Source organism: Arvicanthis niloticus, chromosome 3 (assembly GCF_011762505.2).
Source record: "Arvicanthis niloticus isolate mArvNil1 chromosome 3, mArvNil1.pat.X, whole genome shotgun sequence".
Classification (NCBI taxonomy): Eukaryota; Metazoa; Chordata; class Mammalia; order Rodentia; family Muridae; genus Arvicanthis; species Arvicanthis niloticus.
In genome coordinates this window covers 134,194,946-134,339,124 of record NC_047660.1, presented here as the reverse complement: position 1 = coordinate 134,339,124, position 144,179 = coordinate 134,194,946, and the positions used below count along the sequence as shown (strand labels likewise).

General features: G+C 40.9%; 2 protein-coding genes across 8 annotated transcripts; one reads left to right on the top strand and one right to left on the bottom strand.

Annotated features, from left to right (window-relative positions):
* The first annotated feature begins 24,516 nt into the window (after window positions 1-24,516).
* Akap19 (A-kinase anchoring protein 19) lies at window positions 24,517-58,596 on the top strand. Of its 6 annotated transcripts, XM_034498428.2 has the most exons (3): window positions 43,497-43,689; window positions 44,115-44,274; window positions 58,061-58,596. In XM_034498428.2, the coding sequence occupies exon 3, from the start codon at window positions 58,218-58,220 to the stop codon at window positions 58,530-58,532; it is 315 nt and encodes a 104-aa protein (XP_034354319.1). In that variant the 5' UTR covers window positions 43,497-43,689; window positions 44,115-44,274; window positions 58,061-58,217; the 3' UTR covers window positions 58,533-58,596. The 6 variants fall into 6 exon arrangements, with proteins under 6 accessions (XP_076788052.1, XP_034354320.1, XP_034354321.1 ...); XM_076931937.1 differs by lacking the exons at window positions 43,497-43,689; window positions 44,115-44,274 and adding an exon at window positions 24,517-24,532; XM_034498429.2 differs by lacking the exons at window positions 43,497-43,689; window positions 44,115-44,274 and adding an exon at window positions 34,236-34,439.
* A 4,285-nt stretch (window positions 58,597-62,881) lies between these two features.
* Window positions 62,882-129,208, bottom strand: Hibch (3-hydroxyisobutyryl-CoA hydrolase). 2 transcript variants are annotated; one of them, XM_034499177.2, is made up of 14 exons: window positions 129,004-129,208; window positions 121,584-121,626; window positions 117,132-117,269; window positions 115,480-115,564; window positions 110,907-110,987; window positions 108,484-108,536; window positions 87,354-87,432; window positions 77,954-78,099; window positions 75,641-75,727; window positions 73,419-73,477; window positions 72,646-72,727; window positions 69,484-69,603; window positions 66,747-66,780; window positions 62,882-63,486 (listed from the first exon to the last, which is right to left on the bottom strand). In XM_034499177.2, exons 1-14 carry the CDS (start codon window positions 129,036-129,038, stop codon window positions 63,371-63,373), a joined length of 1,158 nt encoding a protein of 385 aa, XP_034355068.1. In that variant the 5' UTR covers window positions 129,039-129,208; the 3' UTR covers window positions 62,882-63,370. The 2 variants fall into 2 exon arrangements, with proteins under 2 accessions (XP_034355068.1, XP_076788050.1); XM_076931935.1 differs by having other exon boundaries at window positions 69,523-69,603; window positions 129,004-129,165.
* Between the last annotated feature and the right edge of the window lie 14,971 nt (window positions 129,209-144,179).

The following is a 144,179-nucleotide window of genomic DNA, read 5'->3' as shown; positions in this document are numbered from 1 at the left end:
CTATTTCCAAGCAACTATTTGATTTCAGGATGATATTCTCAGCCTCATCCTTCAGCAGCTTGAGTATTGCTTGTTCCCAAGGGCACTGCTGAAAAGAGGGGACTCAGGTAAAGTCAGTGTGCTCCAACAGAACACCAACACCAGGACACAGCGCTGGACCCATGGTCATCCGGTAAGATCAATTGCTAACCTGGGCAAAGAAACACAGCTGGACATATGAGGTGGGTAAATGAGCAGATAAATAATCGAGCCTTAACTATGTCAGAAATATGCATGCCTGCACTGCAAAGATTATACAGCATGGTTAAATATTAGACCCCAATGCCTTCATTCACAGATGAAGAAACTGGGCTGCAGGGAGCTGAGGAACTTGCTGGAGTTAACACAGTTAGGTCTCTCTACTGGGGCACCCAGTGCACTTGCCCTGAACAATTTCAGGTATACGAGTTTTGCTTCATGTAGAAATTAAAGGGAGCACCCAGTGCACTTGCCCTGAACAATTTCAGGTATATGAGTTTTGCTTCATGTAGAAATTAAAGGGAGCATCTGGCCAAGACACACAAAAGCTGTATGTCAATGCAATCATTTTCAGCTTTGTAAAGAATGTTTAATTTGTTATTACCGATCTTGTCTTATAAAAGTATTTGAGAGAAAAAAAAATATTTGGGAAGACCACAGTGGTGAACAGGACTATGTTTCTAGCCAGACAACCATCATCTTCAGGAGTTCCTCCTGGGAAAGGATTTTAGCAATGCAGGTTATTCTGTGATTTGGCTTAGAATGGCAAACCCTTCTTATAGAATATATACATTCCATGAGTACATACTGACCTGAATCTTGGTAGTCCATATATGAAAACTGCCATGGTCTATAAGAGTGCTCTACTAGAATCTTAAAAGGAATGAGAAGGTAGAACACAGAGCAGCGAATATGTTCTCCAGCTCCGTGTGAAGGCATTTTTAAAGAAATAGGAGAGGCACCTTGTAGTCTTAGCATTTGGGAGGGTGAGGCAGGAGGAGCAAGGCTAGCCTGAGCTACATAGTAAGAGCCTGTCTCAACAAACTAAACAAATAAAAATAATATAGGATAGGAAAATACGTCCTTCTAAAATTTTAAACATGGTGTTAAAGGTTGTGGAGGGGAGCCAGTGAAGTCCAATAGTTAGGAGGAAATCTGTATTTTCTCAAAGTCTTCCTGGGGCTACACAGCTGTATCTCTCAGAATTCTTACATGGAATTTCCAGTATCATTACTTACAGATTATTTTATAGGTGCTGGTTTGTAATTTTTTAGGAAAAAAATAAAGAATTTATACTAATAAAATGTATTATTATATTCTTACCTCTGAAATGATATTTTCTATCATTCAAGTTTCATTGATTTTATATTTTTTTCATAGGGTGAGGTCTTTGTACTGTGAGATACAGGAAAGCTGGGCAATCAAGAGAATTCTAGGTCAGTAAAGCTACGGGGAACACACTTATGGAAATGAGGCTCCTTGGCCAGTGCAGATAACTATGTAGGTTGTGGGAATAATGTGGAGATCGTCATAAGAACTGTCAGGCTCCTCCTGCATCAGATATCTCAAGTGTCTGCAGACAGTGACTTCAAAAGATCCTCTACAGTCGTATGCTGCTGCTCCCATTATTCTCCAAGGAGAGAGAGAGAGAGAGAGAGAGAGAGAGAGAGAGAGAGAGAGAGAGAGAGAGAACTCCTTGCTTCCTTTCAGCATTTGTTTCAAAGAAATGTCCATTTACCCCTGAAGAATCCTGTAACTTCCAGATGTGAACTTGCTCTCAATTCCCAAAGGGAATAAAACAAAGGAACTCACCCCAGTACCAGAATGCCTGGTTCACTTAGCCATCCATGGTGACAGCTAGTGAGGATGTGACTGCTTGGGGCAGTTGCTTTCTGGCTTTAGTGTACATCACAATGATGTGAAATATGAAAGGCCTACTGGGCCCTGGCTTCAGAGCTCCTCACACAGCAGTTTTGATTACTGGACTAAGAGCAAACATTTTAAACAGCTATCAGCTGGTTCTGGTGCTACTGGGACAAGAGCCACATTTTTATTAATTTACTTATTAATTAATTAATTTACATCCCAATATAAGCCCCCTCTCCTCCCAGCCTCCCCCAGCTCCTTTCCATATTTTTTCCTCCCATTCTCCTCTGAGAAGTGGAGGAATCCCCTGGTTATCACCCCATCCTGGCATATCAAGTTACTGCAGAACTAGGTGCATCCTCTCCCATAGGTCAGACAAGGGGGTTCAGTTAGGGGACAATAAGGCAACAGATTCAGAGACAGCCCCTGCTCCAGTTGTTAGGGGACTCACATGAAGACCAAACTGCATACCTGCTACATATATGCAGCTTGGTCCAGCCCATGCTTGCTCTTTGGTTGGCAGTTCAGTCTCTGGGAGGCCCCAAGGGAGCAGATTAGTTAACTCTGTTGATCTTCCTGTGGAGTCTCTGTCCTCTTAAGGTTTCTAAGTCCTTCCCTCAACTCTTCCACAAGGCTTCCCAAGCTCCCTCGGATGTTTGCCTGTGGGTCTCCGCATCTGTTCTGGTTAGCTGCTGGGTGGAGCCTCTCAGAAGACAGGCTCATGTCTGCAAGCATAAGAACATATCATTAATAGTGTCAAGGACTGGTGCTTGCCCCATGGAGTGAGTATCAATGTGGGCCAGTATTGCTTGCCCATTCCCCGTGTTCATCCCCCATCTATGTCCCTGCACATCTAAAGATCTTCACCAAGATCTACATTTTTTTAAATCAGTGGATGGTGGTTGATGAGACCTAGAGAGAACATGATAAAAACCCAAAGCCAGTCTGCCTTGTCCCACAGAGGTCACATAGGGAGGCCCAGGAAGGTACTGCTGCACTGAAGGAAATGGAAAATTACTTTTATCTTTAAAATCTGGCAGTGTTTCAGATTAAAAAAAAATCTCACAGTATGAAATGATGCTCAGAATTGCCAAAAATTTCCATGGCATTAACTGAATTCACATTTTCACAGAAAATAAAGATTATAGTTTGCCAAACCCCTCTAAAAGAGTGGCCCGTGTGTCCTGTTTTCATTCTGTCTGCCCTGGGGACAGCAGGAATGGGTTGAGCTTTTTCCTTTGCCGCTCTCTTCTGATGACTAGTTCTATATTCAGTTCAAGTTTTGCTAAAATGAAAGTAGGAATCAGAGCTATAATAAAAATGATAGACAGAAATGGTGCAGAATAAGCTGAATGACCATAGTAGACAAAAGATCAGTAAGGAAAATTAGCAAAACAGCTGCCTCTCTTGATAAGGGATTATGGCATGTAAACTGCATCACCATCATCAAAAATCTGTTCCTCAAAGCTGTGAAGTTGTAAACCATGGTCCCTAGGAAGATGACATTTGGAGCAGGAATGCTCCTGCCCTTTCTGCTGCTAGATATACCATCCCTGACAGGGAAGCTTTCCATAAGAAAGAGTGCACATCTTACTCCAGAGGGCAGGGAATTGTTAGTGTGTTCCAGACACTAACTTATGGTCCTCAAATTTCAGAGGCAGGTGCAAGCTCAGAAAATGTGTTCATGGCTGACATGTCTTTATTTTTATAATTTTTGTCTGTTTATTTATTTATATGTATGTGTTTGTATGTTGATGCTCTGTGTGTGTGTGTGTGTGTGTGTGTGTGTGTGTGTGTGTGTGTGTGTGTGTGTTCCTATAGAATCAGTGTTGACAGACATCAGTATGAAGAATACCATATAAGCCTCTAGAAAAGCAAAGATCTATTTAGGGAACAAAGAAAGATTTGATTCCATATAGGCTCCACAAATGGTTATTAAGGAGTTGATACAGAGACAAATGGTTGCTGCACTGTGACCCCAATTGCCTACTTTCAAAAAAAACTTGCATTTGAGTTTATCTACTGCTTTACTACTGTCCACCTCAGAAATGGAATCAGATTCCTTGTCATGGCTGAGTCCCAACACACATAATCAAATTACTGAGTAGTGCATCATCTCAAACACAAGACTGAGCCTTGGCATGCCCAGTGTCCATTAGCCATCAAGTGATACTGCATTAATAAACTTAGTGGAGGTATGATATTACACTGCAAATGCATCTGGAGGATCTGTATAATCATTGCAACCTAGCCAACGTGCCAACTTCATCTCTTTTAACCCTAGGTAAACTAAGATATGTATTTACACAGTAAGCCTTTCAAGACCAGCCTAAGTTACCATTTAAGGCACTTGTGAAGTTAGTCTAGGTCTTTAATGTTGTATTTTAAAATAAAAGAAACAGATAAATAGATAATAGAGAAGCAGTGTCCATGTGTGCACACAAACAAATACACATATACCCTAAAAGCACTATTATTTTTGTGTTCTTTATACAAGTTTTACATAAATTTACTTCTGTTTAATCAGTGTGTTTAAAAACCTCTTCTTGTAGTTACATTTATGATAATGTATTTCCTTTCCATTTCTGCATAGTAGAACATGGCGTGTCCCTCTGAGCCTTATTTAAAAATTTTAGTAGAATTTTACATTTCTCTTACATACTCATTTATGTTTGAGGTTATTAATATCTGTTACTATGTAAGCCCATTTTCCATTGCCTTTGCAGAGTACCTAGAGCTGAGTATAGGGAAAAGTGGTTTATCTAGTTCACAGTGGCAGGAACAAGGGCATGGCACCAACATCTCCTCAGCTCTGGTGGAGGCCATTTTGGCTTACATCACAGGCAAATGATACCACAAGCATGTGCAAGAAGGAGAAATCACACTGTAAAAAGGAAGCCAGAGAGACTGGGTGGGAGCCAGTTTTGATCTTTAAAACAACCCTCTCTTAAGAACTAACCAAAGTCCCATAAAGCTACATTAATTCTTTCCCAAGCCAGCAGCCCCCAATGATTTAACAAGTTCCCAGTAGACCCACTCCTTAAAGCTTCCACAGCATCTCTCAGTAACACCACACTGGCTACCAGACTTCCAACACTGAACCCTCAGGGACACAATTATATTCAAACCATAACCATTAGTAGTGGGAGCGTCTTAGCTTCTACTTGTCACAAAGAAGAAACACTGGAGACTTTTGCTTTGCTCTCTCACTTACTTCTCATTGCTTTCTTTCTTTATCTTGGAATTTATCTTATTGGCCAGAACTTAATAGATTGGTGTCAACGGTAACTGTATCTCATTCTTAAAGGCTGTTTTGCTGGGGTTTGTTGTTGTTGTTGTTTCTGTCTTGGGCCTTCTCCTGCTAGGCAAGAGTCTACCCCTCAACTATCTTCCTCACCCACATTTCTTTTTTAAAATTACCAGTTAAGGTCTCTCTTCAAGTTTCCACTCATCTTTAACAACTTCATATTTTCATATTTTTTAAAAATATGGTACTACTTCATAATAAAAAATTAGTTATTTTCTCTTCTTCTTCTCCTTCTCCTTCTCCTTCTCCTTCTCCTTCTCCTTCTCCTTCTCCTTCTCCTTCTCCTTCTCCTTCTCTCTCTCTCTCTCTCTCTCTCTCTCTCTCTCTCTCTCTCTCTCTCTCTCTCTCTCTGTTTTATCTGGGTTGGCCAACTCATTGTGCTCTAAAAGTTTTATTGCACGTACCCCGATGATGTTATCATTAATTTGTTTGTATTTGTCACTGAGAGATAAACAAAGAGATTAGGAAAAGTCTTAAAGTCTGCTTTCTTTTAGAACCCAGGACCACCAGACCAGGAGGAGCACTCCCCTCAGTGGGCTGGGCCCTCCCACATCAATCACTTATTAAGAAAATGCCCTTCAGAGTTGCCTATGGCCTGTTCTTATGAAGGCATTTTATTAATTAAGGTGCCCACCGTTCAGATGACTCTAGCTTGTATCAAACTAATATAAAACTTATGAAGGCATTTTATTAATTAAGGTGCCCACCGTTCAGATGACTCTAGCTTGTATCAAACTAATATAAAACTTGCCAGGACAACCATGAAGCACAAGATATGGGATGATAAGCGTTCTGTCTCCTATCCATGAGAAGGCAGGTATGAGTATATTCTACACAATCCCTCAGTGGCCAGTGGTGGACCAGGTTCCCAGCAGTGACCATGTACCTTAAGTAGCTTTCTTTCCTTCACAAACAGTCTCTTGCTCCTGGTCCTTGGGACTTTTTTTTTTTCCAAAACCAACTTCTTGGTTGAAGGATCTTGTTTCAGGCTTTGGTCTTTGAAGGGAACAGCACGAGAAATGGCACTCTCTTCAGCTTGCTTGCTTTCTGATCTTCTCTACCACCTCTGGTGAACATTAATCATCACAAGTCCACACCGTAGCACCTTAGCATGTAAATCCATCACTTTTTAATGATAACCTTCTACCTTTGATCCTCAAAGGCTTGTGGCTACTCCAAAATGCAAAGTGCATTTACTTTGCTGTAGAGCTCCATAAGTTTTAAGAAATCTAACACTGTTCAAAAGCCCAACTTCAAAGTTGGTTCTAGGACTTCAGATAATCTCTTAGAAGCCTCTGTAGAATGTTTTTAAATGATATACTTCCTATATATAATAAAAGAATTAACAGAATAAAATATTCCCATCTCAAAAACAAACAAACAAACAAAGGGAATTGGGAGCATAGCAATAAAATATACCAAAGCAAGACACAAAGGCAGCAGGCTCTGCCCCTCCAATTCTGCCATCTGCCACATAGGTATCCTCTCTCTAGCTCCATGACTGGCTCCAAGCATCACTCAATGGATGTTCCACAGACTTGGCATCTCCAACATCCTGGGGTCTCCATCGCAACTCAAGCTTCACCTCACAGCTCCACACAGAGGCTTCTCATGGGAACCCAACTCTGACACACATTTATAGCTCACTGGCCTCTCTGGTCCCATAAGCCTTGCATCTCGCATACCATGCTGCCACGTCCTGTCAGGGGCTTGAGGGTTACTTTGACCTCTACCTGCTGCACCAGTTCTGGTGGTCCCTGTGCCCTTTGGTAGCAGAGTCTGGCAAGCTGCTTCTCTGGATGACTATCTCTCAGTGAAGCTCTTGCCTTTCAAATTAATTTGCCAGTTGGAGCCCTCCAAGGGTCGGGTGTTGTCCTCAAAGCTCCTTTCCTGTAATCCCAGGAAAAGCTCTGGCTGGGGTTCCTTTTTCACATTCTAGTTTCTTTACCATTACAGCTTTCCTCAGGCCCACCCTGACTTTTTCTCTTTCCTTTCCTTGACAAACTGCTCAGTTTGCACATTTTTTTTCTGCATTCTCTCACTGTATGTCTAAGAGGGGCAAGCAGCAACTGCCGTGGTAGGATGCCATGCTTCCTGAAAATTCCCTGTGCCAGCACCATAAAGCATTGCTTTTTAATTCTGCCTCTGCCCAATTTTCAGGACACATGGAGAACACAACAAAATTCTTTGCTAAAATTTACACTCCTGGCCCCAGTCCCACTGCTCCAGTCTTACTGCCTACCTTGCTTATCAGCTGTGCTGTCTTCCACACTTCCACAAGAATGGCCAATTGGTTTCTAAATGGTTACAGCATTTTAGAGTTTCTCTAACCCAATTATCCAAACATATCCACATTCCCTTTCCAAGTCAGTTCCAAAGGCTTACAAACCTCATGGCCAGTTTAACTGCAGGAGTGCCCTCACTTCCTCACACTAAGTTTCTGTGTTACTCACTTTTCTCCCTGCTTCAACAAAATACTTGAAAAGGAGTCACATAGGAGAAGAAAGACTTGTTTGGAGTCATGGGTTGAGAGGACAGTTTCCACACGATGGGGAAGGAATGCCAGAGTTCATGGTGGCAGGCTGGGCAGGCTCAGGTGGTTGGTTGGAAGCCTCACACCTTGGTGGACCAGGAAGCAGAAATAGAGTAACAGTTACAATCTTCTTGCTTTCTTCTTCCCTGTTTTATTCAGTCCAGGACCCCAGCTTATAGACAAGTGCATCTCACACTCAGGGCCAGTCTTCCTCCTCTTAAAATTCCCTAAAAACATAACGAGACAACAGATGATCAAACAAAAATCTTTCGTAGAGGCCTCTTTCCAGGATGAAAGCTACTTTACTCAAGTTGACATCGAAGAAGAACAATATGCTATCCTGTTTTATGGATGCATGTTCCTAGGCTGCTAACCCAAGGGAGATGTCTTATGTTTATCAGTGTCACAGCATTTTCCCAAAATAAACTCGCAACCCTGATCAGCCACCACACTTTGATCCGCATCCTTTGGCACCTTCACTCCAGGCTCTTGAAGGAGGATTGAGGTTATTTGCACTAAATTCTCATTTGGACATTAATGAAGTCCTCAGTTCTTTACTCATTTATCTTAGCTCACTCTGTGCTTCCAAAGTCAGCTCTCTTTTGCCAAAAGCATATATAATTTTTGTGGCATATAAATAGTTTCAAAAAATACATGAGAAATTTTCTGAAATAGATTTCTCCTCGTGTTTAAAAAATCAGTTTAGCTATAAAAATATCCTGAATATGAATGCATTTTCTTCCAAACTTTCAAAATCTAACCTTATTGTTTAACCTTAATTAGTATTGCTATTGAAAACTCTAATGCTTGATTTTTATTTTTACAATGTGCATTAATTTTTACAAATATTTTACATCTATCTATCTATCTATCTATCTATCTATCTATCTATCTATCTATCTATCCCACCACATGAACCACCACCATCACCACCACCACCTCCATCACTACTGCCACCACCATGGTGTGTGTATGCACATGTGCGTGTGCATGTGCGTGTGTGTGTGTGTGTGTGTGTGTGTGTGTGTGTGTACAGATGTACTTTCTCCTGCAGGTTTAAGTGGAAAGCATAAGATGATACTGGAAAGTCTTTTATCTGAATGAACTCGAAGTTCATGATTTTAGCTAGACTGACCACCCCCCCCACCCCCAGCATTGGGGTTTCAACTTGTATAGCTGTACATGGCTTTCACATGGGTTCTGGGGATCTGAACTCAGGTCTTAATGCTTGCATTGCAAGCACTTTACCCACTAAGCCATCTCCCAAGACTAAAAAATGTTAAAATGGTTCTCTGTGCTGTTTTAAATCCTAGTAGACTAACTTATTTTATACATGTTAAAATTCCTCTATCGTCGGAAAGAATTTAAGTTTTAACAAAACTTGTTTGCTTATTTGCTTTCATCATGGAACAATTGTCATTTCCCATTGTGTTTCCAAAGTTATTACTGGTTGCAAGTTGTTCTGCTCACATGGCAGCCAATTCGGTAAGAATTCCAGGTACCAGAGCAAGGAAAGTGACATCATCTGAGAAGCTATGGACAGGAAATGTGACAGACTAGCATGCAAGCTCTAGGGTTCTGGGAGTGGTTTGTAATGGAAAGGCTGTTCAAGAAAATGGGAGGAAAACAATGCAAATAAAACCAGGAAATTATATTTTAATTTTATGCCACAGGTACCATGAGGTCTGGCTGTCTTCAATTGATATTCTCCAGACTGTCTGGGTTACTGGAACTAGTTTCTGGTTACAATAGTTGTACATCTTGGACTATACACCAACAGACACCTACTTCCTTTCTACAAAAACTCATATTGTTAAAAGAAATTAAGTTGTGAATACTGTGTTCCCCGATATCACTGGTGAGGTATGAAATCTCGGCAAACCTCTAGGGCTAACAAACCTTTGGAACATGGAATTCTGCTTCAAGAACCCTTTGCTCTGTTTTATCTTACACAGTAGGCTTCAAGAAGCACACTATGCAAAAGACTGCTTGTCTAGGAAAGGAATGAACCTTACAGACTTGTGAGAAGATTAAATGAGAGGCTGCCTGTCAACACAGACCATGTAGGTTAACATGGATTTAGCTATCATTGGACAAATTGAATTTGTTCCAATACCATTACAGTTGAATAATTAATTAATGAAAAAGTGATCATAAAATAACACAGTATTTACTAGGAATTATTTTAAAACTTTTATGCCAAATTAAAAATCTAAATATTATTTATGGAAAAAAATGTTATAACTATATACACCTTTCAAAAAATCATCCCCAAAGTATTTGAGACATTTAATGGTAAATGAACACAACATTTATGGGGGCTTAGGTGGGGAAAGGTTAAAACCATTACACGTGAGACAGAATTGTTTCATCTCATATATATATGAACACACACACAAACACGCGCATGCATATATATATATATATATATATATATATATATTTCTCTTCAAAACAAGAAGCATCAAGTTCTTTTAAAATATGACTTTAGGTAAAGTATTCTACAAGCTCATTTAGGGAAATTATCTTTGAAAGTGAACTTTTCAAAAATTCAGAAGCGCAAGGATGACTCTTACCTGCGGATCTGAGACCCCAAGGAAGCAGTCAAGGTGAGCAGCCATTGTGTCCTTACCACCTGGCTCCACTGGAACTAGAAACTTAAAATCTAGATGTAACAACCATTCTCCTCAGCTTGTGAACATCAGCTTTGTCCAGGGCACTGATGAGAGCATCTCTGAAGAGCAGTAACTGTCAAAAACACTGAGCAAATAGGCAGGCTTCCAGGCCAAGTCAGAGAAGAGCATGGCTGGCCGTTGTCTTAAGGACACTACAGCTGTAGAGTGCTCGCAGACAGACATTCTAAAGCACTTGATCTAAAACCTAGTGGTGCATTTGTAACTAGAGAAAAGTGGCTGAGTTCCTTCTAGGCCACTGATACATGGGACAGAGAAGATGTGTCACTGTGGGCTTCCAGTGGGAGAGGATGGCTGTCACTGGGTGCCCGGAGCTCCTACTTTTTTGTATGTTTTCCAGTGTCACCGGAGACTTCTGCCCACTTGGCTTTCAACATTACCATCTTGAGGAAGGCACTGGAGTTTCTTTTCTCATGGTTTTCTTAACTTTATGGAACCCATGCCACTCTGTGGTTGATGTTTATTTGCCTTTTTAAAAATTATTGTTATTACTGAAGTAATTCAGGTCACTTTCTTCACTAACTCAGGTCACATTTTCCTAGGATGTGATGGCGCAACAATACCATTCAGTTTTCTAGAGCTCAAGGCAGCCTTGATTCCTTCCAACTTTATAGCATTGGCTCTGTTGACTGTTGTTTCACTTTATAGTGTATCCACAAGACAAATTTTATTCACATGGAAATCCTTGGGCTTTATTTTTATGATCATCTTTAGCAGATAATAAAGAATATTTAAGAAACACCTATGAGCTTCACAAGGTGGCACACAAACTATAATCCCGGTATTTGGGAGGATAAAGTAGTGGTGTGGTTTGGAGGCCAACTTGGGTACCCAGTAAGACCCTGTCTCAAAAATCTATCTGCATAACATTTTAAATCCCTTATCTTGTAATCTTACTCTTCTTGTCTTTAAAATTTACCTAAATTTTCTGTTAATTATTTTGGGCATCGTAGTGGTTTGAATGAAAATGGCCCCCATAGACTCATGTGTAAATGCTTGGCCCATAGGGAGCGGCTCTATTAGGAAGTGTGGCCTTGTTGGAGGAAGTGTGTCACTGTGGAAGTGGGCTTTGGGGCCTCCTGTGCTCAAGCTAGGCCTCTTTGATACAGAGTCTTCTTCTGCTGTCTATGGATCAAGATGCAGATCTCCCAGTTTCTTCCCCATCACCATGTCTGCCTCCATGCTTCCTGCCATGATGATAATGGACTAAACCCCTGAAACTGTGAGCCTGCCCCAGTTAAATGTTTGCCTTAATACGTGTTGCTGTGGTCATGGTGTCTCTTCACAGCAATAAACCCAAACACAGGCACAAACTTACTAATGAGCAAAAGATGTGCTTCTTGACTTTGGTTGGCAAATCATCCTTGTTTGCAGGATAAACTATATGTCATAATTTTACATGGGTTGTATAGCCAAATATGAGAAATATGAGAATCACACACACACACACACGCAACTGACAACAGGAAAAGACTTCTAAGTGGGTACTGACCAAGCATTAATGAAACACATGGTAAGTCTGAGGTGTTGGTGGCGACATTCATCTGTGTTGCATTCACAGCCTCACTTAGCCTTGGTTCTGAGGACACCCTGCTACTCTACATCAACACACACTGCCCAAACAATCCTGTCTCAGATTCAAGACTATTGTATGTAATGAACTACAGTGTTTTCACTGTACACAGTAACTGCTGCTTGTAAAGAAATATAATTAAATTATGAAAAATCAAAGATTTGTAATATTTGTGTGTGTGTGTGTGTGTGTGTGTGTGTGTGTGTGTGTGTGTGCGTGTGTATGCTCTACAGGCGGGTGGAGGTCTCCTTCCACCATGTGGACCCTAGGGATAAAACCCAGGTTATTAGGCTTTGCAACAAGTGCCTTTACCTGCTGCACCATCTCACCAGCCCAGAAAACAAAGATTTTATATATATATATATATATATATATATATATATATATATATATATATATAATATATATATATATTATATATATATAATTTTATGTGTATAAGTGCTTTGCCTGCATGTGTACCATGTACATGTAAATGCTCACAGAGGTCAAAAGAGGGCATCAGATCTCCTAGAAGTGCAGTTGTGTGCTGCCTTGTGGTTGCTGGAAATTGAACCCTGATCCTCCTTGATGCTCTTAGTCACATGTCTCCATCTACCAACAAAGTCTTTTTTTTCCTAACTTTCTGCCTCTTTTTTACCATTACTACCATTCCTCTTGGTAAGCATCAAATCAGTGTTCTTGTTGCATGGGATAGAATGTTAGAGCTTAATAATATCTGTCTGAGTTGCTGACCTGATTTTCATTAAACAAATCTAAAAGGCTTCATCCAGCAACTGACTCAGACAGATGAAGACACCACCAGTCAAACACTGGATGGAGCTTGGGGACTCCTAGGGAAGAGTTGGGAGAAGGATTGAGGGCCCTGGAGGGGATAGGAACTCCACAGGAAGACCACCAGAGTCAACTAACCGGGACCCTTGGGGGCTCTAAGAGACCGAGCCACCAACCAAAGAACATACATGTCTAGACCTAGACCCCCCCCCCCCACACACACACACATACACACATCTGTAGCAGATATGCAGCTTGGTCTTTATGTAGGTCCCCCAACAACTGGAGCAGAGGCTATCTCTAAAGCTGTTGCCTGTTTGTGGAATATATTCTTCTAGCTGGGTTTCCTTTCTGGCCTCAATAGGAGAGGATACACCTAGCCCTACAGAGACTTGATGTGCTGGGGTGGAGGGTTACCCCCTGTCCACCACCTTTTCAGAAAAGAAGGGGAGGGGGAATGTGGAAAGCTTCTGCTGCGCCCTAAAGATGGTGCCTACTGCCTTAGCCCTCTTGGGGGAAGAAGTCCTTATTTGGTGAGGAGGTTGCACTTTGCCGGTAGCCTGATCTCTCGTCATGAGTGTGAACCTATGGTGGAGCAAAACGTAGTATGGGCTGATGGGCAGTCCACTGGAGGCTACTTAAGCTGCACTCACGGGAGGCATAGGGGCACACCCCTTGATCTTGTAACTGAAAGGCAATTCCTGAGTAAAACTGTCTCTGGAAGGAACTGGTGTGCTAGTCTTTCTTCCCTGCTGGTCAGGGTGGTCGGCGCGGCACAGGGGAATGGGATGAGGATCTGTGTGAGGTAGGGGACTGGGAGGGAGCAGCAATCAAGATGTAAGGTAAATAAACAAATTTTAAAAAAGAAAATAAAGAGCTCCCTCCCCCCCAAAAAGTTTAATGGATTTTGGCTTGGGATCTTGTGCTCTGTATTTGTGCAAAGCAGCATTCTTATCATAGGTGGCTCTGAAAAATCAAGATAAACTCTGAAAAATGTCGAGCACTGCATCCCACCTGTTATATGTTTCAGCCAAGATTCAATTCCTTGTGTACAAATAACTAAAGCATACCCATCATAGGGGCACACAAATGTGCTTTTATCTTTCATGAATGATAAATTTGTGTATATATATATAAAATCAAAGAATTGTTTTAACCTTTTTATGACTTGTAAAGGTTTGCAATGTAGTATTTGATTGGTAGACCTGTTATATACCTATGCATCCTGAGCTGTGTAAAAGTTCCTCCAGTGTAAAGGGTCACAAGTACACAAAGTTTAAGTAGCCCTGAAGCTAACACTGCAGGTCTTGTTTGGCTTGTGTAATTTCTCTTTGTAGTTTTAGCTTATCTATAAAGCTACACATGGCTTTCCTGCTCCTCTCAGATCTGCATCCCTGGTAGAGTATGGTATTCAGCTGTGAGCTTCTTTTCCTCTGTGTATGATTTAATCAACTCTGATGCTTTCTTTAAGACATACCAGTTGTTATTCTTGATTAAGGCCTTCCACATTTAATTTAAAGGCAGTCTCAAATCACAGCTTATTTCTTACTTACATCCTTTTGGGTTTTAGAGTATTTGAATCTGTATCATGAAATGCAGGTAACCATGATGCCACGAGGCAGCAGTATTCGGCTGCAGAAGCACACCCATGCCTGTCAGGGAAAAAATGCCCCCCACTCATCTCAGCTGATTGTCCCCAGTGGTCTCTAATACAGCTACCCACTTGCTCAAGCTTTCGAGAACAGTTTTCAAGAGTTTAAATGTTGTGCTCATTCTGTGTGGTCTGAACCAGGAAGGCAACCATTCCATAGTCACTGCAGAAATAACTTTACAATATTAATACAATTTCTACAATAGTAAATATCTGAAGATTTTTTTCTTTTTCCCTACCATTCCATGATGAACCAGTTTGGGACAGTTGTTGAAAAAGGTGTGAAACAAAGAAGATATCTATGGAAAACCTCTCATCAACAGGTTCATGTGTCAAAGCCTAGGTCCCTATTTTTGAAGGTTCTAGAAATTTTTAAGAAATGGGACCTAATGGAAGAAGTAGATGACAAGGGCAGATCTTGGGGTATCTTGTCTAGGATCACTTCCTGTCTCTCTCTCTCCTTCCTGTGCACAGTGAATAGAAGATCTTCATCTGCACATGTGTTTGGTGCCACAATGTTCTACATGGGACCATGCCACCATAGACTAAACCCTCTGATACTGTGAGCCAAAATAAAAAAGTCCTCCTCCAATTTGTCGCATAAAAGCTGCATGAAAGAAAATAATACAAGTAGTTTATATTAAAATAAAAGTTAACAGGAAATTTCTTTTTATATGTCCATGGGCATAATACTGTAAAACCTGTGTAATACTGTAAAAACTGTGTAATACTGTAAAACCTGTGTAATACTGTAAAACCTGTGTAATACTGTAAAACCTGTGTAATGCTGTAAAAACTGTGTAATACTGTAAAAACTAAAGTATATTCTTTCCCATCATACTCACATTCCTGATAAGATTTTGAAAGAGACAAGTTAATGAAATATCATGGCAAGTCTCAGAGTTATAAAACTTCAACAGACAACCTACATAACACACAATAATTTTGATGACCCAAAATCTTTTTAGAAAAGTAATGCCCTTAATAATTAGATTTGTAAATTACTCTACAAATGATAAGGGTTTAATGGAATGTGTTGCATAAATTAAAAATTTTTATTCACAGAAAAGATTTTAAGTATAAAATAACAATCCAAGAATATGTTTTAAAATAACCTTTCAATGAAGAGATTAATGTCTTAGTAATTCTTGCATATGAGAAAACCCAGAGGTTTTATTTCACAGTTCTCAAATGGGATTTTACCTGGTATTGCAAACACACGTGTAAAATGAGCGTGAGGATTGCTATTTTATATCCCTGACGATGGAAACTTCAGTTGGCAAAGTCACTATAGTCGATGCTCCTGCATATGTAAGTCTTTAAAAACACATTGGTTCAAGTTAAAGAACCACGATGGGAAACAAAGCACACAGATGTGGACCCAACCGCAACTGAGAGAGACAAGGGTGACTGGAAACGTTTGGTTTCAGTGCAGACAGTTTTAGTTGCTTACAGGTGTATAGGTTTAAATAACTTACTGATGGTTGGAAAGGACACAAACACACACACACACACACACACACAGAGAGAGAGAGAGAGAGAGAGAGAGAGAGAGAGAGAGAGAGAGAGAGAGAGAGATCTTTCTTTCTTTGACTAGAAACACAGTTAGTGGGAGCCAGTGGGCCACATTTCAAACAGCTTCTGTGGCCATCGGAGCCCTGAAACAACTGCTCAGAGTAACTGCAGATTGGAAAAGCTTAATTTGTACTTTTTTAGGTTGGAGACATATACGATTGTTCACAACCAATGCCTTTATTGGTGTGGGGAGTAAGCCATCTGAGACTCCGTGGTTCTCAGGTCAAGCTTGGTGGCAAGCAGATTCACCAGTTATGCAGAATGCATGTGTGTCCCGTCCATGACAGAGGCCCTGGGCTCAGGGAAATTTGTTCTTAATATCAGAAAGCGTCTCTCTAGCCTCATGCTGTCTCCCCCTTCAACCCCATGTCCCCAGATCACTAGACAGAGCCTCAAATCAGTGGGAACACAGAGAAAAGCAATGTGTTTGTGCCAATCAATCTTGGACAAGATCAATATTTGCACATACTAGAGAGATGTCAAGCAACCTAGCGCTATGCAGACTGAGCTCTCACACTAAAAGTACATATGAAGTGATACTGTGTAACTTCAGCCACTGGAGATATGAAAGAAGAAATTATATTCAAGTATTAGAACATATGTGTAAACCTAACCTGAATCCACTCCGGAGAAGTCCTGATGCTGAGGAAGTTGCTTGTAAGTCCAGTTGTATTTGCCTAAGTTTGTACCGGAAACAATTTTGTTAACTTTTTTTTTTTCTGAGATGGGATTTCTCTGTGGAACCTTGGCTGTCTTAGAACTAGTTCTGTAGACCAGGCTGGCCTCGAACTCACAGAAATCAGTCTGCCTTTGTTTCATGAGTGCTGTGATTAAAGCCTCTACCACCTAGCCCTGTTTTAACTTTCCCTTTTCTGGCCTTTCCCCAATGGGCATGGAAGGTATGCACACTGAGAGCAAGGGAGATTGTCACATGTGATACATGGAGGCTTCATTTAACAGCCAATTACTTCATGTGAAATTTAAAAAAACAAAAAAAAAAAAAAAAACAAATACCTAAGTCTGGTAACTCACAGGTATAGAGTTTATGCACATGTATTTTTGTAAAACAACAAGGAAACTTAACAAAACATTAAAGAATAGCTCAAGTAACATTCACAGTGGGGAAATGAGGAGGCAGTGTTCAATCTGGAGTGCAGAATACAATTTTCTCTTTTGAAGAAGGAAACCCTGCTTCTCAGTGTGGGTAAGCAGTACTATCGTGCTTAGTTTAGATCTGAACTGTGTATTAAGGACTGTTTCCAGGGAGGAAACTTAACAGACCCAGCCCAGTAAAGTGTCTTTAGGTCACTGTGAGCATGCCTTTGAGGAGGGTGGTGAGACCCTGGCATTTTCCCTGGCTTGCATTTTTTCCAAGCTTTACTTGAAAAGGAGTGCAGAAATCCCACATAATGTTCTCTAAGTCTCCCATGCAGTTGGGATTCTATTCTACTTCTCTTCTGAAGAAGACATTCCCCCACTGGAACTTCAGTCACTGTAACAAAATACCCTGGGATCATTAACTTATAATGCAAGGGAATTTACTTAGCACACAGGGCTGGAGGTTTTAGGCCATGATTGATTGGCCTTGGCAGAAGTGTGATCCACCAAGATGCCAAGAAAGAACCAAATCCACTTCGATGCAAAAAGTACCAAATCTACTGAGATGCCCCCAACCCCTGCAAGTAGCCAATTGGTCTAAAAAGCAGAAAGTGCTTAAAATTTATAGAAAATAGTTTACAGTGAAATTGAGCATGGTAATAGTCAAAGTAGTTACTTACAGATGAATTGATCATAAATCTATTCTGAAACTATAGAATCTCTCTGTAATCTATTGTCCATATCCAAGAGAGGAAAATATGCAGGCATCATGAGATGGCCCTGAAGTTCCCCCATGTTGCCTCTGCTGGGATTGATTGGCCATGTGACCTAGAAACCTGTGAGAGTTAGGATATGTCAACTGTACAAATAATGCATGGTTATGATTATGGCATGGCTTTAAAGAGTGCTTCAGGTGTACTGTACACACACATTACTCATCACAGATTTCTAGCTTTCTTATATATTTGCATACACACACTCCATGCACACAGGTTTTGTGATACAATCTGCTGCAAAACAAGCCAAACAAGTCTAAACTCACAGAGCAAAACAAGCATCCTAATAACCACTAAAGCGTGGCAAGCCCACCTAAGACTAGCTATATTTTTTCAATACTTCCATCCATATCTTGTGAGGATGCCACTCGATGGATGCTACTGTCTATGCATGACATCTCCTAGAATTGTGCAGAAAAGAGCTGGTGTGTGTGTGTGTGTGTGTGTGTGTGTGCAGTTCTGTTTCTGAACGTGGGCATTCATCTTTTAACTCAAGGATACAAGGATATCAGCATCCGTCATTCACAGTGGCAATCAGGTTTCCCGTTCTGTTCCGCAGTTGGCATGCACTACTTTTTTCTGTGGCGTCAGTCTGTGACTGCCTTAACTGGCATGGGTTTTGCTTCGATATAAATCAATATGTGCATCTGTCTCATTCTGTAAGAGCTATAGAGCACTGCTTTACATATCTTGTAATTTAGTCTCTTACAGATTAACAGCTAACTTTTGCTCAAGGGTGTGGCTGTACAGTGAAAAGCTATAGTTTCCTCCATTTATGCTGAAAATTTTCCATTGGAAATTGAATCCATAAATTATTTTTGTAATTAAAATATAGAGACAGACAAAATAGAAATGATTTTAAAAATATTTTTATAAAGTGATATACAAAATAGAAATTATTTTGAGTATCTTTATGAGCTGTTTGATAAACTCATGTCCGGCCATCAATATGCATTTTTAAAAGCCAGTAAATACTTGCTATATGCCAGCAATTACATTGTATTCTTTAGATATAAAAGCCCATTTCAGTTTTTTTAGACTTTTTTCTTTTAAACAATCAGTCAAAGCTGGTTTTCAGTATGAAAGACACAAGACTGTTCTAAGGTGATGTGAGGAGAGGTGATGCATATATACATAGGATATTCTAATTTTAGAATTTGGTAGAGTACAGCATCTGTTGGAAAAGAGAACAGAACCACCCTGTCAGCAAGAAATTGAAGCTGACTAGCAAATGAGGAGGCAGGGAGATATGTCTTGTGCAATCACCTATATTCAAAAGAACCTGGCATCTAGCTAGGTCCTGAGAGCACCTCCACAAATAGTCTGGTAGGACAGACTTGCCCCTAGAGGCAGGGAGTGAGAGGGACCCTGGAGCTGGGGACACTTGCTTTCTAGGCTTCCTCTTCCTTATTGTCCTGCCTGGAGGCAGTATGGCTTCCCATCTAGCTTAAGAGATGTTCTCTCTGGCTGTTGATGTCCTTCTTGGGGCCCTCTTCTACTCCCTCTTTCATATTTGTCTTTTTAGAACCGTCTGGGCTTGGGGGGCCTTGGGATATTGGGAGCTAAGCATGAAGCAATTTCTTGGACCAATTTTTAGATCATCTGAACCCCAAGACACAAAGATTTCACAAACTATTGTGCAGCTTGTAGGATCTTATTTTCTTTCTCACTCCTCCCCTTACTCACTTCTTAATCTCCCAAAGACAGAATGATCAACATCTGGGGTTACTGACTGATTCTTGGGCTGGTATCAGAATTCTGTGTATTTCATTAGAGGCTCCAATTTCAAGTAGGGAAAAGGCTTTGCTTCAATTTTTCCCAGTACTAGAATAATTTAGATGCTGGAGACAAAAAACAACGGGAATGAAGACCACTTGATCCTTGGGTTTTGTTTTTCAAATATATCTTGGTTGTATCAAAGACTCTATTTTGTTCCTAGTATTTTACCTTTATCTTACAGAGATAAGACCCAGATTTGGGGGGGGGGCACTATGATGAAGAGATAAGAGACAGGTGTGTGGGGGATTCTTCCCCCCATACACCTTTGTTGAATATCTTTGAACCATGGTGACACACTCTTAGTATATGGTGGCCCATATGGCCTTCTTATGGACCTCTAACAGCAAGGCATTAGGTGGAATATTTGGAACTGTGGCTTAATCAGAGTATGTAAAGGGTGGGTGGGAGAAGTGTTCATTAATTTTGATTTATCTGATATAATGTATCACAGCCTCCTAGAAACCCTAGGATGATAGCCCACTGGACAATTTGCTTCAAATATGACTCAACAGCTTACAGAGGTAAGACCCAGATATGTAGCAGCACTGCATTAAAGAGAAGAATCAATCTTTTTGGAGAAAGTCAAGAGTGAACTGGGTCTGAGCTCCAGTTGTCTCAGTGCCCGAGGTCTGCTGGGTACAAGGGTTGTGTCTGTTATTGAGCAGCTTAAAACATGATGGTACAGAAAAGGATCTTTTTCTACAGAAATCTTCAGCAGAAGATAGAAGGGAAGAAGTGACTTTATTGACCCTACCCACCCAGAATTGCACTCAAAACTGCAAATGAATGTTATTAACTTATATCCACACATTGCTTCCAACATTTATAGTGAATATTTATTTCAAGGTTGCTTTCAACTCACTGGCTGCTTTCAGTGAAATATGTTAGACTGAGTTATCACCCCCCCCCAAACCCAGTTATATTATTCTGGGTCAGAGATGTGGACAAGGAACATAACTTGATATTAAAACTATGCATTCAGCTTAGCTTGTAAAAGCTGATTTTGGGGGGAGTTCAAAGCATGGTCAGGTTAGTTACAGTTTTCTTTAAAACAGCTTAAATTTTAACAAGCTGAATACACAATTCAGAGTTTTAAATGGTTGCAAAGCATATGATTAACTTGTTGCAAGGTTGGACAAAAGTTCAATCTCTGATAGTAAAAGTTTTTCCAGAAAATGTTATTACCACAGAAATGCTTGATGCAGTCCTGTAGGAGGAGCTAAGGTGGGAGGAGTAAGAAGAGGAAGAAGAAAAGGAAGAGGAGGAGCTAGAGAGGGCAGAGATGTAGGAGGATGAAGCACCACGCAGGTATGGAGAGCAGTCTCAGGTAACAACTTATATTTAGGTTAGCTAATTGGGAAACAACCCTAATTGTATAGGCATATTGTTATTGAGCATTACCAAACATATAAAGCCTTTGATTAATATTTAAGCATTAGAGTCTCATTTTCATACCTGGCCTGCATGGATGGCGGGATGGTCTGGGCAATGCCCAGCCTTGTGGAGACAGCCTGGAAGATTGGTAGAGCCATCTCCCATGCTGGCCTCTCGTGAGTGGCAGGGCTGGTGTTTCTGGCTGGCCATTTCTAGCTTCATCACGCATGCACGTGGCCTCTGGCAGTGGAACATGGTGGCTGAGCTAGGCAGAGCCGCCACAGCTTAGAGAGCAGCCGTTTTAATAATTACTTCAACACAGTCCCAGTATTTTCCCTGAAGGTTTTGGTGCCTTTGAATATACTAATTCTAATTACCATCTGACCTCCAAAACATTCTTCAACCAATGCTTGTATTGAAAAGATAACATCAGCAAAAACATGTTATGCTACTACAGCTCTGATTCTGTTTCTCTTTGCTGGTTTAGTTGGGGTCTAGTGCCCCCCACAAAGGTTCATGTATTTAAAGCTTAATCCTTAAGGTGGCACTATTAGGAGGTAATAGACCATAAAGACATGGAGCCTGGTTGGAGGTCCTGAGATCAGATAGTACCTACCCTTAAAGGTATTGAGAGCCAGTTTTTTCTCTGCTCTATTATATGTTTGCCTAAATTGCCACCCAAAATTTGCACAAGGTATGTGGGTAAGGCAAGGGAGTTGATGGGACAGAAATCATGTGGTGACAACTCCAGATCCTAGTTGGTAAGGAGGAAACCAAGAATGTGGTTTTGGTTATGTAGATACATAGCTGAAGAAAGACAAGGAGGAGCTTATTTAATGATGAACTATTTTCAAGATTGTAGGAACTTTGAGGCTTCCAGTATCTAGAGTTTCCCCTGGATGTTAAAAGAAGTATCGTTGTTCATATTATCTTAACCATACATATAACTGAACCATGTAAATGCATATTTTAAAAAAATGTTATGATTTAGTAAAATTAAGAGAAGAGAAGAAAAGATGGCGCACGCCTTTAATCCCAGCACTTGGGAGGCAGAGGCAGGTGGATTTCTGAGTTTGAGTTCAGCCTGGTCTACAGAGTGAGTTCCAGGACAGCCAGAACTACACAGAGAAACCCTGTCTCGAAAAAACAAAACAAAGAGAGAGAGAGAGAGAGACAGAGACAGAGACAGAGAGACAGAGACAGAGAGAGACAGAGAGAGAGAGACAGAGAGAGAGAGAGAGAAATTTTTATCTCAGTTCTTCAAAGCCCTTAAGCTTTTAATATGAATTATTCATTCATCTGATATTTTTCTTAGGCATAGTTTTCTCTTAGTGATTTGTATCAGGTTAGTTTAGTTGAAAAGCTATAAATGAGAGAAAACAGAAAGCATTGCTCTTGGCCTTTTATTTAAAATGTAAACTTTTTTATCCTATTTTCATAAAAGTATGTTCTTATCTAGATAAAAATGTAGCCTTACCTCAGAGGAAAAGAAATTTGGAATTTGGTATACAGTTATTTCTGAATATAAAAGTGCAAACTTTAATTAAAGAGAAATGTACTTGGTAGAATAATCTAGATTTCCCTCCAGGATAGCCGTCTTCCAGATCCTGTCTTTCAAATTGCTGAAGTTGCTCAGGGCAATCAGTAATGTTCATATTTTTATTGTTCTTCAAGCACTCCTACTAAATGGACCTTCGATATTCTGCATCAGTATTTTCCACTCTCAGTTTCTATGCATTTCTCCCTGCTTTTGTGATTTAGCAGAATTCCTGAGCTGAAGGTTCACCTTTGTTCTTTTACAGTATCTTAGCTCTTCTGCCTGCATATTGAGTTTTGTTTATTTTCTTCTTACCCCAGTTAATTTTTAGACCTTGAATTAATGGGTTATTCAGTTTTTATATAAATTTAGTATGCTCTCTTATTGCTCTAGAATAATGTACTGTAAAGTGATGTCTTTTTGCCAGTGTCAGTATATTTTTCTCCTGCTTCTGTGATGCTCATCACAGGGCAGGGACTTCTTATTATTTCTACGATGACCTCATTTTGGTAACTGTCGGTTCCCACTACATTCACCATGGCCTTTGTGTCCCCACCCATGGGTGGGAGAGAGTTCTAAGTTTTCATGTGACAGAGGAGATAAAATATGCCTCTCAACTCACATTACAATTTGGCTACTTTCTGTTCATGCAGAACATGGCCACGCAACTATGTCAAATCTCATCTCTTCTAGTGCCACGCACATCTGGAGATGAACAACTATTATTACAGGCAGTCGATCATAAGCATCCTTGATTTTATTGCTGCTATTGTCTTTTTGCTAGACATTTCCTAAAGGCTTTTGCTCTGCCCAAGACAGCATCTGTTTTCACCCTTTATCCGAGGCCACTCTCAGTCACTAATGATTCTTCCCAGTCCTTTGCTCACCAAGGTGTCCTTTTCGCCTACAGACTATATGTAATTTGCCTTGCTGTTGGGAATGCTTAATCCATCATAAGCTTCATTCTAAAAGTTAAAAAGGGTATGAAGCATTCCCTCAACTGTACCATATGTTACAGCACAAAATGTCTACACAAATTAAAGGTTGAAAATATATCAACTATTTTTCCTAATGACAGAACAATGAGAAATAAAAATCAGTTGTAGGGCACTGGAAATATATGTCAATGGTAAGGCACTTGCCTAGCATAAGAAATACCTGATGTTCAGTCCCTAATAGGGAGAAAAAGAGAGAAGGGACAAGAAAAGAGGCAGAAAGGGAGAAGGGATGAAGGACATGTGAAAAAGCAAGCTTTTGGAAATTACTCATTCCTGAACAACCAGTGAGGCAGAGACTCAGAGGGGAAGTGAAAAGGTATCTTGGGGTAAATGACAATTGAAATAGAATTGAAATAGAGCATTTCAAACCTGTGGTTGTTCCAAGAAGGGAAAGGACAGCCATAAACACTCTCATCAGAAGGAAACTCTCTTTCCCTTATATATTGCAAAATTCAGATTGACTACTACTGTTGCTCAAAGTTCATGTAAATGAAATAGTTTGTTTTCTTCTGTGAATCAAAAGGCATCTTAAAAGAGAACTTGTCTCCATTCCATTATTCCATTCTAGTATCTGGGCAGTGTTTATATTCATCCTGAGAACAGGGTAATGTGGAGCGTTCAGATTTTCATAAAGTACTCCAGGAGCTAGATGGAAAAGATTTTCTTTTTTTTTTTTTTTTCCCAGGAAACAGCCTAGCACAATCCAGCTTCCGTGGCACTATTAGTCATTCTTGCCAAGTTTTATCAGTGCCTTTTAATAAAATGAGAGCAGAAAGAATGATTGGGAAGTGGCCTGTGTGCTATCATAATAGGGCTCATTGGGTGAAAAGTGCATTTGTGAGCAAATCTGATACTGCCTAGCAACTGTCTCCAGGCAAAGGGGGCTGGGACCCAGCTGCCACTGCCTTCCAGGAGCCAGCAGCCTGTTTTCACACACTGGCAGGATATCTGTTTTGGATAGCTGGGATTCCAGTATTAAGGTACAGTTCTCAGCAACAATTAATTCTAAATGTTTTGTTTGTTATTGATTGATACATTTAGCCTTTATTACTACATTCTATCTATCTCTGTATAAATATACATAGTTTGAAATATAATGAATAATATTTCATTATAAGGTAAGGTTGTAGTATTTTTAGAAACCATGGTGATTCCTTTTCAACTTAAACCCTCACTTTCTTAAGTGGTCCAGGACTCTACCCCCATTCCCAAGCACTTCTGTGAGCATAGGGTGTGATGTTAAACATGCCACAGGAACTTTTTAGACACCTCCCAAAGAACCTACTTCCTCTCCAGGTGGTGACATATACTAACTCTCCACCCTTGCTTCAGAACAGAGCTAAACTGACAGCAGTGATACAGAAGTTTCTAGAGAAAGTAGAGGATCTTATAAGAAGCATGTTAATGGAGAATTCTCTTTGGGGAGTAGAGTACTTTTTAAAATGTAGAGAAATGTAGTCAATACTGTAGCTTCCAACTGGTTGAGTTCTTGGTGATCTTGAGCAGTCAGCCTCTCTAGTACTTTAAAAACATGGTTTATTCTTTGAGAATTTCATACAACTCTTCAATGTGTTTTTATCATATCAACATCTCATTCCCTTCCAACTCTTCTCAGAGTCTCCCCCACTATATCTTCTTCCAAACTTCATTCTCTCTCTCTCTCTCTCTCTCTCTCTCTCTCTCTCTCTCTCTCTCTCTCTCTCTCTCTCTCCCACTTTGAATAGTTCCATCATGCCTGGATGCATATGGGTATGGTGGCATGTAATAGAACATGGACTACCTACAAGGGCCACATACCTGAAAAATAGAATCCTGCCCTCCCCCCCCCCCCCAGCTGCCATTAACCACCAAGAGCTACTCAACTAGGGGTAGAGCATGGTGACTCCCATTCATTCTGGGGCTTTGACTGGCTCCATCATATGCAGGTCTTGATCCACAGTCATTTACTTAGTAAATTAAGCTACAGTCCATGTGAGCTTGCTCCCCTACATTTGAGTATACAACACACAAGTCTTTCTACTCCAAACTCTTGCTGTGACTGGAATAAAACCTGGCATTCCAAGATATACTTGAAAGGTCTTGGGATGTCAGTAGAACCTAGATGCCGTAGGGGAAGGTTATTTTGAACTAGTATGGAAAAGATGATGTCTAGATCATAGCCTAGGAGCTGAATTTGGGTGGGAAGGTAGTTACTTTTCTGGTGCTGGGACATGATATATGACAAACACAACTTACGGGAGGGTTTAACTTGGTTTGCAGTTTGAATGTACAGTCCATGTGGCAGGAAGGGCATGGTGCCAGAGCATGAGGCAGCTGCCCACATTGCATCTGCACTCAAGAAGGAGAGAGCTATGAACTCTGAACTATGATCTCTGGTACTCAGCTCACTGTCACCTCTTCTAGTCAGTCCAGGACCCTGCAAAGAGGATAGTGGTGTCCACATTTCAGGTGAATCTTCCCACTTGTGTTAACTCAGTCTAGAAATTTCCTCATAAATAAGCCTAGAGCAGTGGATCCCAACCTGTGGGTCATGACCCTTTTTAGAAAACCTCTAACTCCAAAACTATTTACATTATAATTCATAACAGTAACAAAATTATAGTTACAATATGGCAACAAAAATAATGTTATGGTTAGGGTCACTGTAACATGAGACAATGTATTAAAGGGTGAGAACCATTGACCTAGAGGTTTGTCCTGTAGAGTCTATAAGACTTCTACTACAAGATTCTACAATGTAGTTGATTTTTAGATCCTATCAAAATTGACAGTATTAGCCATCACAAGTCTGCCCCTTGTAAACCTAGCTTCTACCTCTTGTTTCATAGATTCATGATGCAAAATACATCTGATCCAACTTCAAATCTCTTCACTGTATTCAATACCTACACTTTTTAAAAGCCCAAAGTCTCTTCTGAGATTCAAGGCCCCTATGCATGCCTGTATGACCATTAAAACTAAAACACAAGTTACATACATCCAACATAAAATGACACAGAAAACACATCCACATTCCAAAGGGGAAGAATAGAGCACAGCAAGGAAAGACTGGGCCAAAGTAAGACCAGAACCCAACAGAGCAAACGTCAAGTCCTACAGTTTCATGTCTAGCATTTGGCCTTATGGGAATCACCATGGCTCCAATAGTGTTGGGTTGTCCTACCAAAGGTAAACAAAGGAAAACAATTTTTTTCTGTACTTACGAAAATAAACAATAATAGAAAAAAATTAAGGATCATCAGAAAAAATACTAAAATGTTACAAAAGGAAATCAAGTACTAGGTTCTTAGATAAATGAAATGAAATAAAATATGAATTATTTCTAAAGTAAGTAACTCTAAAACAATTGTAATTTTAATTTGAATGCAGTCTGAGAGAGATTAAAGGTTTTTTTCTTTTAAAGTTAGACGGAATAGCTCACATGAAAGGAAACAGATGCATGGCAGCTTCTCACACTGAAGCATGCCATGACCTCGTTATTGGCTTTGATTTGGGCTTAGCAGGAGGAAAAAAATCAAAGAAAAGAATGGAGAACTCAGAAATAGATCCCAATGCATGTGGGTATTTGATATATAACAAAAGTGGTATTTTAGTAAAAAAGACATTGTGGGTTATTTTTAAAATGTTACTGATCTAGTAGTTTAATAGACAGAATGCATGTTGCAATAATTCCAGACTGACTCATGAAAAGGAAAACAGAGACTGTCTATGTATACACAAAGATTCTTCAACTTGAATGAGCAATATAGCACATGGAAGCTATTAAGGGGGAAGAATACAGAAATAATTTTAAGCCATTTATTGTCAAGGGTTAAGTGTGAATTCAAAAGGAAATGAATGTGTTAAAAGAAACCTGACTTTAAAAAGGGAAATTATAGACAAGGGAACTGTCTGGAACACAAGATAAAGAACTGACCAAGTACACAAAAGCTCTTACAGTGACTGAACCAGACATAAGCAAACACACAAAAAAGGGCAGATGGGGTTTAAAGAAAAACATACCCTGATGGCTGATAACTGTGAGTGCACACTCAACTTTGCTAGGAGTGAAGGATGGGCAGGAATCCAACAGCGACCTATTGATCCATTGCCTTTCCATTAGGAGGAGCTAAGAGGGAAACACCCTGCTGAAGAGACTTGGGGAGAAGGTTCCTTTCAAACACGCAGAAATGTTTCAGCCCTGTAAAACTGTAATCTAGGCTGAAGTAACAGGTTGTTGAGTTTGGAACCAGCATGTGCTACAAAGTGAGACTCTGCCTCAGTAACCAAAACAAGGCAAAATGCAAGCTGGAACTCTCCTTTGGAATAAACACACTTGCCTATCCCTCTCCTCGGAGTCCATCCTATGGAAATGAAATCCTGACTAGATCAGAAGTGCACACACCGCTGTTTATTGCAGCAGCATCTGTGCCACGGAGAGACTGGAGAGAGTCTCCCGGTGGGCCAGTGCCCCTCATTGTGCACACATCCATCATGTACCAGGCAGCCACTAACAGAAAGCAACCTTGCAACAGTCTCTACTACATTTATGACCACTGGGTAGAGCAACGAGGCTCTAAAGTTTCTGCTTCCCCCGTGAATGAAGCTGAGCAAGGCTGTTCTCATCCTTCCCTATCAGAGGACCAGATCAGTACCCTGCTTCCCACTTAGGAGCTGTATTAAGGCTCGTCAGTATTGAACACAAGTCAGACTAAGCCCTCAGGGGCATCTCAGAGCATCTTTTTGGAGGTTTTGTTGGTTAAGATGCTAGGTGCATGGAAACAATTTTTCTAGAGACATTTTAGCAAAAACAAAAAAATGTGTTTCCTTGGAAAAGGAAGTCCATTTACAATAAATATATATTTGGTCTAGATAGTTAGAATTTATTTTTTATATCCCACTTGAAGTAAAGGGATAAAAGTTCTTATAAAAGTAAAAGCTGGGGCTAGTGAGATGGCTCAGCAGCTGAGAGGACCCATTTCCCAGCACCCAGATGGCAACTCACAACCATCTGAAACCTGAGTCTTCTTCTGACCTCAACAAGAGGTCACAGACACACATGCAAGCAAAACATATACACATAGAACACATAAAAAATTTAAAAATTAAAAGTCAAATGCTATTAAAAATCAAACAAAAGAGTTGATATTGAATATGGATGCATGGTCAGATCACTGGTCAGATCACTGTGCGTCATCCACCGAGAATGCCTTCAGCCTTATCATTTTAGAAAGTTGACATTTATTGGTCCACCATTATATATATCAAGGATACATAATGACTTACGTTTCATTCCATGGTGTACACAGAAGTCTGGAATTCACAGTTCTCCCTCCTTTATGTACTAACAACTCCTTTCAGGCTTAACCTATTTGTGTGTGTGTGTGTGTGTGTGTGTGTGTGTGTGTGTGTGTGTGTGCGCGCGCGTGTACATGTGCACGAGTGTAGAGGTGGGAGCACCAGCTTTGGGCATCGTCCTCAGGAATCGTATGCACCACCTTTGATATGGTGCCTCTCCCTCACCTGAAATGCATTAAGTGGGCCGGTTGACTGGCCAGCAATGAGCCCCAAAATTTCACTTAGTTTTGTCTCCTCCAGTGCTAAGGTGCAGGTGTGCACACAAGGCCAGAATTTATATGTGAGTGCTGCAGACCTAGCCCCTCATGCTCGCAAGGCAAGTGCTCTGCCTACTGAGCTGCCCCCCCCCCGACCCTTGTTTTCTCTGCTGACTTATGTATCTTGAGTTCCCACTGAGTATCATGCAATTATCTAGGAATTGAGAATGCCCAAGGATGTAATCCTTTCATGTGAGTGAGGACACATAACATGAAATATTCATTACTATACAGTATTTATTATGGGCACACATATGAAACGTTAAGGAAGAGTAAGAACAAGTCTAGTAAATCAATCATGTAGAGCAGCAGGTCTTTGGGCAACAACTGAATGATTCATTTCTGCATGTTTGTCCAGAAAGAATTTTCATGATTAACCTAAAAATTTATTTAAGTTCAGTGATAGCATTGCATCCCACATACTCTGACATTTTGCAACTATAAAGCTTTTTGTATTTTTCTTTTTTAGGATTAGTATTGAAGGTATTAAGTCTTTTGCCAAACATTTTAATATATTTAATTAAAATATAGTTGCACCCTTTCTTCATTCTTTTTCTTACCTGCAAACTCCCCTATTTCCACTCAAACCCTCTTAAGCTCTTGGCCTCTTTTTCTTGTATTTGTAACCTGCAGAGTCCACTTTTGTTGTATGTGTATATATTGTCTTAGGGTTGATCATTTTGCATTGGATAGCCAGTTAAAGGGCTCATCCGTAGACGAGGCTAATTTTCACTGATTCAGCGGTCATTAGTTGCCTGTAGCTCTTTGTCGATTGGTAGGGCCCCATGAGATTTTCTCCAACCCCCATTAGCATGACTATTGATACTACCATTGGTCAGGCCTTGTTTAAGCAGCTATTTTTAGAAGAAACATCCTCACAGAAGACTTCTGGTCCTCTGACTCTTACAGTCTTCTCTGTGATGAGCTTTGATGTAAGAGTTGCAAATGTCGCCACTGAGGCTGGGCTCCCCACGGATCTGTTGATCTCCGCATTGTGTCCAGTTGTGGAGCCAGGGCTCTGTGAGCCTCATTTAGAAGAAAGCAAAGCAGTATTGCCATCCCGCACAAAACCATACACTTTGCTGCGCAGTCTCCTGGTGAGACTGGCAGTGAGATGGCTTCAAGTTTTCTCAGTTTCAATATGTGGAATGAAGATGTTACTTGTTGACTTATCGGGGATTAATTTTTGAATTATCTATTTTAAATACATATCTATTTAAGGAGTTTAGTTTTACAATTCACTAGGAAAATAGAGGCAATACGCATGTACATATTTAAACTAAAAAGTAACTTATGTCTTGTTTTAGAATATTGATAGTAAAGTAAAGTAATTTTTAGTCATAAATTACATGAATGTTTAATACTGGTTGAAGTAAGAGTCATTATTATTAGTTACTTTAAGACCCCTGGGGACTCATTACATACCTTGAGCTGGCAGGAGGTTCACAGTGCTCCTGACCTTACAACCCTCCCATCTTGGCCTCTCAAGGACTAGAATTACAAGCTTGCACTGTTAGACCCAGCATAGTTAAAGATTCTGAATACAGTTAATTGCGTATCTCTAAGATATTATTGGTGCTTTCTGGGTAAATTAAAAACATGAAAAGATGTTTGTGCATCATATATGTGTGTGTGTGTGTGTGTTCTACTTTCATTGAGGGTATAGTATTTGCAAACTATTTGCTTAACACCTATGAGTGAGCATTTTCAGGTTTGAGACTCTCTCATACAAACTGATGCTGTGAATACTCTTATCCCTTTGTAAAAATGTGTGTAAACTTTGGAGTGTGCATGCTGAACGGACATAATTGAAAAATCTAAAATCCAAAAAGATCTCGTTACAAAACTTTTTGACATGATACTATAAGTTGAAAATTCCATATCTGACTTTTAAGTGACAAATCGTGGTTGAAATATGGGGAATATTATACAAAATCCCTTCCAGGCTGTAGGTATGCATGAAACAAACATTAATTTCCTGCTCAGATACTGATCTCATCATGTATCTGTGAACAACCCTAAAAATTAAAAAAAAGAAAGAAAAGAAAGGAAGGAAGAAAGAAAAGAGAGAGAGAGAGAGAGAGAGAGAGAGAGAGAGAGAAAGAGAGAGAGAAAGAAAGAAAGAAAGAAAGAAAGAAAGAAAGAAAGAAAGAAAGAAAAAAGAAAGAAAGAAAGAAAGGTTGAAGTCACCTGTGTTCCCACGCATGTCACCCAATCTGTACCCCTAGCAATGGGCAGTCATGCCATATAATTATGTTTAGCACTGTTCAGTTTGATATTTAACATTTTACAAGTGTAAACTTTGTACGTTCCTGGTTCTCCTCCCATTTGCACGAGGTGAGAGGGCAGCTTGCCTCCACACTGACCCTTGGTGTTCAAACCTGGTGATTATATAGTGGGATTTGGTGTTGATGTTAATTTGCACTTGTGGGTGGGACTGATAAACTGAGCACATGTTCTCTTGTTTATTGGACATTTATATATACTCTCTTGTAAAGTGTTTATTAAAATTTTTTATAACCAGGAAAGCCTTTTCCAAGGTGATGTTTGAACCAAGACATGAAAGGTATGAAGGGGACAGCGAAGTGCCACAGTAGGAATCAGGGAGGGAAAAGAGGTGGAAGGCTTTGGGGTAGATAGTCAGTGGGACGAGTAAGTTGTGTGTAATGCAACTGGAAAGAGAGCTCTGGTGACAATCAGTGAGCCTCGCAATGGGAAGAACTCACACATAATATGAAAATAGAAAAGCAAGTCAGGTTTCTGACTTTTGCCACCAGTTACCATTTGAGCTGGAGAAATTAGAAACAGGAGCCTGTCTGGAGATGAGCACCAGGAGCTCTAGTTTCCAGTGTGTGTGGTGGGATTTGCCTGGAGTCCCAGTACTTAGGAGGCTAAGGTGAGCCTGGGACTCAAGTCCATGTTCAAAAAAAAAGATTGTCATAGAGGTGATCTGAAACCAATGTAAACAGATAATCTCACCTGATAATCTGAAAAAATATTATAAATTTAAAAAGACTTGCTCTCAGACCCTGGTGGGATTAGCACAAGGCACAAGAAGCAGGCCGAAAGCCTGAGTGTTCACGGGACCTACGGGGAAAGCACGTGAAGGAAAGACACAGAATAAAGTGCAGCCTAAGGAGTCACAGCCCAAGAAGCAGCAGATAGATCTGTTGCTGCAGAGAGCATGGCTGACTTCAATAAGGACAAACAAGCCAGCATAGTGGGCTTAGAAACCAAGAGAGTACCAAAAAAAATCTACGGGGACCCATAGACTTTGCAAAATATGAGATGAACTATTATACACTTCAGCACTAAATAACTAAGGAAGATGAATTTGAATAATTTTTATAATGACCTCATAAAGAACAAACTTGAGTTCTCTTGTCTACTCTCCGGGACCCATTTCTGCTTTGGAGACTTAGGCTGAACCCAGACGAGAGGGAGAAATACGGAAACTCAATTGTCAGATTGGTTGTGGCTTTTGGGTCACCTTTCAATATCTTCAAAGAAATGTTTGCTGTCTGCCCAGGCATCATTGCTCCATCCATGTCTAAGAGACATAGTGGAAAGTTTACTTCATCTTATAAGAACCAGAATGCTGATCATATTGTCGTAAATAAAACATAGGACTACATATAGTCTATTCTAATGTATTCTGTAAAACTTACCCGGGAATTAATCAACTACAGAAGAACTGATTTAAAATTATAGATACCACTCATAAGCATAAGTCAAAAGCACTATGAAAATATATATGCAAACCAAATCAACCCATTGTTACCAAGTTTTGTTTATTTTTAAAAAGAACATAAAGTAATTTAATGTTGGAAAAATCACAGGACAGACCAAAGTGACGAAACGATTGACTATTTTAATAGATGGGGAAAGCATTTTAAAAATGAGTTACTCATATATATATTATTCATATATGTATATATGCATATATATGTATGAATACATGTATATATGCACTTGTATATGTATGTATACGTGTATATATTCCTTGGAAATGACTTGGAAATAAGAAGCTTCCTTAATTAAATTTAAGTGAAATTGTGAGGACCTGGGTTCAAATCCTGAGATGACATGAATGCCTGAACCCCCAGTGCTGTGGAGAACAGAGACAGACAGAATGACTACTGAAGCTCACTGACCTCCGACCTAGTTCAGGTTTCCTGACTGACCTTGTTTCAAGGCACTAAGGACGGGTGTAATAGAAAAGAACACCTGATGTCCCTCTGCCCTGTGCAGAGATATGTGCACTTAAAACACACACACGCACACTCACACACACACACACACGCACACGCACACGCACACGCACACGCACACGCACACGCACACGCACGCATGCACAAAGGAGAGAAAAAACTATAGTCCGGGTTTTGTCTCAGCTGGTGCTTACCGAGCATGCACAAAGTCCCTGGGCTCCATTCCCTGATGTGCAGTGCCCAAAGTAGTGACTGTCTAGTATCCAAGCACTTTGGAGGTGGAGGGAGGAGGATCCGAAGTGCAAGGCCAGCTCAGTTACACAGAAAGTCTGAGTCCAGCTTGGGATATATGAGACTCTGCTTCAAAAAAAAAAAAATACTATACTAAATCAGAACAATCTCTTTAAAATTAGGAAGAATGTCCCTATTGCTACTTTTGTTCAGTGTCAACCAACAAGAAGACAACAGATAGCATGTCATAGATAAACTGCACAGTCTCCTAAGCCCTTACAGAGTAGCTGAGGTGGACTGAATGTGAGGGACTGTCGCTCCAAGAACCAGAAATATTCTAATCATGGTGCAGAAGCTCAGGGTCTGACTGGCTCACTGTCACTGAGGACAGAGCAACTAATTGATGCTTGCCATGATCTATAGCTTAGGGGAAAGTCTAGGGTTTGAACACTAGAGGACAAAAAGTTAGCTTCTGATGAGAAGTTAGTAGAAAAAGCTAAGTTGGATAACTTTCCTTTCTATCCTTCCCGTCCGTCGAGCGTGTGTAGGCATACGGAATGTGGTTGGCTACTTCCTCTATGAGGTAATAATACCCATTGCCTCCAGGGGCTGCAGTTAACATGACTCCACCTGGCAACACTAGTGAGACCCAGCTTGTCTGAGCCAAGATACAACATACTTGCTGGATGCCCTCAGAAGAGGACAATTTTTTCCTCTTTTGTTGTAGGGCTGTTATCACACAAGGCTCTATAGAAAAATATTAATAATGTTAAAATTCTGTGGTTCATTTTGAAACGAACAAGGCTTTTATGATACATCTTGTCTTTGAAGATGAGAATACAAGAAAACAGGTAATCACAAAAGCAAGTCTTTGTATTAAGGTTATTATAATAACAAAATAAGATAGCATAGATTAGCGTTATAAAGATTTCTTTCTGCTCTGGAGAAGTCTGGTACAGGTGATAGCATGATCGGGCTCTACTGGAGACACTTTTTGATTCACAGATTCATATTTTCTTGTTGTGTCCTGCAAAAGTGGGGAAAGAAAGGGGTGAACAAGCTTCCTACTGTCTTTTATAAGGATACTGTCTTTTATAAGGATACTGTCTCAGCTCTGTTTCCTATGCTATGATAAAAATAACCATGACAAAACTCAATGGTGAAAGAGTTTATGTAGCTCACAGATCTAGGTTACAATCCAGCATGGCATGGAAGCATTGAGAGATTGTAGCAGCTGGCCACATTTCCATTTACAGTTGGAAGAGAGCAATGAATGCATGCATATATGCTCAGCTTGTTTCCCCCCCCCCCCCTTAAACGTAGTCCAGGATGTCTAGGGAATGATCCTGCCCACAGTGGACAGGTCTTCCCACCTCAATTAATGTAGTTAAGACAGCCTCTAACACATATTCTCAGAAGCTAATCTTAATCTAAATAATCCTCCACAGGTCCTGCCTCCTAGGTATCTAGTTAACAATACTTACCATCACAATCTACCTCTATCACTCCAAATACAGCACCTTCGTTTTTCGAGACAGGGTTTCTCTTTGTACTGGAATGGGCTCTGAAGACCAGGCTAACCTTGACCCAGAGATCCATCTGCCTCTGCTGAGATGAAAGGCATGTGACACCACTGTTCAGCTTAACACATCACTTTTAACCCACAACATTCTACCTCTTGTCCCCATAGACTAATGACTAGTTTATAATATAAAAATATGCTCATTGCAATTTAAAAGTTCCTATATCCCAGTGTGGTGGGTTGAATAGCTTCATGTATTTCAATCATTGGCCATATGGAGTGGCATTATTAGGAGGTGTGGCCATGTTGGAGTACTTCAATATGTAGATGGGCTTTGAGATTTTCTATGCTCAAGTTCTGTCCACAGTGGAATGAGAGTCTCCTCCTGGATGCCTTCAGATCAAGATGTAGAACTCTCAGCTCCTTCTCCAGCACTAATTCTGCCTGCATGATGCCATGCTTCATGCCATGATGATAATGGGCTGAATCTCTGAAGCTATAAGCCAGCCCCAATTAAATGTTTTCCTTTATAAAAGTTGCCTTGGCTATGGTGTCTCTTCACAGCAATAAAACTCAAACTAAGATACCCATCTTTATTCTAATAGTCATTAAGAGTTCCAAAACTTTAAAAGTTCAAAGTCTCTTAACTGTGAACTCCTATAAAAAAAAAAAACAAAACAAACAAAAAAGCAAACAAATCACATGCTTCCAACATATAATGACAGAATAAACATTCTTATTCTGAAAGGGAAGACTCAGAGCATAAAAAAAAAAGAAAGAAAAATACCAAAACAGAACTAAATTCCAGTAGGACAACTATGAAAGCCTATAGCTTTTTGTACAACATCTGGAGCTTGTGACGTTATCAGTGTGATTCCAAAAGTTGTTGGAAGCCCCGTTCCTCCAACCTTGCTACTTAGAGCACACACAGCTTCTCCGTTAGGTCCACTCTACTCCACACCTGCAGCTCTCCTTGGCAGACTTTCCGTGGACGTGGCATCTCTGATATTCTGAGATCTCCACTGTCACTTAGGCATCATCCTCACAAAATAGCATCTCAGGGCCTCTCTTCAGGGTTTGCAACTCTGCCACACAGAGCCTAGCCTCAGCTCATCTTCATGATATCCTCAATTTTGCATCTTTCATTCCTTTGAAACCAGCACTACATGACAACAGTACCAACTTCTGCTGCCAGCTTCAAATCAGCCCGGCTCCTTAGATAGCAGCCGTATAATCTTCTGTTCTCACCAAGAACCCACTTTCCTGTTGTCCCTGTGTCAAGTACCAGGTGTCTCTAAAACCTCCTTAACAGTTATAGATGTTTGTAGGTTTTTCTGTTTCTGCACCTTCCCTGTCTGAAATTTGACCTTTCCCATACACCTTTCCTCCACCAAACAAATTAGCTCAACATCTTTAAATTTAACTTCACTTAAGTTCTTAGACACAAACAGAGTAAGGAAAGGTTCCTTGACAAAATGTCACACGAACAGCCCCGGACAAGTTCATGACAGAGTCCTTGGATCTCTCTCTAAGACCTCAGGAGCCAGCCCTTCGCTGTCCTTCACCTCGTTCCTCTACACATTGTTGTCTTCCAAGATGCCACTAGAACATCCTATTGAGACAATAGTCAGTGGTTTTTCTATCCCAAAGTACAAAACTCTTATACATTACTCTCACAAAACACTTGCCAAATCCTGAAAGCCACAGGGTCAGCTTTATCACAACAGCAAACCCACGTCTCACTACCAGCTTCTTTCTGTCTCAGCTTTTTTTCCTGTTTCTTGGATAAAAGACCCAATCAAAACCAACTTATGAGAGAAAGGGTTTATTTAGCTCATGGTTGGAGGTTATATTCCACCATAGCATGTAAGTCATGTGCGGCCGGAGCTTGAAGTACCTGGTCACATTACCTAGGCAGTCAGGAGAGAGCCATGAATGCATGCTCAGCTTGCTTTCCCTGTTCATACAATTTAGAACCTCATGCTAGGGAATGATCCCGCCCATGGTAGATAGGTCTTCCCACCTCAGGATAATAAAGACAATCTTTTATAGACATTCTCACAGACTAACCTTAATCTAGACAATCCCTCATAGGTATTCTCATAGTTTTGTTAACAATACTATTCTGTTATGGAGGGTTTATTTTTGTGACCTAATTTACCCTACAAAGTCCTCATCTCCAAGTGCACTACAGTGTAGGCTCCTAATTTCAGCATATGAGCTCTAGGGTGGGAACACCCATTTTTGGTCATTCAGTCCTACAAAGCTGAATCCGAGGTATTTGTTAGGATCACATTTGATTACTCTTTCTCTACCAATCACGCACCGCCAAGAGCTTTGGAACTGGACAAAGACATACTTACGTCATCTAACCTTTTCTTCACTTTTATCCCTGAACAAATGACCTCTTTTCCAGCTGCTTGTTTTTGTTTGTTTGATACCAGTGCTGTTCCCACTAGTTTCTGTTCCTTTGCTCTCCCTTCCGTCTGCTATCAGCGAGAATTGTATAGATGTGAAGACTGCTTCACTTAATTTTTCTCTTAAAGAGAAAATGTAATTAGTGTTGAGTGTAGAAGAGATGCATGTGTATTTTATGAAAGAGAAAACTGGTTACTCTGTCCTGTGTGGCTGCAGGGTGACGCAGTTAAGGTGGAGATGTCTGCTGAACCTTATCATTAGAGTCAGGCCTTTCTGGTTGCTTTACTTAAATTAGACTTCTTGTAGCCAATCTCAATTCAGAGATCAGGCTGGTTGGGAATTTAATAGGTTGATAAGAAACTAAATTGAATTTCTTGTTCACAAAAACTGGGTGGCCCCACATCAGACAGAGGTGAAATTTGCCTGTAACTGGATTCTCTCTGGAATTCAGTCAGCCATTCCCTAGAGACAGAATTTTAATCAAAATATCCATCCTTATCAGTAAATGTCCTAAATTTGGAGGCTAGTCCCTAGATTGAGGTGGTGATTTATTTCAAACCTGAAAAGGTTTTAGGCTGTTCTTGTGACTTCAAGGTCTCAAGGGAGCTTTGGGGGAGCCAGTCAAGAGGGGAGAAGCACTGTGTTCCCTTGTTTAGCACACAAGTCACACACGTGCCACCTAATACAACTACTATCCCTATGAGAACGCTGCAAAGATTCAAATAAAATGTAAAAGGATAAAACAGTAAGATATTTATAGCACCTAAGAGATTTTACAGAATGTCAGGAAACCCAGATAATGAGACCACAAGGTAAGCACAGCAGCAGTGGGTGGCTACCTACCTCTGAAGAAGGACCATTGGGTCCCTTCTTAACATGATCCTGGGCTCTCGGGGGCCTTCAAAACTTGCCTATTTAGTTGTTTTCCAAAGAAAAATATCTTTATTTTATTCTGATTAAATATAATTGTTTATTGTAACAAGCTTTTAAAAGTTTGTTTAGTGTGTAGTGTATCTGTATGTGTGCACTATGCACATGGGAGGTCACAGTTCACCATTAGGTGTCTGTCTTTGGCATTTCCCATCTTATTTTTTGAGACAGGACCTCTCACTGAATTTGGAGTTTATATTCTTGGTCAGGAAGCCCCAGAGACCGCAGGGGTCTGGGTCTGGGATTACAAGAGTGAGTACCCTCAGGCTTTTTAGATGGGTACTTAGGATCCAAACTCAGATCCTCACATCTATACAGTGAGTACTTTTCTGATAGATCCCTGACCCCAGCCCTAGTGTAAAAAAAAAAAGGTTTTAACGTTCTGAAAATGTACGTCTTTCTATTAAATTTTCACTTCCTCTGCCTTGGTTACCTTGCTTTACTCAAGGGACAGACATAGTGGAATCCATCATCTTTTGTGTTCATGTCTATTACATATGTTTGTAATTAGGATGTGTGTGTGTGTGTGTGTGCATGCGCATGCACGTGTGTGTGCATGTTTCTTCTCTTTTTTCCTTGAAGTATGAAAACTCAAATCCAACAGGAAGTGGTCCCATTAAGCCTAAGAATCTTAGAAGACTGAGGTAGAAATAACCTGACTGATGAGTTAGAGGGAATTTACTTGTGAGGACAAAGTGTGCCTGTGCATTTTCTGCCAGACCATTGTGCTTCGGTTGGGATTTCTGCAGCATGACTGGCTTGTGCCACTAACTCCACACTCATGCACGGCACTGCCCTAATAACTGCAAATCCATCCATCCAAGAACATTTTATTACATTGTTTTTGTAATTTAAGATCTTTCTGAGAGTCCATTATCAGTCTTAACAAATCACCTAGCCTGGTGCTTGTGGGCCCTATGCTTTGTAACTTAGATTCGTTTTCTTCCCCCACATAACTGTTCATGCTCATGGCCGTCCCCTGCTTTTAGCACAGGCTATCCACACTCTTCCCTTTTTCAACAACTGAGATGTCTATTCATGGCCTGATCAAAGGTTTTTCTGCTTTTCACTAACTATTTATGATTGTGTTTTATTTCTTAGACGTTTGATGAGTTTCCTTATAGCTATTTGTTAGTCATCTCATACGTGTCTCATACCTCAGAGGTCACACACATCAGGGCTGCTGATGGAGTTCTCATGGTAGGCCATGAGCCAGAGCCTTGCACAGAAATACAGAAGCAACAGAAAAAAAAAAAAATACTGGGTACTTTCTGTTCTGTCCTGCTGTGTTTTGTTGAGATGGAGCTTCAATATGTAGCCAAGATTGGACTCACTCCTAATCCTGCTCCCTTGTCCTCCCAAGTCATGGGTTTGTAGGCCTGTGCCACTGCACCTGGCTTAGAAGGCTTTAATGAATAGTTCAAACCATGTGGTCAGCCCCTAGAGATTTAAAAGCTTTAGTAGCAGCCAGTCCTCTTTTCAAGTCCTGGTAACTCAGCTCAGCAGGAGATACTGCCCAGGTGGGCTGAGGGACTAGAAGCTAGATGGGAAGGATTGGTACTTAGAACCAAGGCCAGATTTAACAGGCCACTGAGGCTTTGGAAAACTATGAAACACATTGGCTTTGGACTCATGCCTGGGTTCATATTTAAGTCCAAGCACACCCAGCAGCAGTTGCCTTGTAGTTCCCATTGCCTTCTATTTAAAGCAGAAACGTCGCCGCATGAAAGGGTTGGATGAGACAGCCTGTAGAAGGCTTTGTGGGTCTCAACTCACAGCTGCTCAATGACTAGAACTTATCATTGACTATGAGTTACAGTAGCTTGTTTTCCATCAGAGGTTAACAGCTAAGTGAGAAATCCTAAGCCATAAACTATTTCTAGGTAGGCAAATAGTTTCTTATGCTGAATTACCTGAAATTCTTCAAGTACCAACCTATCAAATCTTTGGCAGTTGATTTGATTTCTGAGGAGAATCTTCAATGAAACAAAACTGTTCTTTTTTTTTTTCTCAGCTAATGGCCACAGTGAGACTTACCCTGTCCTTACATCCTGCAGAGATCAGGGAACAGAATTCCAAGGAGAGATTCAAGTTTTTTGATAACTTCAGACAAAGTGTTTTAAACACTGTAGGCAGTGAGGTAATGGAAACTGAGTCACACTGAAAAGTACATATGCCCCAAGAAAACCACAAAGCATGTAATACAGTGTGTGACATCTGGATTATATATGTGGCGACAATGATCATCTCAAGATTTGCCAATGTCCACATTCCATGAATACACAGGGGTGTGGGAGAGCATGTGTGCACGCTCATGCATGTATGCCAACACACACACACACACACACACACACACACACCTGGGCCCTTGTGAGGTGTTGCTTGGTCTTTGATTTGGTGAACTGTTAGACAAGAACTTTCTTACAGCAGTGTGATTTAGGTTGACATTGAGCTTCAAAGCCTCCTTAGGCACAGGGTCACCTGGGAGGAGTGGAAAGGCCTTGTAAGTTGGCAGGAAGAAAGCCTGGTGCTATTCTCATACTCAAAGAGAGAGCTCTTCACAAAGAAGCATCCTTAGGTGTCTCGGACAAGGAAGTGTTTAAGAGTCAGCATGTGTGGCTGCTGAGAAGGCTAAGAGCACAGGCTGCTCTCACAGAGACTCAGGTTTTACGGCAGCTCACAACTGCCTGTAACTCTAGACTCAGGGGACCTGACACTCTCTTCTAGGCACCAGACTTCCTTGTGATGCACAGAAATCCATGCTGGCAAAACATCCATACACATAAAACAAATATTTTTAAAGGATCAACACGTATTGCAATCTCCTGTACTGTAAATCGTTACATTTCAAAACCCTGGTCTGGGTCTGAGTAAAGTGTGTCTTTCACCTACTCACAGACAGGTATCTGGGTCTCTCTGTCAAATTTGAATAAAATCCTGGCACATGTAAGAAAAGTTCAGGACTGAAGAGACCATTTTAGTCTGAGTATCCTCAATCCCTATCAGCAGACGGCACCAGATTCTCGGCTGCAGCCTTCTCTCCAACTCCTTTTCATTCATATTAATCAAAACCAACCTCTAGTCTCCAGAGAAAAGTAGGCTCGTTCAGTCACCACTGGCTTGGAATTCGGCTTCCAGATGTGAGGAAGGAAGGGAGAGGGGTATACCAAGAAGATTGGCTGTGTGAAATGCAGGGGAGCCTGGGGACTGTCTCCCATCCTCAGCCCACCGTGCATCAATCAGCCTGACACTGGTGCAGTCTCTAAGACCATTCTTAACATTGTGTGGAGAGGGGAGGAGGGGTCAGGTCTGGATCTGACAGTCACAGTATGGTGCTAGACCTCCCTCCCCTGGTGTTAGCTTCTTTCTTAGACCAGAGGTTAGGAGTGGATGATTCTTCATAAAGATGGCCCAGTGTGAGCTTGAATAGAGCAGGATTAGCATACACTTGGGGTTAGGGAGATAGTCCAGTGGGTATAGTGCTTTCTGTGCAAACAGGAGGCTAGAATTGGGATTCTGAGCACCCATGTTAAAGCCCAGGTGTGGCAGTGTGCCTGTAACCTCGGTGCTGGGTAGAGGAAGACAGAAGCCCGGGGCTTGCTGACCAGTGGATCTAGCCACATCCACCAGCTCCAGGGTCAGTGAAAGACCCTTTGTCACAATAGGAGGAGAGTAATGGAATAAGACATCTGACATGGACCTTTGGCCTCCACATGCAGTCACTGGCACACACCCTCACACAGACCCACATACACATACTCTCCAACACACACTCACACATAGAAAGTACTTATGCTTGTGTCTGGAGTTGCATTCTGATGGAAGCCAGAGGCTAACATCTTCTCTGTCCTGCTAACTAGGATGGATAGCCACACATTTCTCTCTTCTCTCCCAGGGCTATCAAGGCCCCATCACTCATCACTCTGGGTTGGGCTAGAGGCCACTTAAAATGATAGCAACATAGGTTGACTGAACCTTAAAGCAATTAAGGTAGGCAATTAAGCCTAATGGTGAAACCATGCATTTGATCATAATGATCTAGCATGGTGTGCTTGAAATGTATGTGAATGCATGCTCCGTTTAGACACAATCAATTTTATACTTTACAATAGTTGCTTATCAAACAAACCAATTTAATATTCACATTCTGTTTGTCTGATGCCATTAATCACACTAAATGACAAAATTGGTATGTTTGAAGCACAATACAATATTTTCAGGTCAAGATCGCCTTAGCTGATTTACACAGAACAAGTAAAATGCTGGACACACTTAAGCTGAGCGAGGGCTGAAGGGACTTCTTAGAACCTTTGCTCTCTGAGTTAATTTTTTACTGAAGTGGATCTTCAAAGAGCCCTGTTCATGTTAGCCTATAGGCTTCAGGCTTTTCTTTGGGAGGGGAGGAGAATGAGGAGAAAGAAGAGAGAAGAGAGTGCTGGAGAGTGTGTGTGTGTGTGTGTGTGTGTGTGTGTGTGTGTGTGTATACAAAGGCCAGAGGGTAGTGTCTTCAACTGCTCTGGACCTAATTTCCTTGCGTCAGGATCTCTCCTGGAACCTGAAGGTTGCTCCTTTGACGTGTGGGTTCCCAGGAATCCACTCATCTCAGCATCCTCACATTCCTAAGGCAGGACTCAGCCTCAGCATCCGCATCTGTAGATGAGGAGCTGAGAGAGTTTTCACTGAGGTCCCTTGGGGCATGAATTTTGCATTGACAATCCATTGTAGAACAGGATGGAATAATGATTCTTTTGTCATTCTCTTGGGGCTGTTACTGTCGCTGGGAATCATGCAGACAGATGCAGGCATCACATGGGAGGAGTGACAACGAGGTCTAACTGAATAATGGCCATGTTTTCAGCCTCTAGCTTCCTTAAAGGGTAAGAGTATAATCTTCCGTGACGTTTTGTTTTGAGAAACAAGCGTTTCGATTGTTGGATTAGCGAGGATAGAAAAGTGCAATACCGGACGCATTTTTAAATTTAGAAGCTCTCGGCGCACTTTTGTTCTGCATGCACACGGGGCAAAGTGCTTAGGTCTGGCGGTGTCTTCCGGGTAGAGCTGCGAGGTGTGGCGTTGGGGTCAAAACAGGTTTGACTGCTAAGCTGGCACCGGTGCCTCGGAGCCTTCAGGGGAGGGCCAGGGCCAGGGCCAGGCGACAGATCACCTGCGGGGCCGGCGCCACACTGCAGCACCGGGCGAGCCGCGCCTGCTCCCACGTGGACGGAGATCAGGTGATGTCTCAGTCCAGGTGGCTCTGGGGAGGTGGGGCAGGACAGGGAGGCGGCTTGCTCACTTAGCTTTCCTACTTAGTTTAGATCTTGCTGGCGAGGTGGCACCGCGTGGGTAGGGTGCCAGGTGGGAGTGCGAGCGGTGGGTGGCCCAGCCCTTCGGGTCTCTCTGGTTATGCTTGGGACCAAGCGCTGTTGGGCGGAGGTAGCCCTTGGCGGTGCCAAAGCAGAGGGTTGTGCTCCGTAGTCGCAGGTCTCTTGGCTCCACTTGCAGGGCGCTGGCCGCGAACTCGTGAGCAGTGCTGGGCCGGCTGGGGGGTGCGGGGGGGCGGCTGCAGGGGGAGGTGCCGGGATCACGACCGAAGGACATCCGCCCTCCTCCGGGGAAGACGCTGTCCCCGCTGCCCAGCCACGCCGCACCTTTTCAGGCTTCGGCTCCCGCCCGGACGACAGCGCCCTGGGGAGCAGCACCCACCCCGGGAGCCCGGGCTTCGGCCAGGGGCATGAGACCGGCCAAGCGCCCGCGCCTCCTCGGCCGGGGCCGCGCACACTTGCGATGGCAGTGCAGCTGGCCCGCTGCAATGTAGGGTAAGTGAACATCTGGAAGGTGGGTGTCCTGCTCAGATGCTGTGACCTTTTGACTTTCCAACCCAGGAAAGCCTGAGTTGCAGCAGTTAATTTTATCTAACATTTCACAGCCGGCCGTCCTGGACACATCCTCACATCCTAGGTCCCTTAATTGAGCCGTTAGCTCCACCTCCCGATCTTGTTCCGAACCCTCAAATTAAAGTATTTCATTGCAAGATGCATCCTCCTCCTCCTTACCTGAAGAGTGAGTGAAGGTTTTCAGGTAAGGACACTACAAGCGCAAGTCAAGCTGTCAGGCTTGTGCTGAGTGGCACATGATTAGCAGTGCCTGTACTCTTGGAAGCTGTGGGAGGCTGAATCTTGAGGGGAAATGATGCAAATGAAAGAGAAATGAAAGAATAGGCGAGTGGGAGCCCAGCTGCTGGAGAAAGCTCCAGAAACAGGCGTTTCTCTTTCATCTCTGCTTTGGCCCCTCCTCCATCTTTTAATGACGGTAACATAACATCATAAACTAGTGAATAAGCTGTCCACCTCTTTTTAAAGGTCCGCCACTGCCCGTATATAATGAGATGAAGATTTTTAGTAAAATTTCAGGGGGTAAAGAATCTACTTTTATTATAGCTAAGCACGAGTCAAGATCAGCAGGTGGAAAATCCATTTTTCCTTTGAATGGGATTTTAGGTCCTAATATAGCTATCCTGTATGTATAGAGGGGAAATGGTGTTATTTAAGTACAGCAGAAAGGTTCTGGAAAAAAAATAGTAACTTCAGATTTACTCTTTTCTTTTTGCTGTGAAAGAAAAGTAACTTTAGGAGCATTCTGAGATACTAAAGGTACTTTAAACTTGTGGTCTGCCCTCCAGGCAATTTCAACATACTGTCCACACGCCACTCCTGACAGAAGCCTGGCCGCTTCAGTTCGAGGAAGCTCACTGTTCGGAGCTAATATCCTGTTTCTGTCAGGAAGTCCGAGTTTACACAGAGCTGACATCTGGTTGTGTCTCCTTAGTCCCGCCCTAGCCAACAACCTTCCAGCCTCCAATACTGCCTTCAGGATTTCTACTTCTTTTTGAAAAGAAAATCTAAAACTTTAAATCTGGAGTTCATCTCCCTCATTCTCAAAAAAAAAAAAAAAAAAAAAAAAAAAAAAAAAAAAAAAGAAAAGAAAAGAAAAAGAAAAAAAGCAGAGAAAACAGTAGAGAAAGGAAAGGTTTGTAGTGATACAGAGTTAGTTTTTGTCTATTTTAGCTGGCTGCTTTAAGGATGAAGTTGTTAATCCACACAGTGTATACAGGTGCTCAGAAGACAGAAAATGTTACTTTTCTCTAATGAGTAACCAAAATCTAGTTAAACACATCAGCTTATCCTGAACCTTCAGCACATGACTGTCCTTAAACAAATACTCTGAGTTTGACGGAAAATTCACTCCTGTTTGTTGTTGTCACAAAGACTTTATTCCTCTTTAATCTGTGCAGCTTGGAGGTCCTTGAGCGGAACTGTTTCTGTCTTGGTTTATGTTACTTTAAACCTCTAATTTCCACTTTAATAGCTCTATCTCAGCTTTGATTCTGACATTCATTGCATCAATTCTACACATCTGAGGAATTTGGCATTCAAGTCAATGTCATGCACTGGACAGGCTCTTTTATGTTGAAGGTTGCACAGCTGGAAGCCAGTGGCACAGCAGAGATGGCTCCAGTGTTTTGGAGTCTGGTACTTATTATTCCTTTTCCAGAAATCAGGTCAATGCCATCAACTTTCAGGATGATTGCTGAAATTCCAAGTACTGAAAAAGCCAAGCAAAATAGTGGCTGGAAATCTAGTTGGTCTCTAGTTGATATTGCACAAATTAGTGAGCACTTAAATTGTTTCATACACTGGTTTTTTTTTTTTTTTTTGGAAAGGTTTCATGAAAGGAAAGTTTAATCAAGTGCCTTGCTAAAAACAGACTCTAAGTTTTACTCGTGATTTATGAGAGTAACCAATCACTTCCAACTCCTAGAAATACTGACTACTGCCCCTGCCCAAGTGTTGCCTGCTCGTCTTTAATTTTACCAGAGACTGATGTCAAACTGGTCTATAAAGCTAGGAATTCTAATTCCTCTTCTCCTGTATTTAGCATTAGAGACAAACACTGGGCAAAGTTGTGTGAGCAGCTGCTGTTTCTTGAGACCTCATTCTCATAGGATTTTGGGGGACTCTCGGTTACATTCCTGTGCTCACAACCCCAGGTTCTCTTAGGTGCCAGAGTCTGAGTGACTGGAATAGAAAGGCACAGGCAGTCTGTCTTCAGCTGGTTCCTCAGTTATCTCTCCTCTTTCATCCTTTCCAGCTAAAGCTCACAAGGCAGGAAGACAGCTGCTTGCTTTCTCTAACACATCACCTGCCTTTGGGTTCTAGGACCCTGTTAACTAGTGTCCATGTGCACAGCATGTGCACAGTGAAGACTGTGTACCCAATCGTGGTATCATGACGTTGGTAAGATCAAAGTGTTGGTCATAGTATATAACTCTAGACAGTGTGTGGTATGGAAACACTATATTTTAAGAATTAATTCTTTAAAATGAAGAGTGACAAAATCACATGTTTTTCACAAGGGGTTGAAGGTAACAAATCCATGAAGCAAGACTGCAAAGACACAGGGATGTCACCAGAGTCTTGTGAAGTAAAGTGTACGTCCTCTCTGGAGGTATCTTCATCAGAACATTTGTAAGCATTTATCTGTGTCCAGACACTTCTACTCTCTGGCCTTTGTATAAGAACACCCTGAACAAAAGAGAGCAGAGTGAAATCCACTGCTTACTCCCAGCAGTCATAACAGGGTGCAGACACCCTGGTATGTGGCTAGTGACCACACTTTAATACACACTCAAGTGCTTTGATGGAGGGAAATGTTCTGTGTCAAAGAAAAGGGAAATAGGCTACCACTAGTGATGAATGTTCTCACTGGGCAGACGGTACTCAGGGTTTCAATAGTCCAGACTCCACTGCTTGGGGCTTCTGGAGAAGGGTCAGGGGAATTCTGGGAAGTCTGTAGGAAGGAGCTGGATCTTCTCCCCATCTTTGAAAATAGCCTGTATTGTAGTTGGGGCGTAGGGAGAGGATGCTAAGTACTGATAGGGAGATGGGGTGTTCCAAGTTAAGGACTAGAAGGACTAGAAGACACAGGTGGACATGGATGCTGGAAACAGGCCAGCTCCAAGGAGGCATGAGAAAGCCAGTGCTTTTAAACGTGTTTCCGTGAACTTTCTCTCCCCTGAGATACTGTACCATCAGCTACAGGCTGCAGCAGATGTGCTAAGTCCTTAGAAGAAGCATCAGGTATGCATTATGAAAGAATTCTTAAACCTTAAATAGAACATTTTTCTGAGCTCTTGGTCTCTGACCTGGAGTCCAAGTGCGTTTGAATCCTGAGTTCTCTTGTGTCTCCAAATAAGAGTGATGTTGCTTTTCAGTGTTCAGTTAGTTCAATTAGTTAGGCTGCTGCCTGGAAGCTGGGCATGTTGGGCACTTAATCTCCTCTTGTTATTTGCACCTCCTACTTGTTCTAAAGTATCTGAATTGGTTTCACTTTGTAACAGAATGCGTAAAATTAAATTTAGAGAGGAAGAAAAAAAAGTTCTTTGCTGGCTCCTGAGTGAATGGTGCTTGAGAACCCCATGGCTAAAAGGCATTGTGTTGTAAAATGATCTTATCACATGCGTATGTAACACATGTGACTCGTGACTCGAGGGGCCTTAAGAATTGGGTCTGAGATTCTAGATCATTCTTTCTTAACTAATTGGTGAGAAGATACATCTCATTTTGTTCCAGGGCTGTCTTAGTTAGGGTTCCCTTTGCTGCAACTAAACACCATGACCAAAAAGCAAGTTGGGGATGAAGGGTTCATTCAGCTTACACTTTACTTTGTTGTTCATCACCAAAATACTCAGGTCAGGGATTCAAGCAGGGAAGAAACCTGGAGGCAAAAGTTGATGCAGAGGGCATGGAGGGGTGCTCGCTTCCCATGAGTTGCTCAGTCTACTTTCTTGTAGAACCCAGTACTACCAGCCCAGGCACCACCCACATGGGCTGGGCCTGCCCACATCAATCACTAATTGAGAAAATACCTTATAGCCGGATCCTGTGGAGGCATTTTCTCAACAGAGGCTCCTCCCTCTCTGACGACTCTAGCTTGTGTCAAGTTGACATAAAACCAGGCAGTACATGGACATATTTTATTCCCACCACAGACTCAGGGTGAGTGGCTGGGTAAAGTCCTATGTCACCCAGAGTAAAGCCTGAAGCTAAGGGTGACAGTGCCTGCTTAAATGACATGACAAGTGAGAGAGGTTTTGAGCTGATAAAGGACACACCACAATTCTAACTTCCAGCTCCAGAACTGCTGCTGACAATCCTGGATTACATGTCTTTTCATAATTATAATCTTAAGATATCTACCACTTAAAATAACAAATAATTTGATGTTCCCTAAGTTTAGGAGAAACTCCAGAGGAGAAGGGGAAGAGAGTGACTTGGAACAGCTTTGCTCCAAAGCAGGTCTAGGTCCTTGGCACGGACAGCGTCCCTTGATTTTCGTTGTGTCTGAGGTTCAGCCTCCTCTGTTTACAATAAAATCAAAACACCTGGTTTCCAAGGAGCAGGCTTGCAGGATCTGAGACATTGTCCTGGCACTGAGGAATGCCATTTTCTCTACCAACACTGAGAAACTGAGGGTGCGGGAGCTGTCTCACCGAGAGTGCGAGCTCTATGGGTGAGGAGCTGTAGGCTGCTGAGGGAAGTCCATGGTGCTCTGTTGGGTACTTTCAGAGAGAACAAAACTGCATTTATACTTCCTAGCTTTTACATTTTGGTGGAGTCTGTCGGTTTAACTTTGTCATTCAATCCTTTTGTAAATTTATAGTCTCAGTGAGTGATTCTTTTATTCCGAGAACAAAGATGCCCCCCCCATTTAAAATTGAAATTACATGGATCTTACAAAAAAATGAAAACAAAAAAAATTGTATATATTAGGAGAAAAATAATGACAAACATGTTACAAACTCGGTGACATAATTTTTAAAAAGAACTTAGGTAGTGTGTGTGTGTGTGTGTGTGTGTGTATGTGTGTGTGTGTTCATGTCCCAGGGATAGACACTGGGTCGAGTCACTTCCTACCTTATTTTTTGAGACAGTTTCTCACTGAGCCTGGAGCTCACAGGTTTAACTACACTGACTGCCCAGCAAGTCTCAGGACTCTAGTCTCTGCCTCCCCAGTGCCAGGAGACCAGGTGCACCTTTACCACGCCCTCCTTTGTTATGTATGTGGTACTGGCATTGAACCTGGGTCCTCACAGTTGCTGTGGCAAGAACTTTTACTCACTGAGCCCTCTCCATAGTTCCTTTAAGTATGTTTTTTTAAAATGAATTAGCACGTTATTAAGTATATTTACATTGAACTGATACCATATAAATCTATATTTACAGGGTGTGTGTGTGTGTGTAGATTTGCATTAATTCAAGGCAGAGCCCATTTCGCAGCTATAACTTGAAGTAGATTGCCTCATAGAGACCTGTGAAAGATGCAGAGTAAGATATAAAATGGGAGAACAATAAGCCAGCCTAGAGTTAACGTTGGGCCTTTGGAACCCTTCTGCCTGTTCACCTACATGACAGATTTTAGCTGTGTTTTCTTAATTATTATTTTTTTAGATAATATTTCCTTGTGTGTAGTCCATGATAGCTTCAAACTCTGAATTCCATTGCTTTGTCTCCTGAGCTGTGGGATTTCAGTCACCTGTCACCATGACCACTTTTATTAGGTCATTTTAAGCAGACAGTACTGGCAACTTTGGTTTACTGACCTCTTCCCTTTTCTCTATCATTTACGCCCTTCTTACTTGGGATTTACTTTTTCTGTTTTAGCTTTAGGTGAAAGTTATGTCACCAATCTAATTTGCTGTTTACAAGGGTTAAAATCTACATAATTTATTTTACATTTAAAGGTTCATTTCAGAATTTTAATATATTGTAGCTTTTATTGGGCTGAAAATATATTTAATGTTCTTTACAACCTCATCTTCATCTCATGGTCAACTTAAAATGACTAGTTTCCAAATATTTGGGACTTTTGTGGATACTTTATTATTTTTAAAACTTTAATACTAGGGCAAGTGGGAACTGTATTCTGTAGAATTTCAAGCCTTGAAACCTGTTTCCCATATTTGAGCAGAGTCTCCCATATTTGGTCCACCCTAATGAATGGCCCTTAAGCTTGTGGCAGGGTTGCCTTAGTTATGTGCACTCTGCTCCATCAGGGACAGTCGACCCAGGCTGGCCATGAGGTTTAAAGTGTAGATTCTTCGTTTTGTCTCTGGATATTCTACCCATTTCTGCTTAAGCAATATAAATCTCCAAACTATGCTTGTGGCTTATTTTTTCCTTTTAGTTCTGCCAAGTTATCATTTTTCATGTATTTTCAAGGTATCAGTCACATATTTATGTTTAAACTACACGTCTTATAAACAGAAAAGACATTTCAAGATGAGTTTTAGGTTCACAGAATAATTCAGCAGGAGACAAGGAATCCTCACACATCCCTGACTGCATCCATTTACCCAGTTTCCCAGGCTGTCAGCACCCCATGCAGTGACACATGTGCTTCACAAGATGTAGCTGTATTGCTACATCATGGCCACCCAAAGTTCACTTTATATCACTGATACTTTATATCAGGGTTCACTCTTGATTTTATATAATTCATGGGTTTTGACACATGTATAATCATGTATACCCATCATTATAGCAACATACAGAATACTTTCACTGTCTCCAATATCACCTGTGTTCAACCTGTCCATCCTACCTGCCTCCATAATGCCTGTAACTCTGCCTTTTTTTCCCTTAAAATTCCTTAGAGTTGGAGTCATATAATACATGGTCTTTCAGGCTGGCTTGATAACACATTTCTTTTTAATACTGAATACTATCCCAGGACCTAGGTGGACCACAGTGTACCCATTCATTAACTGAAGATTATCCTGGTTGTTTCTAAGCAGTTATGAAAAGGACATTGGAGAGTTTTATTCTCAATGGATTTTATGTGGACCTACATTTTCAGCTCATTTGGATGAATGCCAAGCAGTGAAGTTACTGGATCCTGTAGTGGGAGTGTGTGTACTATGTGAGCAGGAGCTAAACTGTTGTCCAAAGTGATGACTTTGTTTTATAGTTCCACCCGCACCACACAGGATTCTGTTCCACATCTCTGCTCCCATCTGGTACTGTTGGATTGTTCACTGCTCTGCTGGTTATGCTGCATCTTGCTGCTCTTCTAACTTGTAGTTCCCTAATGATACGTGATAGTGATGACTTTCTTACATGCTTACTTGCCTTCTGTGCGTCTTACTCAGTACAGTGATATTTTGCAAATATTGATTAGATTGTTGAGTTTTTTTATTGAGTTTTAAGAGGTTTTGTATATTTGGATTGTAGTTCTTAGTCAAAGCTTTTATAGTGTTTTCTCCAAGTCTATAGCTGGTCTTCTCATTTTATTTAAGTGTCTTTAAAGAGCAGAGCTTTTAATTCCAGTGAGGTCAAACTATCTTTCATAGGTTATGCCTTTAATGTTAGACCTAGAAGGTCGCCACCAAACCCGAAGGTATATATAGGGTTTTGTTTTTTGTTGTTGTTGTTGTTGGTTTTTTTTATGCTGTGATAGGCATGTTAGATTTTAAGTCTACAAAAAATTAAGTTAATTTTATTTTGTTTGTTTGCATGTGTACATTCATGTCTTAGATTATTTGTTGAAGACTGCTTTCTTCATTTTTTCTGCCTTGGCCCAAAATTGGTTAGCTATATTTGCTCAATTTGTATTTTATTTATCTACTTATTTTTATTTATCCATATATTTGGAGAAAACTGTCTTTTCACCTTTGAGTAGTTATCAGTTGGAGATAGCTTCTGGGCTAGCATGGGGTCTTGTATCCACTTCTCCTCTCAGCATTGGCACCTTGTCTGGTACAGACCTGTTGCAGGCCGTGCACACGCTACCACAGTCTGTGAATTTATGTGCATCAGTGAGTCATGCTGTGTTTAGAAGGCCTTGCTTCTTGGGATTTTAGTTTTTTGACTAACCATAATTTGTTTGAAACTAGGAGTTTTAGTCTGTTTTTTCTTATGTGGAAGGTGGCCAGCTATCTTTGCTTTAGCTGTCCTTTTGAATTGGTGGTGCTGGAGGTTGAACTGCTCATATGATAGTGGAGACTCTAACATGAAGCTGTTCCTCCAGCCCTTTCTTTGTATACAACCTTTATAAGACATGGTGAGAGTTTTCTAAGCAGGCTGCAAACTCAGCATCTTTTCGTCTGCCTCCTGAGTACAAGTATCACTGGGCTGGCTCACTTCATTTTCAGTAATCTCTCTCTCTCTCTCTCTCTCTCTCTCTCTCTCTCTCTCTCTTTCTCCTCCTCCTCCTCCTCCTCCTCCTCCTCCTCCTCCTCCTCCTCTTCCTCCTCTGCCTTCCTTCCTTCCTTCTTTCCTTCCTTCCTATGCTCCCCCCTTATCATCTCTGGGTCTAAGGCATCTAGTGCTTCACAGCTTGGATATTAAATAATATCTTCTCAGTGGTTCCCTCTCATTTCTCAGATTTTAGTAAGTCCCTGGGTTACTCACTTCAGATGCTGTACTTCTTTGTTCCTCCATTTCTCTTTTGTTTTTATTATACAATGTTAATTTTGCTGGCAAGATTCTGTTTAATCTTTATGGTCACTCTTTCCTTTATGTTCTTGAATATATTTCATTAGCTATTCAAAAGTTTGGATAAGTTATTTTAAATGCTGTGCCATTTGGGGGTATAGCAGTGTGTCAACTTTGCACAAACTAAGGTCATCTGAGAGGAGTGATCCTCAATTAAGAAAACGCCCCCATAAGCTTGCTTGGGCTGTAGGCAAGCCTGTAGTAATTTTCTTAATTAGTAATTGATGGGGAGGTCCAGCCCATTGTGGGTGGTGCCATTTCAGGCTGGTGGTCCTGGGTTTTATAAGAACAAGGATTGAACAAGCCATGAGGAGCAAACCAGTAAGCAGCACCCCTCTGCAGCAGTGTCTGCCTCCACATTTCCTCCCTGTTCATGTTACTGTCCTGGCTTCAATGAAGGACTACAATGTGGAAGTATAAGCCAAATAAACACTTTCCTCCCCAACTTGCTCTGGATCATAAGGTTTCATCATAACAGTAACCCTAACTAGGACAAACAGCTACCTTTTTTCTTGACCATAGGCCATTTTCTCACTTCTCTGCATGACTTGCAATCCTTTTATTACTGGATGCTGCTTATTGTGAATCTTTTGAATGGAGTCTGGATTATGGTATCGTTATTTAGATGGCAATTTTATTCTTAATGTGAGCCTACTTCTGCTTTTCCCACACCGATGCCTGGCTGTCCCTTTTTATAACTGAAGTGTTACTGGAATGTGACTTTCTCACTTATTTATGTGTTGTCTATGGATGCTTCTGTGCTCTAATCACAGACATGAGCACTTAAGACATATGCTGTATGTGTGCCCCATTCTGTTCAGACTGCTTCAACCAAATACCACAGACTGCTTATAAACAGCAGGAACACATTTCTCACAGTTGTATGCTGGAAAGACCATTTCAGTCACCAGCAGATCAGAGTCTGCAATCAAAGGGCTCTGATTCACAGATGGCACCTCTGTGCTTCATCCTCTCTTGGCAGTGAAGGGCCAGGAATTTGAGGTTTCTTTATATGAGTATTGCCCCAATACTATTTCCCAGAATCCCCACTTTAAATACTGTAATGTGAGGAATTACATGCCAATATGGCTTTCGGGGAAAAGGACGTAAGCACTGCCTAAAGTCATGGCTCAGAAACCTAAGCCATGTACAGTCTAGTTCTTTAAGACCTTTGCCAGACCTTGTTCTTGGTACTTACGCTTTGAGAACTGTCTGCTCCAGTGCCGGCCCCATTATTCTTTGATTCCTTGGTGTTTTTGCCTTCTTTTTATGTTACGCCTATTAACCCTCTGTCTGATGTGTATCTGGAAGATTCTCCCCTCTCCATGGGCTTCTTCTTCACTCAACTGTTTCTTCGGGTGCACAGACATTCTTTAGTTTTATGAGGTCCCACTTGTCAATTGTTGGCCTTAATTCCTGAGCAAACAGAGCCCTACGTAGAAAGTCCTTTCCTACCCTTATACCTTGTGTGGTAATGCCTATGCTTTCTTCTAACAGTTTTAGCATTTCAGGTTTTAAATTCAGGTCTTTGATTCAATTGAAGCTAATTTTTATGTAGCATGATAGATACTAGTCTGACTTCATTCTTTTGTATGTGGACACGTTTTCTCAGCATAACATTGATGTTGCTGCCTTTTCTCCAGTGTTTGTTTTTGGCCTCTTTGTCTTTGTCAACTATCAGATGGCTAATGTATGACAAAGAGGCCAAAAAGACCATGTTTGGGTCTTTTGTACCCTGGTCTATATGTATGGTTTTGTGCTAGTACCAGGGTGCTTTATTAATATTGCTCTATAATATTTTGAAATGTGGAAGGGTAAATACCCTAGCACTGATAGTTTTGGTTAGGATTGCTTTGGCTATCTGGAGTCTTCTCTGGTTCTGTATAAAGTTTTGAATGTCCCCCCACCCCCTTTGAAGATGTATTTTGATTGGGATTTCATTGTTATGTTTTCTACAGTCCTAGTTTCTTTAGGATTTATCATGAAAGTATGTTGGATTTTCTCATTTTTTTCCCTGTATCTATTGAGATTATATGATTTTAAGCCTATATATATATATATATATATATATATATATATATATATAATATATAATATATATATAAGTTATTATTACATTTACTGTCTTATGTATGTTGAATCATTCCTGAATTTCTAGGATAAAGTCAACTTGATCCTAGATGGCTGATGATCTTTTGGATATGTGTCTGTATTCTAGTCACAATTATTTTATTGTGTTTTTCAGAGAAGTTGATCTGTGGTTTTTGGTTTGTTTGTGGTTTTTGTTTTGTGCGTTTACCTGGTTGGGTATTTGGGTAATACTGACTCCATAGGAAGGAATCTGGACGTGTTCCATCAATTCTTGTTTCTCCTCCTCCTCCTCCTCCTTTTAATTTAAGTATTAGCTATAGATTATTGAAAATAAAATAGAATTCTGCTTTTAGTTCATTTGGCCTGGATGCTTTTTTCTTTTCCCCTTCCTTCCTTCCTTCCTTCCTTCCTTCCTTCCTTCCTTCCTTCCTTCCTTCCTTCCTTTTTCTTTCTATTTTTGTCAGAAAGCTTATTACTACTGTTTCAGTTTATTTATTTGCTGTGTTTGGGGTTGTTAATCTCTTTGTGGTTTAACTTTGGTGGGTTGATGTATTTAGAATCTGTTTCTTTTAGATTTTCCAACTCGATGGAGTACATGTTTTGAAAACATTCTGTTATAAAATTTTTATTATTTATTTCTGATCCTTTTTTTTTTGTAAGTTGGGCCAAGAGTATGTCAATCTTGTTTATCATTTATCATTTCAAAGAACCAGTTCTTAGGTTCATTAATTCTTTATGTTGTTTTTATTTCATTAATTTTTGCTATTTCTTGCTGTCTACTGAATTTGGGTTTGTCTTTTGTTTTTCTAAATTCTTGAGTTGTTTCAAGTAATTTGTATGTTTTTTTAATGTAGGCACATATAGTTAAAATAGTTCCTTGAAAAGGAACTATTTTTAATGTATCCCAAAGATTTTGTTGTGTTTTCATTTTCATTTAGTTTCATAAATTTAAAAAAAATTGTCTTGATTTCTCTTTGGGCCAGTTCATCATCCACTGAGTTGTTTGAGTTCCACGAGCTTTGCATTTACTACAAATTTGTTCGCTCTCGGTTTTAAGTTTGATTGTATAGTAGTCAAATAGGACACATGGAAATTATTTAATTTTTTTCTGAATTTAAGATTTGTTTTATATTCTAGGATGGTAGTATATTTAGAGAAGCTTCCAGGGGTTGCTGAATAGAATACATATTTTTTAGTGTTTAGGTAGAATAACCTATACACATTAGGTCCACTTGATTAAAAAAAAGTCTGAGGTTTCTCTATATTTTTGTTCACATCACATATCTATTGGAGAAAATGAGTTATTGAAATTACCTACTACTATTGGATTGGTATTAATCTGTCTTTAATTTCAGTATGCTTTTAATGAAATTCCGTGCACCAGAGTTTGGAACGTGTATGTTTAGTATTGTAATGTTTTCTTGGTTAATTGTTGCCTTGATTACGAATGAAATACCTTTTGTCTCTTCTAATTAGCTTTTAAGTCTTATTTTTGTCAGATATTTAGATGGCAATTCCTGTTTCCTTTTGGTCTCACTGCTTGGAATACTTTTTCCATCCTTTCAACTCATTCCTAAAACTGAGCTTCCTATAAACAACAGAAGCATAGATTTTGTTTCTTAATCTACCTATTAGCATATGTATTTTGATTGTAGAATTGAGTCCATTACTTTTTCAAGTTATTATCCAAATGTGTGTATACAGCAGCCTATTTTCTGTTTAAACACCAAGTAAGAATAAGATGAAGATAATATGGTTAAAGAAGCCTTAATAGTAAGCATCAGGGATTGGCAGACACTTCCTGCCAAGGACCAACCAGTAAGCATTTTAGACTTTGCAGGTGCAAGCTGTTCTAACTATGCAGGCTCACCACTGTTAGCAAAACTTAGTCACACACAACTTAGGAGTTGTGTTCTGGTCAACTTTCTTTATAGAAACATGGTTTTTTGATTTGTTTATTGTTTGTCTGTTTGTTTGAACCTTCCTGAGGCAGTAGTGGCTGCCTCAGCCTGCACAGCTTTGGACATTTGGCAGTAGGGAATGAAGAAACGACAGACACACGTACAGAAAAGCTAAGGTCAAGTGAGATACCCTCTACATACATGGCCAACATCCTTATTCCAAGCAAGGGAAGGCCTTGCCATTTCCTTGAGTCTAAAGCACTGGGTTCCTTGACAGCAATACTCCTGACATGAATGCTCCTTGAGACTGGGGTGCATTCGCTGTTCACAGATGGCACCACTAAAGAAAATGGGGAATAAAAAGGCCTAAATTTCAAATGGTTATTTTGAAGCACTGTTTCTCAACCTGGAGGTTGCAACCCTTTGGGGGATTGTCAAACTACTTTTCACAGGGGTTGCATATCAAATATTTATTGACTTATAATACTAGCAAAATTATAGTTATGAAGTAGCAGCAAAAATAATTTTATGTCACCACAACATGAGGAATTGTATTAAATTACAAAGGCTGAGAACCATTGTTTTAAAGAATTGACTGTATAGCCTGATTGAATACAGTGGCACTTCTACACACACACAAGAAGGGAGCAGCAGAGAGGGGAGGGGAGCAAGAAAAACAGCAACAGAACACCTGAAAAGCAGGAACTTGTTGGAGGGATTTGGTGGTTTGATGGGATAAAGGAGTAAGAGGATGATAGGGAGAATATGATCAAAAGTACCTTATATATTTATAAACTGTAAAAGAATTAAAAAGGAAAAAAAATAACTGGTTGTGGGAATCCAGCCCAAGAATGACCCCTTGCTAATGTAAAATTTTATTTCATTTAGTTTTATAAAATTTTCAAGGAAAAAAATGTTTGAATGTCCTGACATTCCTGAGTGATTTTTCCAGCTTTGGCTGGTAAGGTTGTTTGTTGAGAACTTCACTTTTCTTTCAAGGGACTAAGAGCTTCTACATTGTACAGAACCTTACAGTGAAAACTCCCTTCTCTTAACAGGTAAACACAAGACGTGAAGAATAGTCAAAAGGACCAGTGCTTGCCAAAGGGGCCTGAGAGGGAGGCCGGGTCAACACCGTGTGGACAGCTCGGCACTGTTTTCCAAAGATGCTCTTGAAGTAGTCCTCACTAACACAGCTTGCCTTCACCTGCCATCATGGGCTGCATGAAGTCAAAGGAAACGTTCCCATTTCCTACCACATTAGACATTGACAAGCTACATGAGAGTGAAGAGGCCTTTATGCCAGATGACAGCTGTCAATATAGGACGCCAGATGAACAACAACAAGTTCAGGCAGTGAAGAAACCCCCAGAGGCCAGTGCTGTGATTGGTGCCGTGATCCTTGAATTTGCAGACCGTCTGGCCAATGAAATTGTGGAGGATGCTTTGCAGCAATGGGCGTGTGAAAACATCCAATACTACAACATCCCATACATCGAGAGTGAGGGCTCTGACACCACCATTGACTGATGATACTCAACTGTGCTCTGGATGTAGTCGGTGCTAGTTAAATACATACGTTTTCAAATTGCAACTGGATGTTAAACCATGTCTGTGATAGTGTAGGGATGCTTATGATGAAATATGATTTTAAGTAGTTCTACTATTTTAACATCAATGTATATTTGCTTGATCTCAAATTTTGGTCACAGAGGGCCTGGAAAGAGGTCTTGTGCCACCCAGCCATTAGCTGTCTGTCATACCATGCTCTTCCTGGGGCATGAATGACAACACCAAAGAAAATGTTGAATAAGAAGTGCCCAAGTTCCAAATGGTTATTTTAAGAGGTTTACTTTAAAATGAGTACTTTTGTTAATTTATACAAAAAAAAAAAAAAAAAAAACCAAAAACAAACACAAAAAAAACCCACCCAGAACATAAAAAAGAGTTTCCTTAAAATGTAAAAAAAAAAAAAAAAAAAAAAAAAAAAAAAAAAAAGCAAGGAACAGAACTCCAGCCATAGCGAACCACGCGCAGCATCCCTGTTGTCAAGACCACTTGTGTCAGGGACTGCCCACTCCCTGACACTTGTAACCTACCATTAGAAAACCACCAGAGGAGAGGGCTGCCTTGAGTGTCCTTAGTAGGAAATCTATTTTTGTAGATGGAAAGGGTAGCAACCACCCTTAGTCTCAGGGTCACGCCACAGCTGTTACTGGATGATTTACACTTTGCATGTTACAGCCATCTTTAAAAGATCATTTACAGAAGTCATGACAGTTTATCACATTGAAAAAGAAGCTCTTTGGTACCTTTTATTCAGTAAATCTTTTTTTTTTTTTTTTTTTTTTGGTTTTTTGAGACAGGGTTTCTCTGTGTAGCCCTGGCTGTCCTGGAGCTCACTCTGTAGACCAGGCTGTCCTTGAACTCAGAAATCCGCCTGCCTCTGCCTCCCAAGTGCTGGGATTAAAGGTGTGTGCCACCACTGCCCGGCTTATTCAGTAAATCTTAAAAATGACAGAAATTTAGTCTGCAAGGTGAAAATTTGAACCTGGTTTTCATGGCTAACTATGTATAAAGTCTCACTGCCGTGTTGGTACAGGGGTATCGGCTGTGTAGATGGTAAAAGAGGACTTACAATTCTCCTAGACTCCTCCCAAAGGGAGCACCTGTGTGGGATTTAGTAGTCACTCATGCCCTCAGAACACTCTTAACCACATACTCTTCTCCTGAATGGAGAACTTGTGTGGGTTTTAGCAGTCATGCATGCCCACAGAATACTTCAGCCATATTGTAGAAGTGTTAAAATTAGGCATTTACAAAACTATCATATGCTTTATTTTTTAAATCTTAACTGTTTAAAGCTCAACAGTAACAGAAGACTTAGATCAAGTCAATAGAAGAGGACTAAGTGCCTAGAGTCATCACCAAGCTGTGGTAAACACCGAGCAAAAGGAAATGGGGCCCATCTATACCAATCCTTCAAGGATACAGTTTATCAGCATTCTTGAAATCCAAAGCCATTGAAGAAAGGCTTTGGTATCATTGTGAGCTAAATAAGCACTTGACTTTATCCGTCGTGAGAAATGCTGCCTCTAGTTTTATAGTAATACATCGAAACGTATGTCAAACAGTGTGAATTCTCCAAGTTTTAGGAGCAGAGAGGTTGTTAAAATGAGTGACAGCCATCATTCAGTTTCCTTCCAAACACCTGTTCATTCTGTTAGTTTCAATAAACCCTGGGAGTCCCAGTGCTTTGCCGCACACAGTGCTCTGCCGCTCGCAGTGCTCTTCTACACTGCAACTGGCCAGCTTACAGAACCGCAAGCAACCACTCCTGCTCTTATGCCTTCCACAAGTATACTCTGTAGTCCATAGAACAGTACAGTTTCCAATGTCTATACTGATGATGCAGGCCAAAGCTCCTAGGTCATGATGTTTCTCATTCAATCGGTTCTCATATGAAGATGTCTATTGCAAAGTTTCTTGTAATTTAACAAACATAATTAAGTATATAAAATAATATCTGTTGGTCAGAACACGAAGACATAGTCTACACAGAGATATCGGCAAGTGAGTATGGGTTGAGTATTTCAACTTCAGTTTCTTCTTTGTCCAAGGGTGGAGCCTGCCCAGTCCACATCTAGCTAGCGGTCAGCTCTCTGCTGCCTGATGCCCCTGTGTTTTACAACTATAGTTTAAGCAACTATGATGAACAGTTTCTTCATGAAAGTAAGCACCGTCCCCTCACTCTGAGGCAAGCGAGGATACACACACACACACACACACACACACACACACACATCTTCTAAGAGACCTACTTTAAAATATATAGGATGTATATCAGCCCGTGAACAAGGAACAAAAAGGCTTACATAGTAAGTACTGGAAGAACTGTGTATGATGAAACAGTTGAACAAACTCCATACCACACTAGACAGTATCAGGCTATAGTTTGGCCTCGATGAGAATTAGGAACCCGTAATGAGGAATCAGCCTTCTCTCATGCCTTTACATTCAAATAACTGAGCCTCATTTGAGGTCTTTCATTAAGGAGGAGAGGAGTGAGAAGGAGGGACCCATAAACAGAACACTGAACAACTCCTTAGCTACTGAACAGGCACATGTGGAATATTAGTCTAAAGGCACATGACCTCCCAGTGGCAACTGCAGACGTAGATCAACAGAGGAAAACATGACCAATTCCTTGCTTACTGAGACTCTCAAAATGCCAGTGCGCTTCACCACCCATTCCTGCTGTCTCTCTGGTACCACTGCCTTTTGATTACAGGCCTTGGATGCTAGAATCCTCCCTTCTTAGTTGCCTTATCAGTTCTTTACAATCTACCTATGGTTATTATCGCTTAAAGCACAATTTTGAAGGAGACAAACATGATTATCTTAAGCCCAAAGGAATTTGTATCAAGCTGTCTCAAGCATTAAAAGTGTACAGAAATCACATGATATGTACATCCTAATCAACCACTATTGGCATTTGGTGAGATGGGACAGTACACTTCTGAATTATATTATTTTGGAAACCAGAAGTTAGACATAACAAATGATGTCAAAAAACAGTAATGTACCTGTAATATCTATACAAATAGAGCATCTAAATGACCCAACAAGCCAGGTGTTTCTTCCTCCGAGCCATAAACACCAGCTCTAAAGAATTAGCTGTCACTTTAGTCCCAAAACTCAAGTTTTGTTGGCAAACTCCCTTCACTGGAGGACTTAATTCTGAAGTGTGAAAAAAAATTTTTCCCAAATATTTTTGTGAAAATGATTTTGTTGGTTTTTTTTTTTTTTTTTTTTTTTTTGGTTTGGGTTTTTTTTTTTTTTTTTTTTTTGTAACTATAATAAAAGTCTAATTGCAATTATCTGTCCGTCCTCATTTAATAGAAGCAAATACTTTTTGGTGTGGTTCCACTGACGTTTCACATAAAAACTCTATTCTGTATTGCTAACAAATACAGACTATTTTGTATTGTTCATGTGCAAAGTGAATGAACGTGTGCCTGTACAGACAAGCTCTTGGGCTATTAAGGTCTAATCTAGGAGTGTTGAGAACTAAATGTAAAACACTGTCAGTACCACAGCATTGTTTCAGACACGTTCTTAACATTTGGAGAAAACATCCTTATGACAAGTAGATGAGGAGCTTAGAACATGTAAAAGCAATACCCTATGGGATGGAGCCACCTCCGGGAGTGCAGGATGGAGGTGCAGGCACAAGCCCACTGCTCCTTTCAGTTCTGTTCTTAACTCTCTTAGTTTTTAGGAGCCTGGGATAAAGGAGAAATTATAACAAGTTAAAAAATACATGATTAGCTGACTCTAATATAGAAATTATTCTGACTTAGAAATGTAAGGTCCTCAGTCTGGAATTCTCTGATGTTTCTTGCATACCTTAAATGTTCTTCTGTCAGGGGCTGGGGAGATGGCTCAGTAGTTTAGAGCTCTGGCTACTCTTCCAGAGGACCTGAGTTCAGTTCCCTGCACACACACATGGCAACTCATAATCACCTTTAACTTCAAGCTCGGGGTCCAGTGCTCTCTTACGGCTCTGCAGGCAGATGGTGCAAATGTATATGCCTGCAAATCCTGTCAACTTCCAATTACTTTGATTCCTCATTTTTTCAAGTTAGTAAATACTGCAAATAAAAATAGTCTTTTCATTTCTACCTGGGGCGCGGGTTCTGCTGACTGGGAAAGGCTAAGGATTAGTTATTTAGCATTCTGGAGAACTTTATACAACCTTTTTCTTTTTTTGCATGAGATTTTTTTAATGTTTACAAAGTAATTCTTCTGCTACAGTATTGTTTTAAAATACGTTCATGTTTAGAGAAGGAAAATTTATAAAGCACTAACATACCCCCTTCAAATTTCAGGATCTTTATTTTTGATAATCTGTACATAAGTTGGTTAATTAATATATGAACTAGAAGTAAAAGTTAACATCTTAATGAGAAATAAACTCAAGATTCTCTGGAGCTCTTGAAAATTTCTTCTAAACCAGGGACCAGCAAACCATTTCTGATGAAGATCACAGTAGAAACTTTACCTGAGGTGCTGCGGGTCACAGAGCCTGTGCCGTGGCCACATAGAGAGGCAGCCTAGAGAACAAGCTCCGCTACAGTGCAGAGAGTTCCATAAAACATTAGTGTTTGAACCTCAGCTGTTATAGCATGAAAAGTTATAAACACTGGTGCTTAAACTTTGGGCCACCACTGTATTATGAAACATTAGAATTCCCAATCATTTAAAAATGAGAAAACCATTTCCAGCTTGCAGGCTGCATGAAAATGGGCAAGATGTGAGGCCTGGCCTCTGTGCTTGGTGTGCTGATGCTTGCTCTAAAATAAACCTCAGAATTTCAAGTCATTGCTTCCCAGAGATTTAAAATAACTATTCAAATCTTCATCAGTAACATCTTTTAGATCAGCTGGTTTCCATTTTGGAGTCTGGTCTTTGTCAATGAGAACTGTCAAAAAAAGGTAGAGACATTAGCACATCTTTTTCTGCTATTACCAGATTTAATTACTAAACTAACAACTGTATCTTACTAGGCATATTTTTCTATAGCACATTTTTTTCTGTAAAGTTTATGATTTAATAAAACTGAATGAACCAATCTGGCAGCTCAAACATTCCTCTCCTATCCTCAGAAAAAACTATAAATAAAATCTCCATGTTACAGATAGCTAAACATAGTATTGGTACAGGTAAGAGGACAGGGCCAGGCTTTTAACCAGGTTTTGAGAGGAAAATTAATTACTTTAGGTAGAGGAAAGGAGATTTTATACATAATTAAATGTAGACATTGCCCTTCTATCAAATCCTCTAGTATAGATAGCTCTGAATTAAAACAGCTACCACCAGACTACATTAGGTAATCGCCAAATCTATTCATATTTCAGTATCGACATCACTCAGGATAGCCACAATCTATCCCCAGAGGATTCTAAGTGTGAGTAAATCTATAAGTACTTTAAAAGATAAAGAGAATGCTTATTTTCTAGTGTTAGCGCACTACAGTTACACACATGCTATTCAAGAGCCTGGATGAAGGGTGTGCAGAAGTTCCATGCTGTTCCTCACAAGTCCATGTGACCTATAAGTACTCGTGTATCTACACTTGAAAACAGTGAGGAAAGCACTGTTACGGCAGCACACCTCAGACATGCCTAATAGATATAACTTTAATGAAGGGAGTGGGGGAATGAGTTTGCTTTGTTGTTTGGTGGTGGTAATAGAGGAATTAAACCTTGGGCTTCATGTACCCTGGGCAAGCATTCTGTCACTAGGCTATATTCCCATCCTTAAATACATATATTCTATAGACAATTAGAAAAACCCAAATTCAGTCTGGAGCATTAGGCATTTGGAGCAGTAATCTGGGAACCAAGGAGCAGGATGTCTTGTTGGCTAGAGAAAGCTTTATACACAGTTAAATGTGGATACTGGAGAAGTGTTTTGTTTAGTTTTGAGACAGCTGGGGACTTATGGATATGCAACCAGCTTTCTATGGGATGCTGTATGTTTGTCTGCTGTGGGATTCTGAAGCAAATCAGAAATGGGTGATTTCCAACCTTCCAACCTAAAGCTTGTATTTCTTAGCCAAAAAGACTAGTCCTGGGCCATTTTTCTATAGAATCTGGCTGGCACTGTCTACCTCCTTGAGATTCTATCAAAGGACACAGGAGAGCGCACCAAGCAAATCTGTGCTTCGTGTGCTCCTGGGAGGTTACAAGTGCTGTCTGTGCAGGAAGTACAGTGCAGCAGGACCAGGGCTTCAAACCCTTGGCTCTGCGAACATAGTTCATTTTTATCTTCTGTAGCCAGAAAGCAGTTCATCCTAGATGTTAAATGTAAGAATGTTTAACAATCATCTCCCTAATTTGCTAAATTATTTTATCTAATTTGCTGACATATTTTTTATGGTTAGCGTTAGCAAATTGCAGCAAGAATACTAAAGAGTTTTACCCAGAACAGATGTTGCTCTCTGAATAAGAGTCTATGTGGAAACAAGAGGCAACATTTTTTCTCTCACAAAAAAAAAAAAAAAAAAAAAAAAAAGTAGTTTGAGCCAGGCCTGGTGGTGCATGGCAGTGATCCCAGCACTCAGGAAGCTGACTAGCCTGACCTATACAATAAAACCTTATCTCATGATAAAAGTTGTTTTTCAATTTTAGAAATAAAAGCAGCTTGGTATTTGTTTTTTGTTGATGTTGTTATTGTTGGTACTTTTTTGTTTTTATTTTGGAAACAAGTATCTCCATTTTGTGGTTCTAGCTGGCCTGGAACTCACAGAGATCCATATGGCTCTGCTTCTTGAGTGCTGGGATTAAAGGTGTGCACCACCACATTCCACAGGTACTTGCTTTTCAATTCAACATTCCAATGTTGACTGACTTCAACTCCTTTTTCCTTAAGTAACTGAAAATATTTATCTAAAATATCTAAATATATTTTGTATTTGCATAGTTAACAAATACTTTAGTAATAACTCTTAAGCAGTATAAATCTCCTGAGAGCAGGGACCACAATTTTGACCTGCATGCATCAAAAACCCATAGGGAATTAGTAGAAAAGATGCATACTGTTTTAATCCATACAGCCACCAGCTTGGACTCAACCCCATGAGTCTTCCAAAATGACTACACCCTATGTTCACTGGTACATCATGCTACAAATTGAGAGAATTCTACAGTAACAATAGGAATTTACCAAATCTCAGGGTGTAAAAGACAGACTCTTTTACTCAGAGAAAATTTTCTGGGGTTAGAGAGTATATAGGTCAGTGGGAGAACTTGCACACACACAGGCACAAGCACAAACACTCCATTAAAATGATTAATAAAAAGAAAATTGGTCAGGTTGGGAAGCAGAGGCAGGAAAAGACATGAAACATTTATCCAAAAGAAAACAACTCATTTTATAGAAGGAACAATAGCTCTTTATAAACCTAAGAACTATTCATAAAAAGAATGGTTACAAATTTGCTAGAGAAAAATAACATCCTTTTTCTAAATTGCTGCCTTGAGATGAGTGAAAATGTAAAGTATAATGTCCCTTGCACTCGCCCAGTGATGCTAACTGCCTACACATCAAGGAGGTGGGTGGTAGGCTCAGACACTGCCCACTCATACCAGAACAGCACAAAGGAAGGAGGAGGGAGGGACAGCTGAGAGCCCTCTGGTTCAGAATGGATACACCTTTTAAAAACAGCAGGGCATAGTTACAAGTTACAAGATTCCATGAGCAGAAGGGCAGGGCCTGACACAAACATGAGAGAGCAGTAGCTGTGTACAGGAAGGGTCTGACACAAACACACATCAGAGAATAGTGCTGAGATATGAATGTGAAACAGTTTTAGAGATACCTTCCTATGTTACACACACACGGGGGGTGGGAGACAGAGACAGAGGGAGGGAGGGTGGGGGGGGAGAGAGAGAGAGAGAGGGAGGGAGGGAGGGAGGGAGGGAGAGAGAGAGAGAGAGATAGAGAGAGAGAGAGAGAAAGAGAGAGATATTCCTATGTTACACACACACGGGGGGGGGAGACAGAGATAGGGGGAGGGAGGGTGGGGAGAGAGAGAGAGAGAGAGAGAGAGAGAGAGAGAGAGAGAGAGAGCATTCTAAAAGTATAATTTGCACTAAAGCACTAAAACATCCATTGAAGTTAACAGAATGCTCACATCTGCCTCCCAACAGTCAAGCAGTACAGACACCTGTCACTTACCAGCTCTAACACCTTCATGAAAGTCATGACCTTCCTGAAACAAAGAGTGGATGGATTAAGTGTGGACCCTTGTTCCTGTGCTCTCTCCTCTGTCCACCTTGGCCTTTCACAATGGCAATGCTGATCACAACACTCAGAGTCTAGACCCCTACAGACAGCTCACTTCAAACCACCTCCAACTTGCTCCAGCAAGCCCATAGATCACATCTTTGCTGCTGCTCAGGTTGGTGCATCCCGTGAGTGTCTCTACTGGTGTTGACATTATGTTCTTTTTCCGGCCAGGCTCTGAGATGGCCACTTGCTCTGGAAAATGCTTTCAGCCTTCAAACCTTTATACTATTCTAGCAAATTCCCCACACTACTTGCATCCTTGGTTTCCTATTGGAAAATTTAGGAGTGTGAACATTTTCATTTAAAATTCATAACTTAGAATTGTCTCAAACAGGCAAAGAAAACTGCCCATGGTCTATGTCTTCCCCATTCTCAAGGTAATGATTAACTATTTCAACTTTCTCAACTTCTATTCTCACTCACTCTCTGCTTCTATCACAATCAGGTAAGGACTTAACCGTCATTAGGAAAAGGGAACCTTTCTGACATGCTGTTTTTGCATCAAGATCCCTGCAGCTGATGTGGCCTCTAGTCTCTTCTCCTTTTCAAGACTATAGGGAGGGACACCTTCCTTTTGAGGGTTCCGTCATGCCTACATCCCAGTCCACACCTCCTTTGCCGTCCCAAGAGCTTTTCTTGAGAAGGGGTTCCACAGCTCTCTCCTGGTACCATCTCGGGAAGCTGCAGGACTAAGTGGCTGAGTACATGCAGTTCAAATGCCTGGAACTACTTACTACACAGTGACCATGTTACCTTGGTATGTATTTTCCTTTATGAAGTGGCCACATCAGTTCATAATGAGATGATTTAAACCTGTGTCAGAAGGGTGCAGCGGTGTGCTAAGTGCTTAGTGAATGTTGTTGTTAGTTCACCTACAATAATTCCATCCTTCACGATCCTGGTCTAGTATCTTCCATCTTACAAATAAACCTCACAGTCTCCAGCTCTGGTTTTGTTTTGTTTAAGAAAAGCTGTATACGTGTAATCTCGTCATTTCTTCATAGCCTATCTGCTTCATCTTACCTTCAATTTATGGCTCTAATGGCCGCCTCTACCATTCTGGAAGGGCTTGCCAAAACTCACTAAGTAATTATAAACTATCCTCTTAGTGTTACCTAGCTTCTCATAGACTTGGGCATGTTATATTTTCATTCTCATACAATTTTCGTAATTTATTTCCTTTGTGATCCAATCATCACTCAACAGGGTGCAGTTGGGCTTCTAAGACCCTGTATATTTTCTACCACAGTTGATTATTAGTTCTATTCCATTGTGGTTAGAAAGAGCATAAGAAATTACTTCAATTTTCTTTTATTTGTTGAGACTTGCATTGGATCACAAAATATGGCCTACTTGGGGCAAAATTCCATAGGCTACTGAAAAGAATGTGTTCTCTCTAGTGTGTGGGTTCAATATTCTGCAGATAGCAGGCCCATTTGATGTTGTTTAGACCCAATAATTTCTGTTTTATTTTTTAGGTGGTATGTCCTTTGGTGAAAGTGGGGTGATAAAGTCACTTACTATTAATGTGTTAGGGTTTAAGTCTAGTAGCATTTGTTTTGTGAAATTAGGTGCAGCAAGATTGCTGTATGTGTGTTTAGAGCTATACTGTCTTCTCAATGGACTGTTCCCCTATCAGTATGATGAGATCTTCTTTGTGGGTCTGTTGTTTCCTGTCTGTGTGGACTGAACGGCTGCAGGCACCCTGTCACCGTAACATCTCTACCTCCACTCGTAATGGGTGTCTCTTGGAAGCAGCAATGCTGGGTCCCGTCTGAACAGAGTCGGCTGTGTCTTTGACTGGGGAGCTGACATCACTGATACTTAGCTACTGCTGATGTGTGTGTACTGATTCCTGTCATACTGTTGATTTCGTGGTGTTTGTTTTCTTCATGCCCCTTTGAATAACCACTGATGTAACATTAACTTGTGCCCTGTCACCTCCTGGCTATACTTGTCTTTCTTTTCAGTCTAAAGTAGTCCTTCCAGTTTCCTCTGAAGGGCTGACTTGGTGGTCACGAATTACTTTCACCTGCTTTTATTGTATAGCTTTTTTTTTTTTTTGTCATCTATTATGCAAGATTTTTTTTTTTTTGCTGGGCAAACAATCTGGGTTGACACCTGTGGTCTCTCATTGGCCCAAGCCTGTCTGACTTTTAAAGTCTACACTGCAAATTGGGCTGTATTGTGATGACCCGCCCTTTCCCTGAGACTTGCTCCTTCTCTCTTGTAGCTCTCCCTATCTTTTCTACTACTTTGTCCCTTTAGTGCTCTGACTGGTATATGATGTGGGAAATTTTTTTGGTCGTATTTGTGGTCTGTATGGCTCTTTTAGCCCAGATGGCATCTCCCTAGACTTGGAAATATTTCTTTTGTGATTTTATTAAGTATACGTTCTATACCTTTGATCTGCTTTCTTCTTTTTTGATGCCTGTAATTAATTTATAAATTTGGCTCAGAGGTCCTGCATGTTCTTCATGATTTTTTAAAAGATTGATCAATTCTTTTACCTTTTCTTCAAGTCTTGATAATCCATCTTGCATTTCCTTATTCTATTCTGAATTTTACATGTTCTACAATGACTTTCCTAACTAGAAAATAACAATATTCTATATAAAATTCTTACCATACACGCTTGAGTTAACCGATATTCCATGGTCAGTACCTCTTGCAAGGTCTTTGAAGAGCCCTCTATGAGCTGCCTTAGTGTGATCTTTAGTGATGTTGGAGACATTTTACTAATTACCTTTGAAGAAAAAAAAAACATTCTTTGTTACCCAACTGCTTCTTTGCTGTACGTAACAAGCTACCTTACGTTTCTATGTAAGCCATATTAAAACCTGCATCATAGAACTTCTTTTATGTGCCAAAGACTAATAGAAAACAATGCCTCATTTTAGCCCTGCCAAAGCAGGAAGTAAGTGTTCTAACCCACTACACAAGTACTTCAGGTCATCCCACAAATGGAATAAACTTATAATAATCAAATAAACCTACATTTTTATTTGCCTAGCGTAAGCTAAGTAAAGATTACATTTAAGCAAAATACACATTAATAAGACTGTCATACTGACCCTTCAACTACTCTGCCAAGCCACGTGTTTTGAATTTAAAGATCGAATCACTAGTGTTCACAGTCACACTATGACTGTGACCACCTGTCTCATACATGAGGCCATCCCAGAACTGCAATCTCCTTCATAACTGTACATAGTTTTCAGGTTGATTGTTGCCTGAATGGCTAAAAGGTTCAAACTGAGTTCAATGAATTTCCATTTCAAATTCCATGTTTTTCTTTTTAGAATATTATTTGTTTTTCAGTTTTGCATGTGTATTTCTTGATTATAATCTACCCCCATCTTCTTAATCCCTCTCCCCCAATGAACACTCCTCTTTCCAACAAGCAACAATTCTTTTTACGTCCATGTCTTTTTTATGTGTGTGGTCCACTGAGCTTAGTTAGGGCTGCCTTCATGCAGAACATGGCAGGGACTGGGGGGAGGTATTACTTGGGCCAGGCAATTTCCCAGTGGCTACGGCACTGAGGAATATGACTCTCCTCTCTCAAGCAACTATTAACTACAGATAGCTTTCCAAAGAGTGGGGGTGTGGGGGGCCTCAGGAACTCCTCCCCAACCCACGACAGAATAGTGATGGGCCCATTCTGTACAGGTGTTTTTCAGGTACAAAGTTCTGTGTTCTCTGTAACATCCTCATGTCTGTCTATGAATACTCAAGGAACAAAGTGGAGGGGACAGTATCTGACTTAGCACTTGCTGAAGCTTACAGTTGAGCACTGTGTAAGAGAAAGTTCAGAAGATGACAGTAGTCTGCCTACAGCCACAGTGCTAGTGAAGAGAGGACAATGATAAAAGGCTGTTAAGAAGCTGCATCTTTGAAGAATGCATTCTTCTGACCTAGGCCTTCAGGATATTATCTCATGTTCTGGTCCTGACTCCTCCAGGTTCTTCCCTGATGGCTGTAAGCATTGAGGCTGATGACACCATCACAGCAATCTGTACCATGTGCCACTCTTGGTGGGCATACAAAAAAACCATTTGCCGACATAGCCCGTCTTTTCTTTAATGGGAACACACCCACATTATCTCAGGTAAGCACTTGAAAGGACATCACTATGCTAAAGTCCCCTTTCCAGTATACTGCCTGAGGTGTGTAAGCCAGCACCCACTCCTCAGCACCCCATTGCAGTTTGCTGCTCACATAGTCCATTTTCAGTTTCATAAAATGGAAAAATAACTTTCTCTTTTTGTATGTCTTCTGTTGGCTACCCAGTAATAAAAATGGCCACTTAAAGCCCCATTTACTCACACTTATAATGTTCCTGGAAATAATGGGAAAAAAAGCATCATTTAAGAAGCTTGCTACCCTGATGTTTGGTGGCCTGTTAACTCCTGAATGCTTCTTGCATACAACAGACCACACTTAGGGGAGTATGAGTGCTGGGTATTGAACCTGGGTCCTCTGGAAGAGCAACAAATGCTCTTAATTGCTGAGCCATACCCCCAGCCTGTCAATGGGGAATTTATTAAGCACAGTTCTCTCAGATTAGGCAAATGCTTTAATATGTTTAATCCCACTTCCTGAGGGGGGTGTTAAGATCATTTCTTGAATAAGGAAGCTGAGCCCTGGTGTAAACGGGTCTAAGTGAAAGCTGAAACCCAAACTCAAGGTTTCTAGCTCCAAAGCCCACTTCTGTATAAAGAACAGCAGCAATACCACAGAGAAGTCCAAAGAAGACAGGAAGGGACATCACACTGGTATTAGACTGAAGTGACTAAAGCTTGTCTGTAACTTCGCCAGTAAGGAAGAACACAAAGAATTATAGCTTAAGAAGATTGTGACCTTAATTAAGAAGGGTCAAGGGGAAAGCTTTTAAGTTTCTTCCAAACATTTCTTAAGCTACTCTCCCAGCCATCTTTCTCCTTGCCTTATAATGAAGTCATTGGATTAGAATGCACTGAATCTGTAGACTGAGTAAAGCAATGACTTCTTCCAATGTCCTTCTCTATTATATTCAAAGGACATAAAACCAGCTTTGTATAGTCCTCAAAATCCAGCAGACAGACATAAGGTTTGGGTATTGTAGTGGGTCGGTCTAATGTTGCTTGTATTCTAATGCTAATTTGGAATCCCGAAGACTGACTGTCCCAAAGTGGAGAGAGTCACAGGGAGGACAAAGTGACCCTGCCTAAGTTAATTGTATTTGGTAAATAAATGTGCCAATGTGCCAACAACCAATAGCTGGGCAGAAGAGACATAGGTGGGGTTGATGTTTCCCAGGCTTAGAGAGAGAGGACCACAAGAAAGGAAGGAGAAGGAAGAAGCCACCATGGAATGAAGGGAAAACATGAAGGAGAGGAGAAAGGACAAGCCATCATGGGTTAGCTGAGCCATAAAGGCATGGCTTTGAAGGCTGTCAGTTGGAGTTAGGAGCAGCCCAGATGAAACATAGCAAGTAATACCTTGGGTTATTGATAGGGAAGTAGATTCTAACAGCGCGGAGGGTAGGAAGCTGCTGTACTGCTTAAGGCATACTAAAAATAGTAAAGTTGTGAGTTTTTTATTCATATTCTTAGTAACCAAAGGTATGGTAGAAACAAATCCTGGGCTGGAATTTTAATATTTATTACTACAGGGTATATAGTCAAGTTTAGAAGAAATGCTCTCAAAGGCTTATTAGGATACCACCATGGACTACTGATACCCTTTAGACAGGCTTCCCTGTCCCAAGGTGTCCATAGTAAGGTGTCCATATGACAGGCATTACCTTCATCTGCTCTATGGCAAAAGGCGAACCATCTTGCCGTAAGTTTTCAATGATCTGTTCCACGGTATTGGCTGAAAAACAACTATAAAGAAATACAATTTTACTACTGACAAGTGATTTCCTATTTCTGAGTCACCAGTGAGCCTGTGCACTGTCTTTCCCCAAGCCCCACTTCAATAAGAAGACTATTCAATGTGCTTTGCAAGGGAGAAAATGCACACCACTTCCCAGGTGAGGGCATTTGTCATCTATCTACTACTAGTGCAAAATTAAATCTATTCTTGGCGTCTGGCTTGCTTTCATGCATCGCTAATACTTATATTTAAATACATGTCTACACTACAAAAACCTGATGCTTCAAACAGAGAGGACAGCACTGCCTCCCAGTCATTTCCATCTCCTCCTGTTCTCCCCTTAGGCTAGCAGGTAGGTTCTCAGATCACAGCACAAGGCCTTTTGCTAACTGGCTTAATACTACCTTCTATGAAGATGAGTGAAGACAAAAGGAAGTTAATCCAATTATTATCCTCTGGCCTTTCTTCCTGACTTTAAAAAGAGGTATTTTGCATTAAAATGAGTAAGCATGCAATGCTTATTTCCTCCCGGAAGAGTAGGTAGGATGTTACTTCCAAAGGTAAAAGAAAACAGAAGCATGATTGCCACCCATCTCAGACTGAGGGTACTGTCAAACACAGTGTAATCACAACCACCACAAATGGAGTCAAGAAGGCCTCTCCAAAGGGGCAGCACAGCCAAGACCTTCTGTTAAGTACCTGTTTATTTTGTCCATGTGTTCCTCAAATATGATAGATTTGTCTTGATCCATCTTGGACTGTTTGAAAAGAAGTAATTTGAAGTGACTCAACAAATTTAAAAACCCTTTAAAAGTTCTTCACGTTTAATGATACACTTTGTGACAGATTATCACTTTTACTCAAATTATATTTAACACTCTCTTAAATAACTGCCACCATATGTTCAAAATTCAGGAAATATGTACAACTACAGACAAGCTCTTGAAAGTGCCAAAGGCAAACACCCTTTTATTTTTTATCACCTAACTCTTTCTGTAAATCTAGTCTAGGATGGGAGACATGAACACTTGTCAAATATTTCCTCATGCTAAACCCCACTGCATGGCAGGCATCCCTGCAGCTCTACCTGCAGGGAGAGAAAAGGATGCACAAGTGCAGGAGGACTACAGCATTCAGAAGTCAGCCTTCATGGCTGCTCTACCTCTCAACCTGAGTCTCTTTTGTTCATACTTCTAGTTAATCTCTATTAGTTTAACCCTATGTTTTACATGGCATAACCCAAGTACCTTCGTATAAAGAAATGCCAGTTTACCAAAGTCATTCTTACAGGACAGAACACATGCTTTGTTGGCAGATGAGGCTGGATCATAGCAATGGGCAACTGGGTCTGAGTTTGGGTGCAGTATTTTTATTGACAGTATCATACAAAGCAGTCCTATTATAGCGTTTTAACACTGAAATCCAATCAACCTATGGCTTTAAAGCCTGCATATCACCCACATGTGTTTCTCCCTTCCTATACTTAAGAATCTAGCACTCTGAATGGTTCTGTTTATCTCTAGTAAGCTATGTGACATGTCTACAACAGCCGACCAGTGACTGAATGGTGAATGCCTTGATCAGGCAAGAACTTCCATGTGTTGGGAGAGCTCCCTGAGTGCCAGTGCTTGAGAAGACAATAGCAGACATTGGTTCTGCAAGCCTGAAGCTCAAAGGGACTACAGGTCTTCCACCTAGCATGCTGTCTGTCTTCTGAATAGAACCCCAACCATCCCTGCCCCTTGGCTAGACTTTATAGACCTTTGGGGGTTTAACTGCACTTATTAGAACGTGTAAGAAATTTCTGATTTTTTCCCCCCTGCTCCACACCAGTGTCCCTGTCTCTGTCCTGCCTCTATGTCTCTCCATCACCTCTTCCTTTTCTTGGTTCTTCATTTCTCCTACTATTTCCCTTATTCTTGCAGTGCTGAACATTCCACCCCTGTGCTATGCCCCACTCACTGCTAAGGTCTTCAGAAACTCATGGTTCCTTAAAGGGCTCTCTGAAGGACTCAGCTTGCTCCAGCTGGCTTCCCACACTGAAACATGATGGCAGTACAATCGTACAACTAAGAGCCTTCTTCTTTGAAGCTGCCATTATATTGATATCTCACGTGGACCTTTGTTTCCCTTCATTTTATGTCACTTCATGAATCTATACCTTTTTTCTTCCTTTACTACAATTTCGGTGAAATTTTAGGAAGAACCATGTATCTGATTGTGATTTTTAAGGATTCTTGGCCTCTCTCTCTCTCTCTCTCTCTCTCTGTCTCTCTCTCTCTGTCTCTCTCTCTGTCTCTCTCTCTCTCTCTCTCTCTCTCTCTGTCTCTCTGTCTCTCTCTCTCTCTCTCCCCTCTCTCTTTGTGTGTGTGTGTGCGCACCTTTTTCTACCTTTTCAGAGTTGAGGTTACAAGTGTATCATATCTAGCTTTACAAAAAACAAAAACAAAAACAAACAAACCCATAGGTGGACACTGGGGATCACATCAAAGTCCTGATATGCTTGTGCAGCAAGCACTTTACTGAGCTACCACCTCCCCAGCCCCCACTTTTGACCTTCTTAAGAAAACTTAGGTAACATAAGTAAGAAATTAAACATGGCAGCATATTTTATTATTAGCATTTCATTTTAGCAGCTCCACAATAGTCTGAACATTGAACCTGTCACAGAAATGCCACAGAGCACTGCAGAAGCTTTTGTAAAAGCTCCTTCCAAGGCTGAGCACTGAAGTTCAAAAGAGAAGCTGTACAGTTGCACAGGAGGAGGGCTGGTATCAGATGGCCATCTCAACACTAAAGCTCTGGTACTCTCAGCAAACCTCAAACTAAATGAGCCTCAATACGCCTTCTATATCCACAAACCAGTACTTACCACTGCTCACTGTTGACGCGGCATTCCCAGTGATTCAAAACCTACTTACCTTGGCGTGATAGCTTTCTAAGACACCTGCAACATCCTTAGCTGAAGGTGACTTCAAGGCTAACAACTCCTCCTCCAACACACGCAACTAAATGGAAAGAAAACAAGACATGGAACTCTACAGAAGCACAGAAAGGATCCTTGTCTTAGAATCCATGCTCTTTCCACATAACCCCTAAAAGAAACTTGGACGGCAGCTATGTACACATACTGCCACACAACAAATGCTACCTCTGAAGGATGGACAAGATGGGAAATGAAGGAGCGCCTGTGGTGTGGGACCAGCTTAGCATCCCTCCTTAAAAACCGAGACATGCAGCTGCCAAGCCTTCGAAACATCCCACGTATACATTTCAGTGTAAATTAACTTTAAGTAGCACTGTCAGATGACTTGGGTGGGACTCGGGTGGAAGGGTCCCCATAGACTCATAGATTTGAATACTCAGTAACCATGGAGTGGCAATATTAGGAGGCCTTGTTGGAGGAAGTCTGTCACTGTAGGTGGGACTTTGAAGTTTCAAATGCTCAAGCCAGGCCCAGTGTCTCTTCTTTCTTTGTGCCGCCTGCTGATCCAGATGTAGAGCTCTTGGCTCCTTCTCTAGCGCCATAACTGCCTACATGACACCATGCTTCTTGTCATGACAATAATTGACTAAACCTCTGAACCTACAAGCCAGCCCCAGCTAAATGTTGTTTTTTATAGCAGTTGCTGTGGCCACTGTGTCTCTTCACAGCAATGGAAACCTACCTAAGAAAAGGCACAAAGCCCACAGCCATCTCTGCCTAATGTGTATACATGGTCCTACGGCCACAGAGGACTTTCTAGTGCTTCTAAAACAATGCCAACAGTTTCCTGTCCAAGTGGGCAGTTAACTCGTGTGCCAATATTTCAACTGAAATGCCCCTTCTGGCAATGCTCACCTTAAGGCCAAACTTGAACCTGTAGGGAAAACCTATGGCTCTTTCTAAAAGGTAATTTTCTGTTTCAATCAAGCCCTTGTTTTGTACACACCCAATTATCTTCTGATTTTTGTAGGCCTTGAGAATGGATACATACCTGCTACAGGTAACATCCCGGGCAAGTTGACAGAGCAAGGCACAGGCAGTGAACCAGCTTTCTCCTGCCTTTGACTAAATTCCATTACAAAATCACCACTGTTCCTTTCAGAGAGGACAGTGGGACGACATGATAGATGCCCACTCAATGAGACCACAAACAACCACAACCTGGAGTGAGAGCTTAAAGTCCAACTGTGATGGAGGCTCATAACCATGGCTGGGGTAACCTCCATATATTTTGTAGAATATGTAGTGTGAGGGAAACACCAAGGTTTACAAAGCTGAAAATTTGTACCTTCTAAATATAAAGTAGATAAAGAGAACTGAACCAAAAAATACATTCATATGCTTTTTAACTACAACAATGGCTGGTAGACCAGAGAGGATGGGTCAGACTAGAGAATGGTAACATGCAATTGAACAATGGTTAGTGCAGTCTCTGGTATCAATGCCCTGCAGAGAAAAATCCTAGAAAGTGGGCAGGTGAACACAATGGGACACCCTATTTAGTGTAAGAAATTTTGATAAAAAGTTTAGCCATTCTAAGCACACAGACACACACACACACACACACACACACTCCCTCACAAAGCTTTGTTGAAAATGTTAATTATTTGGAATATGGTTACATGTCTATAATCCTAGCACTTAGGAGACTGAGAACAGGAGGATCAGGAGTTCAAGATCAGGCCAGACAATATAATGAAACTATCTAATTTATATTACATGTCAGTTATTAACCTAACCATATAATATACATTTCCAAATATCATTTTTTAACATTTCTTCCTTTATTCTAGAACATTCTTTCCTCAAAATTAAAACACTCATCATTTTACTATATAAATTTTGGCTTTACATACCAGATTTTTTTAAAAGTTGGGCACTATTTTGTTCTTAACGCTTTATGTTTAGAAATATCCACTGAAGGTACCAGCTCGGGTACCATTAGTTTTGTTTTGCTTGTGGAATCTGAGAGACAGAAAGCTTAGGCACCTTGCCCAGCATGGTGATAGGAACCTACACTAATGTTCTCAGCTCTAGAAAGGTGAGGGCAGGACAATCTTGAGTTTCCATTCAGCTTGGACAGTGTGTCTGAGGAAAGGGAAAGTAGGGAGTGTGGGTAGGGTAGGGTGGGGGTTAAGTACTTTCTCCACAGTCGCATAGCTAAAGCAATAAATTTAGCATTCACACCCATACTTATCAAAAACCTGTGATCATCTCAACCACTCCCAGCAAACATCCAAACAATTACCTTTTCCGAATCTACAAAGTGTGTGGCAATTCCTGCTCTGTGCACATCTCTTCCTTTTAGTCTGAATCCTGTCAGTGCAAGGAAATAACCCAGTTTTCCTTGGAGTCTTGGCAAGAAATATCCTCCACCCACATCAGGAAATAGTCCTGCAATTAAGTATAGCAAAAAGAATAATTCAAACAGAAAGTAGAGATAGTATCTTACACTCACTTAGCCATTTCTGTACAGACTGTGAATCTGTACAATGAATATTAAGTTATATGTTATACAATGAACCAAAAATCACAAAAATGTTATGAATTATTAACTTAGTTTAGAAAATTTCAAAATCCTTGCATCTTATTGCTCTAGACATTGGTAAAGTATGTGACTGTAGAATGTCTTGTATGTTAGGAGCTGCGGAACCAGATGGCTCACTGAGGACCTTGAGTTTGATCTCTAAAACTCATATTTAAAAATCCAAATGAGGCAGTATCTGTTGCAACCCCAAAGCTGGACAAGCAAACACCAGAGAGGTACCAGGGCCAGCTAGACTAGCTTGATGATGAGCTCCGGGCCAGTGAAGAGAGCTTGTCTCAAAACAAAAGGTAGATAGTCAGTCCCTAAAGAACAATACCTGATGCAACTGACAGAATATTTGCTTTCCAATGAGCATGTACAGAACAAACTAACAGCATGGTATTAATATGAGAGAGCCTTATAACATAACTCATAATGGCCTTGAACTTATGATCTCTTTTCTCAGCCGACAGCCCCCCTAGTACTACAATTACTGGTATGGGTTACCATGCCCAGGAAGTGTGATATTTTTAAACACAAATAGAGTCTTATTTCACATTTCTTAAAATCCTTTCAGTGGCTACATTTTCTCTTAGATTAAACATTCACCTTAACCCAGTCTTAAATGTCCAAACACTTTTCAGTTTCATCTCTCACAATCACACTCTAACCACAGCCATTCTGTCTTCATCTGCCGAGCACACACCTACTTACTAGAGCTTCAAGTGGCATACAGGAAGATTCTCCTAACCACATTCCCTTATCCTTTAAAGCATTGCCACAGCCCCTGACACACAATGAACACTTCTTTTTATCTCTCTTTCTACTTGGCTTGATCCCTGAGAGCTGCAGAGACTACACTTGCTATTAGGATGCCCACCTTATTTTCCTTGACCCCTGTGGCTTTAAATAACATTTGTGTGCTTTTTACTCTCTGTTATTGATGGAATTGCATCCCAAAGTCTGTATGTTGAAGCATTAGCCCACAATGTAACTGCATTATTTAAAGACGGGGCTTTGGATACATCATGTTGTAAGGGGGATACTCTAATCCAACAGAGCCATCTTTACAGGAAGAAACATCTTCACAGAGGCATGTGAAGATATGGCAAGGAGGTTGTCATCTAAAAGCCAAGGGAAAAGACTTAGGAGAAAGCAAGTTTGCTAACATCCTGATTTTGGCTTTCAGCTTTCAGAAATATGAGAATCAGTATGTCGTTTTAAACCAATCAGTCTATGCTTTTGTCAAAGAGACTCAAGTTGACAGTCTCAAACCTAGTTGTGCCTTTCCCCAATACCAAATGCTAGATCTCTCTTTACTAGGTTACACGGCTAGTAAATATCTCTACATGGCAAAAACTCAGCTCTGGACTTGAATCTCTTCAACTATGTTTCTTCCCTGATCAGCTTCTGCCCTGAAAGCACAAACTGAACAGTTTGGTGCTATCTCTAGTTATACCAGGTCTCCCCGTCTGAGGCTCACTTTAAGAACTCTTCACACTGTATGAGGAAAGGTTTTGAGCCTAAAGAAGGGATAAAAGAACTAAGTAGGAAAAACAGAGAGGCCCAAGAACACCAGCTCCACCAACTAGATAAAGAGCAAGGATCTGGGCTCCAGCAGACACAGAGGAAGGTCTTGCTTCTGTACTCAGAAGTATTCAACAGTAGCTTAACTCATTGTACCCATCCTACATGGAACCAAAACCAACCAAACCTTTGAATCTATCTAGATCAAAGGGGATTCCAAGCAACTTAGATTCATCCTAGAAGAAAGTGCATGAACATTTGTAAGAACTGAAAAAACTCAAAAACCAGTGTGACTGTGCATTCTTTTAATCCCAGCCATCAAGTGCAGGCAGGCTGGTCTCTAAATTTAAGGTCAGCCAGTACCAGTTAGGGATACATAATGTCAACAAAAAGAAAGGGTGGAGGTAGATGCAGAACAAACTAGAGGAAGGAAAAAGAAAACAAAATAAAACAACAGAAACTCTTCAAAAGTATCCAGCACCCTACAAAAGTAGAGTTGCCCTTACGACCGAATAAAAAATTACTACCTGTCTTTGTTTGGATCTCTACCACTACAATGAAATACCAATGACCAAAATCAAGTTGTGGAGGAAAGGGTTTATTTTATTTGGCTTACACTTCCACAGCACTGTTCATCATTGAAGGAAGTCAGAACAGGAACTCAAACATGGCAGGAACCTGAAAGCAGGAGCTGATGCAAAGACCATGGAGGGTGCCACTTACTGGGTTGCTCTTCATGGTTTACTCAGTCTGCTTTTTCATAGAACCCAGCACCACCAGTCCAGGGATAGTACCACTCACAACAGGCTGGGCCCTCCCACATTAATTGGAAATTAATGAAATTAAGAAAATACCCTACAGGCTTGCCTACAGCCCCATCTAATAGAAGTATTACCTTCATCGAGGCTCCCTCCTCTTAGATGACTTTAGCTTGTATCATGTTGACATAAAATTACATAACACACTAGCATCTAGTAGTGCAAATCTTTGGTCCCAGCACTTAGGAGGCAGAGATAAGAAGATCTGAGTTCAGCACCTGTGTAGTCCACATAGACCCTATCTCAAAGACACAAAACAAAACAAGACCTAGACATCTAACATGGCAGGAAAATACAATGCACAGTGAGACTAAATCCATTGAAACTGACATAAATGTAAGAATTCACTCATACATTCAAAAAATATAGAGACAGAGAAGTTACATTTTTAGCAAGTCAAATCCTATTTCCATAGATGAAACGAGATGAATGCGTACACTGAAAAACATTAGAAACACTAAGAACAGATTACTCTTTTCAGAGAGGAAAACGTTTAAAATGTAGAAGCAAAAACTAGACAAAAATAATTTTAAATGAACATAGAGCAGGGCTTGGTGCCTAGATCTATAGTTCTAGCTGCTGGGCAGACACAGAGGGACCACAGGCTCAAAGGCTACAGAATGGGCACCAGGCTGGCCTGAGTCACCTAAAACACTGTCTCAACATTTATAAAAAAAAAAAAAAATACTATTCCTCAGTGATAGAGCACTTGCCTTGGACTGTGAGGCCTTGAGTTCAATCTGATGCAACACACACACATACACACAAACACAAATGGATGGACACATGCACGCGTGTGCACACACAGGAACAGAGCATCTAACATTAGGTGTAAAAGATGAATCTGAAAAGGAAAGGACAGAAAAATATTTGAAGAGATAATTGAAAAAAAATTCCAATTTTGAGAGAATGAATGCAAGTAGCCAAATGAACACATACACATGAAAGATGAGCAGAACCACACCAAGAAATATTGTTATCAAATAGCCTAAAACCATTGGTTAAGGGAAAGTGTTAAGAACATCCTGAGACATGCAGACATATATTAACACAGGAAAAAAATAGGGATGAAAATCAATATTTCTACAGGAAATAATGTAAACTACAAGATGGTATCATAACTTCTCCAAAGTGCAGGAACTTTTTGGCTCAAAGCACAGCTATATACCAAGTCTGATAGAACACATTCAAATCATGTAATAGTGAGCATTTCACTCAAAAAAAACAAAAACCCACAAAAAACCAAACCAAAACAAAAACAAAAAACCCAACCAAATATAAAAACTAAGTTGAAATGTACTAACAAACTTGACCCATCGGGCACCATCACTTGGCCACACAGCTCTGTACCACAGAGCATCAGCTATGCATCCTTATGACCATGTGGCTGACCAGGAGCTGCAACCCAGAAGCACAGGAATGTCTCACCACATAGTATTTGCCAGGGAATAAAGCAGAATTCAAAATGTGGAGTGCAGTTTCTAACAAATATATAGAAAAAAAATCTGTTTTTTTAAAATGCCAATTAACCTGCTCTTGCCTGACAAGGAAAAAGAGCTGCAAATGAAAACTAAAGTAGATGAAAATAAGTGATAAACATCACACAAACCAAATCTAATATTTAAATTAAGATCAATACAGATGACAAACTTGAAATTAGAATGATCTTGGGGGGAAAGGAATGGCTAAGATCAAAAACTCAGGTGATAGTAGATGCTGGTGAGGATGCGGAGAAAGAGGAATGCTCCTCCATTGTTGGTGGGATTGCAGGCTGGTACATCTACTCTGGAAATCAGTCTGGTGGTTCCTCAGAAAATTGGACATAGCACTACCTGAGGACCCAGATATACCACTCCTGGGCATATACCCAGAAAATGCTCCAACATATAACAAAGATATATGCTCCACTATGTTCATAACAGCCTTATTTATAATAGCCTCTGCCACCTCTCTGCTCACCTTCATCAGACCTGTAGAGCCTGAACCAAACAGATTAGCTTCCCTTCCCCCACCAATCTTCCCGGCTTGCAGAGTCCTCTGAGACATCCCCAGCTGCCCTGAGCATTCTGCTATTACTGGTGGACCTCCATTCTCCTGCCACCTCTCTGCTTACCTTCATCAGACCTGAGACTCCAGAACCATACAGACCTATAGACCCTGAACCATACAGCCAGAGGATACCCATCAGAGGCCTGTCACACTGGGACCATCAAGGTTAATCCCCTTCTAAATACCTACTACAACAGAAACATTCAGGGACCAAAGCCATGAATGATGGCTACAGGCCCTTGAAAGAACACAAACAACCAAAGCCAGGGCAATATGACACCTTCAGAGCACAGCTACTCCACGACAGCAAGCCCCGGATAGCCTAACACAACTGAAGCAAAAACAAACAAACACAAACCTTAAATCCAATCTTATAAAGATAATAGAGGCCTTTAAAGAGAAAATGAATAAATTCCTTAATGAAATGCAGGAAAATACAATTAAACAGGTGAAGGAAATAAAACTGTTCAAGACCCGAAAATGGAAACAGAAGCAATAAAAAAACAAACAAACAAACAAAAAACCACAAACTGAGGGAACCCTGGCGACAGAAAACCTAGGGAAGAGAACAGCACCAACAGATACAAACATCACCAACAGAATACAGGAGATGGAAGAGAAAGTCTCAGACATAGAAGGTACAACTGAAGAAACTGATACATCAGTCAAAGAACTGTTAAAGCTAAAAAATTCCTTTAATACAAAACATTCAGGAAATCTGGGATACCAGGAAAAGACACAACCTAAGAATAACAGAAGGTGAAGATTCCCAGCTCCAAGGCCCAGATAATATTCTCAATAAAAATCATAGAAGAAAACTTTCCCATCCTAAAGAAAGAGATGTCTATAAATATACAAGAAGCTTAGAGAACATCAATCAGACTAGACAAGAAAAGAAAATCCTCCCACCACATAATAATAAAATCACCTCTGGGCAGTGGTGGCCCACGCCTTTAATCCCAACACTTGGGAGGCAGAGGCAGGCAGATTTCTGAGTTCAAGGCCAGCCTGGTCTACAGAGTGAGTTCCAGGACAGCCAGGGCTACACAGAGAAACCCTGTCTCGAAAAACCAAAAATAAATAAATAAATAAATAAATAAATAAAATCACTAAATATACATAACAAATTAAAGCAGCAAGGTAACAAAGGCAGACCTATCAGAATTACACTTACTTTCTCAAAAAGACACTCCAAAAACTAGAAGGGCTGAGACAGATATCTTGCAACATCTAGAAAACTACAAATGCCAACTTAGATTACTATACCCAGCAAAAATTTCTACCGTCATAGATGGAGAAAACAAGATATCTCAAAGCACATCCAAATCTATACAGTACCTATGCATAAATTCAGCCCTACAGAAAATATTAGAAGGAAACCTCCAACCCAAAGAAGACAACTAAATCCAAGGAAACACAAGAAATAAGTAACACCATACCAGTAAAAACAAGGGAAACACACACACACCCGACACTAACACCACCAACATCAAAATAACAGGAATCAACAATTACTGGATTCGGTTCTCCAGTAAAAAGACACAGGCTAACAAAATGAATGCAAAAACAGGATCCATCATTCTGCTACATACAAGAAATATACCTCGGCAATAAAGATAGATATTACTTTGGAATAAAGGGCTGAAAAAAAAGTTTTCCAAGCAAATGGTTCCAAGATGTAAGCAGGAGTAGCCATTCTAATACCTAATGAAAGAGCCTATCGACCAAAATTAGTCAAAAGAGACAGGGAAGTACACTTCATACTCATCAAATAAAAAAAATCTACCACCATGATATCTCAATTTTGAACATCTCTGCCCCAAACACAAGGGTACCCACATTTGTAAAAGAAACACTGCTAGAGCTTAAATCGTATGTTGAACCCCACACATTAATAGTGGTATACTTCAACACTCCACTCTCACCATCTGATAGATCCTCATCACTCTGCACAAGACTCAAGTACAAATATATCAAGAACATCACATAAAACCCGATACCCTGAATCTGTTACAACAGAAGGTGAGAAGTAGTCTTGAACTCATTTACACCAGAAAGGACTTTCTGAACAGGACACTGAGAGCACAATGATGATAAGCAATAAGATGAGCAATTAATAAATGAGACCTCATGAAACTGAAAAGCTTTTGTAATGCAAAGGACACCATTATTCAGGCAAGGTGTCAGCTTACAAATGGGAAGAAACCGTTACCAATTAAATATCTAACAGAATGTTAGTATCTAGAATGTATAAAGAACTACAAAAAAAAAAACCCAAAACAAATGAAGAGCTGAACATCAACAAAACAATCCAGTTTAAAAAGTATGGTACAAAACTAAGCCTAGAGCTCTTAAAGGTGAAACACAAATCACTGAGAAACACTTAAGAAATGTTCAACATCTTTCATCATTGGGAAATGCAAATTAAAACTACTTTGAGTTTTCATCTTACACCTGTCAGAATGACCAAGATCAATAAAACAAATGACAGTTCATGCTGGCAAGGACACAGGGACTGGGACACTTACTCCTTGCTGGATTGAAGTGCAAATCTTGACACAGCCACTATGCAAATCAGTGTGGCAGTTCCTGAGGAAGATCAGACTCAGTCTACCTAAAGAGGTAGGTTTCCACTCTTGAGCACAGACCCAAAAACTGCTCATCCTCCTACAAGGACACTTGCTCAACCGTGGTCATTTCTTCTCTATTCATGATAGCCAGAAACTGGAAATACTTACATATCCATCAATTGATGAATACATAATGAAAATGTGGTACATTTACACAATAGAGCTGGAAAGCAATCATCCTGAGTGAGGCAACCCAGAGCCAAAAAGACAAATTCTGTGTTTTCTCTTATATGTGTTGTATATTAGCTTTTAAGCATTCAATGTCTGGACTACAATCTGAAAAACTACAGAGGCTGGGTACCTAGTAAAAACCAAGAGAGGAAGGATAGGATCTCCCAATGAAGAAGACAATGTGCAGAATTAGAGAAACTTTGGAACCCCCCTCCCTCAAGGCTCAGAGATCTGTAAGGAAGAGAAGGCAGAAAAAACCGTTAAGAACAGAAGTGGTAGATGACTCCAAGAATGCATGGATTCCAGACACTATAAGATTAATGCACATATGAACTCAGAGAGACTATAGCGCCAGGCAGGTTCAAGCTATATGGGGGTTTCAGCACTGAGAGGGGCAAGTGGATCCAACCCTAACCAAAAGCTATCTGCAACTGAAACCTGCTGGGAAAGGGAATGTCAGCTTGCTTCAGCCAAGTGTCACTGGGTTTGTCTATCAACCACACTCCATGGTAGGTCCTGGGCTTAGGAGTAGTAGCTGAGCATCACACAATAAACTCAATGCTATTTTTGTAGTCTTTTGTTTCATTTTCCTTTGTTTTAGTCTTTTTTCCCCCTCTTATTGGTCTTTTACTTGTGTGTTTTGAGTACTTGGCTTTGTGTTCTTGGGTAGAGAAATTATTTGTCTTTTGTGGTTTTGTTTTGTTTAAATTTTATTTATTTATTTATTTATTTTTTAGTTTTGCAGGAAAGAAAGAGAGAACATAAAATTAGGTGGTAATTATTCTAGGATCTGGAAGGAGTTGGGGGAGGGAAAACATGATCAAGATATAATGTATGAAAAACTGTTTTCAATTAAAAATGGAAACCATTATCTACAATATAAAGCAATAGGAGATAGAGACAATTCTGGTAAAATATGTGTGAGACTTACACACTGAAAACTATAAAACTTTGGTAACTTACTTAAAACTTAAAAATTTACTTACTCAAGGGTCTAAAGATACCATCTTAAGATGCCAATTCTTGGGCTGAGCAGGCTGATTCACTCCATAAAGTATCTGCCATGTGAGTTATGAGTACCAGAGTTTAGGTATGGACAGAATTTGGTATGGTGTGGCACATGCCTAAAATCTTAATTCTCAGAGGCTGAATACAAGAGAAACCATGAGGCTTGTTTGTCCAACAGTCTAGTTGCATGGACCAGCTTCACATTCAATGAAAGACCTGTCTCAAAAGTTAAGGTAGAGAGCAACAGAGAAAGACACCTGAGTTAGACCTCGGGCCTCCACAAGCACTGACACAGGATGCATGTGCACACACATTAAAGAAGTCAATTCTGCCTGAATTATTCATGAGTATACATTTCACAAATACATAACAGAAGGAATTTTTTGTTAAAACTTACAAACTAAATTTTATGCAGAAATACCAATGATCTATATGACTGAAACAACTTCAGGAGAAGGAATAAAGTTGGACGGTTATCACTACCTGATTTCAATAGTTACTGTAAGGCAATAGCAATCAAGATGGCAGGATGCTACCAGGATATCAACACCAGCAGCACAGCCATCTGACAGAGACAAAGGCCATTCAGTGAGCACACCAGAGTTCTTTCAACAAACCCTGCTGGAATAACTCAACTCTCTTTTTAACACAAAAGAGAAATGTTGATCTATAAAACTCTCAATGTGTCACAGATGAAAATGTGAAGAAATTTTCCCTTATCTAAGATTAACTACATGGTGCTAATATTCTTATATGTGACATATACATCTTGAGCTAACATAAAGTGTCTTGTTTTTTATTTTAAAGTGGTATCTCACATGGAGTCCTTTGGCTTCATGTGTATATGTATAAAATATCTGAAATGTAGTAAAGAAACATAATTCAAAAGTTATTATAAAAACTTTCTGGTATTTTTACCTATTCCCGTTTCTGGCATAGCAAAGAGAGACCTTTCTGTAGCCACTCGGAATTGACCATGGACTGAAAGACCAACTCCCTAGGAAAATAAGGGGAAAATGCTTTTAAAATGTGGTAAAAAAAAAAAATGAAATCATTAACACATAAATATTACAAAGCAAATAGGTTTTATGTTATCTTTATATTCTACAACAATTTGTATCAGCATGTGGGCTGCAAGGAGCCCCAAGTCTTTCAATTTCAGATGAATTTGCATCTCTGACATGTGAGACTGGCCTGCTAAGTGGTAGTTCCTGTCAGCAATTTGTACTGTTCTCTGGTCCTTCTCAGCATTCCAGGACACTAACTCTCCTGGGAAGCTGAGTATTACTTATTACTGGCACTAATAACCAAGAGAGCATGATCAAGTTATTACAGAGAATTTAGTAATTTTGAAAAGAATATCTAACATATTTCTTTACTTACCTACTTCATCAAATAAAATTAGCAACACCATTATTTTCACATGCAACATTTAGTGAGATCAATTTTAAAACTCCAAATTGCCTACTATGAGATTTGGCTGAAAGTCTACCTCAAACTTGACAAATGACACTGAAAAGGACAGACACTGCATACAGCAAATGCTAGTAACAAAAGTACATGTGAAGACCAACTGTCCCTGTGTGTGCTGACTGCTGTCCCTGTGTGTGCTGACTGCTGTCCCTGTGTGTGCTGACTGCTGTCCCTATGTGTGCTGACTGCTGTCCCTGTGTGTGCTGACTGTTGTCACTGTGTGTGCTGACTGCTGTCCCTGTGTGTGCTGACTGCTGTCCCTGTGTGTGCTGACTGCTGTCCCTGTGTGTGCTGACTGCTGTCCCTGTGTGCTGACTGTTGTCACTGTGTGTGCTGACTGTTGTCCCTATATATGCTGACTGTTGTCCCTGTGTGTGACTGTTGTCTCTGTGTGTGCTGACTGTTGTCCCTGTGTGTGCTGACTGCTGTCCCTGTGTGTGCTGACTGCTGTCCCTGTGTGTGCTGACTGCTGTCCCTGTGTGTGCTGACTGCTGTCACTGTGTGTGCTGACTGCTGTCCCTGTGTGTGCTGACTGCTGTCCCTGTGTGTGCTGACTGCTGTCCCTGTGTGTGCTGACTGCTGTCCCTGTGTGCTGACTGTTGTCACTGTGTGTGCTGACTGTTGTCCCTATATATGCTGACTGTTGTCCCTGTGTGTGACTGTTGTCTCTGTGTGTGCTGACTGTTGTCCCTGTGTGTGCTGACTGCTGTCCCTGTGTGTGCTGACTGTTGTCACTGTGTGTGCTGACTGTTGTCCCTATATATGCTGACTGTTGTCCCTGTGTGTGACTGTTGTCTCTGTGTGTGCTGACTGTTGTCCCTGTGTGTGCTGACTGCTGTCCCTGTGTGTGCTGACTATTGTCACTGTGTGTGCTGACTGCTGTCCCTGTGTGTGCTGACTGTTGTCCCTATATATGCTGACTGTTGTCCCTGTGTGCGACTGTTGTCTCTGTGTGTGCTGACTGCTGTCCCTGTGTGCTGACTGTTGTCACTGTGTGTGCTGACTGTTGTCCCTATATATGCTGACTGTTGTCCCTGTGTGTGACTGTTGTCTCTGTGTGTGCTGACTGTTGTCCCTGTGTGTGCTGACTGCTGTCCCTGTGTGTGCTGACTATTGTCACTGTGTGTGCTGACTGCTGTCCCTGTGTGTGCTGACTGCTGTCCCTGTGTGTGCTGACTGCTGTCCCTGTGTGTGCTGACTGCTGTCCCTGTGAGTGCTGACTGCTGTCCCTGTGTGTGCTGACTGTTGTCACTGTGTGTGCTGACTGTTGTCACTGTGTGTGCTGACTGTTGTCCCTATATATGCTGACTGTTGTCCCTGTGTGTGACTGTTGTCTCTGTGTGTGCTGACTGTTGTCCCTGTGTGTGCTGACTGCTGTCCCTATGTGTGCTGACTGCTGTCCCTGTGTGTGCTGACTGCTGTCCCTGTGTGTGCTGACTATTGTCACTGTGCGTGCTATTGTCACTGTGTGTGCTGACTGTTGTCCCTGTGTGTGCTGACTGCTGTCCCTGTGTGTGCTGACTATTGTCACTGTGTGTGCTGACTGCTGTCCCTGTGTGTGCTGACTGCTGTCCCTGTGTGTGCTGACTGTTGTCCCTATGTGTGCTGACTGCTGTCCCTGTGAGTGCTGACTGCTGTCCCTGTGTGTGCTGACTGTTGTCACTGTGTGTGCTGACTGTTGTCACTGTGTGTGCTGACTGTTGTCCCTATATATGCTGACTGTTGTCCCTGTGTGTGACTGTTGTCTCTGTGTGTGCTGACTGTTGTCCCTGTGTGTGCTGACTGCTGTCCCTATGTGTGCTGACTGCTGTCCCTGTGTGTGATGACTGCTGTCCCTGTGTGTGCTGACTATTGTCACTGTGCTTGCTATTGTCACTGTGTGTGCTGACTGCTGTCCCTGTGTGTGCTGACTGTTGTCCCTGTGTGTGCTGACTGCTGTCCCTGTGTGTGCTGACTGCTGTCCCTGTGTGTGCTGACTGTTGTCACTGTGTGTGCTGACTGCTGTCCCTGTGTGTGACTGTTGTCTCTGTGTGTGCTGACTGTTGTCCCTGTGTGTGCTGACTGCTGTCCCTGTGTGTGTGCTGACTGCTGTCCCTGTGTGTGCTGACTGTTGTCACTGTGCGTGCTGACTGCTTTCACTGTGTGTGCTGACTGCTGTTCCTGTGTGTGCTGACTGTTGTCCCTGTGTGTGCTGACTGCTGTCCCTGTGTGTGACTGTTGTCTCTGTGTGTACTGACTGTTGTCCCTGTGTGTGCTGACTGCTGTCCCTGTGTGTGCTGACTGCTGTCCCTGTGTGTGCTGACTGCTGTCCCTGTGTGCTGACTGTTGTCCCTGTGTGTGCTGACTGCTGTCCCTGTGTGTGCTGACTGCTGTCCCTGTGTGTGCTGACTGCTGTCCCTGTGTGTGTGCTGACTGCTGTCCCTGTGTGTGCTGACTGCTGTCCCTGTGTGTGCTGACTATTGTCACTGTGCGTGCTGACTGCTGTCACTGTGTGTGCTGACTGCTGTTCCTGTGTGTGCTGACTGTTGTCCCTGTGTGTGCTGACTGCTGTCCCTGTGTGTGACTGTTGTCCCTGTGTGTGCTGACTGTTGTCCCTGTGTGTGCTGACTGCTGTCCCTGTGTGTGCTGACTGCTGTCCCTGTGTGTGCTGACTGTTGTCCCTGTGTGTGCTGACTGTTGTCCCTGTGTGTGCTGACTGCTGTCACTGTGTGTGCTGACTATTGTCACTGTGCATGCTGACTGCTGTCCCTATGTGTGCTGACTGTTGTCACTGTGCATGCTGACTGCTGTCCCTATGTGTGCTGACTGTTGTCACTGTGTGCGATTACTGTTGTCCCTGTCCTTCCCCTTGCTCTGCTCTGTCCATGAGGTTCTCATCCTCCCCACCCTTCCAACCCCCATCCCTGTTCCCAGTTCCCATTCTCATCTTAACCAGTGCCATATGCAAAGCATTTAGAGCAATGCCAGGCTCTTTGTGCTATGTGTTAGCTAAGTAGGGTTCCATTTCTGAATCTTTTCATTTTCATTAAAATTTCCTAAATTTCTCCATGTTTTGCCACTTAGTTCAATCACTTGTACATTATTAAAACCTTTAAGCCTCTCACTAAGAAAACACTTAAACACCTATGTAATTTCTTATAAAGTTTTGTACTGTACATTAAATTTAAAATCTAATAATCATGGCCATAAACATGTCAATCAAGGACATCTTTTATCTGTACCTATGTCCTTGTGGTCATCACCTGTAAGTTACACTGGATTCACTCTGTGTAGGCACATGTGTTCACTGCATTAGGACATGATCAGCTGACAACATTGCCCAAATCAGACCAATCATACACTTGAAGACAGCCATGATCTCTTATAATTCTGATGAAAATAAAACATATTATACTGATAATTTCCTGTTGTTTTAAGAGCCTTTCCCTTATGTTCTACCTTGTACTTCTAGTTTGTCATAACCAAGAACTTAGAATTGTTCTGGAACATATTGCTATGAATTAAAAAAGAAAATATCAGGCAGGATTAGTAGCTTTAAGGCAGGCTTCTGTTGAGCCTTGGACACAGTGACTTCAGTTCTCAACTCACAGACCCTGCCTCAGCTCTCCTCTATCTAATTATTGCCCCTCATCTTTTAACTAGAGTAATTCCATAAGTAGTACATAATTATAACCTTTATTATTTACATATCATCTAAAATCTGACTACAATTCTCAATTTAAGTCCTATCATTTACTTCCAAAAGATACAGTGATTATCAAAACTCTTCAAGTTTCCCCATGTATCAGGATACACACACACACGCGCACACACACACACACACACACACACACACACACATCTATATGACATATGGTTTTTATATGTTCTAACAATGTATGCAGCATATATTTTTAAAACTCCATTCCATGAGCTGCACAGAGCCAGGCACTCCAGCCTAGCCTACCCAGGGGACTTCACCTTCCTCCATTCTTCTTGTGCTCATCTCTTCAGGTTCCTACCCTGTCTGGGTTCCTGTCTTCCTTTGAGGATGAACAGCATTATGAAGGTGTAAGCCAAATCATTTCCTTTTGTTCTTCTGGTCACAGTACTTTGTAGCAGCAACAGAAACCTCAATCATTCCCCCCCACCCACTTGTTGTTTCCCATTTTTTCCCCTAAACCCTCTTTTGCTTTCATGTCATGCACTTAAGTATGTGCATGTATACACACATACATATGTACATTCATGTACATACATGTGAGTACCACACACACAAATTCCAGTAAACATGTAATTCTGAAATGAGGAAAAACTAGAAGAACAGGATTCTGTCTTTTCTATAATGAATCTCTCCTACCCAAGGAACCTCCTCCTTTCCCAGCAGTGGTTAAACAATGTTGCCTAGGGCAACCAGCTGAGACTGACCTAGGGAGCAAAGGCTGTGAGGGCTTAGCCAAAGTTCTTATTGAGGTATTTAAACTAAAACACAGTCAGCTGGGCAGCGATGACAGGCAAATACGTTTAAAGGTCACCTGAAATTTGGGTTGAAGATCACATTGCAGCTAAGGGCTGATATTAGGGGTAGAGACCACAATCTGAGAAGGCCACAGGTAGTGTGTTTCAGAGAACAAAGCAAACAGCTGGAAAGAAGCAGGTCAGAAAAGGTGGAAGGGGCAAATGAAGGTGGGAGTCAGTGAATCAGAGTTTGTTGTGAGATTGTATACCAGAATATCGTTAGGAGTCATTTTATCTCTACATTAGACCAGAAGTATTTGGTTTTACCCTAGGTCCCTGAGCTACCCAGTATCAGGTTCATGGTCACTCGGACAGTGTTGGGTATGGGTTTCATCTCATAGAAAGGACCTTAAGAAAAATCAGTTCTTGGTTGATTACTCCCACAAGCTTTGTGTTACCATTGTCTCAGCATATCTTGCAGGCAGAACATCATTGTAGATAGAGGGTTTGTGGATGGCTTGGTTTTTATATTTCTCTTGTGAGAACATATAGTTTATTCCTGTACCAAAGACACTGAACATGGAGTGAAGGCTCTATAAGGTTCTATGTAGGCACTGGCTCAACATCTCCATCTTCAATGAGTTATGGAGGTACTATCTTGAGCAATGGAACCTTACTGTCAGCTTGTGGAGAGCAACCTATAGTCTGGGCAACAGCCTGGATTGTTAGGGCATTCTCATGGGCCCCTTTGGTCAACAACTCATTAGATATACCATAATCCCAGTACTGGAAGCTTCGTTTGGTGACAAGAGATGGTCAGTTGGGACTCTCTCCCCATTATTTGGTTCCTCTAGATTGCCTTCATGTATGTATATATTTTAGGAACTTTCTACTGTATTCGGTTACCATGCTACGCTTTAAATGCCCCTTAGTGTTAGCTGTCTCTCCTTGTATTCTCTTCCACATCCCCTTCCCACTTCTCTGTCTCCACTTGATCCACCCTCTCAAGCACCCACATCCATTCCTATCTACTCTATCTCCCTTTCCTAATGAGATCTACCTACCCCTTCTTGTACAGTTCCTTCCTCTATACCTATGCTCTCTAGACTGTAGTGTGGTTATCGCTGACTTCACAACTAATATCCATACATAAGTAAATACATATCACATCTATCTTTCTGCATCTGGGATACCTCCCTCAGGATCCCCCCTCCCCCCCGCAAATTCTATTAATTTGCCTGCAAACTTTGTGATGTCATTTTTTAATGGCTGAATAAAATTCTATTGTATAAATATACCACATTTTCTTTATCCATTCTCCTGTTGAGGGACATCCAGATTGCTTCCAATTTCTAGATGTTATGACCAGAGCAGCAGTGAACATAGTTGAACAAGTGTCTCTGCGGTATGATGGAGCATCCTTTGAGTATATGCCTAGGAATGGTATACCTATATCTTGAGGTACATCACTTCCCATTTTCCTGAGGGACCACCACACTGATTTCATAATGGCCTTGTAAGTTTTCACTCCCACCAGCAATGGAGTGTTCCCCTTGCTCCATATCTTCACCACCATGAGCTACCACTTGGGTTTTGATCTTAGTCATTCTGACAGAGGATCTCAAAGTAGATTTGATTTGTATTACCCTGATGGCTAAGGAAATTGAACATTTAAGTGTTTCATAGCCATTTGAGTTTCCTCTGTTGAGAATTCTATTTAGATCTGTACCCCATTTTTAAATGGATTATCTGCTTTTACTGGTATCTAGTTTCCTGTGTTCTTCACATACTTTGGATATTAGTATTCTACCAGACATGTAGTTGATAAAGAACTTTTCCCATTCTGCAGGCTGCCTCTTTGTCCAAATGACAGTGTCCTTTGCTATGTAGAAACTTCTCAGTGTCATGAAGTTGTACTTATTGTTGAATAAGGAATGCTATGAAGAGGTGTTGGATTTTGCCAAAGGTCTTTTCTGCATCTAATGAGACGATCATGTAGTGTTGTCTTTCAGTGTGCTTGTATGGTGGATGTCTTGGTTCAGCATTTTTCAACTTGTGGATCTCAATGCCTTTGGGGGTCAAATAACCCTTTCATAGGGGTCACATATCAGATACACTTCATATCAGATACTTACATTATGATTCACAACAGTAGCAAAATTACACTTACAGATTCTCAATAAAAATAATTTTCTGGTTGGGGGTCACCATAACATGAGGAAAAGCACTAACGGGTCAGAGCATTAGAAAGATTTAGAACCACTGTCTTAGCCACAGCTGTAAAGATACACCACAACTCTTTTAAAGGAAAGCATTTAAACGGGAACTGGTTACAAATTCAGACATTTGGTTCATTATCAGCACAGTGGGAAGCACTGGTGACATATAGGCAGATATGGTGCTTGAGAGGAGCTGAGAGTTCTACATCTGGATCCACAGGCAGCAGGAAGAGAGAAAGCCACTGGGCCTGGCCTGAGCATTGAAACCTCAAAGCCCATCCTCAGTGACAAACTTCCTCCTCACAAGACCATACTTACTGCAGCAAGGCCACAGCTCCCAATTCTTGTCAAGTAGTGTCACTTCCTAATGTCTAAGCATTCAAATATTTGAGACTATGGAAGCAGTTCCTAGTCAAATTACCAAAGCAAATTACTTTTTTCAACTTAGGTATGTTAAACCATCCCTGCATTTCTGGGAATCCTACTTTATTCAGGGTGGATGATCTTTTTAATGGGTTCTTGAATCTTATGCAAGTATTTTATTCATATTTTTTTACATCTATGTTCATAAGATTAATTAGTCTATAATTCTCTTTCTTTGTTGGACCTTTATATCATCTGTATATCAGAGTAACCAAAAATGTGTGAAACAAATTGGGCAATGTCTCTTCTGTTTCTATTTTGTGAAATAAATTGAGGCGTATTGGCATTAACTTATCTTTGAAAGTCTGGTAAAATTTTGCACTAAAAACTATCAAACCCTGTACTTTTTTTGTTTGTTCATTTGGGAGACTTTTAATGACTGCTTCTATTCCACTAGGGGTTATAGGTCAATTTAAGTTTCTTATCTGATCTTGGCTTAAGTTTGGTAACTGGTATGTATCCATTTCTTTTAGATTTTCCAATTTGGTAGAGTAAAGATTTTTAAAGAATGTCCTTAGGATTCTCTGGATTTCCTTAGTATCTGTTGTTATGTGCTTTTCATTTTAAATTTTGTTAATTTTGATATTATCACCCTACCTTTAGTTAATTTGAATAAAAGTTTGTCAATCTTACTGATTTCATCAAAGAACCAAGTCTTTCATTTCATTGATTCTTTGTATTGTTTGTTTCTACATTATTGACTTTAGCCCTGAGTTTGATTATTTCTTAGTGTCTACACCTTTTTGGATGTGATTTCTTATTTTTGTTCTAGAGCTTTCAGGTATGCTGTTAAGTTGCAACTTGTCAGAGGCAGCCTTGCTTATATGTGCCCTTCCCCCAGGCCTGAGCAGGCCTGCAAAGTCATTTACCACAATAGACCAAGCAACAGTAGGACCTGGGAGAGGCATTGCATTACCAGCCTTGGTGCCTTGGAGCCTGCTACCTGAGCTAAGAAGAATGGACTGCCTGCTATCTCCTTGCCCAGCCCCTGGGCTGAACCAAGAAGAGACTCTGGGGGATGGGGCTTCCCCTTTATAGGTGAAAGCAAATTATTAAACCTCGGGCCTTGATCAGAATACTTTGTCTTGGCCCCATGTTTCTCTCGCCCTCCATTCCTGTTCATTCCTAGGCTTCCTCTCAGGAGAACCCGGCTACTCGTGGCTGCAGGCAGCTACACTTATACACTGAAGGCCTGGGGTCAGCTATAGGCCTAACATATATGCCTGCTAGCACAAAGTCTTGGGTCTCTGTGGAAAAACATTGAAACAGATAGCTAGAAGCTATTGTAAACAAGCAGCTTTGGTGAAAAGTTGCCAAACCTTAGTCATAAACCTTGTAGATAGGTAGCCTTGGTGGATAGTACCAACTTAGATAAGGACAAGTGAATCATAGGCGGAGTCATAGTGATCTGTCCCCTGAACCTTCACCCAGCTGACACTCTGTTCTGGAAGATATCTGTACTCCCCCTGAACACCTACGCTCCTGCATCATCTCCTTCCCCTTTTGTGTATATAACCCCGTGTGAAAAAAGTAAAAATTACCATCAGATCAGACTATAGACAAATTGCCATTCTTTCTGTCTTTGCCTGTTCCCCTGTTCCCCCCTCTCTTTCAGGTGACCTCCCCAGACCCCTGTTTAATGCCCTGCTGGACAGGACATTTTGGTGCCCAACATGGGGCCACGTCTGCTGTGGTAGGACTGCTAGGCTCTCATAAGATATACTGTCCTGGCTGTTATTAATTGTGGTTTTTACACTAACTGAGGAGGCATGTGTTTGGAAAGATTGTAATTCTAGGTGCTAATATGTGGTTTTGTCTTTTTTAGTTGGGTGTTTTGTTCCTTGGTTTCTGTTTCTTCTCTGATTCTGAGGAGTGTGTTACCTGTAGGAAAATCTTCTGGAGTCCTAATGGGTGTGGACAGTGGGGATTCCAGGTAAAATGTGTTTTGGGGTATTGGGACATGAGGCTTAGGAATAGGGAAGGGCTGTGGAGGACCTTTACAAGTCAGAGAAAGGCAGGATCTGTTTATTTAGTTCCCTGAGAATGAAAGCAGAGAGTGAAGAGAGGTTACAGCAGGTTTGATACAGAGCTGGGAATGAAACTAGGGACTGGACTTGAAGGACTGGAGAGAGGTCAAGATCTACGATTAGCTTCCTTGCTTCCCTGGTTAGAGAGGCCTGTGGGTTCCCAGGGAGTGCCTGTTAGGGTTGGAGGCTAGGTCAAAACAATTAGTGGGCATAATGAAATTTGGAGATCTGTGTTATCTAATGTAAATGGGGGGAGGAAGGGAAAGAAAGTTGCATTAGATGGTCTACTTCAGAACTAGGGATGAGACTGGGGATTTAATTTGGAAGAACAGGAGAGAACAGGAAGAACAGTGAAGGTTTGTCATTAGCCTACCAGTTTCCAGAGTGGCCTGTGCATTCCCAGGGAGATCCTTCAGAAATTGGGGGCTGGGATAAAACAATGAAGGGGAGGAACCAAGAGGAGAAGATCTGTGGGATTGTAGAGTGAAAAATTATAAAGGCCATTTTATAAAATATGTATAGATTTCTTTGCCCTTAGACCTGGGCAGAAAAGTGCAGATTCCAGAATGAGGAACTGAAAATAAGATTTCAGGTTTTCACTTTCCCCGGGGCACATTCCAGGTGGAGGACACTGCCCCTGAATCAAGCCTCAAGCAGCAGACCCACCTATGGTGGGAGAGGCCCAAGGCAGGAAGCCACAATCCTGACTACAGATAAAGATACAAGCCATCTAGGTGGGGCTGTGACTGGAGGGAGTGAGAAATATTTTGTAATGAGGGTATAGGGGACAGTGACATGGTAAGACCACATTTTTGAGAAAAATGATTGTACTGAGTAATTTCCATGGCTATTAACCTTTCAGGGTGGGTTTCTCTGGAATGTTTCTCTATTCTTATGTTATGTATCCTTGGCAACCCCTCACCCCTTCCTACTACCCTGGTTTGTGGTTTTTCCCTTTAAAACCTTCCTCAGACTGGGTGGCGGAGGTTAGACCCTACTCCTGCACGAGTACGTGGTCAGACCGCTGGCTGCCAGCTCTTTTCCCTAATAAACCTCTGCTGATTGCATCCAGGTATGGTTTCTTGTGATCTTTGGGTGGTCGTGATTTCCTGAGACTTGAGGAAGTGTCTCCCGAGTATGGGGGTCTTCAGGATCCACTACAAATGAAGTGAGGTGAGGCTGCTGCAGGTGCTCTGCTGCAGAGCTGGGGATGAGACTGTGGTATTGGACTTGGAGGGACAGAGGGAGAGGTGAAGATGTGCATTTGGCCTACCTGATTTCCTGGCATGTGTGGCCTGTTCAAATCATTTCTTAAAAGACTTTCAACATAAAAAAGATTTCAAACATTAAATATGTCTAACACTTCAATTTTGATAGGAAATACTGAGTTTGCCTATTTATTTTATCTTAAAACAAAATATATTCATAGTTTTACTGAAAGGCCTAGAAACAATTAGGAAGCTATGGTGTCCCGTATATGTAAGTACTCGCCATCATTTTCTAATCAAATAGCGAGAGCTGCCTTAGAAAACAAGGGGATTTGAGGTCTAGGAACAAACTGCATAGGATAAGCCTGAAAAACATTGCTTATGGCAATGTAAAGAATAGTCAAAGATCTCGGGAGCACAGAAGCCAACAAGGTTTTAGACAGCTCCACTCTCCTAGCTTGCTTTTGTCTTCCAGTCCTCTATCCACTCTCCTTCCTCAGTGTCTTCTGTAGGTCTCAAGTTCTGCCCTTGGTTAAGAATACTGTGTGCTTAAGAATTTCATCCTGGACTTAGCTCTGTGTATACCACACCCCACACTCCCAAATATTCCTATACACAATCATTTCTATTAACAGTCTTTCTATACAAGGCTTCTCAACACTAAAACAATGAATTCCTAAAACAAACCAATCAAACCCCTCATACTCTATTAAACTGCATAGAGTAAATAGGAAAAAGGGTTGAACAACCGTACTGATGAAAGCTATAAATGACCCAGGGGTCACAATTTAAAGCTCCCAGTCAGGCTGCTCCACACCAATAAAGACAGTCACAATAAGTGATTAATGTGCATAAAAGTGATGCAGAAAGGGCACTGCTTTAATATTGGCACAAGCATAATCCAAGGTGCCAAGATAGCACTGGGGGATCTGGCTGTGAGCCAGTGAGGCCACCACAAAACACCCCAGTTTTGAGGACTAGAGATTAGCCAGTAGAGGAAGATGCCTCTGGAAAAGACATTTGTTTTTAATTTTTTGTTTTGTTTTGTTTTTTGAGGCAGGGTTTCTCTGTGTAGCCCGGGCTGTCCTGGAACTCACTCTGTAGACCAGGCTGGCCTCAAACTCAGAAATTCACCTGCCTCTGCCTCTCAAGTGCTAGGATTAAAGGCGTGAGCCACCACTGCCCGGCAGTTTTTAATTTTCTTAAACAGACAAAGCAACTCCTATTCATAGTACAAATGAACTGTTAGCTGACAATCTCAACTCTATCTGCCCTTTGTCTAGCAAAACCAGCACCAACAAAACCCTGCATATGAACCAAATGAATTTTTTTGCATTATCATAAGACTATCTCTCCCATTTACCAGCCATTTGTGAGACAGTTCACACACCAGGAGCATGCACACTATACCTGCATCTCAAAGTTATACTACCTACCTATGCGGCAACCCAAATTTCAGACCCACATATTCAGTAAGACACTTTGAATCAGACTAAGTAGCCCCACTGGATAGTCCACAGGCATCTCTCAATGAAGCTTCAAATTCAGATCAGTTCCCATTCCCCTCCCCACACTTCACACCCACTCTTCCTCCCACCTCTGAAAGAACAGTGCCATCACCCCACCATGGCCCCGACTAGAAACCTGGATGCCACCCTTGCCCCTTTTCCCTCCTTGATCTCTCACATACACCTTATGTCAAGTCTCATCAAATCTCTACTAACCCACTCTCTTAAATCTACTCCATTGCCTGTTCTTCATTAATTACCTGAACCCTCATATCATTTCACTGGAATCCCTAAAATAGTTTCTTAAATAATTTCTTCTTTCAAACCTACTCCCCTCCAATCTGTTCTTTTTATAAGGGAGCTCCCTCTAAAATGTAAAGATGTTCTAGTCAAGGCCCTGCTGAGCACTTAAGTGGCTCTCCAGACTGACAGCACAATAAATTATTCAGCTTGTCTTTATGCAAGTGGATGCTATGACTTCAGAACTTAACCCCTACTGGCTTCACATTCCAAATGCTGGCACGCTGTGGTTTCCTGCAGCATCCTCCCTCTATTGTCCTTTGCACACATTAGTTTCTTAAAAATCCAAAAGATCCCCTGCTCTGCCTGTGATGACCAGTTATACATACATAAATATGAACATATATGTGCATATATTTCCACATATATATGAAGAAGTTACCATGTACAAAGGAAAAGCCCTCATGTCTCAAAGAGTGAACTGTCCAAAACTGAAGAGCCATATCTTGTACCTTCTTGCTGAGAAATCACATGACAGAGGCCATCAAAGTGAGCCAGTACACACAAGACTAAAATTACAGTCTTAAGAGGGGCTTGATTCTTTTCTAAAGTTTTAAATGACTGGAAAACAAAAGATCACTGGAGACTTAAAATTCAGAGAGTGGGAAGAACTGTAGCAAAGAAGGTAGAACTCAAAAGTTTCTCAAAAAAGAATTTTCAATGTAGTTAATAAAATTATTTCATTTTTTTCAAGTTCCATTAAACCTCCAGTTTCCACTAAACGATGTTAAGAAAATTCCAGTTCTTTATTATAATAAGAAAGGGGTTCTTAACATGTCATCTTCTCAATTGTCAGTATCAGTAGCAAAAACAGAATACCTTCTAAAACTGAAAAAGGCTGCTATTACAGCTGTCAGGGTGTTACTGCTGTGAAGAGACACCATGACCAAGGCAACTCTTTTAAGGACAACATTTAATTGGAGCTGACTTACAGGTTCAGAGGTTCAGTCTCTTATCATCAAGATGGAAGCATGGGAGCATCATGGTAGCAGGCAGAGCTGAGAGTTCTACATCTTCATCTGAAGACTGCTAGTAGGAAGACTAGCTTCCAGGAAGCTAGGACAAAACCCATGCCCACAGTGACACTCCTACTCCCAACAGGGCCACACTCTCTAATAGTGCCACTCCCTGGGCTGAGCATATTCAAACCATCACAACAGCTAACAGACCTTTGTAAGGCATTAATGTGACTTTAGGACTGTTCATTTTTTTTCTTTTATCAGGGCCAAGTCTCACTTAACATCAGTTGCAACCAACTCATTTACACTGAACAGAGTCAGAATTCCCTGTGGATGGTCTGTGCCCTACGGCCACCTAGGGACTCATCACCTGCCCTTCAAAACACACAGGTGAAGGGGAAAGGTCTGATGCTAGGGTATTGTTCCCCAACTGGTTCTTGATTTGTTAGTAAAGAAAGCCAGGGAAGCAGTTGCTGGGAGAAAGGTACAGGCAAAACTTCTGGGTCTCAGGAGGGAAAAGGCAGCCGCAAGGAAAGAGAGAAGTTTTCTGCCATGCTTAGGAGGGAGAAGAAAACAGCAACCATGTGTGGTCTCAGGGGGAGCTGGGGCCTGTGGCCACTACTACAGGTGGGTGCCCAAAAATGTCTGACAGGGGCTAGGTGGGATTAACCACTGAAATTTAGGGCAGGTGGAGAGATGAAGATAATAAATTGTTAAGGGCACGCTTTTCCAGGTGGGAGACATCTGCACCCAGCAATTGTGCTAAGAAAGCAAATTGTAAAAGAACAATGTCTTTTAGCTGTGGATTCCTGGAAGCTGGGAGAGGGCTGGTAGTCACCTCCCCAAGCTAAGGCAGGTATACCAGGTGGGGTCTGGTAGCTCAGCCGATCCTGGACCAAAGGTGGTGGTTTAAAACTACATGCAACACACAGGACCCATACATTTGCCATGAACTCAGTAACCAAGACTTCCTGACACAGGCTTAAAAGTTTTTAATTTTCCATTTTGATCATATAGTAACCATTCTAAATTCTAAGTTGGAGTCTAACAACAACAACAACAAAGACAGACAAGAGAAAAATGTGTACATATGAAAGCCACCCCACGAAAAGTCAGAAATCTCCAACATGTGGCTCATGTAGCCTTTTTGACCAAAAGATGTGGTGAAGGCAAACCATGAGCAGCTGACCAGAACATGGCAACAATAGTTTGCTTTACAGGTTAAAAATTGGTGCCTTCCCCTTGGTTAGAATTTGTGGTGACTGACTCATCCTTAGCTTCTTGGCATATAACAGACATCTTGCTTTTCTTAGAAGAGATTGTTCAGGTTTCTGCTGTTTCTAACAACAATCTGTATGATAGGGTGGCACTCATGAGCAAGCACATCTTGCTTCCTACAACCACAAAGTCTTCTGGTAACCCTGTCTTAAAGGCACCTCAAGAAATATAAAAGCAATGCCATACTGTGTGAATAATTTAAGCTGGCTTGAAGGAACCAGTTTTCCAATTGTAACGTACAGGGCTGGCAAAGTGCATCTCAGCTAACAGGAGTTGGAGTGGTACCACATGCACACACAGGTCTCAGACATATGGATTCCCCTTTTGCATACTTATGTGAGCTTTAACATGTAAGCAACTAACCTCTCTGTTACATACTACTTGAGAAAAATAAGATGTCAGAAGTTGAAAGGGCAAAACAGATTTTAAATGTTGTTTCTCAGTGAATGTATAAACTTTTATTTCAGGAATCTATAAATGTTTCTTCTCATGAATACCAGAAAAATAGTACTTTTACATGATGTAGTCAACTGTATGAAGAACCTCTTAGTAATACTGAGTTTTATTTTATTGCCTACCAAAATATGAAATTATAGAAGTTCAGAAATCTGAAACATAATGGAATTTAACCATTTCCTCTTCAAAAGGCTGTTACTCTTGATGGTGGGTAACATCAGAGTGAAACAGTCATTTTTCATACTGGGAAAAAGTACTTCCTACAGCAATGTGTGTGTGTGTGTGTGTGTGTGTGTGTGTGTGTGTGTGTGTGTGTCTGTCTGTCTGTCTGTCTGTCTTTCTGTCTGTCTATGTAAAGGGAGGAGAGATCATGCTCATGGCACCACCCTGTGGATTGTTCAAGTTCTTAACAAACTGAAGTTATTAGTGGCATGCTGGATTCTAAGGATTTTCTTCTAAATATTCCCTGTGAGATATTGCAGCAAAGCAAAAATTTGAAAGTTGTAAGAAAGAATTTGGTAGAGAAATTCTTAGAAGTATTCACTAAACTGACAGAAAATAAAAAGAACTACAAAAAGTTTTACCAGCAGTTCTCAATATATATATATATATATATATATATATATATATATATATATATGTATATATATATAAAGCTTAGAATTCATAAAGACTCTGAGTATCAGAAGAAGCTGTCAGAGCTGTTGTGACACTACACATCTCCTGGGGGTGTGACAGTCTCTTTCAATATTGATTGCACCAGAACAAAAGGAAGCCACAAGCACTACTATTTTATCACAGCTGAGATCAGGGAGCAGGTCACTAACTGGGCCTTTATGGGACATCTCTGAAAACATGGCTGAGAAGTAATCTGTAGGATTGAGAGCATTTTTAAGTATTGTATGCAACAGCTGAAGGATTTTGAGGGCAGGCCTTAGTGTCAGTTACAAAAGAGACCAGAACTTACAGAAGATGAAGAGGAGAAAAAGGAACAAAAAGAGAGGACAATGTTTGAAAACCTCAACAAAATTATGAAAAATATCTTGGAAAAAAGATTGAAAAGGTGAAGTGTCAAACCGATTGGTGACATCCCAGCACATGTGGGTGGACAGCAAACATGGAAAGAATCAAGAAAGCTGGGGCTCTCAGAGGCAACTCAAAGATGGGCTACAACGCAGCAAAGAAACACCTGGAGATAAGCCCTGACCACTCCATTATTGAAACCTTAAGGCAAAAGGCAGAGGCTGACAAGCATGGCATCTGCGAAGGATCAGGTTTTTCAGGCTGGAAGATCCCCAGACACATGCTAACAGGATCTACAGGATGATCAAGCTTGGACTAGGTATTGATGAGGATGATCCCACTGTAGATGAAGGTGTGCCCGCCCCGGAAGGAGATGCTGGCATATCATGAATGGAAGTGAACCAAGCTTCACCAGAAGACTCACGTGTTCACCCGCGGTCATCCTGATAAGACATGTTTCAGGATTTTTTGTTGACTTTTGTGCCATAAAAATTAAGAGGAAGATAAAGTTTCTTTTTACTTGTGGTACTGTGATACTCCAGGCTTATTTCAACAGGTTGGAATACCATGTGCTATATGATGTAACACAACCTATTGTTAACTTTGCAATCTGAAGCACTGAGCTGTCAAGCTGGATCTGGAGTCACCAAACTCCTCTAAGATATATCTTCACTTTTTAAAGGATTTAAAAAAAAATGTTAGGATGGCTTGAGTTTAATCTTCTAGAATCCACTTTTTAAAACTCTCATCCCGTGCAGATAATCCTGCATGTACTAGTGTAAGAAGTAAGAACAAAAGCTGACACAACTTGACAGGAATTCCCCACATGGCTTGTCTTCCAAGGACTATACTTCCCTAGGTCTTGAAACACAGCAAGACTTGTGAATAGAGATTCGGTAGTGGGTCACATTCTGCTTTAAACTGAGATTAAATTAAAAAAAAAAAAAATCCACACACACACACAAAAAAAAAAAAAAAAAAAAAAAAAAAACCCTAATGACCAAAATCAAAACAAAGAATCACTAACCATCCGCTCTTCTTAAGTCTTAATTGCCTCAAGTTATTCTCGGTTTTCCACAGGGTTGGTAAAATTAAATAAGCAAGAAGGCCACTGGCCTAGACTGTCACTGTCCTCTGAGATCTCATATAACTGACTAACAAAATGCAGTCTTAGCACTGAAAGTCAATGACTGTAACTTAGGAAAATGTTTCTGTGACTTAACAACTGAGCTTCAGCTGCTGCGTGTGTTCCATTGAGAAGACCAACCTGGAGTAATGCAAAGTTTTCTTTGCTATTTGTTCAGCCTAGGGATGCTGGCTGCTTAAGCTGCCTGTCAAACTTCTCAGCCTCTTCTGACTGAGTACTGTCCCACCCACAGACTGGCAGCTTAAAAGAGAATCTGATACCCTCTTCTGGCTTCCATAGGCACTAGGCATGCATATGACTCACAGGTATACATAGAGACAAAAACACTTATACATATAAAACTTTTAAACAGTGTAGCCAATGCGGGCCCATACATGGAACCCCAACAACATTCAGGAGACTGAGACAAGAGATTGCAAGTTTACAGTGTACGACTCATGCATGCCATGGCCCATGAGGAGGCCAGAGGACAAGGTTAGGCATTGGTCCTCACCTTTTACCTTGTTTGAGACAGTCTTTTTGCTGTCTGCCACTGCAGATTCCAGGTTACCTGGCCTTCCTTGGAACTTCTGGGACTACCTTGTTGGTTTTAAGTGGGTTTTGAACTCAGGTACACATACATGTACAGCAAGCACCTTTACCCAGTGAGTCACCTCTCCATTCCCACACTCAATTCGTATTGCTCTCAAAATGGAAGTCAGCTCTACTGCATTATATTTGAGTCACTAGTCATTCTTCCTTAAAGTTATTGGCCCTTTCCACCCTTTCATCTGAGCCTGCTGCCTGTCTGCCGGCCTGCCTGTCTACTGATGGGTTTCCTTCCTGAGGCCCCATTTTCCTGTATGCTTTGGGCATGCCTGCTGTTTTTGTTCTCTGGTTTCTCCCAGTTCTCTTTACATCGCAGGGCAGTTCTTGACACTTCAGATAACTGTTACAGGTGTGTGGTTCCTTCCACTTCCACTTGCTTTTTTTTTTTTTTTTTTTTTTTTTTTTTTTTTTTTTTTTTTTAAATAACAGGACCACACCATATAGCCCAGTCCAGTTTTTTTCTTTTCATGATTCCCCTACCTCAGTCTCCTGGATGCTACAGTTACAAGCCTGTGCCACCAGCACTAACACAGCTTTTAAGTTCCCAATTCAGTGCTGTCTTAACAAAGCACAACCAAACATGCTAAGATACTAATATCTGCCCTCGAGGATCAAGATATAGACTGCCTTCTAAAAAGATGGTTTTTTTTTTTTTTAGATGTATGTCTCTTTGTGTGTGTGTGTGTGTTTGTGTGTGTTGCCTGCATGTATGTATGTGTACTAGATGTGTATGTGTGTGTTGCCTACATATATGATGTGTACTAGATGTGTGTGTGTATGTGTGTGTGTGTGTGTTGCCTACATATATGATGTGTACTAGATGTGTGTGTGTGTATGTGTGTGTGTGTGTTGCCTACATATATGATGTGTACTAGATGTGTGTGTGTGTGTGTGTTGCCTACATATATGATGTGTACTAGATGTGTGTGTGTATGTGTGTGTGTGTGTGTGTTGCCTACATATATGATGTGTACTAGATGTGTGCCTGACACCTATGGAAGTCAGAGGGGGTCAGATCCACTGGAACTGGAGTTATAAATACCTATGGGCCACCATGTGGGGTTGTCAGCCATTACTTCAAAAAGTCATAAAAAGCAGTTGCTGAAAGCTACTTTAGTGGGTAAAGACCCTGGCTACCAAAGTCTGGGGACCTGACCTCAATGTCAGGATCCACATGGTGGAAGGAGAGAACCACGTCCCACACACTGTCCTCTGTCCTCCCCTCTCACCTTGCCCCTCTCCCCAAACATAAATAGATGTTTTTACAGGTGGCCTTGTCATACCCACGATACCTTTCCAGGGTCAGTTCAATCGACAGTCTTTTGCACGCAGCCCCTTCTCTGACCTACAGCTCCAGTCTGACCCCTCTTTTGGCAAAGACTAGAATTGTTACGTTCAGCAGCAGACAATCACTTGTTCTGTGATTATTTCCTGTATTCTCCAGTTTCATAGCAAGTTATTGAAAGGATATCATAGTCTTCATAATAGCATAAACACCAAATAACACATCTGTCAACTGACAGAAACTTCCCCGTTGTATTTAAGAAACCACCAAACTGGGTCTGGTGGCATATACCTATAATCCAAACACTTGGAAGTTAAAAGCAAGTGAACTGAAACACCAAGACACCCAAGGTGCAGAGCAAGACTATCTCAAAAGAGAAAATAACATTCCAGGACTTCCACGAATGTGTAATGTTACAGAGCAGAAACAAGTCAGCAAGCCACCTCCACACTATCGAAGGTTGAACATATTTTTTCCCAACACTACTGGAAGCCCTGCTAATGTGTAAGTAGGAGAGGGGGCAAAAGAACAGATGGTGGTGTATACCTGCAATTCCAGCCAGCACTTGGGATGGAGACACAGGCCTACACACACACACAAACACACACACACACACACACACACACACACGTAAATAAATAACTGTTTAAAACTAAAATAAGTTTCTGTTGCTTAAAAAAGTTTGCTAACTACATAGATTAAAATAGATTATAGCATGATCTATTGAAGGCTGACAAGTTCATGGCTGGCTTGAGATACATATCAAAGCCCTGCCTCAAAAAACATGGGATAAGAATGAAGTTCAGTGGTAGAACATTTGCTTAGAGTATGTATGATCCTGAGTTCAGTGTCCAATACTCCAAAAGAGGGGAAGGTTTCACATGTAAACAAAAGAGTGAAAGCACAGCTGGGGCAGGGGCTCAGGGGGCAAAGCCTTTACATGCAGGCATGACAACATGTAAGACTACCCAGAACTCACAGAAAGCCACATATCTGCAACCTAAGAGGAGGAGACAGGAGCAAAACCAGGAGAATCTCTGAAATTTGCAGGCCAAGTGGCCTGACACACACAGCAGAAAGACAACAAGAAGCTTGGCTCAAAGAAGGCAGAGGTGAAGGCTGATAAACAAGGCTGACCTCTGACCTCTACCCATGTACCATGGCACATGCATGCCCATATATGCTCTTATATGTTAGCCCCATACAGCATACACACACACACACACACACACACATGCAAATAAGTGTTTAAAACTAAAATAAGTTTCTGTTGCCTAAAAAAAGTTTGCTAACTACATAGATTAAAGTAGATTATAGCATAATTAAGAACATAAAAAATATTCTTGCCGGGCAGTGGTGGTGCACGCCTTTAATCCCAGCACTTGGGAGTCAGAGGCAGGTGGATTTCTGAGTTCGAGGCCAGCCTGGTCTACAGAGTGAGTTCCAGGACATTCAGGGCTATACAGAAAAAACCTGTATCGAAAAACCAAAAAAAAAAAAAAAAAAAAGAAAGAAAGAAAAAAAATATTCTTTTGGGTTAAAGAGTCTAAAGTACTCCAGTGTATTTAACATCCTAAATCTTCCAAAATCTGAAACTGAAATGAACATATATTCCAGCCAGCTGCATTATATTACATTCACTGTATCACTTTTATGAAATAATCATTATTTTAATACAACTTATTCTTACAATGAAAATAACAAAAGGTCCACTTACACCACCCATTGTGATTCCATCAATAAGGGCAACATACGGTTTCAGACAAGACGCTAGAAGAAAGAGAGCTTTGGTTAGAATACCTAAAGCACATCATCTTTCCAAAAGTCATTCTATGTGTACCCTAGTTTCCTTAGATAAAGTTTAAAGAAATATGGAGACTATTACATGGTTTGTAATATAAATGATATTTAACATCAAGTCACATACAATCATGGTAAAAATACTGGTTATCATTTACCAGCTCAGTTTTATGTCAGAAACAAATGCAAGTTTTGTGTTATTTTTAAGAAAAATAACTAACATCTACCTTATAGGCCACATACCAAGCTGTGCTTTAAAGAACATGTCTGCTTTCTATACAGTGATAGCATCTGGAGACACACAGACAAGTACATGGTAGAAGAACAAAGAGTGGGAGGGATCAGACCCAGACTCCAGTCTCACTTTACTATTAAGTGAAGAGGCAACTCAACAGGCACTGGGTGACAGACGTGTGAGTTATATGTGACACACACATTAGAGAAGAGTGTTTCATATATATCATACATAAATGTGTCTTCATCTGTAAGATAACATATGTCCTCAGATACCTGTTTGAAAAAATTCCACTAATCACATAAACGTTTACTGTCTCTATTTCCTTTTATAGGATTTCTTCTCAGAAAGGTCACAGACTTACAGTACAAGGCTTTTGTCCCAGTTTACTAACAACACCTGATGAAGGTAAAGGAAGTATCTTGTGTCTGTATGGATATGGCATCTGTTAATAATAAAACTGATGGCCTATAGCTTAAGCAGGAAATAGAAGGTGGGATATCTGGGAGGCAGAAAGAATTCTGGGAGAGTGCCCAGCACAGGAGATTTGCCTGGAATTATGTCATGAGATGAGCATATGGCACCTGGGCACGGGTAACCAGCCACGTGGCACAATGTAGAGTAGATTATATGAATCATTTTAAGTTGTGATCTAATCTGAGACTAGGCTAGCTATATGGCCAGGGTATCTGTAACTATATTTTGAGTCTGAGTCTTATTTCTGGGAGTACAGGGCTGGAAGAAGAACCAGACTTAACTTCTACTGGTGAAGGCCAAGACAAACCTGTATTCTGACCCATCTGGAAATTTCCAATGTATTCTCAGACAAAGCACAGCTCAAACTTCACACTCACAAGGTCTGTATGTGAAGTTCTTTAGAAGCTACAGAAGAAATTATTGATTGTGGCAGAGATATAGATACACAGCCCACATCGACTACTACAGACATGCATATTTGAAATATAAACCATTAGGCAATAACTATTGCAGGACATGGAGGCAGAGTCTGCCAAATTCCTTGTTGACTATAATATCACAATGTATAGAATTTTTACCTTTTGACTTTCACTATATATACCATTCCTCCATTTATACTTTTAATATTTTACCAAATACTATCTTTATATTACCTAAATGTTTTCTATTTTTTTTATTTCATGAAAAAAATGAGTACTTATTAGCTACATGGAACTATTTCTATTAAAATTTTAATTTATCAATGTTGGAGATAGGTTTTAATGCTTTGATTCAAATGTGAATCTGTGTGTCCAAACAATGAAGGTTCTTGTCCCCAATTGATTTTTGATTGATCAATAAATATGTCAGTGACCAATAGCTGGTCACTGTATAAAAAGAGTATTCTGGGAAATTTTAGAAACAAAGTTATATAACATATCCATTCCATATTTGTTTCTAAATAAACCAACAATTAGTCACTAGAATACAAAACACAAGGGCACAACCATCTCTATCAGTAAAAACTAGAAAGTGCTTCTTAAGCATAAATGTAGATAGATGGTATAGGAATGCTGGCCATAACGAAGACAGTACAGAAGTGCACGAGTCAACACCAAGTCTGAAAACCACAAAAGGGGCTGAACCGAAATTTTAGAAATGTATTGTTCTTATAACATTATGTAAAACCAGAATATTGCTACCATGTCTAGACTTATGGATACAAATGTTATATTAATTTAACTTTTCAAAACATGTTTGGCTAAAGTAAATGTCACTTCACTTGCATAGAAACCTAGAACTCTGACTCTTAAAGAAATCTCTACTCCAGAGTTCACGGAGAAATAGAAAATGGTACTTTATTTTTGTTTAGAAACCCGGGACCTAAGTTTTCTGGCCTTCTGAAAACGCTAACTAAATGATCAAGAATCCATATTTTCACAATGGTTTTAGACAAACAGAATTTAGAATAGCTCATGAATATTAAAATATAATTATTCTATAACAAGGAAAATAATGTTATCACTATGATCACCATGTAATAATGAATATTTCCATAAAGAGTACCTATTAGTTGCATTTTAACAGACTACAGTGCCATCACATCTCTTGATTCCATGTTCAAAGCTCAGAACAGATCACACACATACCAATGGCATTGTTCAGGATATATTCTTCTCTGAATAAATCTTGACTCAAATTCTGTCCGGTTTTTTTAGCTTCTGAGAGTGCTAAGGAAGAAAAGAGAAGAAAATGAAGGCAAGAACAATTACAAATCATAAAGACAGCTTCCAGTCAATACAGTCTCGGACGTTAAAAACCTTATAATCATTAAGTGCTCAAAATGGGGAACTTTCAGCTTTAATGTTTAAAGTTACCCATGTTGGTTGGTGACGCTACCCTTTGGCAGAGACCCATGATCCAACATCAAATTTTAAAAGAAAAATTCTTCTTTCACTTATTGTAAGTACATACACATGCACACACATATACACACCTGATTTTTCACCCACAGTTCCTGGCTTCTTAAGTCTCTCTTCAAGGTAGGTCACAAACACTAAAACCTCTCTACTCAAAGCAGGTCACAGTCTCTGCTCTTTCCCTCCCACTACTTAGAGCTGGTCATAGAGACATTCTGACCTGGATCAGAAGACTCATTTGAAGAGTCCTATTCCAGACCTCAGAGGGAAGAACGAGCAGAGAAAGCAGTGTCCCACTTGGTTTACTTGCATTAGCTTAGACCTATTCACCAATCACATTTCCTGAATCTTCTTCTAAGTTTAACTCATGCTTAAATAATGAAGTCTTCAGAAAATCCAAAGGCTCCAGAACAATTAGAGATAATTTATTAAGAGAATATATCCAGAACAATGTCATTGGTTTATGTTTTACTCTGAGCTCTGAAATCCGAGATTCAATAGATCAACATGAGGAGGTCCCACACAGGCAAAAGAGCATAGAAATTCCACAGCCACTTCCCCATACCTTATCCTATCCCTGTATCATTTAAAAGAGGACAGTACATGGAAGTATCACTCCAAATTCTGTAGCCACTGTAACATACTAACTGACCCAGGCACCAAAATCTACAGATGCCCAACTTTCTCAAAGGAGATGGCATCATACACTCTGAGTCTCTTCTAGGTGATCTATAACACCTAACATAAACTGTTGCCACATGGTATCAAGGAGACAATGAGAAGAAAAAAAGGTTGTACCTATTTGGTAGAAATATTGTTTTTCCCAAATATTTCTCAACTACAGTGAGTTGAATCCATAAGGCAGAATGTCAGACACCAGTGGCCAACTATACTCTCCTAAGAAAGATCTGTTGTAGGCTCAGTCTGGTTTATGCAATAAAAAGGTGGAGATGTGGAGAGCTTTTGGGGCTGCCTGGCAGGAATCTATCATTGGCCAAAGACAAGGAAATGGGCTACTTGGAAGCAATTTGACATTGGGCTGTAACAAAGAAGTAATTTCAGGCAGAAATCTAAATCCTAGGCTAGAACAAAGAAGTACTTATAGGCAGAAATCTAAATCTTTTTTTTTTTCCCCTTGGTTTTTCGAGACAGGGTTTCTCTGTGTAGCCCTGGCTGTCCTAGAACTCACTCTGAAGACCAGGCTGGCCTCGAACTCAGAAATCTGCCTGCCTCTGCCTCCCAAGTGCTGGGATTAAAGGCGTGCGTCACCACTGCCCGGCTTAGAAATCTAAATCTTAAGAAGTAGGCTTCAGGCATGAAAATGACTTTGAACTAGGACTGGGAAGTATGCTCAGATATTTTGATCATCCTGAAAAGCTTGTAGAAGGAGCTAAGGTGGGAGGAGTAAAGAGAGAAAGAGGAGGAGGAAGGAGAAGAGGATGAAGAAGAGGAGGAGCTAGGAGAGAGAGGAGAATGAGAGAGGGGGACATGGAGGCTGATGTTCGATTGTCTGTAGCAGTCAAAGGTAGTTGGTATATCTAGGTTGGGTATTGGGTTACACCTCTGATTGTAAGGGTATCTTGTTATTGATCATTACCAAATATATAAGCCTTTGGATAATCTAAGCATTAGAGTCTCATCTGTACCGAGCCCTGTGCGGTTGGCAGTATAGTCTGGGCAATGCCCAGCCTTGCAGAGACAGCATGGAAGACTGGCAGGGCCATCTCTCACACTGGCATCTCGTGGGTGGCAGGGCTGGTCATTTCTAGCTGCGGTGAGCACATGGCCTCTGGCTACCAAACATGGTAGCTGAGCCAGGCAGAGCTGCAGCTTAGATGGCCTGACCAGAGGACATTTTTAAAATAATTACTACAACAAAGAGAAATAATGATCACTCCTGACTCTGTTTATTGTCATGCATGTTCTTTGATTATCTGGGTTTATTGTCTTCCTTGTTCCTGGACTATTTGCATCTATTGTATTGCTAGTTCCTCAACCTAGAACTGACCTTAATACTTGCATGTAATTTAAACAGTATAAAGGTAAAAAAGGAGGAGGAGGGATGGGATAGGGAATTAATGAGTGGGGGGATGGGGAAGGGGGATGGCATCTGAAATGTAAATAAATAAAATATCGAATAACAAAAAGAAAAAAAGAGAAAGATCTGTTGTGACTGTGCTATTATGATGCAAATGAGGGGAACTTTCCTGAAGGGAAAACCCTTATCTGTTGTCCTTTGTTGAACTAGAGGCTTACCTACCAACTCTAAGAATCTAACTTTACCCCCAAACTTTCTGAGTTCCTTCTAATTTTATTTTAAGCTAATTTTATATAAATCAACTAGTTATAGAAATTAAATTATATTCACCTTTAACGTATCTACTTATTGTAGAATTTTCTAGAACTCACATGTATTGTTTTGCACATATACAGTAGAATAATTCTGGAATTTCTACTATATTTCTAAAAAAAAACTATAAAGTTAGTCATGGGTGGTGTTTATATTAGAAACATTCTCCATATGCTCAGCTATCTGAACACTTGGCCACAGCTTGTGGGTCCTGTTTGGGGAGGGTCTGGGAATTACAATCTTGCTGAAGAAACTATGTCACTGGGGCAAAGTGTTCATAGCCTCACCCCACTTAAGATGAAGCGAAATCCAGCTCTCTCAGTGCCCTGCTCTGGCTGCCTACTACCATTCCTGCCCTGTCTTAGATTCTCCCCTGGAACCATAGGCTAAAATAAGCCCTTCCTCCTGTGAGTTGTTTTGGTAACAGGGTTTCATCCCAGAACAGTGACTCAAACTAGAACAATTCATTTTCAGGAACTGCTCACAACTCAAAGCAGCTAACCTCAATCAATGCATCAGGTGTTCCAATGTGGAGACACTGTAGCCCTACTCTAAACAAATGGCACTCACAGGGGAAATGAACAATGCTTTTTACAACATTCTTGGTACACTCATTAAGAGATAGAGCACAGGCATGTATGAAATCCAGATTTGACTCTTAGTGGGCATACAGTTGTACACATACACACACACAAACACACAATACAGACACACCACAAACACACTACACACAGGTACAGCAAACACAGGCACAGGCATATAGGTGTGCACACACATATAGGCAAAGGCATACAGGTATACACCCACAGTCAGGCACACAGACACACATGCGCCACACACACAGGTACATAATCACACATTCACACAAAGTCTCACACAGTATCTCATACACATACATACACACACACAGGTACATAGGAACATGCAAACACACAGTCTCACACACATACAGTTACAGACATACAGGTGCACACACACTCATTTTGTATCACATATGTATGTAGTCACAGGTATTCTAGCATTCATATACAGTCATAAGTACAAAGACACTCACACATACACACAGTAACACACATGCACACACAGTCACTGATGTATAATGCATACACACCCAGAGAATTCATGTTGTGGACAAAACCACAATTCAGTTAACACATCACTTTAAGCAAGTTTTCCATTATGAAACAATTTTAATTTTCAGTTATTTTAAACTGAGTGAGCATGTGAATCTGATCCTGAATCTACATGTTTTTCCTTCCTACTCATAATGCAACGGTTTACATAAACTTGTAAATCTGGTGACCAAAGGTTGTCTTTTAATACTTAAACAACAAATTCGTAAATAATTAAAAGAATACGTAAAAAGAATACACAAGGGAAAATCCCCAAGCCGTAACAACTCCATAAGAAGCAACATACTGTAAAAAAGCTTTTCAGAGGAGACAACCAGCAGTGACAACAATGAGTTCATAATTCTCATCACGAGAACAAGTATTTATCTTAGTTAAATACATAAACTATGTTGAGCAATAAAAAAGCAAATTTTCATTGATGTGTGTTTAATCACATAGCAGTATTACACAACAGACCTTAACTCCTTTCACAGAAGGTACCTGCTCTGACTTGTGAGAGGCAGGAAGTAATGGAGTCAGCACACAGCAGGTTTGGAAAACAGTAAGTTCTTCACATGGCGGTGATGCTGGTGATATCAGGGGCGGGACACATGCCACAAGAGGAGAACAAAAGATCTGAACTTCAGCACTGGACATGTGCAGCAAAACAAAAGCCCACTCAAATAGTAACTAATTCTCTATATTTTAAACTTTAACTTGTAAAGAATTGTTACCATATACCAAACAATTCTAAAAACCAAACCAAACAAAAATTATCTCAAGCATTTCTCTACTTATTACTTGTAGTGAGGAAACAGTTTATAGCGGGCAGGCGTTCTACCTTTGATGTCCCCTCCAGCACAGAAGGCCTTTCCTCCGGCTCCCTTTATGATGATCAGGAACGTGTCAGGGTCTTGTTCCCACTTCTACCCAAACATAAAAGATGACAATGGCTTTTGAGAGCATAGTAAATATAAGCTCATTTAAGATACATTCATATACATCTGTGTGTACATAGGTGGCCTTCATAAAACACATGCAGGGGAATGGGTCTCACCAATTTCATTTCATTTTCTAAGTACAGTCTGGAACATATCCCAGAAATATCTGTCAGAGCTTTAAGATAAGATAAACATATACATGCCTAATGGCACTGTGTCATATATATTTATGAGCCTAGGGAACCCGAAGAATGCTGGTATGTTGCGTACCAATAACCTTTCTTTCATGCAAGACAGGACTCTGTTATACCAAAAAAAGTTATTACATGGGTAAGTTCTTACAAAGTTTTTTAAATTTAAGGGTGATGAGAGTTTCATGATGTCAAGTAATAAAATTAGCACGATGAGAGTGTAGGGTGCAGATCAGTGGCAGAGAGATAGACCATCAATTTTCCCCCAGCTGAGGAATGTTGGGGTACAGAGATTATCATGCCCAGCCTACAGAGTTAATATGCAGAAATCCAAGTTTTTAATATATGTCTGACTTTCAGCCCTATACTTTCTAATGTCAGCAAGCATCTCACTTTACAAACCTACCTACAGATCTAGGGATGGACAGGAAATATGAAGAACAAGAGGCTGGAATGTGGTTCAGTATAATACTTGATCAGCGGGCACTGGGAGGAAGAAGACAGGAATAAGGGGTGTTAAGCAGCAGAGGAAGGAAGAGCTGGCCAAGCAATGTCAAATAGCTGGCACCCAGGGCATGGAGGTGCACACTCCAGTCCCAGCAAGGAGGAGCCACAGAGAGGAAGATTTTAAGTTTGAGTCTAGCCTGGGCTGCCTAGCTAGACTCTGTCTCAAAAACAGAAAGACAAAGTTGTCTTCAATCCAAAAGGGTATCATGAAGAAGCAGATCAGACTGGTATGTTAGGTCTCAAACCCAGGACAAATGGATAACTGAGGTGCCTATTTAACTTATGAATGAGGACCTGGCTGCCAGGTCCTCTCAGCATCCTTCAGTCCTGTTGCAGGGTATAGCTGGCATACTCTGCCCTCTAACCCAAGCTTCTCTAAGCTAGGCACTGGGCTGTTGTTCTTCCAGCTGCCCTCTCCTACAACGCAGCCATTTTGGTTACTCTGCCCATTTTTGTCTCCTCTTTACTCTGCTAGTTTCCTGGACTCTCCCAAATATCCTGCCTCTGCTCTGCTGTCCCTTTACTTACAGGTAAACCTTCCTGTCCAGCACCCCTAGGGGCAGTCATGTCCTTCCTGTTTCTTTCTTTTTTTCATTCAATACATTGATCTCTAAGAACTGTCAGCATCACTATTTAAAGGGTCAGTGAGATGAAGAAATGGCAGAACACAAAGAGAAACATGAAACAGAAGTGCTATGTGAAGAAAAAGGTGTCTCCTAAGAGAGTGGGTGGGACAGGGTCCACAGGAAAGCAACATTGGTGCTGATGCAGCAGTCCTACAGTGAAATACCGGGAATGTTCTCCTACAGTGGACTTCAGAAGGCTTGACATGATGCTTTCAGACTATTACGGACCTTTAGCTGTGGATAGATCTGCCGGATCATATTCAAACTCAGTGCGTTGAGAAACTTGGGTCTGTTGAGCGTTATAACCCCTGCACAGCCTCTCCTCTCCAGCAGGACTTCTGCAGCCTCTGTGTGCATGGACATTCTCTAAGTGAACACAGAATAACTTCATTAAGTTTCATCATACACTCACAGCAAAATACATTCCAAGTGCGTATCTCTCAAGCAATAACCAGAGGAATGGCTACCTAGAGACGCCTAACAAAGGTTTCTCAGATTAAACAGATGGAGGAGTCTCCAAGCAAACCATGCATACCTCCTAAATTTTTAATATTTTATTTCTAAGTGGATTGAATCAACTAATCTACAATATATAGCCTCTTCCAAGAGTTCCCTGGACTATGAAATACTCTTAAATCTTATAGTTTGTTACAAATTTCAAATTCTACATTAGGTGCTTAGAAAATGGAGAGAGCAAATAATCTTAGTATATAGTAGCCAATGATAACTAGAAGAAAATAGCATGTGGCCTGAGCTTTGACAGACATGGAGGGAGGTGAGAATTCTAGGTAGGACAATGGCAAGCACTAACCACAAACACAAGTCTCTGGAAATACTAAGATGGTAAACGTGACTGCAACAAAGGCTGGACAAAAAAATGCGCAATAAGAGTACACACGCAGCAAGGCCAGGTCACAAAGCTTCATGTTTGCATGTTTTGTACTGGAAAGATGCTGTCTACACACTGGCTTAGGGTCTCACACAGGACTACTCTGTCACCATTCACAGAGTTGTCTTCGATCTATAGACTGTCATGTAGAAGCAGACTGGATACACTGATGTATCTGTATGTATGGTACCCTAATGCTCTAAGAGCTTCAGCATCACTGGCTAACAAGGTCAGTGAGACTAAAAGTGGGAGGATACAATAGATATACGAGCTATGTAAAATAAACACTGTAGCTGTAAGGACATGAGTCTAACTACACAGCAGCTTTGTATGACTCAGACACACATACACAACTGCCAGGGCTCACAGCACTACCATCTCAATACCTTCCTTTATCTACAGACAATATTTTAAACCTCGCACAGTCCATGAATGAAACGGTGTGAGATTTCTGAGACCTTGTAAGAAAATGCCAAGTTAAAAAAGAGTTGTAATCTCTGTTCCTCCCTGACTTGAATTGTTCTTAGAATGTGCTTTTGTGCCTATTTCATATAATAATAGGAGTGGTTTTTATTGGGAGTTGTGCAAGAGGCACAGCAAAACAGCTTTAGAAGTAACTCATGGGATGCTACCCACTGGTTAGCACAATCATGATGTGCTTGGAGAGGCAGAGCCCTGAAGACTATGTCCCCTGAGGACCCCCTGCTGTTGTGAAGTTTTGCTCTGCTTGTTGTCTTCATGGTCATCAGATCCTTCATAATCTATAGGCTGTATGAAAACTATAAGGGGGTTTCCATCTCCTCACTGGGTAGTGTCATTGGCACTTATAATAATACTGATTGATATTTTCCAAGTATTGCTGCTGGAGCAGATTAAGGATTGAACCACCACCCTTCGAAGAAATTCAGAGATGTTGATTACCAGTAGCAAGGGCTTTCTGAGAACAGGGAATAAGGACATGGCAGCCCGACCAGTACTAGCAGACGGGCTGATGATGATGGTGATGGTTAATTTCTTGTACCCATTTTTGCCCTCGGCTTCCTGATATGTTTTTTAAAACCATTAATAAGTATGTGTGCACTCTGAGGATTTAGAATAGAAATGACTAATTGGTTGTTTTATATAAAAGTTTAGATTTATGATCTTTTAAGAATTTTTAATAAGATTAACTTTTAAGATAGATAATAAGATGAATTACCCTATCTTTGTAACCACAAATTGCTTATACTTTATGAATCTGTAACAAGTTGCTTAGACATGAATGTATGTGGGATCTTGGAAATAATAGGTTTCACCTATAATATGAAAAATGTTTAATCATGTAAGGGTATTAGGGAATGTGATATGTGTGTATTTTTATATACATGTATACTCATTGTAATCATTAACTTAAAAGAAAAATAGAATGTAACCACATTGCATTTTTTTATATTGCTTAAAAGACTGTGTTAGTATATATAAGTTGTGGGGGAAAAATAAAGTTGTTGGAGCTTGTTGAAGCCTTGCTTCATCCACCATGTGTGTGCGTGTGTGTGTGTGTGTGTGTGTGTGTGTGTGTGTGTAGGGGGTCAGGTGTGAGTGTGTGTGTGTGTGTGTGTATGTTTCCCCCCTTTTCACCAGCCCCAGAGAATTAAGTTTTGCTTCCTTGCTTTGCACCGGCCCCAGACAGTTTGTCACCATCCCCAGAGAATGAAGTTTTACTCCCTTGGAGAAAAGTCTGCTGAGTGGTTGACCTCTGATTCCAAGCCCCTCCTCAATAAACCTGACCAATCAAAGCTGGCTTTCAGCTGGTTTCTACTTTAGACAGCCATCATCTTACCCTCTATTATTCATAACAATGTTTCCATGCAAGAGTTATCTTCCTGGTTACAACTTAATTCAAGTGAACTTGAATTTACTCATATGACCTTGCTTACCACTTACAATTGCCCTTAGAATATAAATTGTCTGATGCTCTGAATATAGTTGGCTAATTTTAGGCTCCACTCTCCCGGGTTTACCCCACCAAATAGAGTGGAAACACATAACAGTATAAAATTGGAAGTCATAGGGGCTGGAGAGATGGCTCAGTGATTAAGAATGTATACTGTTCTCACACAGGAGCTGAGTTCAATTCCTCATAAGTGCCTATAACTCCAATTCCAGGGAAATCTGCCACTATGGGCACCTGAATTCACATATAGACACACACAGACACACAACACACAGACATAATTAAAAATAGTAAAATGAATCCTAAACATAAACTAAAATTGGAAGTCAGTTTAAACTTTAAAACTGCAGCTCAGTGGTGAAGGGCTTGCCGAGCATATGAGCACTCCTCAAGACCACAAGGACTTAAAAATAAGTGAATTGAAATTTTTACCCAGAATACGCCAATTGAAAACATACAGCACACATATACTTAATATCTAATAAAATCTAGAGAACTATACTTTGACAGAATTAAACACGTTTACATTTTCCTTTGTAAAATCATGTGTATATAATTCTTACGACAATTCATTGGCAGATAAACATGACAGGCACTTAGAAGATCTTTAAGAAAGCCTTTTGAATAATGAAAAGCATGCATCCTTTCAATTTGAATTTCTCACCAGATAAGTCTAGTTAACAAAATCATCCCTGTAGTAAGATATGCTTCTTCAGCAACCTGTCAAAGATGAACCATTCTGCTATCTTGTTGAGCCCCATATGTGAGAAAACACATACCATGGACACATAAACACATCCCATGGACACATAAACTCCCGCATAGCATAGCCAAGAAAAACAATGTGAAACTTTTTTAAAGACAGGTTCTTACCATGCTGCCCTTTGGCACAGTCAAGTGCCAGGCTAAAGACAAGAAGAGCTGCATCTATGTTCTGATCAGACCTTGTCACAAAGTGCTTACACAAATTAACAACAAAAAACCTTTACTGGAGAGGCTTTAGAAATACATGAGAGCTACAGGCCTTCACTAGGAATATAATGAGAATTAAATGTGCTAACACATATATGAAGTACTTAGCACTGCACCTGCATATAGTTATAGCAGGTGGCTTATTCATACTAAGGTATTCATCAAGTTCTTCGAAAGATAGAAAACTGAATAAAAATTATTTTCCTATAATCTGATAAACAATGAATAGACAATGATAAACAAAGAACTTTGCAAGGTACAACATGCATAATAACTGTTAAAGTATGATGTCATTTATACACTGGACACTGTATTAGTTTAAGAATTTCAGGTTTTATTTTACGTGTTTGGGTGCTTTGTCTGCATGTATGTCTTTGCTCCAAATTCTTACAGCACCTACAGAGGCCACAAGAGGGCATCAGATACATGGAATTGAATTTACATACTGTAGTAACCCATAAATCCTAGGAAATGAACCCCAGTCCTCTACAAGGGCAGCCAGTATCTTAGCCACTGCTAAGCTGTTTCTCCAGCCCACATGCTAAATTTTTAAAATTAACATTTAGGAGTTCTATATAGTAAATACTATCCTCATCATACACACACACACACAAGAATATCTATCAAAAGGCAAGCTACTATTACTCTTTACCAAGATTAAGTTGTACACTCAGTATTTAAACCAGGACAGTAAGATTTACCCACATTCATTATAGAAGCCTTAGAACACAGAGTGTGTAGGAGGTGGCTTGTGGTTGGGAGATTGACAACAGTGGTTAGGGGACCAGGGAAACCTGCCAACCCAGTGCTGTCTATTTCCCTAATGGTGACACTCTTAAGCTGTATCATAAACTATCAATCCCAACAAAAGAAACTCCAAACTTACCAGATGTTGCAGAATGACACTGGCTCTTCTGAATGAGCTGAACCTGAAACAAAAGTAGAGGAACATGGTAACAGGTTACAATGCCTCAATGTACAAACTCTATAAAGCCTTAAAGCCTCTTCTAAAGGTTACTGGAACGAAACCTTGAGAAACAGATTTAAAACTGCTGACAGGCACATCGATGAAAGTGATGTATCTATTTTAAAGGACTTTGGCAATTTCTTCTAAAACTAAACACCCTCCTCCCACGTGTTTTGGGAGCTTTCTTGGGGATGGAAACAAATGCCAACCACCTACTTAATGGAAATCAAAGATTAACCAAAATAATTCCATTAATGCAACCTGAGAAACCAACACTTGTTTGGGGTTACTTACAGAGCATGCATAAGGGTTAACTTACAGAGCATGCATGAGGGGTTACTTACAGAGCATGCATGAGTGTTAACTTACAGAGCATGCATAAGGGTTAACTTACAGAGCATGTATAAGGGTTAACTTACAGAGCATGCATGAGGGGTTACTTACAGAGCATGCATGAGGGTTAACTTACAGAGCATGCATGAGGGGTTACTTACAGAGCATGCATAAGGGTTAACTTACAGAGCATGCATGAGGGGTAACTTACAGAGCATGCATGAGGGGTTACTTACAGAGCATGCATGAGGGTTAACTTACAGAGCATTCATAAGGGTTAACTTACAGAGCATGCATGAGGGGTTACTTACAGAGCATGCATAAGGGTTAACTTACAGAGCATGCATAAGAGTTAACTTACAGAGCATGCATAAGGGTTAACTTACAGAGCATGCATAAGGGTTAACTTACAGAGCATGCATAAGGGTTAACTTACAGAGCATGCATAAGGGTTAACTTACAGAGCATGCATAAGGGTTAACTTACAGAGCATGTATGAGGGGTTACTTACAGAGCATGCATAAGGGTTAACTTACAGAGCATGCATAAGGGTTAACTTACAGAGCATGCATAAGGGTTAACTTACAGAGCATGCATAAGGGTTACTTACAGAGCATGCATAAGGGTTAACTTACAGAGCATGCATGAGGGGTTACTTACAGAGCATGCATAAGGGTTAACTTACAGAGCATGCATGAGGGGTTACTTACAGAGCATGCATAAGGGTTAACTTACAGAGCATGCATGAGGGGTTACTTACAGAGTGCTTAAGTGTGGGTAACCTTAAGCAGCCACACCACCAGAATGTTTTGTCCCAACAAAGATGTTAACTTTCCCATAGTTGCATAGAAGTCCCTGCTTCTGTTTGCCTTCCATGATCTATAAACTCTGGCACTTTCCAAGACCATAAGGTCATGTGCAATTAGCACAGAATTACAGACAAAAGGCTGGGAGGTGCAGGAGGGAGGGGCTGGAATCTCAGGTGAGGGTCCACTAAGTCTCTCAAACTCTCTACAGAAGATTGTCAACAGTCCACAACCCTGGGCTTGGGAAGCGCTGTGTGTGTGTGTGTGTGTGTGTGTGTGTGTGTGTGTGTGTGTGGACAATGGTTGTTATACTTGAGGATAGCTCTCTACAATACCACATAATCCAATAATCCTACTCTGAGTTTGATTTAAATGACACCTACGAGAAAACTTGCAAACTTACACATGCATTTCATTAGCTTCATGTATAAATCCAAAACAGAGGCATAACCAGGGTGTCCTTAAATAAATCCATATAAGAATATAAGCCATGAAAAGAAATGAGCTACTGACACAAACATTCCACAAATGTCAGCATGAAAATTAATGTGTACTCATAAGAAGTTAATCTGAAAAGACTAATGCTGTGAAGATTTCAACTGTAGGATATTTTGAAAATGGCAGAATTCTGAAATTCACAGAAAGATAAATAACTGTCAGCGATTTAGGAGGAGAAAGCAATGAATAGCGGAGATGTGTTCAAACTAATCTGTTTAACACTGCACATGCCATTAGATATTTATTAACTTTTTTGCACAAGATTTTCATTTAATTTTTTGTAATCTAAATACATTTTACAAATCGAAGTCTGCAAAAATTTTAATTTACATTTTGATTATTTATTTTGTGTATTAAGATGTAGAATCTGTAATTTGGTAAGGATGCAATACAATACACTCTGCTGAAGACCCCGGTGTTCCCCATGCGTCTGTAAGCTAGAATCTGCTGAAGACAACAATGTCTCCTGTGTGTGTTCACTAGAATCTGCTAAAAATCCCAGTGTCCCCATGTGTGTACACTAGAATCTACTGAAAACCTCAGTGTCCCCGTGTATGTACACTAGAATCTGCTAAAGACTCAAGTATCCCCCATGTGGGGACACTAGAATCTGATGAAGACTCCAGCAAATATTCCAAAACTCTGGCCATAACAACTCCAGTTAAGTTTAAACAATGGAGGTGAGGCACAGGCATGGGGATTTTGTTTAAAGTGTCACAAAATGACTACTACAAAGTACAAGTGAGTTGTCCAAAATATTCTGTAGTCCTTAATAAGGTCAGTACCTAAATGCCAGCTCAAAGCTACAGAGGATGCTGCAAGACTAGAAAAATCAAGTAACAATCTAACCAGTACTTGAGACACATGAGGGCATGAAAAACATGGGCATGAAAACTTCAAATCCCAGTGTAATTTGAGATACAGTTCTGCTGGAATCAAAATAAGATAACCCACACCTACCACACCTAAGTGGGAAGCACTAGGCAAGGCACTTACAGCACAAAGATACCAGACAGATGACAAGGGAAGAAGAGTTGAGTGTAACTAAATCATTGTCTATACTAATTATATTGTTCCCATTTAGTGCATGCATACTAAACTATTATTTATAAACTGATCTTGGGGCTTGGGATGTAGCTCAATGATACAGCATTTAGTTCAATTCCTATTACAACAAAAATAAAGTATGATATTTGAGAGTTCAAGCTACAAATAATTCTAAACTTATCATCTCTCCCTTTTCTTCTACCTCCAAAGCTGCCCTCGGGGGACAGGGGAAGGTTCCACACATCTCAGGAAGTTCAGAAGTCCTTGTTCAGTTATCATCAAGCCTACGTAATCCCTGTAGGGGATGTGAAATTAGTTTAACTGCAGCCTGGACAAGAACCATGTGTACACTGGAACACGGCTCAAAATGCAGAATATTTGCTCCACCAGAGACAGACTATAGAAAAAACTGAAGGCAGGACATGGAATTGTACTGGTGATTATAATACACACTAAGGTGCATGCCTTTATTTCCAGCACTGGGAAGGCAGAGGCAGGTTCAAGGCCAGCCCAGTCTACAGTTACAGAGAGACTCTGTCTCAAACAAACAAACAATAACAAAACCAAAACAATCTTAGAAGAATAAAAATGTCAGAAACTTCTTTACAAATTAATTATCTAATAAAGCAAATACAAGCTTACAAAATCACACAGCTGTATTCAAAACTGTTCAAGCAAAGTAGGATGATAAGAGATTGCCCCAGCAGCCTTCAGGGTAGATAGGTCAAAAGACAAATGTGGTGAACAGACAAAAACAGCCACTTGGTTTACTGGGTTTTGAAGTGAAAACTCTAGAAACAAAGAGGATTTCAAAGCAAGACTAGGAAGGAGAGTGCAGGTCCTGAGACCCTTAAAAGGACACTGGCTGCTTTATAGGATGAATACAAATTTGATTTTTAGGTTGGATATGCTGTGACAAAGAGCAAAAACATTCAATAGCTAATGAAGAAAAGACCCTGAAGCTTAACAGAGCAGTGAGGACTCGAGGACACATCAGGAGGTAATAGGCACAGACCACCACAGAGGCTCCAGAACCTGTACCTATCTGTAAGAGATAAATACAAACACTGTAGCTCACAGTGAATGCTAAAAAGACCCTATGAGGGACAGAATTTTTAAAAGCCACCCTGATAGTTGCAGGAATGGTGGGTCTACATTTTACCAACAGCATCAATGCCAGAGCTGAGAAGCTATCACTGATGCAGAGAGCCTTCTCCTACACCCAGCAGTCCCCTCCTGGCCCCCACTGCTATCATGTAGTGACCATCACTAACTGCTTCTGCTTGGTCTGTTTGGGTTTGTGTCTCCTGGCACAGAAATTTAAAAATGCATAGTAAGCCTCAAAGATTGCACTGTTGTTCAACCAGACATGAAAGACAGAGGCAGCAAGCACCAGGAGTCAAACAAGGTAGGTAGGCAGAGGGCAACAGATGCTTACTTAACAGCAATCTTTTTACAGAATTAGCTAGTCTTCTCTATCTAAAGCTGGCTTTACATAATCTGTACTTTTTCCTTTAAAACACTTATCAAGGTCAGTAACTAAATATCACTTTGTCTTAAGTATTTACTTAAGGATTACCTGATAGGAATACCTGGCCCACAGTACCTACAGTATAACTAGTGCCCAGAACAGTGCTTCCCAGTAGCTACAACAGATTATTTTACTCATAAAGTAAACTTAGATCCGAATCCTTCAGATCCAGGCTAGTAAACTTTTATTTAACTTCATTACAAGGAAGGCACTTATGCGAGCTTCTAAGCTGATGAGAGCAGACACTGAAGTAAAACTCAGTAAGATTTATATAGCACTCACATACAGAACTTACTCAAGCTGGAAGAAATAAGCCCATCAACATCTACATTTCTGCAAAATGTAGGTGCTAAATTGAGGGTGATCTATAAGCTTGGGTGTACAGGAAGAGATAAGGGGTGGGAGGGTTGGAGGAACAGATTACATTAGAAGACCATGGGCCCTACCAAAACGATGCTTAGATGCTCATGTTTCCTGCTGCATCATTCACAACAGCAAACAGATGGAAGCAGCCTAGACAGCCATCAACAGCTCAGGATAAAGGAAACTGTGGCACACGGGCACAACAGAATTCTATAGCAGGAAAGCCAGGACGTGTGCAGGAAAATAGGAACTGGAAGTTACTATGTGTCTTAGTGAGGGTTTCTACTGCTGTGATTAAACACTATGACCAAAAGCAACTCAGGGAACAAAGGGTTTATTTGGCTTACACTTTCTTGTCACTATTCGTCACTGAAGGAAGACAGAGTGGAAACTCACACTGGACAGGCACCTGGAGGCAAGAGCTGATGAAAGGGCCATGTAGGAGTGCTGCTTATAGGCTTGCTTGTCATGGTTTCTCCAGCCTACTTTCTTCTAACACCCAGGACCACCAGTCCAGGGATGTCACCATGCATAATGAGCCAGGCCCTCCCACACAAATCACTAGTTAAGAAAACGCCCTACAGAATTACCTGAAGCCCTATTTTTATGGAGGCATTTTCTGCACTGAGATTCCCTCCTCTGAGATGATTCCTGCTAGTATCAAGTTGACATAAAAACTAGTTAGCACACTATGATAAGCAATGTATCCCAGGCTCAGACAAATACATCCTGTTTGTGGATGCTAGATTTACATATATGGGGTAACTGTAGGTCATAAAACTAAAATAGGACCGTGAGAGCACAAACGGGTCTTAAGGGAAGGCTGCAGGTCGGTGAGGAGGGAATGACAGTAAAAGAGCAAAGTGCCATGAAGCAGAAGAACTAGGGAGTGGAGGAAGAGGCTGACCAGCAACTAAGCCAGGGGAGGAGAGTGGGGATAAAACCAACAATAGAAACAGTGTGTACAGAACTGCCATAACGAGCCTCATAACTTAGTCAGCTTATCCAAAATGAAAGACAAAAATGGGTGCTAGAGATCACTTAGAAATCTAGTGTATACATAACTGCACACATTTGAAGTGCAACTGAAGCACTCAGCATAGGACTCAGAATAATCAAGTATACAATACTTTGAAGGTTCTCTTCAAAGAAATGGTGCTGAGACAGAGAAAACCACCCAACTGCTAAATTGGCACTGCAGTGGTAGGAACATAGGACAACACCAGAGGAGCGAAGGGAGGCTTAGTTCAATGGCATTGCTCAATTACATCAACCAAGGCACACCCACCCCTTTCCTTCCACAGTGTCTCAGATCTCCTTCCACATTTATGGAAGTCCACTCCTCTTGACTGCATGACCTTGGCTCCAATCCCTTTTGCTAGGGTAATATCTGTCCCAGGACTGGCTCTAGAAAAGGGTGACCTCAGATCAATACTGTCCAATTGGTCCTGGCAGCTTACATGTTGAAATGTGGAGTGAAATAGGGACAAGCTGAACCACAGTAATGACAGAATCTTTCAAGATGAAATTAACTTTATTAATATACATGCCTCTCCTGCATGGTTCCCAAATAATTTAGAATTTGCCATCATCAAAAAGCAACAACAATGAATATATGAGCAGATGCTAGTATTCACCACAAAAGAAAAAAACAAAGCAAGGCAACTTCAATGTGTAACAAAACTACCTGAAAATCAAACCACTGAATACAATGTTGGTGCTTTCTGCTGAAAAGGCACTATTCTTTTTAAGATGTTTTTTAACTTTATATATATATATATATATATATATATATATATATATATATATGCCCATGTGAATATAGGTGTCCAGTGAATCCAGAAGAAACTATCAGATTCCTTGGAGCCGGAGGTAAAGGTAGTTACGAGCCACACAGGAAGCAGAACTTTATCCTCTCAGTCCTTCAAGAGCAGTATAGGCTCTTAAAACTCCGGAGCTCTAGATCCAACGGTAACTTTTCATTTAGAACAAAGAAACACTCTATGCCTTTGCAGGAACTTTCCACAACAGACTGTAAGGCATAAGGAATGTGCAGACAGGACAAGGGTACGTTCCACTGCTGAGGTGCTCCTAGACCACACAGATGTCTAACAGTAAACATTTCATCACCCAAAAAGTACTTCAGTGAAGCGTTTCACAGGGGGGCAACTGAAGTTTTTGTGTATGGTACTGGGGAAAGGAATTACACAAGCCGGAGCTCCTGAAATGGGTGCTACCACATTTCCCTCTGCCGAGGTCCGATTGCAGTGTGAGGCACTTTCAAAATGTTAAGACTTGCACTTATGTTCCCGTCAAGCCACGTTAAATGACCACAACATTATTCTGTGAGTTCCAGTTACCCGCGTTGCTACTACAGCTGGCTGAAAAGCTACTCAAGTTCCTTACCCGGAGCCCAGGTACACAACCTGTCACTTCTGTGTGACTTGAGAAAATACCCTACACAGTAAATAAGGTGGCGCGTCCCCACACTGCACCCAATTCCAAGAAAGAAAATAAATAGGAGTCAAACAGGAGAGGGGGAAAGTCGTGGGAAGTCAAGGCCAAACAGAAGCTTGAGGTCGGAAACTGAAGGTGCCGTTGAAAAAAGCAAAGTCAGAGGACGCATGCCGCTGCGGCCACGGGCCAGCGAAGCAGAGGGCTGTCATACAAGGGCGACTAGATCTGCGAGGCCTGCGGTGACACTCGCGAGCCTTTTACCCCGGAGAGCCGGCCCTTAGCTCTGGCTCGCTCACCAACTCACCTCGACTGCAGCCGCCACACATACTGCTGCCCCATGGCCTAAAAACCCAGAGCTGAAGAAGCAGAGCGTAGCGGCTAAACCAGCAATTCTTGTCAGACCCGCCCACCGCCGATCGGAGCAGAGAATCCGGGTCACCGATGGACAAGTCCTCCGGAGGGCCAGAGCGGCCCATCGCCTGCACTTCCGCTGCGCTACGCTCATGGGCGGGGCAAAACAGGAGCTAGAGGAACCGAGTAAGAACGAGCCCGGGCAGGGCTGGGACTTGACAGGGCCGGGGCGGGGCCAGGACCCGGGTAAAGGTGGGGCGGGGCCTGGCTAGGGGCGTAACTAGATGAGGGGAGGAGGGAGAGGAGGAGCCAAGACAAAAGCAGAGAGGTGGGTAACCAAAGCAAAGAGAAAAGAAGAAAACCTAGATGGAAAGGAGTTTGCTCCCTAGACTAGGCTGTCTTGGGAAACGCTCAGCTGGTAATTTATGTTTGGCTTTTAAGTTTAACCAGCAGGTATTGATTGATCTGAAGGAGTTTTGTGTAATTTTAATAATTTTTAAGTGAAAAGGTAAATTTAAACCAGACATTACAGACACACTCCTGTAATGCTAGCACTCAGCTGAAACAGAATGGTCACCCTGAACTACATAAGCAAGACCCTGTCTAGGAAAAATAAGTAAATTAAATGTTCGTTGAGATGGAAACAGATGAGATGCATTTGATATCGAGGAGAGCTTCAGTGTCATTTAATAATAGTCTACATAGCTGAACTTGCTTTGAAATATTGCTAATTATCTTGGGGAAAGTTACAGATCCCTCAGTCAACCTCTAACAGACAAAATATCTGATTAAGAGAATGCTCACAAACTAGAAGTCACTGTTATCAGCAAAAGCATACCTACTCGGGAAAGCAGCTTATTACCTAAAACCCATATTTAACTACCCACTCTGGTGGATTTGAATATGCTAGGCCCAGGGAGTGGCACTATTTGGAGGTGTGACCTTGTTGAAGTAGGTGTGGCCTTGCTGGATGAACTGTGTCATTGTGGGCATGGGCTTTAAGACCCTTGTCCTAGCTGCCTGGAAGCCAATCTTCAGATGTTTATCTTCCAAACAAGATGTAGAACTCTCAGCTCCTCTTGCACCACGCCTGCCTGGAGGCTGCCATACTCCCACCTTGATTATGGACTGAACCTCTGAACCTGTAAGTCAGCCCCAATTAAATACCGTCCTTATAAGGGTTGCCTTTGTCATGGTGTCTAATCACAGAAGTAAAACCCTAACCAAGACACCTGCTACTCTAGAGTTTCTTCTAGACGCATACAGATGTCTAGCTGTGAGCATTTGAGCAACAAAAAAGTGTTGGCGTAATAAGGATTCCAAGAAGAGTTTCAGAGAGTAGAAATTAAAGGTGTGTGTGTCATCCACTGAAAGTATACCCTGACCTTAAAGAACTTATTCTTTGTCTTTGGCATATTATAAGATACTTGATAAGAAATTGTCTTTCTATCCTGGATCAAATATAACAATAACTAGAGAACAGAGGAAGCCAACAGACACCATACAAGTGGAAGACACCAGACACAAAGAATTCCTGACCTGCAATTAGTCCTGGAATAGGTACGAGTGGCAGCTATTTGGCTTCACTATCAAAATGTATCATGTCCTATTCGTTCAGGGAAAGAATGAATCTGTTAGCCTGTCCAGCATATGTTACTGGAAAGAAGAGCTTTTCTGTTGCAGCTACAGCCAAAGCATCCTTTTCCTGACTTCATTTGAAAGGGACCTATGCTTCAGTCTTCATGTTTAGAGTGGCCCTATTTTGATTTAATTCTCTGCCATTGAAACTTTTATTTATTTGTTTGTTTATTTATCGTGTGGATCTGTACACATTCAGGTTCAATGGTGTATACGCAGAGGTCAGAGGACAACTTCTAGGAATTGGTTCTCTCCTCCCACCATGTGGGTCTCAGGGATGAACTCAAGTTGTCAGGCTTAGAGGCAGTGCCTTTACCCAGTGAACTATCTTGGTAGCCACTATTAATTTCCTTTCTTTTAAAAAAAAAAAAAGAACCATGCATTTTCACTTTGTACATTAAGAAATCAGCCTTACCCTCAGGATCATTACTGATTGTAAATATTTTCATTATTCCGTAAGGACACCATATCTAACCCAGCCTGGCTTTCTATTGCTGTGATAGACCGTGACCAGAAGCAACTTGGGGAGGAAAGGGTTTACTTCAGCTTACAGTTTATGCATGGTTCCTGTCCTGACTTCAAGGGAAGCAGAGACCACAGAGGAACTCTGCCCAATGGCATATATGCCTGCCTTGGGCACATAGTGTATAATCGATATGTGGACCTTTGCAATTAGCTTTTTTTACTCCACATAGCACTTTTCAAGATTCATTCCCATTATAGCATATATTAGCACTACACTCCTTTCTGACTGGATAATACTTTTACTTTAGTGGGATTGTATGGGAGAGGGAGGAGAGAGGAGGACAAGAAAGGTGTGGTGTTTTGAATTGCTTTGGCCCCCATAGACTCTTGTATTTAAATGCTTGGCCCAAAGGGAGTCAGACTATTAGGAGGTGTGGCCTAATTGGAGTGGGTGTGGCCTTATTGGAGTAGGTGTGGTCCAATGACGACAGATTGGAGACAGGGGACCTTCTAGACTGAATCATCTGTTGCGGTCTAATCTCCACACATCTTAAGGGAATGGCTAAAGGAATGGAGAACAGAAGATCAGAGATGGGGGATGCAATCAGGGGCAGAGTGCTCACTTCTAATCTTGATGTGAAGCGGTGGTCCACAAGCCTCCTTTAACTTGTTAGACCTGTAGAAATATCCAACGGCTCCATTTGTTATTTTCAAGATAAAATTTAACTGTGTTAAATTTGATGATTAACTATCCTTCACAATCTTTGGAAGGGTATGGAAAGGCAAAAAAAAAAAAAAAAAGTAAAACATAAGGAAAATGATGATTAAACAAGAAACTCTGTGGGTAAGGTTATAAAAACATGACCAGAGCCAAGTGAATGCTCTTTCTGATTGTCCAATATTTTTCCCCACTCACAGAAGTTAGAAGGAAACACTAGGTTAATCACACTAAGCAAACATTTCACTATGAGTACATTCTACAAAAAGTCTGTGAAAGGCATACAAAATCAAATATTTTCTATGTATTCTGAAAAGTAACATTATTTTAAGCTCTGGGGGATCAGGGGTAAAGGTGAATGCCCAGATATACTTACCATGAACTCCACAGCACTATGTAAATAATGAGGTACCTCAAAGCCAAACTTTGTGTAAAGCTGTGGGCCACAGCCCCTACCTATGAAGTAATATAACTTAATATAGGGGTCAGAAAAGAAATTGGAATAATAAAAATTTTCTAAATGCACAAAGACCAAGAATTAATTCAAAATGAAATTCATGATGATGCTTGCCTGAATAAAAGCTCATGGTTTCACAGTGCCTCAGCTCAGACTTGAGAATATTGGGGTATAAATTATAGCATTCTTGCTGTGCATACAAATGTTTCTGTTCTTACAGAAACATAATAGTTTAATTATGGAAAAATATTTTGACTGTTTTCTACCATTATTTCTCAGTATGTAAGTAACAACTTAGTAATCTGTGTATTGCTTGGAATGCTTGGTTTTTATAAATCAATGTTGAGTTGCCACCTTGAGTTTCATAAAACAGTCTTTAAACCAATTTTTAATTTGTTTCAATGACCTACAATGAGAACAGGATTTTCAGCAATTCTAAAACATGCTTCTTTCATCTTATTAAATTAAAGAAATTAAATTTATTAAATTATTAAATAAATGCATTATTTTCTATAAAATTAATTTTGTTGCTACCACAATTATTAAATAAATAAATAAAATAAAAATAAAGAAATTAAATTTATTAAATTAAGAAATAAATTCATTATTTTCTATGAAATTAATTTTGTTGCTACCACAAAATATCAAAACAAACAAGTTGCATACATTTCTGAAACAAAACTAAAGATAGCTCATTTCAAAGCAGAATATATAAAAATGAACTACCAATTAGGTCAGAAATATTCCAGATAACAAACTGCACATTAAAATATTAGAAGCTAGGGTGCAGAACCCCATAATAAGCTCCTCTAGAGTACTCTGGGGGGGGGGATGGTAACAAGAAAATATGCACAAAAGTTTAAGAATGGAAGGATGGGACTGGAAAGCTGTGTTACTTTCCAGTCCAGAGCAAGAGTGAGGTCAAGACTTGTCCTAACCCCAAAGAATCGTATCCTGAGACTAGGAATTGTCTTCCTCCTTGCTCTGAGTATACATGTCCCCGAACACATAGACTGTACAACGCCCACTTCTGCCACCCTTGAGGTAGTCTCATAGCCTGGTGGCCAAATTACAGGTTTTACTTCCTCTCTCCCTCTAAGGATGTGACCAACAAACAAGTACCTGGAATACCTCTTCATGCAAATGCAGCATCCCCAGCACCTCAGCCCCAACCAATAATGTAACTCACCCCCCAAACCCCTACCCACTTCCCAGAGTTTATATAGTTCTTGTTGCCCCCAATCAAATAGAGCTATTTCACTGAAAACCAACTCGGAGAAGGTTATTTCATCTGACACTCACACAGCGGAGATCCTGTGGAATCTACCAGTCAAAATAAGCTTTGTTCCTTCCATTCTGGCCCAGTGTACAACAGTGGCTGGGTACCCTGTGGCCAGTAGCAAAACCTGCTGGCAGAAAGAAGACTCGCTGACAATAATCCTGCTGCAGAGGAGAACCTCTGTGCTGGACAGCAGGGAAGATGGCACCTTGTCAGCGGCTAATCCATGAGTGTATAAGCGGTCATTCAGATGGCACACGGGGAAAGGCACCCCAGCATCTCTTCCTGCTATGAATTCAAACTCAGTCCATGCTCTGAGTAAAATGCAGTTATTCATTACCAAGCCACCTATTGTAGATTTACTTTTACATCTTCCTGACAGAAAACATACAGGTGGCAAATGCTGCAACATTTACCTGGTGGACCATAGCCAAAGTCACCTCAAGCTTTCCAAGCGTTGAGCTCTAGTTACTAGGTACAGACAGTGACAGTCGCACAGTGTTGATCTTTGGGCAATTGGTCAGTTTGATGCTAGTTTGAAGTGACATACTTTTTTCAAATTATGCATATATATTGGGGTGAGCGCCGGTGATTTGGAGATCAGGGCCTTCAGATAGATCCTTGGAACTGGAGCTATCACAACAGGAGTTGTGAGCCGCCATGTGAGCTGGTGAACCAAACTCAAGGGCGCAGCATTAGCTCTTGAGTGCAGGGCCAAGCGTGAGCCCATTAGGTACAATTCTGTATAAAGAATATGGCTGAGTCAAGAACGACCCAGAGCTTGGTCAATAGCCAAGGATGGAGCTGTGGCTATTAACCTTAAGACACGGACACATTGGCTAATATGCCATTGAAAGCTCTTTCAGAGGAGTATTTCAGAGGTGGTTTGGAGAAAATGTTCCTCTATGATGATTAAAGGGCACTTTACAAAACAATATATAGTGACCTTTTTTTATCCATATATGTACACAGAAGACTAAAAAACCCAGACTAAAATATCCAAATCACCAACACTTATAGTTTATATGGTAGGTTTTATATGGTAGTTTATATGGTAGGTTTTGTTTTCTATATTTTCCCCACATTTTTCAAAGTCTCCATAAACCTTTCTTTACAATTCAGTGATCATATAATCAGAAAAAAAACCACTGAAAATGCCAAATTTCATCTTAAAGTATTAAATAAATATTAAGAATATTCCCCCAAAAAGGGTGAATTTTTAGCACTGAGTTGTCCTTGAAGTCTTGGCATCTATGACACAGCATCCCTGAAGGAATGCAATGGAAATATATAAAGGAACTTTAAGTGTGGCCCAGCCAGTCTGGGCTGCCCCATCTCAAAGAACTGTTACATAAAATTGGAAGGCAAACCCTGAAAATGCCTGTAACATGTGAGGATGGGTTGCTATGTTTGCTATATTGCTAGTGGAATTTCACAAAATAAATGAGTGTTCCTTCTTGCTGCTGTAAGTTCCCTGAATGCAGAAGCACCCCAGGCTCCTTGACTATTTACATATATGAAAATAAAGCCAGGACATTATCTAAGAAATGCAAATGTTGACTGAACAGAGAAATGATCATGTGAAAAGGCAACTAAAAGAGGAAGAGGGAAGCTCGAAATGCTCATGATACAACTCACAGACCACAGGAAGTCCAGAAGAAGGAAGACCAACATGTGAATGCTTCAGTCCTACTTAGAAGAGGAAACAAAATAATCCAGGAGGTAGAGGGTGGGAGGGACTTAAGGGAAAGAGAGGAGGGGGAGAGGAAAAAGGGAGAGCAAGATTAGGTGTGGGAGGAGAAGGGGTGACGTACAGAGATCAGGAAATTGAACAGAGGTATGTAGCAATAGGGGATGGGGTACTGGAGGGTAGCCAACAGAAAGTCCCAGACACCAGGAAAGCAAGAGGCTCCCAGAACCCAATGGGGATGACATTAGCTGAAACACTCAACAAAGGGGAGAAAGAACCTGTGGAGACCAGATCCAGAGATTAGGCATGGCCCCCATTTGGGGGATGGGGCTACCCATCCATCTCAAAAAAAAAAAAAAACAAACAAAAAAAAAAACTCAGAATTGCTCCTGTCTAAAGGAAATACAGGGACAAAGAGTGGAGCAGAGACTGAAGGAAAGGCCATCCAGAGACTGCCCCACCTGGGGATCCATCCCACATGCAGCCACCAAACCCAGACTATTGCTGATGCCAAGATGTGCATGCTGACAGGAACCTGATTTAGCTGTCTCCTCAGAGGCTCTACCAGAGCCTGACAAATACAGAGGCAGATGCTCACAGCCAACCATTGGACTGAGCACAGGGTCCCCAATGGAGGAGTTAGAGAAAGAACTGAAGGAGCTGAAGGAGTTTGCAACCCCATAGAAAGAACAATATCAACCAACCAGACCCCTCTGAGCTCCCAGGGACTAAACCACCAACCAAAGAATACACATGGAAGGACCCATGGCTCCAGCTGTATATGCAGCAGAGGATGGCCTTATCTGGTATCAATGGGAGGGGAGGCCCTTGGTCCTGTGAAGGCTTGATGTCCCAGAATAGGAGAATGCTAGGGTGGTGAGGAGGGAGAGGGGGTTGAACTCCTTCTTAGAAGCAGGGGGCAGGGGGAATGGGATAGGGAGTTTGCAGAGGGGAAACCGGGAAGGGGATAACATTTGAAATGTAAATTAAAAAAATAACCAATAAAAAAAATTTTGAAAAGAGGCAGAGGGAAAGTAGATAACAAAAATATAGAAATTTGAACACCTCTAAGTATGCTGTAGTACACAATTCCTCAATAAGAGGCAGGAGTGTTGTTTTACAAACACTGCTGGAAAAGTTGGGAACAATGTCAAGAGTATTACATTCCCAAATACTGACCTCACAGTAGTAATTCAAATTCTTACCCACAATGCATGTAAATCCATTACTTCACGTGCAAAATGTCTATGGACAATGATGAATAAAAGTCTATGTTATGTACTGACTAAAGTGTCCCTTAATATACACCAGTCTGTCATAAAGGAACCAACTCTACTCAGATGATGAAGCTGAAGAGATTATATTAAAGAGACTAAAATGTTAAGGTTTAATTCAGTTAGGCTGGGAAAGGTACTAGCGAGGACCCAAACCATCAGACAATCAGGAAGAACATTAGTTGGGCTAAGCGAGAGGAAATATGGCTGGAATCATGTTACCAGTGCCCAGAGGAATCTAGATTGACTGAAGGGAAAGTCACCCCTTTAGGGTCCTTGTGGGGAAGAAATCTCGCAGGCGGGGGGAAGAGGGAGTCCTGCAGTCCGGTTCCACAGCGGTCTGGCATCAGGGTCCCGGGTGGGCTTCCCACGCTGCCAGCGGAGAGTCCCACATTGGTACAGCCACCGCGGGCTGGCGGTGGGCAGCTCAAGTTTCCAAAGGCTGGGAACCTGGCGGTGGCAGATCAGGCAACACATGGAGTCCTGTTTTCCAAAGCTTTTATTGTTCATGGCATGGTAAATGGATGTAGGTGGTATGTGCTTCCCCCACCAAAGGCCAGGGGAGCCTAATTTTATAGGGAGGGGGGAAAGTGGAGGGAATAACTTAATTAGCTATGCCCCTGGCCTTTAGATAACTCATTAATATTTAAATATTTGGAGGTGGAGACCTCTACCTGTGCTGCGTGATTGAAGGTTGCAGGTTAAATGGAGTTACCTCGTCCAAGGCCCAACAGGCCCTTACAAGTTTGAAGCCACAGTCAGAACCCTGTCAGAAGCTTGAAAGGACTTTGAAAAAATAAATACCCCAACTTTCTCCTTTTCTATCCTTTAATGTCTTGTTTGGTCACTCACAATTGTCACACAAGAGAAAGGCATATTAATGATTTGTCTTTTGAGGTAGAGTTGAGCAAGAAGAGAATAATTGGCAGATTTGTAACAGCAAAACTATGGAGCCAATATCCAATGATAGAAGAAGGTTTAAATAATTATGCTGTTAATCGTTCTCAGAAAGAAAGAACACTATGGAATCAGGAAGCTCAAGAGAGAAAGTGACCAACTCCATCTGAAGGAGAACAGGAGATTCGTTTGTTGTCCTGCAAGCAAAGTTCCTCTCTCTCAATCTTGCTCTTGGTTATTATAAGTAGTTAGTCCAGGGTGGGGGTGTATGTCTATAATCCTAGCAAATACAAGTCTCAAGAGGCCAGCCTGAGCTACACAATGAGTCTGTCTCAAAACAAACAAAATATCACATTCCAACTAGAAGAGTTGCATACACAACAAAAAGACAGTGTGCAGTCTCATCCTTTGACCACTCCAGGCCACCCTACTCATTTTAGCCTTTCTATATCTCCAGATCTTTTTCCAAGTCTGTATGTGCATGTGTGTGTGTCTGTGTTATGTGTGTATATATATTCAGGAAAATACACTAAAAATGCCAAAGAATACACACACACACACACACAGAGAGAGAGAGAGAGAGAGAGAGAGAGAGAGAGAGAGAGAGAGAGAGAGAGAGAGAGAGAGACTCATTGTATAGCTCAGGCTGGTCTCTTGTGCTTTGTATTTGCTAGGATTATAGACATATACCCCCACCCTGAACTATTTATAATAACCAAGAGCAAAATTGAGAGAGAAGAACTTTACTTTTAGGACAACTCTGTGTGTGTGTGTGTGTGTGTGTGTGTGTGTGTGTGTATTGTATAAAATAGTATCCATATGTTCAAAAATACAATATGAAAACATTTATATATAAATATATGTAGGGGGGATAATTAGAAAATACCTTGGCGTGGGCTGGCTATCTAATTGGTGTGGTGATTCTACTTAGCTCTGGCCACCATGTCCCCCATTAGAAGCGGCCAGAAGCCATGCGCACCACACCTAGACGCACAAGACGCTAGCATGGAGGATGGCTCTGCCAATCCCCCACGCTCTATCCACAAAGCTCGGCTGAACCCCAGACAATACCTGCCATCCTCGAAGTACCCAGTAGAAATGAGACTCTTAAAGCATAATGATTATCTAAAGGATTTATATATTTAGAAATGCTCAATCAACAAGATGCCCACACAATTAGAGCTGTTACCCAATATCTAACCTTTTGATAGAAGTTGCTACCCAGGACAGCTTTTGTCCCATCCGTGGTTCTCCATGGCTGATAGCCTCCTTCTCCTCCCCTTCCTCTCTTTCTCCTCTCCTCTTCCTCTTTTTCTCCCCTCCCTTCCTCTTCTACTGCCTAATCACAAAGCTCCACTGTGAAGACAATGTAGCATAATAAATATTCTGCTACAAATATATTATATGTATAATACAATATAAATGTTATATTTTGGAACATATCATAGATACTCTTTTATAAATTGTATTTTTCAGTGAATAACTTATAAATAATATTTTTTGCAAAAGTTACCGTTTCTCAGCATTTAACAATTTAAAAGCTCTTTAAAACTTTGTTTCTTTGTATCCAGTTGTGATGGCTAATCATGTCAACTTGACTCCATTTGAAATCAACTAAAACCCCAAACTGCTGGGCACTCCTGTGAGGCATTTTTATAACTAGAATTACTTGGAGCAGGAAGTCCCAACCCCATCTGGGTCACACCTTCTGGAGGCAGCCCACATAAAAGGGCATGGAAGAAGGAAACATTGCCTTTTCCTCACCTGTCCTTATTCTCACCAGGAAGTTCATCTCACCTGTTGCTGCCAGTTTTAAATCCAACATCATCAGGGTTCCCACAGACCCCAAACCAGCAGCTCCCCAGTGCCAGATTGGGAGTGCTGAGACATCCAGCCTTGTGGACTACACAAGTACAATATTGTAGCCTTTTGGTGGGACAGCCATTGTTCAACTACCCTGACCACTTCCTGTGAGCCAGTCTAATACATCCCACATCTACATTCATTGTATCAGTTCTGTTCCTTTAAGAACCCCAACTGATACATTACTTATAACTACTGTGCAGTCTCCATTTCTCAGACATTTCATCTGGTGTCTTGTCTTGTCTTGTCTTAGCAAGCACATGTGATATACTGCCTCTTAGACTTGCTCACATTGCCTTCTTAGCCATCCAGCCAATTTCAGGCCACTGACCTGTTTTGTACAGCTTGTAAACCAGTTTTTACAATTTTAGGTTGTTTTGGTTTGTTTTTGTTTTTGTTTTTTACAGCTCACATAGGAAAGCAGTAGAGAAAAACGTGATCTTTAAAATGTATTTATCATCCAGCCTCTCTCAGAAAAATGTTCGTTAACTCTTGGCATGGGGCCATTTCTCTATTATAAATCCCCAGAACTGTAATTTTTAGTCAATGGGTGTGAATATTTGTGAGGCTTATTACATTCTATCAAACTCTCCTCAGAATTCTTGAGCCAACTCATGCCCTTCTCAGTAATACATAAGCTTTGTCAGTTGCTACTATCTGTCCCCCATGGGTGGCTGACTCAAACCAAACCTTCTGAATATTATTTTCTCCCAGCTAACTTGATAGTGAATGATTCAAGGTTGCACTTCTCTTAACAGTGTTTGGTCACTAGTAGTTTTTCCTTTCATGATTTAAATAACTTGCATTTGCTACTTGGGGACAGAACGTTTTCATTCTACTCATAAGCCCTCTTTGTAAATAAGAATGTTACTCGCTAACCTTTTACAATTACAAATTTCAAATATTTTTTCTTTGTTTTACTCTGTGTGCCTTTTTAGATAAAATAAGTTTAAAAGTCCCACTTAAATTGGTTAAATTGCTACTTTCCTTAGTAATATTTTCTTTGCTCCACATTTCCTTTGTGAGGCTTTAACCTTCTAAGGCAGTGGTTCTCAGCCTTCTTAATGCTGCAGCTCTTTCAAAAGATTTTTCATCTTAGGTTTGTTCCTCCCCCACCCCCCACCCCATAGACTCATGTGTTTGAATGCTTGCCTCATAGGGAGTGGCACTATTAAGAGGTGTGGCCTTGTTGGAGGAAGTGTATCACTGTGGGGGCGGGCTTTGAAGTTTCCTATGCTCAGGCTCTGCCCAATGTGGAGGAGACCCTCCTGCTGGATGCCTGTAGATGTTCGAGATATAGAACTCTTGGCTCCTCTGGCGCCATGTTTTGCCTGCATGGTGCTATGCTTCCCACCATGATGAAAATGGAGTAAACCTCTGAAACTATAAATCATCCCCAATTAAATGGTTTCCTTTATAAGAGTTGCCTTGGTCATCGTGTCTCTTCACAGTAATAGAAACCCTAAGATAGAAGTTGCTACCAGGAGTGGGGTATTGCTGTAACAGGCCTGCCCATGCTTTTATTTGGAGGAAGTTGGATTTTGAGACTTTGGAAAGCAGTGGAATGCTTTGAGGCTTAATGGGCCATCCTTGTAGGATTATGGAAGACATTTATGCTGAGGTTGATTTGAACTCTGGGGTCCTGTCTCAAGAGGTTTCAGAGAACAGTAATTTTAGTGTGTTGCCTGGAGATCTTTCTTATAATGTTTTGGTGAAGAATGTGGCTGCTTTTGGGGGAGTCTGCCTGAGGCTAAGGTGAAGAGATTCATGTTGGTTGCATTAAAGAAGGAGGTCTCAAGAACGCCTAGAATAGACTCTGCCCTGTGCTTTACTCTTATGAAGAACATTTTGATTAAGCAATCTGAAAAAAATGAAAAATACAAAATGTAATTCAAGTATTAAAGAGACACTGGGAAGTAGAATGGAGCTAAATCCTGTGTTCAAGGAGATAAACAGATAAAGGGAGTAGTGACTTTGGGGCAAGATCTCACACAGCTAAGATTGACCTGTTTGTTTGCAGTTGAACAAGGGATAGTTATTTCATGTTAGGAGTTATTATAACATGATTAATGTTTTCATTTGGAGTTTTAGTCTGGAATAACTACAATCCAGAAATGGAGGGCACACCTGTGACTCAGATCTTGAGTGTGAAGATACATGCTTTTGATTCAGATCTGGAGACATAGTGGCCATGAACCGATTAGGCCCAGGCACAGTGGTACACACCTTTAATCTCAGCACTCTGGAGACATGAAGATCTCTGATTTCAAGGTCAGTTTACAGAGCAAGGTCTAGGACATCCGAGCCTAGGCGGTAAAGGATGTAATAGGATGAGGAGGGCATGTTCCAGTCCCAGCAAACAGCAGAACTCAGCAGCTTCAACCACATGGCTCTAGGATTAGAGTCAAGAATAGAAGAGGTTACTGGGCCAATTGATTTTGGAGCTAAATTAGTGGTGATTAAGAAGAGGCCAGCATCACTGAGGTGAAATCTTCTAAGTGTTTTCTGAGAGTACAAAGAAGCCGTGTTCCAGATATAGCCAAGGTTATACCTTGTGGTATAACTGGAGTTGGTAATGTGTAAGAATCATCCAGGTGGTACTACTTTTGAAGGCATGAAAAAATCATAACAAGTAGCTCAGGCTTGGCACCGTGAGAGGCTAGGTAAGAACACTGGTGAAATTTAGCCTCAGTTGCAGTTGACAGCCCAGGACTAAAAGGGTCATGCAAAGAAGCTGATGCTAAGCACCAGGAAGAGAGCCTATGAGAAGTTTTTGGTGAAGACTAGTTGCAGCATTAGACCCCAGCATATTGGAGATACCAGTACCATGGAATGACCCCCAAGAACAGTAGCAACAGTGGCATGACCTCAACCAGAACCTAGAGTGATACAGAAGGCGGAGTTGGAGAAGTGACCCACGCCCTCTGGAAGAGCTCAGAAGACCAGGTATGAATCCCAGACTTTGGAACAAGAAGCTATACAGTTAAAGTTGCCTTGGATACCCCAAGATGTTAGAGATGCCAGAGCCAGTGGGATACCTGCCAAAGAAAGCTGCTAACAGAGAGTGGAACAGCCCAAGAGAAAGAATTGTGTTGCAGTTAACTGGAGTTGGACATGGAGATGTAAGCCATCACCAACTAAATGTTTTCTTTTATAAGAGTTGCCTTCCAGTAATTAAAGGGGACCTTGTAATGGCTCCAGTCCTCCTGTCATTGTTCAGTGAGGCATGAGGGTCATACCCGTCCTGATGTCTTTTTTCTGGAGAGGGGATACTTTTGACATCAACCCCTATGCAGTCAGGCTTGTCCCTCAGGGGACCCAGAAACATATTTTTAACTTTTTTTTTTTAATATTCCCTTGCAGTGCTTAGCCTCGCAGCCTACACAAGAATTCAGATCACCAGACAGAGGGGGTTCTGGGTGGCCCCTCTCTGCTTGGTCTAGGGGTGGAAGTCCCCTCTTTTAGGTTGGGTGGAGATGGGATTTGGGAACACCCTGGATAGAATAACAACCTCATCTTGAGTCTCATGCTCCCTCATAGCTAACTTATGATAATGTATCTGAATAGATTTTGTTATCAGATTATCTATCTTTTGTTTCCCAAAGTTAGTCAGCCTATTTAAGGCCCAGGGACCAAAAGAAATAAGCAAAAATAACCCAATTAATGGTCCCAAGATGGAAGGGAGTAGGGTTGACAATCATGGAGAGGTTGAGAACCAATTCTTGTACCAGCTCTCATCTTTCTCTTTCTCTGTCTTCTCTCAAGACCTTCTCTGGCCTTTTTCATGCTTTCTTTAACCACCCCCCTGTCTTGTCTATGTAATAGCAACATTCTTTTTTAAGGGCTGTACACAGTCTAGAGCTGTACACAGTCTTTTCAATTGTAAAAGAGTAAATCAAGACCAATAAAGTCCTTCACAATTTTTGGAGATCACTTTAGACAACGAAACGAGGGATTTCTTCAGATTAGTAATGGCAATCTCTAGCTATTTGATGTCCTTGTCATTGGCCCATCGAAGGTCTGAGTAGTATAAGTCCAGAGGGCAGCATCAGGATTAGATCTTCCAACAGCAGACACGGTGGGTGGTTCATTTTTACCTGGAAAGGAAAAAGAAGGGAATTCTCAGGGAAATTTGGTAACCCTTCCCTACAGCACATGTGGTCTTTCTTGGGCCAAGTCCAGTCTCTGGCTGCAGCTTCCAATGCCAGGTATTTCCTGTTCCTAATATCTCTAGCACCCTCAAATCCACTGTTACTTAAGCATCACCTTCTAAGCTTCCTGAACTACCCAGCAGGATGTTGTTCCATGCATGGAGTCCAACCCTGCTGCATATTATCTGTCCCCAGTAGCTGTCTAGACCTGTGGAGTGAGCTTCCACAATACTATAACTTTGAAGTTTTGCATGCTTGCAAAATCAGTACTAAATTCCACTGTGGGCTCAATACATAGCCTGGCTTGCTCTCAACTCAGCTGTGACAGCCTCTGATTACCAATGTGGCAGAACCCAGTAAGATAGCTCCCAAGCTGGTTGAGATGAGTAGGTTGCCTGGGAGCTTTCAGTGGGCGCTGTCTTGTACTGAAGGAACCACTCCTCTTGCAGCAGGGAGCTGGAAAGTTCTCTCTTAGCTGTGCCACCCTCTGTTAACAGTCAGTAGCACTTCCCGCAGTGACCTTGTCCACAATTGTAAATTTTACTCTCCCTTCTTCCCTGGCCCAAATGCATATCTTCACATCCTTTTGCTTCACTTCCTGCTAAGAGCTGTCCCTGCAAATCTAGATAAATGCAACAAGAACAAATCCCATGCTGCATTGAAATAAAACTTCCTCCACAACATAAATTATTCCTTT

Excerpts from the sequence above, each read along its gene's own strand:
- Akap19 (XM_076931937.1), top strand. The coding sequence starts at position 58,218 with ATGGGCTGCATGAAGTCAAAGGAAACGTTCCCATTTCCTACCACATTA.
- Hibch (XM_034499177.2), bottom strand. The coding sequence starts at position 129,038 with ATGGGGCAGCAGTATGTGTGGCGGCTGCAGTCGAG. Across the intron at positions 110,988-115,479 it reads TGCTGGAGGGGACATCAAAG|CACTCTCAGAAGCTAAAAAA; the intron begins GTAGAACGCCTG and ends TTTCTTCCTTAG. Across the intron at positions 72,728-73,418 it reads CACATGGACAAAATAAACAG|TTGTTTTTCAGCCAATACCG; the intron begins GTACTTAACAGA and ends ATTTCTTTATAG.